The sequence below is a fragment of the Amblyomma maculatum genome, chromosome 5 (assembly GCF_055883805.1).
Source record: "Amblyomma maculatum isolate TAMU_Amacu chromosome 5, ASM5588380v1, whole genome shotgun sequence".
NCBI lineage: Eukaryota > Metazoa > Arthropoda > Arachnida > Ixodida > Ixodidae > Amblyomma > Amblyomma maculatum.
Genome location: NC_139348.1, coordinates 27,216,530 through 27,360,708, shown reverse-complemented (window position 1 = coordinate 27,360,708; position 144,179 = coordinate 27,216,530). Strand labels below are relative to the sequence as shown.

The 144,179-nt window shown below is 48.3% G+C and overlaps 1 long non-coding RNA gene and 1 pseudogene across 1 annotated transcript; one reads left to right on the top strand and one right to left on the bottom strand.

Annotated features, from left to right (window-relative positions):
- Positions 1-15,874: 15,874 nt before the first annotated feature.
- LOC146187894 (uncharacterized) lies at positions 15,875-23,694 on the bottom strand. Its single transcript, XR_014707161.1, has 3 exons — positions 22,799-23,694; positions 20,789-20,938; positions 15,875-15,963 (listed from the first exon to the last, which is right to left on the bottom strand). It is a non-coding gene; the product is annotated as an uncharacterized LOC146187894 (long non-coding RNA).
- An 18,688-nt stretch (positions 23,695-42,382) lies between these two features.
- Positions 42,383-113,864, top strand: LOC146187893 (uncharacterized; annotated as a pseudogene).
- Positions 113,865-144,179: the final 30,315 nt, after the last annotated feature.

Genomic DNA, 144,179 nt, shown 5'->3' with positions numbered 1-144,179 from the left:
CTTCGAGACAAATCTCAGCGCATTTGGCGCGACAAAGAAACTGATAAAGGTGCGTCTCGCGACATCGAGCATTAACAAACTAAGAATACAGAATTAATACGCGTGCCAGAATCGCAGTGACAAAGTCGAATGCCTGCGGCTGCCAAAGAAGACAACGAGTACAGTTTTGAAGGTTTCGTGGCAATAGGTTAGGAATGAATCTGGTCCACTGAACATCTTGGTACTGATGTTCTGAATCATCACCAAAATACCCTTGCGTGCGATAAGATCACGCCGTGAAGTTCGTCAACTTGAAGTTGCTTCGGTCAATTTGGATTTCGTCCCGGACCGGAAAGACACTTCGTAAACAGCGAATAAATTTTTGGTTTGGTTTGGTTTGGTTTGTGGGGTTTAACGCCCCAAAGCGACTCAGGCTATGAGAGACGCCGTAGTGAATGACTCCAGAAATTCCGACCACCTGGGATTCTTTAACGTGCACTGACATCGCACAGCACACGGGCGCCTTGCTTTTCGTGGTCACAGGGATCACTAAATGTTGTGAAGTCATGCTTTATTGGTGTTGGCTTCCTTTTTGTTTAATTCCGCAAGAATCCTTTTGCACATGTGCATTTTTTTTCATATATCCTTTAATGTGATCTTGGTTCCATGACGACTTTATATCCCACCATCTTCAATCGGTAGCCTAAAGGCAAATACAGTGGGTGCGTGAGGCTGGTCGTCGAGTTAAAAAAGGGCCTCCCGTCGGGCACTCAAGCGCCATATTCGATGGGAATGGACATTACAGTAAATTACGCGTGAACGCTTACGTGTGACCTCTAACAAAACGGAACAAATTGCATGTTGTTTTCCTTCCTCTTCCTCATAATCCGAAAACAAAAACTGCGGGGACTATTTCAACGACGCACGAAAGGAAGCCATTTTGACGATGCCGACGGCGGGTAAGTTCGAAAGCCCGTTTGTACTGAGTGCACCCCTGTACGATAATTTGCTTCCAGACAATGATAAACCTTGTCCGTCCAAAAAAGCAGCGAGTGAGATCCGAAGCCCTTAGCAAACGAAAGCGTTTCGGAAAATTTCATTACCTGGTGATCGCAACAGCAGGTGGCGTCTATATACACTTTCATCGTTAATTGTTCCAGTAATACATTGCTAAATTAGCCTTGAAGATCGTTTTCTCAACTTAAGCGCACGCGGCGATTTGACATGTAAGATATCATTTGGCGGCCCATTATAGTAACAAACATTTTTAGTGTAGTAGCTGCCTGACTGGATCAAATTATTGCAAAATCTTCAGCGCGTGCAGCATCTGAAGCCAAAACAAGTGGCATACGCAGAAATGACTCTGGTTCATCTCGCCTTCTTTTATTTAGAAAACTGCCACTCCTTCACTAGTACACAGATTGTTTACCGAAAGTAAACACTTTTAACAACCAGAACTATTGCTTAATATTTCGCATGCTTGGGATCTTCGTGCCTGCAGATGAAGGTTTTGAATAATTGTTAGTAAATTATGTTCGTACTGTACTTCAAAATGAACCAAACAAATACCAGATTGCTCTTCAGACTGCATAAGAGCTGCAAACGTGAAAGCCTTTCTTTCTCCGGCTATTTATGTGCTGTGGCGACTTGTATATTATCAATAGTTGGCGAAACGCGCCTGTGTAAGGGCAGATCAGTTAGTTACCTTTGTTCTCTTTGCAATTTTGCATCCACCGATTTCGAGATATTTTTCTCGGGTATAGAAAACTGGGCGAGTTGGATTGGATTCATTTTAAAGCAGCTTGAAACACAAGGCAAAAGAACCTGAGTTTCGCGCTGCTTTAAGATTAACATTTTTCTCTCCGGCAATAAACTATAGTGTGAGACAGGTGTGCTGAATATCGAATCATCTTTTATAATTTTGTCTTACTACCACTGTTGTCGTTGCCCTGAACGCCCTCCGGTGTACTTACGCGAGACAAGGGACACAAACAAAAGCTTACTTAGGCAGTCGTCAGTTAGCAAGCCCCTTCACGCTTGTTCAGTGCTTCTTCATACTGCGTAGCCATCTTCTTTTTCTCCGTCTACCTTAGGCACTCGTCATGGCATATTTATTTGTGCCCATGACCGTGGCGTTTCATGCCAATCTCGCAAGATTAAGCAACACGGCTAATGGGAGATTCATTATCTTTGTTCTCGTTTCAATTTTGCATGCGTAGATTTCGAAACGCGGTATTCACCCACCATAGCCAGTACTCTGAGACAGGTATGTTGACTTTTTTGTTGGTTGACTTCCCGTTTTTTTTTTTTTTTTTTTTTTTTTTTTTTTTTACTGCCACTGTTGAACTTCACCGCAACGCATTCCGCGTCCGGACAAGACATGATGAGCTACAAATGCGTTCCTTTGGTAGTTGCTCTGACGTATTCGTTCGCGGTCTCGGTTGGGGAGCAGAAGATGGCGGTTCATATGCCTAGCCTTCACACGCTTTTTTTACATAGTGTCACGTTGTGCACAAATACTTTTGGCGGACACTCCGATGTATGAGCCAAGAAACGCTTCGCCTCAAAAAACCACCAGATCAGGTCTTACGGGTAAAGTACATAAAAAACATACTGCCAGTTTGACGAAGAGATGCGTTATAAAAGGTTCATTTGCAATACAAACTCGAGCTAGTTTAGGATTTGTTACAGTGCGTATCAGAAAATAGCGCTCAGCAGATGCGGATGGCTTCATCCCAAATGGTAAAGATGAGCGACTGTCACATGTAAGAGGCCAAATACAGAGGCTTTAGGCGAAAGTAAAGAATACGATGACGGCGACAAGGATTACGTGGACAAACGAAGGATTAAGAAGATTAAGAAGTCGTCGGCGACATGGCAAGAGCTCATTGCTGAACAGAAGACAATGAATAAGACGATAAGGATGACGTGCATTAACGTGGAAGTTATAAAAGGCGCGATATGGAGAGGAAAAGGAGGGGGGGGGGGGAGCCAGAAAAAATTTACCGACGATTACGTTACTTCCTAATGCGAAATTTGAGCGCAGCAAATAAGCTGTTTCACCTTTTCGATAGATTGAGGCAAAGAAATCGAGCAACACATGTATGCGCTATCACAGAATTTTTTTTTTATTTTTCACACGTATTCCTTTAACAAAAAGCAGCAGCAGACGGAGGAATTCCACCGGTCGTCTCGCTTATGGCTCAGAAAGAACTGGCAGATAATTTCGCAGTGGCGAACGGCAGCGGCAATTTCGGCTCGGGCGGTGCACATATACAGATCCGTCGCCACCGATCTGGCTCTCTGATTGCCACCGCACAGGGGTTGCATTGGAAGAGGAGCGAAGAAAGGAATTAAGTTCGAGCCGGCGCTTTGAGAACCGGAGACTCGCAGGAAGAGGGGGGAGGGGGGTGGCGTGTACACCCAGCGGCAAACGATGGGGGCAGAAGCGCGCGCAGCAAGCGGACAACGCGATAAAGGGAGGAGGGAAGAGATAGGAGCGACTGACTGATGCTGCTGACGCCTATAGTGAGTCAACTCCAGCTGCGGAGTTGGTTTCAGGGACAACGCCGCCGATGCCGACGCAAACAATATGATACCCTCGCTTCCGCAGCGCCAAGAACCAGGTCTAGCCGTGGGAAGGTGGTCACGTATTCGTCGACGTGCCGGGGCCTACGTGAAATAACCGGCGCGTCGGCAACTGAAGAGCACCCTATCCGTCACACAGGAACAGGGGGGGGGGGGGGGGGGGGGGGACCCTCCCCTCCTCTTTCTGCATGGCGGCGACGGTGTTCTATGCAGTCACGTTATTTTGACTCTCTAGCGGCGTCAGCGGCATCCAGCGGTATCAGTCGGTCGCTGCTAGCGCTGGGGGGATGAAAGGGGGGGCGGAGCTGGTTACGAGGCCGACGACGACGCCGACGCCGACGCCGACGCGAAACCCAGGAACGGACGCCAAAGTGCTGCGCTCTAAAATGGAGGCTCCGGGAGGTGAGGGACGCCTGCTGCTGTATCGGTGGCCTCATGTTCTACGGCACTGCACAGTAGACTCCCTGCTGTTCTCGAACCGGCTCCGGGGATTGAGCGACTACTCAGCCATCTGCTACGTCCAGGGGCACCTCCAAAGCTCGTACCACCGTTCACCTGCATCGCCCAGGTGGTTCACCTCAACGGCGCCGCGAACGCCAACGTTACTTCAGCCCACACTTCAACGGAAGGTCATCCGTTGCGGCCAAGACCAGCTCATTGCAAGCCGAACGCCAACTCGACGCCGACGCCATGGCCTGGACCCAAGAAACGCGTCGCCCGCTTCGAACTGTAAGCTCGAAAGTATACCGCTGTCTCTTAGTGGGAAGCATCGCGTCTATCAGTCTGTAGGTTCTGTTAATTTTTGTTAATTTTGTTTGCGTGTCAGCGTCTCTCTGTGTGTGTATTAAATGTGCGTCCGCGTGGGTACGGCTGGCGTCTAGTTCATGCCTTCGGCCTGAGCGTTTTTCGGAGATCCGTTACAAAAAAAAAAAAAAAAACAAGTGGCGAGCCTGCCAGGATTCATTTTCTTGTTTATTTTCTATTTGTCTCGGATCTTTTGGGTTTCTCGACAGCGGACAGTATGGACTTGGCGAAGACATTAGAGGTGGCTCGCAAGCTAGGGCTAAGCAAAGAGGCGATGAGTCTCTATGAGCAAGAAGCGAAAAGGATGAGAGATGAAAGGGTACAGGCACGTGAAGATGCGCGTGCAGCCGCTGAGCGAGAGCGTGAAGCAGCGCGTGAAGTCGCAGAACGAGAAGCAGAAATCAGAGCGAAAGAAGCGAAGGAATCGGAGGAACGCGAGGCAAGAAGAATAGCGCGTGACGCAAAGGCAAAATAACTGATTGTTTTATAGGAAGGGAAAGGCGCGGTAACTGTCGCACATGTTTTCTGCGGACACCTCAACCGCGCCGTAAGGAAAGGGAGGAAGGTGAGAGTGAAAGTGCAAAGGGAGAAAGAGGAGCGGTAGTGGAGGGCTACGGAGGCAAAGGAAGCAGAGGAACGTGAATTAAGAAGAATTGAACGAGAGAAGGAGTTTTTGCTGTGGGTACAGCAGCAGTTGATCGGAGAACGCGAGGGGAGCACGGATCATGGTCGGGGCTCCGACGTAGGAATAGGAGCGTCTAGATCGACGAGGTGGTGGTGGTGAAAAACTTTATTTAGTGGAGCCGCGAAATACTCGTTACAAGGGCTGGGCCGGCTCCTGATCACGGGTGGTGGCCAGCAGGCAGTGCCTGACGGCGACCGCTTCAGCCCAGTCGACCAGTCTCCTTTGTGGAGCCGGTTCTGAGCTGGAGACCGCGATCTCCCAAGCCTCGTTGTCCGTAAGGCGCAATTCGGCCGGTGGTTGAAACTCCGGGCATCTGAACATAATATGTTCGAATGTAGCTCTCGGGGCCTCGCAGAGGGAACATTCGGACTGATGAGTAGAGGGGGAGAAGAGTGCCAGCAGTGCTGGGGAGGGAAAGGTACGGGCTTGAAGGTGTCTCCATGTTATTTGTTGTGGTTTAGTTAAGGAGGGGTGTGGGGGAGGGTAGTGAAGTCTTTCAGACCGGTAGTGTAGTGTAATGTCGTTGTAGGTGATCAGCCGATCTCTGGCACTGCCTAGGTCCTCGGTATCTGTTGCTCGGTCGACGTATGCTCGAGCAGCAGCATTGGCCGCTTCGTTACCGGGGTTGCCCGAATGGGCTGGTACCCAGACAAGGTCTATGGGTCGGGGGGTTTGAACGTTGGTAGTTAAGATTTTGTGAGAGGCAGCATGTAGCTGGCCTCGGGCGAAATTTTGTATGGCAGTTTTAGAATCGCTGAGGATAAGGGTGGCAGTGGAAGAGACTATCGCGATGGCTATAGCGGATTCTTCCGCTTCTACGGACGTTCGGGTAATGATCGAGGCTGATGTGATGTGTTCGAAGCGGTTGGATACCGCGCATATCGCATAAGCTGAGCGTTGTGGATATTCTGCGGCGTCCACGTAGACCGTGTCGGGTTCGTTCGCATGTGCTCTGTGTAGGGCACGTGCTCTCGCTTTTCGTCTGGCCTGGTTATGAAGGGGATGCATGTTTTTCGGAAGTGGGTGGACAGTGAGGTGATCGCGGACTGTCTTTGGAACTTCATAAGTTTCTACTGGAGGGGGACCTAATGGTCTAAGTTGGAGAAAGGAAAGAATGTGGCGACCAGTTGGGGTAGTGGAGAGCCGTCCTAGTTGGGCGATGCGGTGGGCTTCCACCAGTTCGCTGAGGGTGTTATGAACTCCCATGCCTAAGAGTCGATAGGTTGGGGTGCGCTTAGGTAAGCCGAGAGCTGCCTTATAAGCGTGTCTGATGAGAGCATCCACCTTGTCTGTCTCTGTTTTTGTTAGATATAAATACGGAATCGAGTAAAGAATGCGGCTTATAATAAATGCCTGTACTAAGCGTCTGAGGTCATGCTCGCGCATTCCACAGTGCTTGTTGGCTATACGTTTGATTAGGCGGGTGATCTGATGTGTTGTGTTAGTCAGTCTGGAGAGTGTATCCGTGTTAAGGCCGTTGTCTTGTATGAACATACCTAGTATTCGAAGTTTGTGAACTTGTGGTACTGGCTGACCATCTACGGTGATGAGCATAGGGGGTTGGTGGTGTTTCCGCGGGCTTGGGTGGAGTATCAGGAGCTCGGATTTGGTGGAGGAACATGCAAGGCCTATTGAAGCTGCGCATCTTGACACCATGTCTGCCCCCTCCTGAAGAGTTTCTTCCATGCTACCTACATTCCCAGTGGTGGTCCACAGGGTGATATCATCTGCATACAGAGAATGGGAGAGGTTTGGGATCTGTGACAGCTTTTTAGCCATGGGGATGAGTGTGATGTTAAATAAAAAAGGGGAAAGGACTGATCCCTGCGGGGTGCCTCTATTACCGAGGGTAAAAGTGGGGGATTTTAGGGGACCGAACCGAATTTCTGCTGTGCGATCCCGGAGAAAGGCTGAAATGTAAGCATGTGTTCGGTTTCCCACATTCAGAGTGGATAGTGCATCCAATATAGAGGAGTGATAGACATTGTCAAATGCCTTTTGCAAGTCTAGAGCCAGCAATGCTCTTGTGCGTTTGCAGTGTCGGGGATGGAGAATTTCTTCTGATATCTGTAGCATAACATCTTGGGTGCATAGGTGGCTGCGGAAACCCAGCATTGTGTGAGGAAAAAGGTCGCGGGTTTGCATGTGTGTATGTAGCCGATTCAAGATTACGTGTTCAAAAAGTTTACCAAGACATGAAGTTAGCGAAATGGGCCTAAGGTTTGAAAGAGTGAGCGGTTTGCCGGGTTTAGGTATAAAGGTAACCTGAGCGTGCGTCCACTCTGAGGGAAGCGTTCCCTCTTGCCAGTGTTTGTTAAAGAGTTCCGTTATTGCCTGGATGGAGTTTTCATCGAGGTTTCTAAGTGTTTTGTTCGTGACCTGATCGGCTCCTGGAGCAGACGTAGTGCGGAGTTGAAGCATGGCTGCTCTGACTTCATACTTTGTGATGTCTTCGTCTAGCTCATGGTTTTGGGTTCCAAGGTACTGTGGTAAGGGTGTCTTCGGTGTGGTTGTGAGGTATGTATCTTTTAAGGATTGAATAATGTTATCGTTGTCCATGTCTATGCCATGGATAAGACGCGTCACATTTTTCTGCTGTACATTCTTGGTGTGATCGGGTTCAAGAAGGCATCGTAGCAACCGCCACGTGTCCTTAAGTCCTAGGTTTCCAGCAAGGCGGTCGCATACTTGACCCCATTGCTGGTGACTGAGCTGTGCCGCGTGCGTCTCCATTTCCCTTGTGAGAGCGGAGATGCGTAGCTTCAGGGCGCGATTGTGTTTGTTTTTAAGCCATCGCTTCTGTAAGCTCGAGTGAGCTTCCCACATGTGTAGTAATCGGCTGTCAATCACCTCCGAGGTTTGTGTGCACGGCATTTCCGATGTGGCCATGTTCACGTCCTTGTTGAGGTTAGCCAGCCAATTTGTAAGGTGGTCTATCTGCTTCGGGGCCGCGGTACGAAGATCGCGAAAGCGATCCCAGTTGGTGATTTTGAGTTTCCTCTTTACACGGGGGGTTAGGGAGGATAGTGAGAAAGAGGTCTCAATTATATAGTGATCGCTACCAAGAGAGGTTTGCGTGTTTGTCCAGTAGCATTGTGTTATGTTTTTCGTGAGTGTAAGATCGGGGTTGGTGTTGTTCTGTACACTGTTGCCGATGCGCGTGTGCTGTTGTGTATCATTGACAAGGGTTATGCCCTCATTTTGGAGAAGTGTCCAGAGTCGGGCGCCTTTACTGCAAGTCGTTTTGTATCCCCATGTGATATGGCGGGCATTAAAGTCTCCTGCCACTATCAATGGTTGGTTAGCGCTGATCTGAAGGGCTTTTTTCATGGCCGCCATTAGAGGAGCAGTTTTCCCTTTCGGGGGGCTGTAGATATTCAGAATGAATAGACTCGTTCCTTTCCGCTCTTTGGGAAGCAGCTCTATCAAATGGAAGTCGATATCTGCAACGTCCATGTTGTGATCAGTTGCTGTGTAGTTGCGGTGAACCAGCGTCGCCACTCTGTACTGAGGACAGTTTGTTGGTGTATGAGGAGTGTAATTGAGCAGTTTTACAGGGGAGTTTGTTTCCTGCAGTGCGATTACCGCTGGTGTTTCATCGGCCGGAAGGGACTGAATGTAGAGCTGCAGATTACTACGCTTGGAACGAAAGCCTCTGCAGTTCCACTGCCACACCTTAATGTCCTGTCGACGTCCTGCCATTTTGGGGCTGAGATTCGGGTGGGATCATTTGAGATACTGTGGTAGAGAGTAGCTTTTCTAGAGCAGTTTGAATCTGGATCTGTTGCTGCTGCATCTGCTGCTCGAGCATCGCTATCCGCGCGTCTACTCCAGCTGCCCATGCGTTCGTGCTGGTGGGCATAGATTCAAATTTTTCCGCAAGCTTCTCTTCGAGTAAAGCTATGGAGGCGACCAGATCAGGCTTTTTTGGGAGTCGACCACTGTAGGAATGTCTTGGTGAGGTGCCTTCCGTTTGGCGGGTGTATGAGTTTTAGTTGTAGATTCTGTGTTGTTGCATGTGGGAGGAGGAGGCGGAAGTGGGGTGGAATGACCTGGGAGGGGAGTGGAAGAACTTTCCATTCTATCTGCGGGGGAGAGCCTGTGAATTAGCGTTTGCATTTGCTGAGTGAGCTTTGCAATATGATCATTGAGTTTTTTTATTTGATCATTCTGTTGTTGAATTTGCTTGCCCTGAGTTTCTAGCTTTTCTTTAAGTTGCTTATTTTCTCGGACAAGGGAGGAAGATCGTGGGCCCCAGCTCACCTTATTTTCCGGCGGAGGCTGGTCGGTCAGGGGCGGGAAAGATGGCGAGCGGTTCCTGGCGTTGGTCGAAGCGGCGGACGCGGCGGACCTGGAGCGGACGCGGTTAGTGGAACTCGTCCGGTGCTTGCTTCGGGATTGCCGGGTTGTTTGCTCGGCGTCTGCACCAGCTGTCGAGCGTGTCAGTCTCTTGTTGCCCGGTCTGTTGAATCGCTCCGAGCAATCGCGGGAGCCCGTAAAATGGGGCCGCCGCATAGAATGCACTGGGGTGGACACGTTGGAGGGTCGGTCGGTACATGGGTCTCCCCACATCGTTGGCATAAGTCCTTTTTGGGTGCCGTGCACACGTCGCTGCGATGTCCCGGACGACGGCAGTTGAAGCAGGCTTCTGCTTTGGCGATGAATGGATGGCAGTGGTAGACCGCTCCATAGAAGCGCAGCTGTTTAGGTACTGATTTGGTATTTATGAAGGTGACCAGAATTGATTTGGTTTGGCCGAGTCGGCGTGCATCGGTGATGAGATAGGAGGGGCTTTGGTTGAACGTTTTTAGCTCTGTAAAAATTTCTTCAGATGTCTGGTCGTAGATAGCATTATAAATGATGCCTCGAATGGCGTTGTTCGGAGGAGCGATATACGTTTTCATTGGGTAGACTTGGTCGATTATCTTTATGGATTCTAGTTGTACATATCTGCGGGCACGGTCTTCGGCTGGCGTGCTGATCGTGAATGAATTGTGCCTGGGGTTGATTCGGATGGCGTCTTGTGTTCGCACTGCGTCTATTGGTAGCTGCAGAGCGCTGGTGACTAGAGACAGCATATAGCCCCCGTTGTGTTTACTTAGGTCGAGGCCTCCACCGGGACGGAACACGATTTTAAGGTCTCGTGTCGGGAGCTTGGGCAACGGTGGCGGACGCTTTAGAACGGTGGAAGACTTGCCTTGCGTAGGCTGCGTTGGTGTGGCTGTGCCGGCCGGGGGCTGATGAGTCGAGCTCGTGGGGGCTTGCTGGGCAGAGAGGACATCGGGGTGAGCCATACGTCGAGCCTCCATGGCTCGGTCCCATCTTGATGCAGTATCAGTAGTCCCATCTTCAGTGCGTACCATGCCGCTGTTGGTGGGCCGTGAAGTCGGGGGAGTGAAGGGTTAGGCCTAGGCCTAATGTGGCGGTGGCCGGCTCCCAGAGCAATCTCAAAGTTTATCCGCAAATTCGGGAAGACGGACCCGAAGAGAGGGTGGACAGGTGCTTAACACCTTCATGCGTCGATTGCGGCTATTCGAAACATGAACAGTCAAGAATTCCGCACTCCTCTAGATCGACGAGAGTTTACCTAGAAAGCTGATGGCTCATTTTGACGACAAAAGAGAAAACTTGGGCGCCTATCTGCAACGATTTGAGCGGATAATCTTTAGGACAAGGTTAGGTGGTGGTAGTGGTGAAAACGTTTAATAAAAATAGAGTTACATAAATATTGCCCTGGGGTAAGGCTTAGTGCCCTTCCCCTCACAAATACTAGATGCAGTCGACCCCAGCGGCTTCCGCTGCTGCCACTGCTCGTTTGACCAAGGCCTTTTGGCTTTCAGGTCGGAGCAGGCGAATAGGGTCGCCTCCCAGTCCTCCCGGGTGGTGTTTTGGTAGGTGCAAAGGCAGGGTTGTAGAGGCACACCCACACCATGTGGAAAAGGTCCGAGGACATTTCCCCGCAGTGCGGGCACTTCCCAGAGAAGGTTGGGAGCGCTGGTAATGGGCAACAGCGTTGAGTATGTAGTTAGTCGGGGAAGCGCTGAATGTGTTTGGTAGGATGCCTGCGTCTGATTCCATGGATTACGGTAAAGTCAAAAAGGCACTTATCCAAAAATTCAGGCTAACAGCAGAGGGTTTTCAGGAGAGATTCCGCACCGCGAAACCTGAGGGTTCTGAAACCACTAAGCAGTTTTCTTGTCGGTTAGCCAACTATTTCGACAGGCGGCTTAAAATGTCGAACACAGAAAAGAGTTTTGAAGGCGTGCGTGACAAGCTTGTGACAGAGGAGTTCCTGGTATGTTGCAGTCCAAATCTAGCAGTATTCCTGAAAGAAAAAATTTTGTGTTGATTAGAAGAGGTTGCCGAGAATGCAGACCAATTTCTCGAAGCTCAAGGCCTCAGGAATATGAGTAAAGGAAAAAAAAAAAACAAAATCAGAAGGTTTCAGAATTAAATTCAGCAAAACCAAGAAACTCTGGCGGAGCGTTTAAGGCGCCAATTAGATGTTTCCTCTGTAACAGGGCGGGACACCGCCCAGCCTACTGTAGATCTAGCAGTGCGGCCTGGAGGACGCAGGTCGTGTGTCGAGGTTGTAACAGAAGTGGGCATACTGTGGAAGAATGTCAATATGAAACGCAGGACCGCGCTGCATGTGTTGTTGATTTAAGGAAAGAACATATCAAACCAGCTAAAATTCCACAGCTCAAAGTGAAAAAAAAAACTGATTTATTTATAGGAAGGGAAAGGCGCGGTAACTGTCTCACTTGTTTTTGTGGACACCGCAACCGCGCCGTAATGGAAGGGAGGAAGGTGGGAGTGAAAGTGGAAAGAGAGAAAGAGGAGCCGTAGTGGAGGGCTACGGAGTAATTTCGACCACCTGGGGATCTTTAACGTGCGCTGACATCGCACAGCACACGGACGCCTCTTCGTTTCGCCTCCATCGAAACGCAGCCGCCGAGGTCGCCAGCTCAAAGTGGAGCAAACGCCAGTGGACAATGAAGTGGAGAGTGGGACGCCCAAGTCGAACAACAGCAATGACAGTGGTGGATGGACAAATAGGGGACCGTCATATATTGGCAGTTTTTTTTTTTTTCTATCTATAGGAAGGGAAAGGCGCGGTAACTGTCTCACTTGTTCAAAGTGGAGCAAACGCCAGTGGACAATGAAGTGGAGAGTGGGACGCCCAAGTCGAAAACAGCAATGACAGTGGTGGATGGACAAATAGGGGACCGTCATATATTGGCATTTTTTTTTTCTATTTATAGGAAGGGAAAGGCGCGGTAACGGTCTCACTTGTTTTCTGTGGACTGATTTACTGATTTATTTATAGGAAGGGAAAGGCGCGGTACTGTCTCACTTGTTTTCCGTGGACACCGCAACCGCGCCGTAAGGGAAGGGATGAAGGTGGGAGTGAAAGTGGAAAGAGAGAAAGAGGAGCCGTAGTGGAGGGCTACGGTGTAATTTTGACCACCTGGGGATCTTTAACGTGCGCTGACATCGCACAGCACACGGACGCCTCTTCGTTTCGCCTCCATCGAAACGCAGTCGCCGAGGTCGGGTTCGAACCCGGGTACTCCGGCACAGTAGTCGGGCATCTGACCACTGCACCACCCCGGCGGGGCCTATTGGCACTTAGACACAGTAGAGCCAATACAGTTTTGGTTGAGGAGAAGCGTCCGCTGTCACCCTAGTGGACAGCATGGTTAGGTACCTGTCGGAAGCCAGGATTCTAGTGTCAACCCCCTATTATACCGGAGAGCTGTTGGCAAAATGGGTAGAACAACCAATCTGCGATCTCATCTTGGGAAACATTCCGGGTGCAAGAAGCGTCAATGACCCTGATCCCGAGTGGATGATGATAGATATTGGGAAGTTCCAAAACGAGGAAAAGGCGCATGACTAGCCAGATGGCGCAGTCAGTTTCTCGTCGGCGGTAGAGACACGAGCGCAAGAGACAGCCAAAGCCAGGGCGACACAGCGGCCGCTCTTTACTCCCGTTGCGATTTGTCTGAAAGTAACACCGGGCGAAATAGCAATTAAGCAAAGAGATGATTCGAGCTTGCAAGCCTGCTTCGAGAATGTAGGGGAAATGGAGAAAAGGAGACAGAGTCGTACCTCGTTTCAGTTTCAATTGGTAGACGGTCTTCTTCACAGAAAACGCATATTTAGCTCAGGAAGGCAGGTCCAACAGTTTGTATTAACGAAAGATTTGCGAGAGACGGTTTTAGGCTTAGGACACGACACCATCACGGCCGGACATCAGGAGGTTCAGAAGATGGTGTCCAGAATCACCGAGTTCTTTTGGCCAAACGTCCAGAGCGACGTTAAACGCTTTGTTAGGTCGTGCGATGTTTGCAAACGCACAGTCCCAAAGGGCAGAGTTAGTCCCGTACCACTGGGCACAATGTCAATAACCCCGTTTCACAGGGGTTATTGGCATTGTGAAACCAATCTCTTCAAGATTTACTAAAGGCAGAGAGAACATTGGTGTAGTCATGAGTACAGCCGGAGAGGCATAGTTAGATTTCAGTTATGTTTTTGTGTGCTTGTTGCTCGGATTGTTGATGCGCATTTATACAATGAAACGTGTTTTGCGCGTTACTATTGAAGATTGGTTTATTGGGGGTTATTTGGAGGACTGGAGACGGCGACCGGTGACACAAGACGATCATAGAGCGAAGCGCAATATCGTCCGAACAAGACGGTCCGAGCTCTCAGTGCGCGCGTCAGCTGATCGGCGTCTTCATCGCGGTTAGCGTCGGCGCTGTTTCATCTTCTTCCTTACAAATGCCCGGCGGAAAGAGGGAGCCAACTTGGCGACTTAGGACGAGGGAATCGTAGTATGGCTTAAGTCGACTGCCGTGAACAACTTCTAGGCCGCGGCTACGGTGGTCCGAAGAAGGCGTTGCCGGCTCCACGACGTAGTTAACTGGTGATGTACGCTCTAATACACGATAAGGGCCATTATACTTCGCAGAGAATTTGGAATCAGCCGGAACGCAGAGCCAAACGAGGGTCTTGATAGGAAAGTCAGCAGCGGGCTTGCCGTGATCGCTCTCATGTCGGCGAAGATCGTGAATGTCCGAAGTGAATTAGCGAGCCAGCTGACGGCACTGCTCAGCATTACGGGCCACAGCAGAAAGAGAAGTGTACTCTGAACTGTCGGGGTGGTAAGGAAGTACGGTGTCCAGTAGACAGGAAGGCTCACGACCGTATAGGAGAAAGAATGGGGGAAATCCAGTCGTTACCTGAGACGCTGTGTTATAGGCATAGGTGATGAACGGAAGCACCTGATCCCAATTAGACGCGTCAGAAGAAACGTACATGGCGAGCATGTCACCAAGAGTTCGGTTTGAGGATGGTTTGAGGATAGTAAGCTGTGGTAGTTCGATGTATTGTTTGGCATGCTTCCAGCAGCACGTTGACCACTTCAGATAGGACGACGCGGCCGTGGTCACTGAGAAGTTCACGAGGAGCCAGTTGACATAGAACGGAGCGACGGAGGATAAAGGAGGCAACGTCACGAGCACTAGCCGTAGGCAGGGCTGCAGTCACCGCGTAGCAAGTTAGGTGATCCATGGCGACTATTATCCAGCGGTTGCCTGATGTCGAAGACTGAAGGGGGCCATAGAGGTCGAGGCCGACACGACCCTAAGGGTCGCGCTGGACGAAGAAATGGCTGTAATGAGCCGGCGGAGGGGCGCGGAGACGCCTTCCGCTTCTGACAAGCAGTACAGTAGCGAATATAGCGACGGACAAAGTTCTACATCGCCCGCCAGTAGTACCATTAGCGGAGACGATCGTATGTATTTAACAGGCCAGCATGTGCGCTTTGTGGGACGGCATGGTTATGGGCTCAAATTCTGTGCGAAGATGGCGAGGAATGACCAAGAGCCATTTGCGACCATCCGGGCAATGGCCTTTGCGATACAGCATCCCAAGCAGCACACCAGCATTGGTCCAACAATGGTTCATCACTGGAAAAGAATGGCATCAATATTGGACTGATATTGGCATTTGGGCATTTTACTACATTCTCCATTCTTGGCCCATCTTTCGTTCCAAGATTGGTCCAGTGTTCAACCAAGCTGGAGCCACCAATGTAGGCACAATATTAGATTTTCCATTCATGCACCATGATTCTTGCCAATACTGTCCAGCATTATACCATCATTGTATTACCAATATTTGTTTAATAACAGCTATTCCATTGATGGCCCATTGTCAATGCCAATATCATACCAATGGTTAGCCATTGCAGGTGCACTGGCTACTCCATTCATGCCGCATATTGTCGATACCAATATTAATCCAATGGTTTATGGGTACACCGGCTACTCCATTCATGTGCCATTGATGATGTCAAGATTACACATTTTGTGGCACTGCCTGTGCAGGCCATAAAATGCAGCCTTTTCAATTCTAGCCATATTCGTGACAGCACATCGAACTTGCTGGGACAATAATGGCCTTTCAAATAGGAGTGGCCATATAAATTCAAATTGTTGCTCATGAGCAACCAGTAGATATTCACAAAACAAGGGCATGGCTCACAAAAAGATAATATTTATTGCAATTGTTACTATAGACGGCAGTTGTTACTAGCCAGCGCTGAGGGCACACACAGCAGCAGTTAGCGGGGCAGTGGCAGGGTTGGTCAGGGCAGGGCACGCTCTCGGGAAGTGGAAGGGGCCAGGGAGCTGGAGGGCACACTCATAGGCGTAGTGAGGGGGCTGACCCTGCAATTGCATTCACAGGTGGCATGCCTGGTTCGCCAAGGAAGGTTTCAGCATAACACCTTTTTCTTCCACCCCCCCCCCCCCCCCTGTCACAGGAACCAGGCAGCCACCTGCGAATAAATGCGTGTGCCTCCAAATCGTCCACCCCAACTTTTTCGCAAATGGCACCTGCACAATAACAATGAGGAAACAAAATTTACAACACTATTACGAGGCATATAAAATCGCGCGCATTATTTTAGGAAGATGTAGAAAATTCCAGGATTCATGTACCGAAATTTATGGTCAATGAGAAACACTATACTGATGAGTTCCAGACTAGTTTCAGCTGCCTTGGGTTTATTAGGATGAAAGACGCATATACATTGCATAGCATGTGCCCTGTTGCTTTTTGATCGCCTCCACAGCAATACGGCTGAGACAGCCAGTGTTTCATCCCACACTAGGAATTAGTGCTTGATTATCGGCTGTCTCCGCATATGACTGGCGCGCTAGTTTTTTGCCGCTCCTACGCTTTCTGCGATGTGCAAACAGTTTATACTAATAATCGTTACCAAGAGAATGTTCGGCGACCATTTTCATTTTTTTTAAATGGCTAGATATAATATACACAAGCGATCTAAGCCCACGACTGCTGCACTGGCCGCTGGTGAGCTGATATACGCTTTTGACTGGTTTTGTGGGTAGTTCACTTAAACGGGAGCTCACTTAAACGGGTAGCTCACAGGTGCATCATTTTTACACATATACTGCTTGTCCAAGCAAATTTGATCCAAGGGATAACAAAAACATTTCGGAAACAGGCAAAGGAAACCAGATATATATTGCTGGAAGCTACCTTGAGCGCCACAGAAAAGGTTTTGTTTGGAATCCTTATTGACATTATTTACCTAAATTACTGATTATTGACTTACACGATAAATGGTGTTGCTACTTTGAAGAGTACCGGCACAATCTACGTTTGATTATTTGTGATAAAGAACCCTCACGTCTGCATTTTGAACGCCAGATACAATAGGAAACCACGAAAATACAGAAATCTGATTCCCGGACAATACAATTGAGGACTTGGCTTGGCTCGACAGCCCTGTGTAGCGTTAGACCTACAAGTTGCCTATGGTTTCTTCGTCCGCGCCAGCACATCGTCCAACAAGACTGTATTTGTATTTTACAGCTGAAAAATACTGTTAAACTCATTTATATCCTTACCGCTTTGTAGTCATTATCCGCATTGCAAAGTTCGGCGCGCTCATTGTAACTCGAGCCTTCATGTGCGCCAAAGGGCCGACGCGAAGCAACCATCGCCAGCATATCACCCTTACTCATGCATGGGGCTAGCAATCTTAGCGGCAGGTTGTTTTGTCCGCTCAAAATCATGTTGTGAGCAGCACAGTTGAGGTGCGCGAATGGGCTGGTAACGGTTTCGGTATCTACATAACCCGGAATTATCTACAGCTGGAAAAAAAGGTACACATGAGGTTTCTAACCGCAAATATTGAAACAGGGGTTTCCGAACGTGCTCACCGACTCTGTAAGTCCTATTTATTGTCTAAAGTGAATATTTAGTACTTGAAGCGAATAACCTCACTTCCCCACGTACAAAATAAAAATTTTCTGCGCTGTCCTAAGTGGCTGCCAGCAATGCACCACCGGTTTCCATCGTCTGTTTCTAATGGTTTTTTTATAACCCTTGGCTCAAGCTATGGGGCGCAGCAGGTGTAATGTAGCTTGAATAAAACCTGCAAGAGATCATATATATGGGTAGATTTGTAAGGTTTACAGATTTCACTTACAAATTCTACAGGAATCGCGTCACTGCGGCCTTTCTTTAAAATTGACACGTAATAGCGCTATATTCGTGGCTAAAATAAAGTAATCAACGCATTAATTCAGCTTAGCAAATGCAGCTGTAACAGAAAGTGAGGGCTGGCTACACCTAAGGTGTGCCTAGCTTTCTAATTTTCTTAGATGGCACAACCGTTCGAAATATGGAATATTAAAAAAAGCCCTTGATATTGGCTTTCTCACAGCGTATTATGGGTGCCTTAGATAAGAAACATAATCGAGGTCCCATGGCCATCTTTCGTTTCCAATGAAATTCTTATATGTGGTGGGCAAGTATCTAGGCACAAAAGAATTAACCTTAGTTTTTCAAGATATGCGTAGTTTCCTCGAAAAAAACAACAATTGTATGGTATATCTCTAGAGGTAGAAAACGCTGTTTTTGCCATTTCAAAATGTTGCAAGTTTGGATGCCATGATTTTGTCATCTGCTCTTTTTTACTCACTAAATATATGCAGGTTTTATATTTACAAACACTATTAGAAACCTATTTTGTTTTTGCAGTTGTGTTATTAAATAATCACAAACTTTGCTTCAGGAGCGATATGCTGCAAAAATAATATTCATTTTTAACCTTATGTACTGGCATATGATGCATTAGGTTGGTTGCACTAAATATGTTTTCACTTCCTGACGCATGTTCTTAATTCCAGGCAGTATCTGGAGCTCCAGACCACTAGATGTGTTCTCCACAACGCATCAAAATTGCTCAGAATTCGAAAACAGCAGTAAAGGGCAAATTTGCTGCAATTAAAAAAAGATCATCTTCGATTTTCATTCAAATCCCTCTCAAAAATCTTCAGTACCTCAAAAATATCACGGACTAAAAAGTTTTGCGTTATACTGTTTAAAAATATAACATTAAATATTAAACCGAGTGCTTGTGCTGATAATGGCCAAACTCAGCCTGCATTCTTGCAAGATCCAATAATATCTTGGCACAGAAACTATTTTTATACTTTATCTAGGTTCCATTCTTTATTTCTGAAAAAATTTGAAGCTCTAGATTTGTGTGTGTATCTGCATATTATTTTGAAATTGGACAAAAGTAAGAAAATGGTAAAATAAGGAAAACTGATTAGAATTGAAGAAACGGCCGCAACATCAATTTTTATCAAAATCTGTGGAAACAATGCAAAGTACTTTGTTAATTTGAGTCAGTAAATATATTGAATTCTGCAAAATGTAATATTAGAAATATAAAAATGCTTGTTTTTGTTCTATAGATGTGCTTATATGGCTCCCCCTTATGGGATAGGCATCAAAACTTCAATTTAGTATTTGCTTAATTTAGTTACATTTTACCTTAAGTAAAATTTAAAACATTGTCAGCGCTTAACACCATTTTTCTGCTTCTAGGACAAATACTTAATATAGCTTAAAATGGTATTAATTCACTATTTCTGTCAATTTCATGGCAGAACGCAAGTGAAGGCGGAACTTTTTCTCTGTCCTGCATTCTTTTTTATTGCTAGGTGCAATAGTATTCAATCTAGGTTATTAATATATTAATCCATTTGTCAGCTTTGACCACCACTAACAATACTATATTTTTGAAGATGATTTTTCAATGTGTAATTTTTATAATTACAATCTTAAGCAGATCGCTTTCCAGCATAATACTTTTGGTGGCGTTACAGAGAACACACATAGCAGCTTAGAGCTCCAAATTCTGCCTTAAATTAACAATATGACCTGCGTAATAAACACAGAATGTTTTAGTGCAAACAACGCAACGCGTCACGCCAGTATGTAAGGTTGAACATTAACATTTTTGTAGCGCGTTGTTCTTGAAGCAAAGTTTGCGATTTTTTACTAAATCAACTGCATCAATGAAACACACTTTTAGTACTTCTTATACAAGTAAACGTTACCCAAATGCGGTGAGTAAAAAACAGTGGATGACAAAATTTTACGCAACCAGCCGGCCTCCAAACGTGCAACTTTTAGTGATAGGCGTTTTTTTTTTTTTTTTTTCGAGAATACTACGCCGCATCTGGCAAACCTAAGGGTCATTCCTTTGTGTCGAGACATTAGCCCACGACATATGAAAATTTAATTAAAAAAATGGTCATGGCACCACGATTACTGTTCCTGTCAGAAGACATCCATATTTGTTTTCATTTCGTCTCTTCAAACAGGCTGGTTTAGCCAATGCGGTGAATAAAAATATCATCGCATATATTAAAGATTTTCGCGCTATATGTTATACCTAAAGCTACCTATATTGTCACAACTGTCATACATTATTTGTGGCAGAAACAACATCACAAAAGGGATTCGATTACAAATTGTTCGCTAGTTAAATAGACGTACGAGATGACACACGTATACTTTGTAGAATACAATTTAGGAAAGAGCAGATACAAACTACAGGCGAATAATGCTATGATATGGAGCATATGTATTACTCCGGTTAACAGTAAAAAAATCAACTTTTAACATATTAATATATTCGACAAACTATTGCATGCTCACATAGGAACACAATTAATGAGCTCATCCACGCATCTAATGTCTATGGGCATTAGACGTGTGGATGACTTCGTTTTATTCCAATTCGTGCGTCACTCAAAATAATTGAACGAGAAAAAAGTTAGTCTACACAATTTTCAGTGAGTATACCACAAATTATACTAAGGTGCTTCATATATGTCACATCACCTAGCAAGTGAAATGGGATAACAGAAGTAATCAGACTCTAACCCTGATCAGCATTTCGCTTTTGCGCCATCTTTGTAAGTTTTTAGGCAGGCTTTTCCACTGATTATCCTCTTCTTTATACCCCTGCCACCCACAGGACACAAATCTTCTGGGGGTACCGAACTGTTGGTTTTCGCACCAGTGATACAACTTAATCGATCCATTTATAGGTAGAAAACACTCTCGATGCGCACCTAAAAAAAATGAAAGCATGTATGTGTAGGCGAAATTATTCACCGGCGATTTAATAATATGATTTGAACAACAAAATCAAAGGATCACACTCGAAGTAACAAAAAAGTGGTGGAGAGATAGGAATTGAAGCAATGAAAGGCGGTTGCTTTCTGCAAAAAGCCAATAGCAAGAGGTCCACCGTCTATAAGAATAGGCAATAAAAATAAGGCATATTTAAAGGTGCATGCAACAGTTACAGTGATGCAGTGCTACCTTTTTTTAGGCAGGCTTTTCCGCTGATTTTCTTCTTCTTTATTGCCATTCCAACCACACGACACATATCTTCTGGGGGTTGTCGGTTTTCGCACCAGTGATACAACTCAATCGATCCACTTCTACGTAGAAAACGCTCCCGATGCGCATCTAAAAAAATGAAAGCATGTATGTGCAGGCTAAATCATTCACACATGATAAAACAATATGATTTGAACAATGAAATCAAATGATCACACCCAGAGCAACAAGAAAGTGGTGGAGAGATAGAAATTGAAGCAATGAAAGACGGTTGCTTACTGAACAAAGCCTATAGTAAGAGGTCCTGCGTCTATAAGAATAGGCAATAAATTAAGGCACGTTTATAGGTGCATGCAGCAGTTAAAGTGATGCAGTGTTACCTTTCTGTTTCACTGCAGTGATTGGTATAAATATTACAGCAATTGCTAGGCATCTCAGGTAACCCCATTGAAAACTTCATCCAAAGTACCGAGGAGCAGTGGCGTGTTATTTGCAGCTGTTAACGGAAAGACATGCGCATTTCCTCCTTTTTGTATAGTTGAATAAAAGCGACTGAACAGTGAGTGTTGTAAGAGGTGCAGCGTCCCTAGGAATGGGGAACAAAATTAAGTTTTAGTAAACAGAGGTACAAAAAGAAGCAAATATGCCTGCAATAATAGCATGATGGCCTACCTTTTGATCAACAGCTGTAAACAACCCGTCACTGACAGTCGGTTCTTTAGATAGGCTTATCAATGCCAGAGCTTAAAGCTAAGAGCAATATGAGTAATGTTTATTGCGGCCACGGCCGTAAACAATTCTAGCGGAACACTCCATTACTGTAACTATTCAACCGTCCATTTATACATATCGTTCATTAAAGAACCATGCACATCATATTAAGTTGCTCTTTTCTACTCCCAAATGATTTCCTATAGAATTAGAATACGTGGACCGCTGCTTCGGTTTCAACATTCTTGCACGATGGCTATGGCGTGCACTTCATGCATACGGTACGGCACGTGAGGTACAAAGAGCTGTAATTGCCGAACACGCGGACCTGACGTCCTGTCGCATTTCGCCTGAAAGTGCGCGCCGTCATCGAGCGCTTCGCGAGCAATATTTCGGACGATATGGTTGCCTCATACCGGCCGTCAATGTTTTGTACATTGTGTCCCGCGTGCACGTTGTTTACTTTGTAGTGACAGGGACGCAGTGCACACACGGCTGATGTGCCTTTTTGCTTGTATTGTTATTTTCCCCCGCCCTCGAAGCGCGTCTGCGAAATCGCTCTCCTATTGTCGTCGCTTTCTGATAACGCCCTCACCTGAAGGCACGTGCTCAGAAGGGGGGCGTCGATTAAGAAAATTTTGAAAAGGGGCTCACTTGCGCTGTTCACGGCTTTCAATTCCTCAATATGATATTAACCATTATAAAAGTGGAGGTTCATTATGACTTAATTATAGCCTAGTCATTAAGCGGCATCACGCACATGTCTGCCCCACTGTAAAATTCGCTTGCACAGACGGCACGAACAGTTTTCAAAACTTCGTCTGTACATCTGAAAACAAAAAACTGCCCTTAACTCTTAACAAAATCCAAAAACTCTGTGAACATGGCTTCCTGCGCGCAGAAGAGAGGCTGTCCAAAATATATGTACAAAGCCGGGCGCATAGTATCTGGTTACTAATTGATTGCGGCGCGCTGCACAGTCAAAAAACTGCTCAAATGGCTGCCTGCAGTGTTCTGTCACGTGTTAGTGGCATACACACCTGTTACGCACGGCTCCTCTATTTTCGGCGCAAATGCTATTCATATCGCAGCCAGCAAATAAGTCCACGCACTTATTGCTTGCATGTAACCCGGACGAAAATTCGCTTAGTTCTTGAAGTCATGCTTCGCGCAGTTGTTTCGAGGAGAATTAGGAAAGAGAACATTTGGGACTGGTAGGAGATTATATAGAACCAATTATGAAGCAATGGCATGCTGCAAAGATATAATTGTACTCACGGTCTAAGATGACGGCGTTCACTGAGTCTGATAATGCCGATGGTATCCCGCCGTTGCTGTAATCCGTACTCCGGCGACATTTCACAGCTCAGCTATTCACTGATATGTAGCAAGCACCAACCGGAGCACATGGACATGTATAGGCGCAAGAGAAAATTATGCACAGCACAATGAAAAAGAAAATTAATGAGGGAAGAAATTAAAGAAAGGTTTAAGAAGCTGTCACAAGTCTTGTAGCGTCTCCAACAAGCTCTGAAATGAACGCTTCGGGAGGAGGCCGCACAGCAGCGCAGCTGGGGATGCTGTCTGTTGTGTCTTGCACGTAGACGCGTAGGCGAGGGGGAACAACGACCCGCTCAACCAGCGCGTGATTCCCGCCGCGGTGTTGTGTTCGCAAGGGCTGCGCGTGGGAACGAAGGACCAACGACCCTCTCAACATTCCATTCGTCCTTTACCCAGCCCTCTTCTGCTTGCACCGGCCAGCCGTGACTTCGGACCGTGCCGATGAGCGGCCGCCAGCGCGCACCGCTCGAGTCGAGTTCTAATAAATAGTTTTGTTTTGTGTGTTCGCAAACGCATTGTTTCTTCAAGCCAACCACGGACAAACATTTTATAAAAAAATAGAAAGCCTCCCCGTCTACCATCCACATTCTTGCGTAAATCCATACAGCTGGTGCATCGACAAATGCGCGCGTCCCCTCCCTTTCGCCACCTATGATCGAACAAAGGATGGTCGTTCGACCTTTTATATTTACTTCAAAATATTATATACTGTTGCGTGATGACTGATTAATAATGTCAAAGAGGTGGAGTTCCGAGCTTCTCTTCTATTCTGGCCAACTTTGGTTATAGATTATACAAATTATGCTCAAGTTAGCTAGCTGAAAATTATCCGACTAAATATATACATGTTTTTATTTGTATTCAGTTAATGCTCGATTTTCGGGTATGAGTAGATGTTTTTATAAAAATTCTAAACATCGGCCCAGGAAACGAAAATTTTCCTAATTTGCAGGCCTTTATTTCAGAAAAGGTTCATGGTAGAGCAGCAATAATTCCACAATATGTTCTCAGCATAATTATCCGCAAACAGCTAAAGCTCATATTTTTATGACATTTGGATACAGAGATACGATCGCGCTAATTTACAGAAAACAGCGAACATTGAAAATTTTTAGGAAAACAAACACAGTTTTCACATTGTTTAAACTTTTTCCACCTATTCTACACTACCTCAGCTTTCAAAACCATTAAAACACCTTGCATAATTTTGTTGCGCAAGTAATTATGGCCACATCGATAAAGCCTTTGTCCAATTATAGCGCATCGCGCTGTTCTGAACATTCTACGGAATTTGTGAATTGTTCAAGGTTTTTAAATTTTGGCATATAATTTTGTAACAGGGAGAAATATATTTACAAAAGAGGATTAAAGATATTTACATTGAGGAACAGCCAAGGAGCCAGGCTACGAGGGCCGCCCATTCGACGCACTTCTTTTTCTTAATCTTCCACAAACGAGCGCGCCACTTCGTCCTCATCATTCTCCAGCTGTAACAATATTTCTTCGCTCATGTTTTGTCTCGACTTCGCAAATCGACGGTGACAGACACAGCAATGAATGATTCAGAATCAATTTTGTGCGCGTCGAGGTCCTGAAGCGCTGTGGCATCAGGCAATACACAGACGTTTTTCGCAATCACCTTCACCTTAACGCGGATTGCACAAAAAGACGATAACGTTCAATGAGCAAGCAATGTATTATTCCAAATCATTTTAGTAGAATGAAAGAATTGGAAAGGGCATGGAAAACTGCCTCATTAAAACAGTGTTTGTAGGCTGCATTCGTTTTTTCGAATGACTCGACAGCGCACATTATTTTCATTCCTGTACAGTTTTTTTTTATTCCTTTGCCACCGCCTAGCGCGGTTGGAATGGTCAAACTCTAAACTAATAGGCGGAAAAAACTATTTTTTTTTATTGGCGATATATATGTTGTGCGCCATATAAATGTACCGGGGCCTTCATGTTCGCAGTCTGCACGAAAAACTGTCATTTTTTTTTACCACCGTGTGAATGCCCAAAACTAAAATGGTAACCTCGCGAGTCTTCCGGCTTTTCATTTTCCAGTGATAGCGTCTAGAAAGTACACACATCGTATTCGGTCCTTTCTCCAGGTAAACAGACGATGCTGCGCGTAGTTCCTTATGGATAATACAAAAGCACTAGAACAAAAACATCGCTGAGAAAATGGTCATTTGTTCCCTCAACTTGAGGCAACGTTTTCCTTCTCGGCAATGAAAAAGCTACCTTCTAATCACTAATTTAATGTCACATGAACATGCTATGGCGACACGATTTCGTTTTTATGCGCGTTCTCACTGACAACTGGATTTGTACTATAGGTTACGTATAGATGCAGGGATGTAATCGGCGTCCAATACAGGCATATTGGGTCGTGAGTGCTAGCCGGTCTGGGGTATACATATGTGGTCGCACGGTCGTGCTGTCATTAGATATAATTGTGCGACAAACGTATGCGCCTGCGACGAAATCTGCATGCATGCCAATAGGCTAAAACCATAAACACATATAGCTGACCCCCAAAGGTGCGCCGCATATGACGAATCCAGACAGTTGCAGCGGTACGTGCTTGAATGCGTTATAGTAATTGTCGTCCCGTACGTGGTACTTGGTGAGGTCCGAACGATCGGCTGAAATGTTGTCGGAATTAAATGCCGCGGTTTGGCGTCCAGCGCACGTGTATTCAACCATAAAAATGGAGAATTTGTTTTGATTGAATGGTCAACGGAAAATATTCACTTCGGCAGCCCATTAAAGCTGCGTTTTTAGGATGGCAATGACATTTGCGAGATCAGGGGAAAAAGTGGTCCATCGTGGGCAGTTTTCATACAGGGATAGCTAATACTGGAAAAACACAAGACAAATTGCAATGGTCCATTACAGCCAGTTTAAAACAACGGAACGGTCAACGTCGGAAGAACACAGGACACCTTGGCCCATTGTAGCCAGTTTTAAAAACTGAACGGGCAACGCCGGAAGAACACTGGACAACATGGTCCATTGTAGACAGTTTTAAAAAAGGAACGGCCAACGACGGCGGAACACAGGACAACTTGGTCCATTGTAGCCATCTTTAAAAAACTGAACATCCAATACTGGAAGAACAGAGGATAACATTGTCCATTGTAGCCATGTTTAAAAACCGGAACATCCAATGCCGGAAGAACACAGGACAACTTGGTCCATTGTAGCCAGTTTTAAAAAACGGAAAACCCAATGACGAAGGAAGGCAGGACAGCTTGGCCCATTATAGCCAGTTTTAAAACCCGTGCGACCATTATTGGAGGAACAACGGCAATCTCGGTCCAACATAGACATTCTGTATGTACGGCAGTGCCAATATCGGGAACTCACTGTACATCCTGGCCCGAGCTAGCCAGTGTTGGCTACTGGCAGCGCCAACACTGGGAGAGCACTGGCTAGAATGGGCCATTGTTGGACATTGTGTTGACTGGCATGTCCTATGTTGGGAGCATGCTGGTTAGGCTGGCCCAATGTAGGGCCACTGCTTGCCGTCGTACTTACAACATTGGCCCAATGCTTTGTGCTGCCTGGGATACCACCCCGGATCGTAAAACGGCAAGGTTGACGACGAAGGGCTCGCGGGAATGAAGGCGTTGGGGACGCGGTGATGGCATCTAGAAGCGAAGGTAGCCAGAGATCCCGTCGTTGTTCAAAAGGCAGGTCGTCGGAAGTGAGGGCAGCAACGGAGGGTTCGGATATCGAGTGCGAGGGTGCAGGAGAAGGCAGCGGCGAGCGCGACAAGGGGTTAGCGTCGGAGTGTTTGCGTCCCGATTGATATATCACGTCAAAGTCAAAGTCTTGAAGGCGATGAGCAGAGCGGCCGAGGCGCCCAGAAGGGTCTTTCAGGGAAGCCGACCAGCAGAGGGCATGGTGGTCGGTGATGATGTTGAAGTGGCGGCCATATAAGTAGGAGCGAAACGTCTTTAAGGCCCACACGATTACAAGACACTACTTTTCTGTGACCGTGTAGTTAGATTCATCTTTCGTTAGTGCTCGGCTAGCGTAAGCAGCAACCACATATTCGGAAAAGCCTCGTTGCGTTGAGCGAGGACAGCACCGTGGCCGATGCCGCTGGCGTCAGTGTGCACATGTGTAGGAGCGGATGAGTCGTAATGGCGGAGAATTGGCGCTGAAGTTAATAGACGTCGGAGCGTAGTGAAAACATTGTCGCAGAGTGGGGTCCATGTAGACAAGTCGGAGGGTCCATTCAGCAGTTTTGTAAGCGGTGCAATGATGGTAGCGAAATTGCGGACAAAACGGCGAAAATATGAGCATAGGCCGACGAAGCTGCGCAACTCTTTAACAGACGTCGGTTTCGGGAATTCAGTGACCGCACGTAGTTTGTCCGGATCGGGCAGGACGCCATCTTTGGACACGACATGACCCTGTATTGTCAGCTTGCGGGCGCCAAAACGATATTTCTTCAGGGTAAGATGGAGACCGGCGCCAGTGAGACAGCTCAGGATTTGGTGCAAGCGCACGAGGTGCGTCGGAAAATCGGGAGAGAAAACGACGATGTCATCGAAATAACAAAGACAAATGTTCCACTTGAGGCCGCGTAATATGTTGTCCATCATTCACTCAAACGTAGCAAGAACTTTGCAAAGACCAAACGGCATCACAGTCAGCTCATATGATCCATCAGGGGTAACAAAGGCTGCCTTGAGTAGGTCAGACTCAGCCATAGAGACTTGCCAACAGCCAGAACGCAGGTCCAGGGACTAAACGAACTCGGCTCCTTGTAAAGAATCGATGGCTTCGTCAATGCGGGGTAGTGGGTATACGTCTTTACGAGTAATTGTGTTAAGACGGCGGTAGCTAATGCAAAATCTTATGGAGCCATCCTTCTTTTTCACAAGTACCACAGGAGACGACCACGGACTAGATGAAGGCTGAATTACACCACGTTGTAGCATGTCGTCGACTTGGTCAGCTATAACACGGCGCTCCGTAGGCGAAACACGGTAAAGGCGCTGGCGAAGAGGGGCATGACTGCCGGTGTCGATGTGGTGAACAACCTCGGTCGCACGACCCAAGGAAGTTGTCTGATCGTCAAACGAAGAACGGAGCTCGTTGAGGAGAGCAAACAGTTGCTCATGGTGAGTCAGGCCGAGGTCACTGACCACAGACGATTGAAAAAGGTCCCAACTTGGTATATCGGAAGACTCAGTAATCCGCGTCAGAGAGGCTGCGTGGGCACTCTGTGGTAAATACCCATCAACCTCAAACGGCGGGATGAGATCAGCAACTTCCATATGACCAAGGCATTCTCCATGAAGTAGCGGGACCACAGCGGTGGAGACATTCGCAACAATGGCAGCGGCACCGCAGTTAACATCGATGATAGCAAAGGGAAGAAGAAGGTGGCGGCCAGAGGCGAACGTAAGAGAAGGCGCAAAAAGAACAGTTGCGATGAAAGGAAAGGGTACACACACGGGAACGATCACAGCACAGTTGGGCGGAATGTCGGTGCCGTTGGCGACAACAAGTTTGGCGCAAGAAAAAGACGGCGAATGGTCTGGAACCGCATGACAGAGCGCAGAGAAGGCGACGTGGGCGCTGGCGCAGTCAATAACAGCATTGTGGCGGGAAAGGAAATCCCAGCCAAGAATTATGTCATGCGAGCATGACGCAAGCACTAAAAACTCGACGACGTATAAGACGTCCGCGATAACTACACGCGCTGTGCAAGCAGCAGGCGGACGAACGGGATCGGCGCTGGCGGTGCTAGGAGAAAATTAGTGATTTGAGCGGCAAAAACTTTCGCTAATGACTGACAGAGTGGCCCCGGTATCGACGAGTGCAAGGGCACGAACACCGTCGACAAAAACTTCGAGAGCGTTCGGCGGAGACAGACGAGGACTTGTGGTAGGCGAAATGTGTGCAGTTCGTGCCCCAGGAACTGCGGCTGCTAGTTTTCCGAGTCCTGCGTCACGCTGCGACGCCGAAATGGGGACAAGGACCGACGGCGAGGGGACGGCGAGCGGTGCAATGGCATGTTCTTGCGGCCCGATGAGCTGTACAGCTGCCCTGGAGCTGGATCCGAAGGTGGGCGCAAGGCGTCGAAAGGATAATTCCCATCAGCCATAGTGCGTGCAGGGGCAGAACGCAGAGTACGACGGCACATGCGGGCGACGTGGCCCGGAATACCGTAGGCATAGCAGATAGGCCGGTTGTCATTCGAGCGCCAAGGATTGCAGGGAGGCGTCGTTGATAGGTCCCGCGGAGCGGCAGTCGGTGGCGCCATAGTCGGCATGCACCTACGCAAAGGCCACTGGCGGCGGAGGGCTGACGGTATGGGAGGCATTTGTACTGGTACAGGTAGAGGCGGCACGACAACAGGGGTGTTGTAACTCAATGGTGCAGCAAGAGGTGTGGGCTACAGTGGAACAGGGTCGACATGAGGTGTGACAGGCGCTGGCTGGCCAAAACTGCGATGTGCATCAGTAACCTCCAGCGTAATGGTGTGTCGGATCGCAGGGGTAAGTAGCTGGGCTGTAGACAACGGGCGTGGGCCAGACAAAAGCCCAAGCTGTCGGGAGACCTCATCTCGAACAAAATCTTTGATGTGAGCCAAAAGGTCGCTGCTCACAGTCAGGCGAGAGATGGACGCAGCAGGTGCGGGAGAGCGACGAGTGTAAAGGCGTTGCTTGAGCATTTCATCGAAACTTTGGCAAAGGTTGTATACTGACGCCACCGTTGTTGGCCTCTTTGCCCACAGCATGTGAAATGCATCGACATCAATGCCCTTTATTATGAACTTTATCTTGGCAGCCTCATCCGTAGATGGGCCAACACGCTCACATAAATCCACGACGTCTTCAATGTAGCTCGTGAATGTTTCCCTTTTATGCTGAACTCATACCCGCAAGGCTTCTTCAGCGCGTAGTTTCCGCAGTGTGGGTCGACCGAAAACGTCCATGAACTTTTCCTTGAAGCTAGCCCAAATTGGCATGTCGGCCTCAAGATTTCGATACCATAAGTTAGCAACGTCACTCAGGTAGAAGATTATGTTGTTGACCTTCATGCGGTCATCCCAGTTGTTATGACGACTCACCCGCTCGTACGAGGCCAACCAATCTTCAACGTCCTGGTGGCTCTGCCCGCTGAAAACTGCGTGGTCTCGCTGCCGAATGGTACTTGAGCATGAGATGGACTGCGAAGGGGCTGCCACTGGCTGTTGGCCTACCTCGTTTGTCGCCATAGGTGTCGTACGGCTGCGGACCTCCACGCTGATCGTGTAAGGCTCGTACCCCGGCACGTTCCACCAAATGAAGAGGGGTTTATTGTGGCTATTCGGAGGACTGGAGACGGCGACCGGTGACACAAGACGATCGTAGAGCGAAGCACAATATTGCCACGTGCCTAGCGCCGCGCGACAGCCGTGCTTGGTGCCGACGACGACGAAGCGGTTGTTGGCACGAGCGGCGCGCTGGTGCTGGAGTCTGTGATCGGAACTACAAGCCTACCTTATTCTCGGGTCTTCGGCTACGTGTACCTTCACGGCTCCCTGTAACTTGAGTCGTGACAATATCTTCCGAACAAGACGGTCCGAGCTCTCAGTGCGCGCGCCAGCTGATCGGCGCCTTCATCGTCGTTAGCGGCAGCGCTGTATCATCTTCTTCCTTACACTATGTTTATTAAGGACACTGTGCAGACAACGACAGTGTTGTGAGAGTGTTCTATGAAAACAATTTTGGTGTGTTGTGTCACTGGTGTGCTTCGAACGCGTTCAAGACAAGTGAGGTGTTCTAGGTGCTGGATCCAGACTGCCTAGAGAAGATATTGGGTTCGCTGGAACTCGTAATGGCAGCGAAACTGTAAGCAGTTTTCAAGGGAAAACTCTTGTGAGAAGGGTGCCCTTGTGACAGGTAAGCGGCCAAATGCAGAGGCTTTTGGCGAAAGCAAAGAAAACGACGACGGCGAAAGGATTACGTGGACCAAAGGAGGATTAAGAAGGTGAAGACGAAGTTGTCGGTGACATGGCGTGCGCTGATTGACGAACAGAAGACAATGAAGACGACGTTAAGGATGACGTGTATCAACGTGGAGGTTATAAAAAGGCGCGATATGGAGAGGAAAGGGGGGGGGGAGCCAGAGAAGCGGAGGCTCCGGGGTGGGAGGGACGCCTTGGCTGTGAGTGCGCAACGCCGGCTGCTGTACCGGTGTCTTCATGTTCTACGGCACTGCACCGTAGACTCCCTGCTGTTCTCAAACCGGTTACGAGGATTGAGCGAGTACTCAGCCACCTGCTACGTCCAGGGGGCACCTCCAAAGCTCGTACCACCGTCCACCTGCATCGCCCAGGTGGTTCACCTCAACGCCGCCGCGAACGACAACGTTACTTCAGCCCACGCTTCAACGGGAGGTCGTTCGTTGCGGTAAACAAGACCAGCTCATTGCAAGCCGAACGCCACCTCGACGTCGACGCCATTGCCTGGACCCACGAAACGCATCGCCAGCTTCGAAATGTAAGCTCGAAAGTGGAATGCTGTCTCTTAGTGTGAAGCATCGCGTCTATCATTAGTCTTTGTAGGTTGTGTTAGTTTTTGTTAACTTTGTTTGCGTGTCAGTGCGTCTCTGTGCGTGTGTGTAATAAATGTGCGTCCGTGTGGGTAGGGCTAGGGCGTCCGTGGGGGTAGGGTTCATGCTTTCAGCCTGAGCGTTGTCTGGAGATCTGTGACAGCCACCACAGTCTATCCTCTGCATTTATTGCGCATTCCAATCAACTTTTACACAGCTTAGATAAAAGTGTAAGTAAGAGGCGTGCAGAGGAGAGCGCAACACCACACATTTTATCCATCATGCCCTTGGGAAATGTCCGCTTACCCCTTTTTTTCCTCCATACCTCAACCCCTCTTTTGCTTGGATGTTGGAACAGCGCTAAGCCACTGCCGCTAAGACTTGAGTCTATGTCAGTTTTGTTGAAGGTAAAATATTTTTTCCAATTAGCTAATCGCAGATAAGACCATTTGGGTTTCACATTATGTGTGGATTTGTGATCTTATGATCTTACTGGGCACCTGGAACAGCTACGCTTCCGTGTGTGATCCAACTTTAGTTCTTACACCCTCGTGACGTTTATTGTTCTTTGGGAACGGTCAATATTTGAACACGTTTGAGAGTCCGAAACATGGTTTGCCACGAAGCTGCGGCACCGGTATCTTTTTCGCAGGAACAACAGGAATATCAGGGGCTCAGTTTTCTTCTTTTCAGTGTTCTTTTTTTCTCAGTAACAAGAAAGTATGTCCAAACGTTTCACAAAACTAGCAACAGAGGTTGAGCTGTTCGGTATTTATTTATTCAAATAATTGTCAGCATTTTTTGTTGTTTGCTTCACAACTGAAATTTCCTTTTCCGGTGAACATTGTTAGTGCGAATTGAATAACTCCAAGCATCACGCCATAGGAAACCTCCTACCACTGGTATGTCCGCTTTCTCGCTGAAAAGACATTCCAATCTAGGAATATCTCGGGGGAAGCCAGAATTATCTACCATTACAGCCCATCGCTCGCGTACAGACTGCAAAACACTCTTGTGCTATTGAACTGCACGTGTCGTCTCTGTCAGCTTCTAAACACAACGCAAACATATACGCGGACAAGGCCAAACACTTGCTTCGCACGTATACAAGTTTTCAGTACGTTAAAACATGAATGTTTTTTTCACTAATGAATTGCTGTTTTTGGAAAATTTAATATCTCAGTACTGCCGAATCCTAACCCACATAGGCTCTGGATAGGCGTTTATATAGGACAGAAAAAGTATATAAAGTGAAGAGGGGTTTATTGGGGGTTATTCGAAAGACTGCAGACGGCGACCGATGACACAAGACCATCGTAGAGCGAAGCACAATCCCGTCCGAACAAGACAGTCGGAGCTCTCAGTGCGCGCGCCAGCTGATCGGCGTCTTCATCGTCGTTAGTGTCGGCGCTGTGCCATCTTCTTCTTTACAATTGTCCCGGCGGAAAGAGGGAGCCATCCTGGCGACTTAAGGCGAGGGTATGACAAGGGGATCGTAGTATGGCTTAATTCGACTGACGTGAACAACTTCTCGGCCGCGGCGACGGTGGTCCGAAGAAGGCGTTGCCGGCTCCACGACGTAGTTAACTGGTGATGTATGCTCTAATACACGATAAGGGCCATTATACTTCGCAGAGAATTTGGAATCAGCCGGAACGCAGAGCCAAACGAGGGTCTTGATAGGAAAGTCAGCAGCGGGCTTGCCGTGATCGCTCTCATGTCGGCGAAGATCATGAATGTCCGAAGTGAATTAGCGAGCCAGCTGACGGCACTGCTCAGCATTACGGGCCACAGCAGAAAGAGAAGTGTACTCTGAACTGTCGGGGTGGTAAGGAAGTATGGTGTCCAGTAGACAGGAAGGCTCACGACCGTATAGGAGAAAGAATGGGGAAAATCCAGTCGTTACCTGAGACGCTGTGTTATAGGCATAGGTGACGTACGGAAGCACCTGATCCCAATTAGACGCGTCAAAAGAAATGTACATCGCCAGCATGTCACCAAGAGTTCGGTTAAACCTTTCTGTGAGGCCATTGGTTTGAGGATGGTAAGCTGTGGTGGTTTGATGTATTATTTTGCAAGCTTCCAACAGCTCGTGGACCACTTGTGATAGGAAGACGCGGCCGCGGTCACTGAGAAGTTCACGAGGAGCCCCGTGACGTAGAACGAAGTGACGTATGACAAAGGAGGCGACGTCACGAGCACTAGCCGTAGGCTGGGCTGCAGTCTCCGCGTAGCGAATGAGGTGATCCACGGCGACTATAATCCAGCGGTTGTCTGATGTCGAAGATGGAAGAGGGCCATACAGGTCGATTCCGGCACAATCGAAGGGTCGCGCTGGACTGGACAAGGCAATGGCTGTAATGGGCCGGCGGAGGGGCGCGGAGTAGACTTCCGCTGCTGACAAGCAGTACAGGAGCGAATATAGCGGCGGACAAAGTTATACATCCCCCGCCAGTAGTACCGCTGCCGGAGACGCTCGTATTTCGTCAACAAGCCAGCATGTGCGCTTTGCGGGTCGGCATGGTGATGGGCAAAAATTTCTGTGCGAAGATGGCGAGGAATGACCAAGAGCCATTTGCGACCACCCGGGTGATAGCTTTTGCGATACAGCAGACCACCCCGGATCATAAAATGGGAAGCTTGGCGACGAAGGGCTCGTGGGAATGAAGATGTTGAGGACGCGGTGAGGACGTCTAGGAGTGAAGATATCCAGGGATCCCGGCGTTGTTCAAAAGGAAGATCGTCGGAAGTAAGGGCTGCAACGGAGGGTTCGAATATCGAGTCCAAGGGTGCCGGAGAAGGCAGCGGCGAGCGCGACAAGGCATCAGCGTCGGAGCGTTTGCATCCCGATCGATATATCACGTCAAAGTCAAAATCTTGAAGGCGAAGAGCCCAGCGGCCGAGGCGTCCTGAAGAGTCTTTCAGAGACGCCAACCAGCAGAGGACATGGTGGTCGGTGATAACGTTGAAGCGGCGGCCATATAAGTAGGGGCGAAACTTTGTTAAGGCCCACACGATTGCAAGACACTCCTTTTCCGTGACGGTGTAGTTAGATTCAGCTTTCGTTAGCGTTCGCCTAGCGTAAGCAACTACATATTCAGAAAAGCCGGGTTTGTGTTGAGCGAGGACAGCACCGAGACCGATGCCGCTGGCGTCAGTGTGCACCTCTGTAGGAGCGGATGGGTCGTAATGGCGGAGAATGGGCGGCGAAGTTAGTAGACGTCGGAGTGTAGTGAAAGCATCATCGCAGAGTGGGGTCCATGTAGACAAGTCGGTGGGACCATTTAGCAACCTTGTAAGCGGTGCAATGATGGTAGCGAAATTGCGGACAAAACGGCGAAAATATGAGCATAGGCCGACGAAGCTGCGCAGCTCTAACAGAAGTCGGCTTCGGAAATTTAGAGACCGCACGCAGTTTTTCCGGATCGGGCAGGACACCATCTTTGGATACAACATGACCCAGTATTGTCAACTTGCAGGCGCCAAAACAACACTTCTTCAGGTTAAGTTGAAGACCGGCGCCAGTGAGACAGCTCCGGATTTGGTGCAAGCGCACGAGGTGTGTCGGAAAATCGGAAGAGAAAACGACGATATCATCCAAATAACAAAGGCAAATGTTCCACTTGAGGCCCCGTAAGATGTCCATCATTCGCTCAAACGTAGCAGGAGCGTTGCAAAGACCAAACGGCATCACAGTGAACTCATAGTCCATCAGGGGTAACAAAGGCTGTCTTGGGGCGGTCAGAGTCAACCATATGGACTTGCTAATAACCAGAGCGCAGGTCCAGGGACGAAAAGAACTCGACTCCTTGTAAATAATCGATGGTGTCGTCAATGCGGGGTAATGGGTATACGTCTTTACGTGTAATTTTCTTAATACGGCGGTAGTCAACACGAAATCTTATGGAGCCATCCTTCTTTTTCACCAGTACCACTGGAGACGACAACGGACTAGATGAAGTCTGAATTACACCACTTTGTAGCATGTCGTCGACCTGCTCAGCAATAACACGGCGCTCCGTAGGCGAAACACGGTAAGGGCGCTGGCGAAGAGGGGCACGACTGCCGGTGTCGATGTGGTGAACAACCTCTGTCTCACGGCCCAAGGAAGTCGTCTGCACGTCAAACGAAGACCGGAACTGGTTGAGGAGAACAACCAGTTGCTCACGGTAAGTCGGGTCGAGGTCACTGGCCAATAATGATTGAAAAAGGTCCCAACTCGGTGTATCGGAAGACGCAGTAATCGTGGTTAGGGAGGCTACGTGGGCACTCTGTGGTAAATACCCGTCAACATCAAACGGCGAGATGAGGTTAGCAACTTCAATATGGCCAAGGGATTCGTTACGAAGTAGCATAACCACACCGGTTGAAGCATTCGCAACAACAATGTCAGCAGCGCCGTGGTTGATATCGATGATAGCAAAGGGAAGGAGTTTACGGCGAGAAGCGAACATGGGAGAAGGCGCAAAAATAACAGTCGCGTTTAAGGAAAAGGGTACACACACGGGAACAATCACAGCACAGTTGGGCGGAATGTCGGTGTCGTCGGCGACAACAAGTCTGACGCAAGAAAAAGACGGCGCATCGTGAAGAACCGCATCACAGAGCGCAGAGAAGGCAACGTGGGCGCGGGCGCAGTCAATAACCGCATTATGGCGGGACAGGAAATCCCAGCCAAGAATTAAGTCATGCGATCATGACGCAAGCACTAAAAACTCGACCATGTATAAGACGTCCGCGATAACAGCACACACTGTGCAAGCAGCAGACGGACGAACGGAATCGGCGCTGGCGGTGCGAGGAGAGAGTCCAGAAGGCGGGGCGGTGACTTTATGCAGCGAGCGACAAAAACTTTCGCTTATGACGGAGAGAGTGGCCCCTGTATCGACGAGTGGAAGGGTACGAACACCATGAACAAAAACTTCGAGAATGTTCGGCGGAGACAGACGAGGACTTGTGGTAGGCGATATGTGCGCAGTTCATGCCCCAGGAACTGCGGCCGCTAGTTTTCCGAGTCTTGTGTCACGCTGAGATGCCGCATTGGAGAGACGGAACGACGGCGAGGGAACGGCGAGCGGTGTAGTGGAATGTGCTGGCGGCCCGACGAGTTGTGCTGCTGCCCTGGAGATGTAACCGAAGGTGGGTGCAAGGTGTCGTATTGATAATTGCAGTCATCCATAGTGCGCGCAGGGGCAGAGCGCGGAGTGCGACGGCACAGGCGGGCGACGTTGCCGGGAATACCGCAGGCATAACAAATAGGCCAGTTGTCATTCGTGCACCAAAAATTGTAGGGAGGCGTTGTAAATCGAAACCGTCGGGCGACAGATGGTGGCGCCATATTCGGCACGTCCGCGAAGGACTGTGGTGGCGGTGGGCGGGCGGTAACTTGTGCATACGTGGGAGGCATCTGTACTTGCACAGGTAGAGGCGGCACGACAACAGGGGGGCTGTAACTTAATGGTGCAGCAAGAGGTGTGGGCTGCAGTGCAACAGGGTCGGCATGAGGTGTGATAGGCGCTGGATGGCCAAAACTGGGAATGGCATCAGCAACCTCCTGCGTGATGGTGTGTCGGATAGAAGGGTTAAGCAGCTGGGCTGTAGATGATGGGCGTGGGCCAGACAAATACCCAAGCTGTCGGGAGACCTCATCCCGCACGAAGTCTTTGATGTCAGCCAAAAGGTCGCTGCTCACAGCCAGGCCAGATATGGACGCAGCAGGTGCGGGAGAGCGACGAGTGCAGAGGCGTTGTTTGAGCAACTCGTCGAAACTTTGGCAAAGGTTGTATACTGATGCCACCGTGGTTGGGCTCTTTGCCCACAGCATGTGAAACGCATCGGCATCAATGCCCTTCATTATGTATTTTATCTTGCCAGCCTCATCCATAGATGGGTCGACACGCTTGCATAAATTAATGACGTCTTCAATGTAGCTTGTGAAGCTTTCCCCTTCATGCTGAACGCGTACGCGCAGGGCTTCTTCAGCTCGTAGTTTCCGAACTGTGGGACGACCGAAAACGTCCGTGAGCTTTGCCTTGAAGTCGGCCCAAGTTGGCATGGCGGCCTCATGATTTCGATACCAGAGGTTAGCAACGTCACTCGGGTAGAAGATGACGTTGTTGATATTCATGCGGTCATCCCAGTTGTTATGACGACTCACCCGCTCGTAGGAGGCCTACCAATCTTCAACGTCCTGGTCGCCCTGCCCGCTGAAAACTGCGGGATCTCGCTGCCGAATGGTACCGGAGCATGAGATGGACTACGAAGGGGCTGCCACTGTCTGTTGGCCTATCTGGTTTGTCGGCATAGGTATCGTACGGCTGCGGAGCTCCACGGTGATCGTTTAAGGGTCGTACCCCGCACCTCCACTAAATGAAGAGGGGTTTATTGGGGGTTATTCGAAGGACTGGAGAGGGCGACCGATGACACAAGGCGATTGTAGAGCGAAGCACAATCTCGTCCGAAGAAGACAGTGCGAGCTCTCAGTGCTCGCGCCAGCTGATCGGCGTCTTCATCGTCGTGTCGGCGTTGTATCATCTTGCTTACAAAAGGAATAATTACCATGTGAATAGCGGTAAAACGTACCAGTGCTTGTAGAAGGAGCTGCAGGCTTTAAATAAACAATGAGAAATAATTTTTATACCCGGCCGGCAACAAATTATAAGGACTCGTAAGCTTCGTTTACTGATAAGCGCGTACAGCCTTGAACCATGCTTTTCAATAAAAAAATTTACGCAATAGTTTTTGTTTAAATCTACAAACTAGGAAGGCTGTTATCACTACACATCTAGAACACGCCTAAAAAAATGACAGGGTGGCCTTAAGTATGGTTTACAGCAGAAATGCACAAGTGCTTCGAGTTGCGTGCTTGCCTCCAGTATCATTTCCGTGCTCCGTTGTTTTGTATTGTTGCTTTGTTGATGTTTATATTGTGTAAGTACGGATTAAATGCAATTTGGTCATGACGGACCATCTTTTCAGTCTGGCCCAGAAATATTTGGAAGTAGCCATTGCGTTGGCGATGCTCATAATACTTTAGAAGAATTTTGATCAAGTTCAGGCGATGTCTAATTTTCAGGGGTAAAGAGGGTCACATTTTGGGCGCGGCCGACATATATTTGTAGTCGCAAATCGGTTGATAATACTAAAATTATCTTATGCACCAATGTTGGTCAAATTCAGAAGAATTACAATTTCGATGGACGATGTAAGCCAAATTTCGAGGGTGGCCGAAGTAAGATTGTATGTCACACGATTAATATATGTTGGTATTGAACCCTACATTAGTTCTGACGAGTTGATAAATTTGCGTTCCAATGGCGAAATTAAGTGGTATGGCCAATCCCAATTCATCCAAAGGTCATCCCTGAGTTTGCAACACTCGACTTGAATAGGATACCAAATTTGGTCACATTACATGCTTAATCTTACAAACATGCTCTCACAACAGTTTCTGCTGAGTCTATCTGCCTGCAGCTTCCATCCGCACCGTATTTTATTCAGGTAATAATTCACAAATTTAAATGTCTCATCATCATCATCCTCAGCCCACTGCAAGGCAAAGGCCTCTTCCATACTCCTCTAATTAACCCGGTCCTGTGCGAGCGGCATCTACTTGGCCCCTGCGAATTTCTTAATCTTATCCGCCGAAATAATTTTCTGCCGCCTCCTGCTACGCTTTCCTTCCCTTGGAATCCAGTTGATTGCCCTAAGCGACCATCGGTTATCCTTTCTTCGCGCTACATGTCCTGTCCATGTTCATTTCTTCTTCCTGATTTCCATTAGAATGTTAGTCAGTTATTTCTCTTACCCACTCTGGTACGTTTCCTATCTCTTAACGTTATCGTTACCATTTTCTTTCCATAGCTCTCTGAGTTGTCCTAAACTTAAGTAGTACCCACTTGGTTAGCCTACATGTTTCAGCCCCATAGGTGAGTGAACGTTTGACGTTAATGGCGCTGACATTGCTTGCAACTGGCAACGTATTGTTCAATCGCCGAGCGCATTCTGGGCCAGTAAAATCTTTCTTGAGCAGGGTGGAGTGTTCGAACCGATCCCAAATGCCCAGAAGCTGGATCATCATGCATAACACGCAATACGTCCGTGCACAGCGTCTTGGAAACTACGAGTAGGTATCGCTGGCCGACAGGCGAATAACTCTTTTTCCATAGGAGGCCATCACGCACACAAAAACGGCTTGTAGGTACGCTGGCATGGGCGGCGGCAAAGAGAGTCTGCAGACTGCTGTCATTTTGCTGTTCCGTTTTGAAAACTTTCGTGTCGGGGAACGCTGGCTCGAGGGTCGATATATAATTGTCGAAATCGTCGCTGTCAGGTCCAGTCGTGGCCATTGGCATCCTAGAAAGACAATCTGCGTCTGCATGACACCTCCCGCTTTTGTACACCACGGCAAAGTCATATTCCTGTAATCGGAAAGCCCAGCGTGTGAGGCGACTACATGGGTCTTGAAGGTTCCGCAGCCAACAGAGTGAATGATGGTCAGTTACGATAGTAAACGACCGTCCGTACAAATATGAACGGAGACGCTGCACAGCGACAACTACAGACAGACATTACTGTTCGGTGACTGTGTAGTTTCGCTCTGGCTTGCTCAGGGTACGACTTGCGTACGCGATAACATGCTCTCGTTCATCGTGCCGTTGGACAAGGACTGCGCCGAGACCGATTCCACTAGCGTCCGTGTGAACTTCTGTCACCGCAGCAGGATTGAAGTGACGTAGGAAGGGTTTCGCTAATAAAAGAAACTTCAGTTGACGAAATGACGCGTCGCAGTCTGGTGTTCAGTCAAAAGTGGAGTTTTTTTTTAGAAGGCACGTCAATGGGTAAGCGACGTCAGCAAAGTGTTGTATAAAGCGTCTAAAATAAGAACACAACCCTAGAAAACTGCTCAACTCCTTCACTGTCTGCGGGGGTTGAAAAGACTCAACAGAGGCAGTTTTCTGGGGATCCAGCATTACACCATCACCATTGACAAGGTGTCGTAGCACCAGCGCTTGGCGCTCTCCAAAGCGGCACATTTTCGAGTTTAGAATTAGGGCGGCGTTTTGCAGAGAATTCAAGACGCGTACTAGACGTTCATTGTGTTCTTGGAAGGATTTCCCGAATATGACATCGTCCAGATAGCAAAACCAAATGTCCCATTTTAAGCCGCTCAAAACTGTGTCCATAAAGCTTTAAAATGTGGCTGGCGCATTACACAGCCCGAATGGCATAACATTAAACTCATAAAGGCCATCTGGCGTTACGAAGGCTGTAAGACCGCAGTGAAAAGCGACTCGCACGTGGAATCGAGCTGGCGGTCGAACCCCCCACGCGCCGAGGCCAAGAAGCGAACGCTGTTGTTGTTTTTTTCTCCATTTCTACCCTCATCTTGGGCGCGGGCGCGCACGAGGCTTGGTTTGTTTCGTCCCTTCGCCCTGAGGCGTCACCAAGAAGCGAACGGCAGACGCGTCCTTATCAGCCGGGAACAACAGCGGCACGCTTCTGCGAACCACTTTACGGCCGGCTCGCCCAGCGATCTCCCGCCGTGGCGCCAAGCATGGGTGCAGGGAGACGCCGTTAATGAAGCATTTTGCACTGCCAAAAGCGCGCACTAAATGTCCTGCAGAAGGCGACAATAGGCGCGACCCTTGGCCCTCCCAAGTAGGGAATCAGCCCAGCAGCCTCCCGCTGTGTCGCCAGACATCGGATGCGAGCAACGGCGACTGTACACAGCTCTGGGACAGTGCCACCCCCCCCCCCTTCCCTTTTTCCTCGAACGGGAATGTGGGTGGCATAGTCTCCAAATCCCCCGCGGCGTTTCTTTCACAAAGGCGTCAGCTGCAAGGTCGCGTCGCAAACACGCCGGGGAGAGGAGGGAAAGACAGGCGCCTTGCGAGAGGGTTTGGGGACCAACGAGTGGAGAGAGTGTGTGTTTTGAATGTTGTATTTTTATTTGGCGTAATTAAGGACCTGGGTCCAAGATTATTGCCAACCCACGGGGGTTGTGGCATGTTTTTCAATAATTTGATTGTCTGCTTTATTTTCGGGGCGGATCACCTAAGGTGACCGCCCTCGGGTCTTTGTTGATGTTTGTCATCAAAAAGCGGTCCTCGGACCATGTTTGGCAGTCAAGATTGAGGCTCCGTGCTTAGCACGTATTTACAGTCCCTAGGCTTTAACCGAAATGCTCGGTAGAAAAGTAAGGGCTTGTAGAGTGACTTCTCTGCGTAAGAGTCTATTTTGTTTTAAGTTACAGTTGTCTGTGTGACTCTTGTTACTGTAAATTAGTTTGCCAATGTATACTATTTTTCTTCTGTAAATATAATTCTCCTTTTGACCATCATCTGATTATCGTCTACTGCTTCTTCACTGCCGAATGACCACGTTTGGAGAGGCTTCAGCCGCTCCGAAGATTGGCAAAGAACGAACATAAAATTACTGGCGCAGCACGACAGGTTTCGGCAACCTACGACACCGAGCAGACATCGCCCTCATCCAGCAATTTCCAGACATCAGGAGACGCCCAGCTGGTAGCAGCCGTCCGGGAGGCCTGGAGGGAGCCGACCTCAGATTACCAGCAAGGGAACAACGAACCCTGGCGCCCCGACCCTGAGGCGTCGTCCATCCCGCAGCCCCGGTCAAGGCGACAACAGAGAAGGAACGTCAGCCGCTACCGACACCAGCACGGGTAAGCGGGATTCCTCACGTATCACTGAGGTGGTTATGGCTCAAGCGTAGAACGGGCGTATGGTGTTGACAAGAAGCATGATGGCGAGCTCAGCTGGTAGACAGGCAGAGGACAATATGTTACAGGCGAATGGTTTAGATGGCAATGGTCAGCCGGCTGAGGCATCACAACAGGATGCGACGGCTGGACCAGCGGAGGAAGCGGCGATTACCGAGCCGGTGGCAAGCGCGCTACGAAAAGTAACGGCACTGACCGAAAACCGAGGCTATGGCAATTCGCAGCATGGAACTCGATTTTCAATTGGAAAAGCTCAAAATTGAGTCGCGAGAACACGTCGAGTTGAAAAAGCTCGGAATCGGTGCGACAGGCGACGGGCAGTCTCCCGTGATGTCAGAATCCGACGAGCAACGGCGATCGGGCATTGACCCGGTGTCCCAGTGTGCCAAGGTCCTTAAGGGACTCAAGCTACCGTGTGACGCGGACGTGCCCTTGTGGTTCGATGAAGTGGAGAGGGTACGATGTACCGGAATACAGCCGCGTACACTTGATCATGCCGGCGCTTATCGAGCGTGTTCGGTACCTGCTTCGCGGTCTTAGTGACGATGAGTGCAGCGACTACGAGTCCGTAAAAACTGCTGTGTTAAGCGAGCTAAAGCTCACCCCCGCCGAGTACTTAGACCGGTTCGAACTCGCCATTAAACGTAGGGAGGAAACATGGGCACAGTTCGCCTCCCGCGTAAAGACCTACTGTCACTACTATCTCCGTTCGAGGGAAGCAGACACTAAGGATGTGATAGCCCTCGTCGTCGCTGATAGGATGAAAGCTAGCCTAAGTGCAGAGGGCTTGGAATATGTGCGCCTCCGCGAGGGAGAAAACTGGGTGAAACCGGTTGAGATGTCACAGATACTGCAGACGTTCGAGCAGGCAAAGGGAAATGGACGCGCGGTTCGACAGGCGGCTGCTCACGGCGAGAAAGGAAAAACCGAACCCATCCCGAAAAGTAGCGACAAGCGAAACGCGCCGTGTTACGTGTGCCGCGCAGTGGGCCATCGAGCCAAGGACTGCCCCCGAGCTGTTCAGAATGCGCAGAAACCAGAAAGGCGCGTCCGAGCACAAAAAGTAACAGTCGCCAACACGGGAACGGGCGAGAGTTTAGCGCCAGCTCACCTAGACAGGACGCTGACTGCAGAAATGAGAGCTCCCCGATCGTCCGAAGAAGTGCATGCATCGAAACTACAGCAAGTAGATATAGAATGCGCTGGAGTACCGACAACGGCGATCATAGACACCGGTAGCGAAATTACGGTAGTCAAGGAAAGTCTCGTGCCTGGAGAGTTTCAAGAGCCTTGCGGCAAGATAAATCTTGTGTCAGCATTTGGAGAAACTGTAGAGGCTAAACTAGTAACCCTCGCGGTCGGTGTGAGGAGGCGACCGTCCGTTATAGCACAGCCGGAAGCTGTAAACCTCGTATGCGCACTTACCAGCAAGCTCGCGGAGGGAGTAGACTGCCTGCTTTCACTTGAAGATTGGGAGCTCCTACTGCATTCCGGCGGCGGTGACGGATTGTTTGTTCCGAATGTAGCTCAGGTGACTGCCGACCCAGCTAGTGCATGCTTCACGGTGGGCGAGAAAACCTCCGATTCATCCCTAACGAGCGATGGAGCTCACGCGAGAGAGTCAGACAGGCGAAGAGCGGAACAGTGAGTCGACTGGGACATCAGGCGAGAAATACGAAGCGGGCCAGGACGGGCAGTCCGCTAATGACGAGTGTTTGACGCATGATAACGAGGACACGGCCTCAAAGCAGCGCGACGAGTTCTGGTCGGCCCGGCGGTCCGATGAAAGCCCTAGGAAAGCTTGGGCAGATGCTGAAACAGGCAAAGGGGGCATGTTCATCTCAGAAGGATTGGATTCGATCGCAGGCACAAGAGTAAAGCAGCTCGTGCTACCCCTGAGTAGACGTGAAGAAGTCCTTGCTCTGGCTCACGAATCACTTTGGGGAGGGCATTTGGGACCAAGGAAGACGAAGGCAAGAATTAAATACAGCTTCTTCTGGCCCGGCTTATAGGCGGATGTGGCGTTACGCTGCAAGACGTGTCACGCGTGTCAGGTCCGGTCAGACAGACGACTTAGAGATAGGATACCTATCACGCCCCTCACTAGACCAGACCACCCTTTCCAGGCAGTGAATGTGGACATTATCGGGCCAATCGATGTACCCTCAGGCCGGGGCCATCGGTACGCTCTTTGTCTGGTTGATTTGTGCACGCGGTGGCCCGAGGTGGTCTGTCTGCGTTCACTGACCGCAAGAGCAACATGCGACGCCCTACTCACCATTTTTAGCCGCACTGGCATCCCGGAAATGGTGTGTTCAGACCAGGGTACTAATTTCACGGCACAGCTTACGCAAGAAACGTTAGCGAGGTTAGGGTGTGCCCCCGGTTTTCGACTCCCGAACACCCTGAGAGCAATGGGACCGTGGAAAGGTGGAACCATGTCCTGAAAAACATGCTTTTCCACGTCATAGAAAAGGACCCCAAGAACTGGGACAAGCTGATACCATTCGTTCTCTGGGCATATAGGGAAGTCCCCCATGACACGACGGGGGTGGCTCCTCTCCGACTTCTTCATTACCAGGAACCCCACGGGGCCGCTGGCCATATTGCAGCGTGCGTGGACAGGTGAGCAGCCGCTCCCAGCCACTCTAAGAGAAGAGCCCGCAAAATATCTTAGACAGCTACGTGAGCAGCTAGAGATAGCCGCGGAGGTGGCGGGACTGACGGCGAGCGCGCGCAAGGGGAACTATGCTCAAGCGTATAATAGACAGGCCCGCAGCAAAGCTTTCAATGTGGGGGACCAGGTTCTCGTTTTTGACACTGACCGCAGCAGCAAACTTTCCCTGAAATGGCTCGGCCCCTACGCGATAACAGCGCGTGAAAGGCAGAATTCTTACCGAGTCGATACCGGTGCGCGAGCCGCGCCGCTCGTGCATGCCAACAGGCTTCGGCCTTATTACGCTCGGGTTAGAAACGTCGGGGTAGTCTTTGACGATGACACAGATTTCGGAGAGATCGAGTGCACGCCTCGCCCCTCGTCCGCGCGCCCGGGTTTCCTTTCGGTCGAACGCGAGACACTGGCAAATTTGGGCTCCCAGCAGCGCGCTGAAATCGCGAGACTATTCGGCGGTTATTCTGATCTATTCACCGAGACCCCTGGAGCCGCGGAGTAAGGACTGCACAAAATCGAGCTTCATGACGGGTATCAGCCAAAGCGCGCTTTCCCTTACCGAGTGCCTGAACTTCTTAGGGAAGAGGTAGGCCAGTAGGTAAATGAGTTGTTAGACCTGGGCCTCATATATCCGGTTGAAAGCGACTATGCTCATCCCGTGCTGTGCGTAGGGAAAAAGGACGGTTCAGTGCGTATGTGTATCGATTACCGCGCGCTAAACGCAGCCACGCGCACTGATGCATTCCCGATGACACCCCCGCAGGAGTTAATCATGAGGATCGGCCGCGCCAAATATATTACATTGGTAGATTTGCGTCGAGACTATTGGCAAGTACCGGTGGCCGCTGGAAGCAACACTTCACGGCCTTTGTAACCCACGAAGGGCAATATGCTTGGCGCGTCATGCCATTTGGTTTTAAAAACGCGGCAGTAACTTTCCAGCGAATGATGAATACGCTGCTATCGAGGCATCAGGCCTATGCTGCGGCATACCTTGACGACATCACTATTTTCTCGGCTTCTTGGCAGGAACACCTGAAGCATTTAAAGATTGTGTTTGTCTTACTCCGCGAGGCTAAGCTCAAGGTCAGTCCCGAGAAATGCCAAGTCGCGCAGGCACAGATAAAGTGCCTGGGACATGTAGTGGGCGGTGGTACTCACGCGCCGGATCCCGAAAAACTAGCTGCTATTCAGAACCTCGTGCCACCTACCACGAAAAAGCAGCTGCGGAGCCTACTGGGGATATGTGGATACTACCGCGAGTATGTACAGAACTACGCTGAAGTCGCTACACCACTCATGTCGTTAACGAATCGATGGGTACCAAACGCGATCCCTTGGACTCCGGAAGCGCAGCGAGCTTTCGAGAAACTTAAGACTTTGCTTTGCGAAGCAACAGCGTTAAACACTCCTGATATCTGCAAGCCGTATCGTCTCTTCACGGATGCGTCCGATGTGGCGGCCGGTGCTTGTTAAAAAAAGTTAAGTTAAATTGGCTCACAGGAAGGGAAAGACGCAGTAACTGTCACACTTGCTCTGTGGACACCCGAACCGCGCCGTAAGGGAAGGGAGGAATAGGTGGGAATGAAAGTGGAAAGAGAGAAAGAGGAGCCGTAGTGGAGGGCTACGGAGTAATTTCGACCACCTGGGGATCTTTAACGTGCGCTGACATCGCACAGCACACGGACGCCACTTCGTTTCGCCTCAATCGAAACGCAGCCGCCGCGGTCGGGTTCGAACCCGGGAACTCCGGCACAGTAGTCGGGCGTCTTACCACTGCACCACCCCGGCGGGGCGAGCTTGTTTGGCGCAAATTGGAGATTCTGGTAGAGAGGAACCGATTGCCTTTGCCAGCCACCGGTTCACGCCAACTCAAACCCGCTGGTCAACAATCGAGCGTGAGGCTTTCGCCATCATCTGGTCGCTCAAAAAATTTGATCACTGGATGTTTGGAGCTCAGGTTAAGGTAATTTCTGACCACAATCCCCTGTCCTATCTGACGACGAGCACGCCTCATGGGGCAAAACTGGCAAGATGGGCGCTGGCATTACAGCGCTACAATGTGGTAGTTACACATCGTAAAGGCGCCTGTCATGGTAATGCAGATGCGCTGTCTCGCATCCCAAACTCCGGGTGGGGAAAAAGAGGAACGAGATGATTGAGCCATGGCTCCTCAGTGGCATGAATGTTCCCGCCACCCGCCGTGTTTTGTGATGTGAACGGTGACGCGTGCTACAACTGTGCGCCGCGGGTGGGTGCTTTGTGCTGAAACTCGGACATGGCGAACTCTGAGTAGCCTACACGCGCTCTTGTAGTCCAATTTTTTTTGTATGTCTTTACATGTGCCTCATGTATAGCAAATATAGGGCACACTGCTGTACGCAATGCAAGATTTGGCATGCTGTCATGAAGAAATTTCGCGTTTTCAGTGCCATTGTTTTCTATTGGTTTTATTTCCCGACTTCGACTGTGCGGATTTCCTCAGTGGGGACGGATATAGGTGCACTACAGCCTGCCGAAATGGTCGCCTGAAGAGGAATGTGGCGGCCTGTGTGTTTTTTTTTTGTGTAAATGACCGGATTCCAAGCTCATTTACACTCTTAGGAGGGACGTGTAAGGCCGCAGTGAAAAGCGACTCGCGCGTGAAATCGAGCTGGCGGTCGAACCCCCTACGCGCCGAGGCCAAAAAGCGAGCGCTGTTGTTGATTTTTTTTTCTCCTTTTCTCCCCTCTTCTTGGGCGCGGGCGCGCGTGAGGCTTGGTTTGTTTCGTCCCTTCGCCCCGAGGCGTCGCCAAGAAGCGAACGGCAGACGCGTCCTTATCGGTCGGGAACAACAGCGGCACGCTTCTCACCACTTTACGGCCAGCTCGTCCAGCGATCTCCCGCCGTGGCGCCAAGCATGGGTGGAGGGAGACGCCGTTAATGAAGCCTTTTGCACTGCCACAAGCGCTCACTAAATGCCCTGCAGAAGGCGACAATAGGCGCGACCCTTGGCCCTCCCAAGTAGGGAATAAGCCCAGCGGCCTCCCGCTGTGTCGCCAGACATCGGATGCGAGCAACGGCGGCTGTACACTGCTCTGGGACAGTGCCACCCCCACCCCCCCTCCCTTTTTCCTCGAACGGTACGGCTGGGTGGCCTAGTCTCCAGATCCCCGGCGGCGTTTCTTTCACAAAGGTGTCAGCTGCAAGGTCGCGTCGCAAACACGCCGGGGAGAGGAGGGAATGATAGGCGCCTTCCGAGAGGGTTTGGGGACCAAGGAGTGGAGAGTGTGCGTGTTTTGAATGTTGTATTTTTATTTGGCGTAATTAGGGACCTGGGTCCAAGATTATTGCCAACCCACGGGGGTTGTGGCATGTTTTTCAATAATTTGATGGGCTGCTTTTTTTTCGGGGTGGATCACCTAAGGTGACCGCCCTCGGGTCTTTGTTGATGTTTGTCATCAAAAAGCGGTCCTCGGACCATGTGTGGCAGTCAAGATTGAGGCTCCGTGCTTAGCACGTATTTACTGTCCCTAGATGCTCGGTAGAAAAGTAAGGGCTTGTAGAGTGACTTCTTTGTGTGAGAGCCTATTTTGTTTTAAGTTACAGTTGTTTGTGTGACTCTTGTTACTCTAATTTACAGTTTGCCAATGTATACTATTTTTCTTCTGTAAATATATTTCTCTTTTTGACCATCATCTAATCATCGTCTACTGCTTCTTCACTGCCGAATGACCACGTTTGGAGAGGCTTCAGCCGCTCCGAAGATTGGCAAAGAACGAACATAAAATTACTAAGGCTGTTTTTTTCTTATCCGCAGGGTCCATTGGAATTTGTCAGTAGTCAGATCTGAGATCAAGACAAGAAAAATAGGACGCACCAGAGAGGCAGGCGAGGGCATCGTCTATGCGAGGAAGAGGATAGACGTCCCTTTTTTAACAGAATTTAAACGCCGATAATCGATGCAGAATCGCTACGAACCATCTTTCTTGTGTACAAGAATAACAGAGGCAGCCCAGGGGCTAGATGACTCCTGCATCACATTCTTTCCTAGCATGTCCTCCACTTGCTCATGAATGACTGCGCTCAGATGTGGGCACGCGATTTGTCTTTTGACGAATTGAACGAGCCGAACCAGTGTCGATGGTATGATGGGTCCGATGTGCAGGGCGAGAGGTCGGTCCATATGTTTCAGAAACGTCAAACATAGGCGAAAAGAGTAGAAGAATATCCACAAGAGTACGGCGTTGAGGTCAGCTGAGATCGGCGCTGATCATGCGGAAGATCGAAGTTTCATCAGCAGGCTGAGGTACGGTGGCACTCGCAGCATCTGTGACCAAAGCAACGACGTGGGGCTCATCGGGTCCACAGGAGGCAAGCTTCAATCCTGTTGGTAAAACTGCGGGCTCGGATGATGGATTGATTGCCCATAACGAAGCACTACCGTGATGCACGGAGATCATACAGTGATGGATAATAACATTTTTCTTCAGGCATGCTGAGTGAACTAGGTTCACCACGGCCTGAAATGAAACCTGGTCAAGAAGTGGAGCGGACACAGGGACGAACATGGCAGACAAAGGTAGAACTACTGGGTCATAGGTAACACTAAAAACTGTGTCTTCATTACGGCCACTTTCAAAAAGTGTCGCCAGGGGCGAGCCGTCAAAGTGAACATCTTGACTTCGGCAGTCCACGGTAGCGCCACAAAACTTCAAGAATTCCATTCCTAAAATGATGTTATGCGTAGAGTGGGGTAAAACTACGAATTCGGCTTGAAAAATTGCACCACCCACAGACACTTGCGCACTACACACACCCAGTGGCCGCAACGCCTCTCCACTCACACCCCAAAACGTTGAAGCACGTTCATATTCAAACATCACTTTGCGCCCCAACAAGCGCCTAAACTGATTACTCATCACAGACACAGTCGCACCCGTATCCACCAAAGCTAATGTATACATACCATCAATGAACACACGAACTTTGTTTTTGAGCATTATATTTTGAGGGATGGTGGCACACAGCACATTTCCAGCGGCCTCACCCCCATTGGTCGCGCTCGTTAGTTTACCTGCTGAGGCGACATGGAGCGCCGCCACGGTGATGGAGAACGACGTGCACGGAAGGCGGGTGGAGGAGTAACACTTCTATCAGATGCATTGGAGTAGTCGCGGAGATTCTGGTTATGGATGTTGCGCTAATACCCACGCTGAGTATTTGATTGCTGAACAACGGGACTGTATTGCCGATTGTTGGGTACTGTTGGAGGCGTCGGACGGCTATAGCGAGGTGGGAACCTACTGCGGCAGTACCTGGCGATGTGACCTTCGACGCCGCAGCGGTAGCATATCGGCGGGGAAGGTAGAAAATGCTGTTGTGGATAAGAGCAAGGAACAGCTGGGCGCTTCGTAGGTTTTGGTGAATGCTCATACTGCTCAGGAATCCTGGTAGATCGAATGGAAGATCTATGTGCACTTGGGGCGACGTCATACCTTGGGGCGTCAGGCATCGTCGCATTCCGGTTGGCGAAATGTATAGGAGGATAGTCAATAGAAGCTGCAACTTCAGGAGCATATATGTGAAAGGCTGCACTGTGATCGCTTGTGGTGGTGAAGCCGGCCGTCTAGATACCCTCTGGACAGAGACCTCAGCAGATTCGTGCAGGGGAAGTGGGTTGAGCCGCAGGAGTTCTTCCCGCACGATTTGCCGGATCGTCGACGGAAGATCTAGTTGGGCATGGTCAACAAGGCTGGCAACGGTAGGCACGTTGGCCAGCCGGCCAAATTTTGGCGCAATACGACGGGTTTTGAGAGCTTGAAAAGCGCTGATGTGTTTATTAACATCGGAGACGGTTTCAAGGGTGTCTTTGGCAATTAAAAAGTTTTACACGTCAGCCGCAATGCCCTTCAAAATGTGGTCGACTCTGTCTTCTTCGGGCATGTTGGAATTCACACATTTGCACAATCTGAGGCTCTTTTCTATATAAGTGGTACAAGTTTCATCCGGCAATTGAGCTCTTCGAGCAAGAGTCTGCTCAGCCCGCTTTTTGCTCGGTACAGTCTCCAAAACGCTGTTTTATCTCGGTGGCAAACCGTTCCCAAGTTGTCAAATTGTCCTCGTTATTCTCGAACCAGGTCATAGCCGTGTGAGTTAGAAGAAAAACGACATTTGTGAGCATGGTGATAGGGTCCCACCGGATGTACCGACTAACTCGTTCATAATGAAGTAGCCACTTCTCAACGTCCTCACCTTCTCCTGCAAACGGTCGTGGTTCCCGGTAAGGCTGGCAGGGAATAGAGCTGGAGGAGGCAGGCCTGTCACCAGCCTGGCTTGCAGCGTCGCGGCTGGCATAGTTAGATTCTGTGTGGTCCATGATTGTTGGAAGCGGTGGCAGTCCAGCCAGGCGGTGACTACGTCGAAACTCAAGTTCGTCTTGCGGCGCCGTACTAAGGGATCGAAAGGAGCACCACTCACCAAGTTGTTACGGTGAAATAGAAAAGGGGTGTTTATTTACAGTGATATGGCAGTGGGATAAGGTGAAGCCTACTTGCCCCCAGGCACCAATGCTTTCTCCTCTTCTTCTCCCAGACCAGCACAATCCTTCCTCGTCGTCAGTGGCGTGACAATATGTCAAAATGTTACTAGTTAGATGAGGGCAGTAGATGCAAACCGCCGTGAGGTGTTTTGTGTTGTGGTTTATGGCAACATAGGTGAACTCAGGCAAACATTCGCCAAAAGCAAGCATTAAAGTCCCCACTTAGCTAAAAGGCTTTAAATATCATTACAGGTTGTATAGCTTATTTACAAGGTTTGCTTCTTTTAGGAACGAAAATATTGCCGCGAAACCTTCAAAAGAGTATTTGTTGTTTTTTAACAGCCGCCGGCATACAGGCTTATCACTCTGATTCTGTACCGCGTATCAGTTCCGTAATCTTTGTTTGTTACTGCTCGATGTCGCGAGTCACACCTTTATCAGTTTTGTTGTAGCGCAAGACGCACCGAGATCTGTCTCGAAGGTTCCGGCCACTCGGGTGTCTTTCCACAATGTTCCAGCCCGTGCTGGTAGCTGTTTGCGACGTTATCTAGATTGTTCTGTGCAGCCTTTAAATTGAGCGTTGCCGAGTGTGACGAGCATTCTTTGTTCGACGACCGACGAGCGCGTTTATTGCTATCGCCGCCGCCGAGTTGCTTAGTTCTTTTGCGGGCGCAAGTCAGCCCAAATAAAGGTTTCTTTAGTGCAATCATCGACCCCTTCATTTGTGTCGTCGACCTCGTCACCACTACGTGACATCTGGTGGAGGTGCTGCCTTTGATCCTTGAAGCGAAGACCCAAGCCGTGTTCCTGACGCCCTGGAAGACCAGCCTACAGGTCGCCGAGCCAGCCGCCGACTTCAAGGCCTACAACCCGAACACGGTCTGCTGCCTGACCCCACTCGATCTCGGAAGGCATCGACGCTGACAATGGCCCAGCCTACAGCACCGGTGGTTTTCGTCCAACCCCGTGAGCCCCCCTGCTTCCATGGACTACCGGATGAAGATGCGGGAGATTGGATGGACCATTTCGACCGTGTGGCATATTTCAACGGCTGGAACGACGCTGCGAAACTCAGGCAGGTCTACTTTGTTCTTCAAGGACATGCCCGAATTTGGTTTGAAAATCACGAGACTTCGTTCAAGGATTTGGAGACATTCAAAGCACAGTTCTTAACGGCCTTTACAAGTTCTGTCCGAAAAGAAAGAGCTCAGGCCCTCCTCCAATCAAGAATTCAACTACAAAACGAGCCCGTCCTGGTCTACGTAGAGGAGATGAAGCGCCTCTTTCGCCGCGCCGACCCTCACATGACCGAACGTGAGAGTGAAATTCTTAATGCGAGGAGTTAAAGAGTCGCTTCTTGCGGGGCTTGTCCGGAACCCGCCGAAAACTGCGGAAGAATTTGAAAGTGAAGCATCGACCATCGAGAAGACGTTGGACACCCGGATGCGCCACTTCGAGCCAGACTACTCATGCCACTACCCCAGCGCATCTGCAAGCGGAGAGCCTTCGGGACATAATCCGGGAGATCGTGCGAGAGGAGCTCCGCCGACTGATGCCATCATCGCAACAACCGCAGGTGGCGACGCTCGCGGACGTCGTCCGTGAAGAAGTCCAGCAGGCGCTGGGCGTTCCTCAAGCGACGGCTGCGACTGTTCCAGCACAAGAGGCAACAGCGATGAACTACGCTGGTGCATTACGTCGCCCTCCACCCCGACGTGATGACTTTCCGAGCCCTCGCCGCTACCGGCCTGTTACTGAAAACCGCCCCTTGGCTCCCTCCCGCCAAGCCTACCAACGACCAACAAGCCCCAGGAAGTGCGACGCATGGAGGACAGCGAACAACCGGCCATTATGCTTCCACTGCGGTGAGGCCGGCCACACTCTCCGGCACTGCCCGTACCGACGAATCGGTCTCCGCGGATTTGCAGTCGACGCTCCACGACCACGCCCAGCTGAACGACCGCAAGAAATCGACAACTATCTGCGTAGGGGTGAGATTGCGCCACCAAGCCGTCGATTCAGGTCTCCATCGCCGTACAGGGCCCGCTTTGCGTCGCCAGGACGTAACTATGATGATAGTGTGCGCGGAAGGTCCCCAAGCCCCCGTAGGGGAAACTAAAGGCAGCAACCTTTGGAGGTGAGGTTGCTCAACGGCGAAAAGACGAAGATCCTCCGCCGCCGACGACCACTAACGACGACGCAGCCGTTTCACCGCCGCTCCACACGACGTCATCGACGACAACACGACCAAAGTGCAAGCAGACAACGCCGCCCAGCGAAGTAACAACGGTATGCCCCGGCCATGACCTGAAGAAACGACGGAGCCGAGATCGGACACTAAGGCCCACGTGCAATGCGAGGACGCGAACAAGTGACCTTGAAGTTGATGTCGACGGTCGCAGAGTCACTGCCCTAGTAGACACCGGAGCTGACTATTCAGTCATTAGTGGACCGTTAGCCTCTCAGCTAAGAAAAGTTACCACCGCTTGGGATGGCCCGCTGATTCGCACAGCAGGTGGCAACCTCATTACTCCATCTGGACGATGCACTGCAAGAATAACCGTAAATGGGCGTACTTACCCCACCAGCTTTGTGGTCTTGCAGCAGTGCTCCCGCGCCGTGATATTAGGCATGGACTTCCTAAATGAACATAGGGCTATCATCGACCTGCGATCCAAGCTCATCAAGCTCTCTGCAGACAAAGCCATTCCTGCTACGACGGCGTCGATGCAACACATCCCTCTAAACGTCCTCGACGAAGAATTGAACGTCCCGCCCCGATCAAGTATCGCAGTCTGCGTAGGTAGCGCCAACATCGAAACCGCTGAAGGCATCGTCGAAGGAAATATCCAATTGCTCTTAGAACGAGGTGTCGGCATCGCAAGAGGCATCACGAAATTCCGTAGAGGTCAAGCTCAGGTTCTGCTAACAAACTTCACTGAAGAATACCGGCATCTCAACAAGGGCACGACGATCGCCTTTCTCGACGAATTAGTGGAGCTCAAAGATGTATTCACCCTCCACGACCAAACGCTGGAAGACGCACCGGACCTATTCCGTCAGCCCACATTTGACATCAACCCGGCATTGACCCACAACAGGAAAGACCAGATTCTCAGTCTGCTTCGAAGCTACGGGGAGTGCTTCTCATCGTCATCGAAGGTACGACAAACACCACTGGCCAAGCATCGCATAATAACGGACGAACACGCCCGACCTCTGCGCCAAAGTCCTTATCGTGTATCGCCGCGAGAACGCCAGGCCATTCGCAATCAAGTTGAGGAAATGCTGCGTGATGACGTAATCCAGCCATCGAACAGCCCCTGGGCGGCACCAGTCGTTCTGGTCAAGAAGAAAGACAGCACACTTCGCTTCTGCGTTGATTACCGCCGCTTGAATAGCATAACGAAGAAGGATGTCTACCCGCTTCCCCGCATCGACGACACTCTCGACCGGCTCTGCAATGCAAGGTACTTCTCATCGATGGACCTGAAGAGCGGATAATGGCAAATTGAGGTCGACGAAAGAGATCGCGAGAAGACCGCATTCATCACACCGGACGGCCTTTATGAATTTAAGGTGATGCCATTTGGCCTCTGCTCCGCACCAGCCACGTTTCAACGAGTAATGGACACAGTCCTGGCAGGCTTGAAGTGGCAAATTTGTTTGGTATATTTGGACGACATTGTTGTCTTCTCGTCAAACTTTGAAGACCACCTAAAACGACTACAGACAGTGCTGGAAGCCATCAAGTGATCGGGGCTAACGCTAAAAGCAGAGAAGTGTCACTTCGCCTACGAAGAACTCCGATTTTTAGGTCACATCGTTAGCAAGAACGGTATTCGCCCAGACCTGGAGAAAACAGCTGCAATCGCACAATTCCCACCGCCTGCCGACAAGAAAGCTGTGCGCCGGTTCCTTGGGCTGTGCGCTTATTATCGACGATTTGTCAGAAACTTTTCGCTGATCGCCGAACCGTTGACGCAGCTTACAAAGGCTGACGTACCTTTTAAATGGGAAGCGCCGCAAGGAGAAGCCTTCGACGAACTTAAGCGCCGCCTGCAATGCCCTCCTGTACTTGGCCACTTTGATGAAAACGCCGAGACCGAAATTCACACCGACGCGAGCAGCGTAGGCCTAGGAGCCATTCTCGTCCAGAAGACTGCCAGACAGGAAAAGTAATCGCCTACGCTAGCAGGTCTCTCACAAAAGCCGAAGTCAATTACTCGACGACCGAGAAGGAGTGCCTTGCGATCATCTGGGCTACTTCCAAGTTTCGTCCATACCTATACGGCCGACCATTCAAGGTGGTAAGCGACCATCACGCGCTCTGTGGCTGGCTAATTTGAAAGATCCTTCCGGCCGCCTTGCCAGATGGAGCCTACGACTTCAAGAATTTGACATGACTGTAGTCTATAAGTCGGGCCGGAAGCATTCCGACGCAGACTGCTTATCCCGCGCTCCCGTCGATTCTACCCCGAAGGACGATGACGATGACGCCTTTTTGGGACCGGTAAGCGCCAGCAGTTTCGCAGAACAACAGCGATCAGACCCTGAGCTGAAAGCGCTGGCCGATTACTTGGAAGGAAAGACCGCTTCCCCTCCTGGTGTGTTCAGGCGACATTTATCATCCTTCACGTTAAACAATGGCCTCCTCGTGAAGAAGAACTTCGCACCCAACAAGACCGCGCAGCTTCTCGTAGTGCCTAAAACCCTTCGGCAAGAAATTCTGCAAGCGTTGCACGATGAGCCCACAGCAGGCCACCTCGGATTTGCGCGCACGTTGCGTCGAATCCAGGAGAAGTATTACTGGCCGCGACTGCCTGCCGAAGTTTCCCACTACGTGAAGACGTGTCGTGAGTGCCAACGACGCAAGACGCCACCGATCAAACCAGCATGACTACTAAACCCGATTCCGCCCCCAATCCTGCCCTTTCAACAAATTGGGATGGATCTCCTCGGCCCCTTTCCATCTTCGTCTATGGGTAACAAGTGGATCATCGTGGCCACTGACTACCTTACCCGTTACGCCGAAGCAAGAGCACTACCAAATGGTACCGCGGCAGAAGTCGGCAAATTTTTTGTCGAACAAATTCTCTTGCGACACGGCGCCCCAGAAGTGCTCATCACGGACAGGGGAACGGCGTTTACGGCAGAGTTGACGCAAGCCATCCTGGAATACAGTCACACAAGCCATCGACGAACAACTGCGTACCATCCCCAGACCAATGGCCTTACGGAGCGCCTGAACAAAACGATCGCTGACATGATCGCTATGTACGTCGACGCTGAACACAAGACCTGGGACGCCATCTTGCCGTACGTGATCTTCGCGTATAACACGGCAGTCCAGGAGACGACCAGAGCGACTCCGTTCAAGCTAGTGTACGGTAGGGAGCCCACGACGACGCTCGACGCAATGCTACCGCACGTAACCAACGAGGACAACCTCGACGTCGCCGCCTACCTGCAGCGTGCAGAGGAAGCCCGACGACTCGCACGGCTGCGTATTAAAGATCAACAGCGCACCGACAGCCGACGATACAACTTACGACGACACCACGCAGAGTGCAATCCAGGAGACCAAGTGTGGGTTTGGACACCTGTTCGCCGTCGCGAATTAAGTGAAAAGTTGTTGCGTCGATACTTTGGGCCGTACAAAATCATTCGCCGCGTCGGCCCACTGGACTATGAAGACATTCCCGACGGAACGTCAGCATCACAACGGCGACGCGCACGCCCAGAAATTGTACATGTTGTGCGACTGAAGCCATGTTACGCGCGTTAAAGAATCTGTGGTGTTTAAACTTTGCAGTGTTTATGTTTAAGTTTCTCTGTTCTGGAACATCGAGGCGATGTTTTTTTTAAGGGGGGAGTAATGCCGCGAAACCTTCAAAAGAGTATTTGTTGTTTTTTAACAGCCGCCGGCATACAGGCTTATCACTCTGATTCTGTACCGCGTATCAGTTCCGTAATCTTTGTTTGTTACTGCTCGATGTCGCGAGTCACACCTTTATCAGTTTTGTTGTAGCGCAAGACGCACCGAGATCTGTCTCAAAGGTTCCGGCCACTCGGGTGTCTTTCCACAATGTTCCAGCCCGTGCTGGTAGCTGTTTGCGACGTTATCTAGATTGTTCTGTGCAGCCTTTAAATTGAGCGTTGCCGAGTGTGACGAGCATTCTTTGTTCGACGACCGACGAGCGCGTTTATTGCTATCGCCGCCGCCGAGTTGCTTAGTTCTTTTGCGAGCGCAAGTCAGCCCAAATAAAGGTTTCTGTAGTGCAATCATCGACCCCTTCATTTGTGTCGTCGACCTCGTCACCACTACGTGACAATATGCAGGGAATGTCAATGGGTGACTTTTATTTATGTTTACACCTAAGAATATGCTATCGCATGGAAAAACTTCTTTGGTACATTACAATTATAGTAAAAGGAAAGTAGGTGTTTGCAAGTTTAGCATTGCAGTCAAGATCCACTCACCAGTCAAAATGTCCTCAACATCCAAGCTCTCTGTGGGGGAATAAAGAAGTTGTGTTGTCTTTCTCGACCTCAAGAAGTTGTGGAGCACTAAAGTTGCAAACACGACATCAATCGCTCGTTCGGGTTCGTGGCTCAGTGGCGATCGCAATACTTGCCAGCGATTTGCCAGTATTGCAAACGCATTCTCAGTTGTGCGCCTGGCACGTGAGAGTCTGAAAAAATTGAAAAGCAAGCAGTTGGAGGAATAATGCTAAAGATGCAAGATTGCGTGCTGATAGCTGTGTAATGAAGTTTCCAATTGAAGTCTTCCTTACCAAAATGACTGTTTGAAGTTCGTACTGTTTACTTTAGTAAACTGAGCCAATAAATGTTTCACAAACAAGACACTATGTTATTGACATCCTGTCCACACCTATCAAATAGTGGCGCACCATATTGTTGACTGGTTGTTCGGATATTGTTGACTGATGAGTCATATCTAATTTATTGACTTAACACAGAATGTGCTTGTACCCTTCATAACATAGGTAATAAGAACATGCTAGCAGATGACAGTGAGTGCTTTGTTTTGTGTACCTGTAGTTGAAGATCCGTTTCTCTCTGCTCAATTTTGTTACGGGATATGGCCTCATCAAATAAGTCTTTAGGCCAAAGCCTTCATCCCTACAATTAGGGTGATACTTCATCTGAAAGGGGCAAAATTGCTGGTTTCGGAAGCATTGGTGGAAGGCTCTCTAGGTCTTTCTTCGACTGGCAATCATCCCAAACTGCACTGTCATTCAACCTTCCATTTTTTCCAACCTCCACAAACAAAAAGGTGAGCTCAGCGTCAATTAGGGCCATTAGCATGATGCTAAAAAATTCTTTGTAGTTTCTGTACTTGGCACCGGAGTTTGCAGGTGGCATCACTGAAATGTGCTTCCCGTCCAATGCTCCTACAGAGTTGGGAAACTGCCATAGGTCTGGAAAGATTGAGCAATAGGTCTCCATTGAGCGTGACTGCTGGGCACCTGTAATGAACCATTTGTTACTGTAAATATTAAAGCTACACAGCTCTGACAGCAATGCAGCTATGTATTCACTTCAGAAAGAACTTGGGCTGTCCGTTTTACTTCTGCATGTTTTGTTCCTGTGATGCTACGACATGAATCCTTTTACAACGTGCTCTGATTTCCACCTTTGTGTGTGAACTTTTCTCACCTTCAAAAAATCTTCTTTCAGGGTGACATAAATTGCTTTACATACTTCCCATATAATCCCAGAAAATGTATCGCTCTTTCTTCTAAACAGCTACTGGAGAGACACTTGGTGGTCCCCTGAAAATTGAGATTAAACTCAAGTTACATTTCAGAAAGTTGCATGCACCACCACTGCCGGCACCGACACACAAGAAACGCAATTCTAGAGCTCTAATTTGGAGCATGCTTAATCCACGCCAGATAACGTCTTCTGCGCTTCGAATTTGTACAAGTGGTTCTCTTTCATCCATAAGCTCATGTGCGCTTAATTCGATCCTAAAATAAATGTTGGTTGTTCGCAACGACGAAATCGTTATTTCACGCGCCACGAGGTTCTTGCTCCCTGAGAGCGAACAGCAAATTAACTCGGAGATACCGCACTCATCGCATTCAGTCAAGGAAAAACATAAGATCATGCAACATTTGCGATACTCACCCGTTGGGAGATATCGTAAAGTGACAGCCAGTCGCTCGTCAGCAGGGATACACAGCCGGAAGTTCGTGTCTTCTCAATCAGTGGCTGCAGTCTTCCAAGCAACTCTTCGAAAGCGCCGGTATTCATTCAAATCCAGTGCCGGTAGGGATCGCCATCTTGAAGTGTCAGCTCCCGCATAAGATTTTCGTACGCGCCTTGTTGAGGAGCTTTCTGCAACCACTCGCTCACCCACTTAGATCGAAGCTTTTTGTGTGGTGGCTTATCAACTGAATCAACAGAGTACACAAGGATCAAAGCACAGCTGAGGCAATTGAGGTTTCACTGTCGTCTTCCATCGCGTGATCTCCGCTGAAAAAACTTGGCAACACCGAAATGCTCTTGCAGCGCTCGCAGCGCCACTATGGTTTGCTTGAAAAGCTTGTCGCCAAGGAAAAAAAAAGCTTCTGCCCTCCACATTTAAAAACCTCAGATGAACAAGTTCGAAGTAGCTAAAAGAGGCTAAATTGTAGCGAGAGGAGCGCCTTCCGAAAGCAGAATCGCAACGAGCAGCAAGTTTCCGCGGTGTGACACGGTGTCGCCCAACTGACGGAGAACAAGTTCGCGGCCGCGGTTGGCGACGACAACGACATGTTTCCGAATAGTTCGTGTTGGCGCGATGTGACAGGGCCGCCAACACTACGCGAACATGCTGTTGATGGACTGAGTTGACCAACTGTTTGCGCAGTGTGACTCCGAGTTAAGCAAGTTGTGAATAGTACTGGGGAGATCATGTCTCCTTGCCTAAGACCTTTCTTGATGGGAATTTTGTTACTTTCTTTATGCAGAACTATGGTTGCTGTGTAGCCACTGTATGTACATACCTTCCAGCACTTTCACGTACGGCTCATCTACCCCCTGATTTCGCAATGTCTGCATCACCGCCGAGATTTCTACTGAGTCAAATGTTTTTCGTAATCAATGAATGCTAGGTATAAGGGCTGGTTATATTCCGAGCATTTTTCTATCACTTGGTTGATGGTATGGATATGATCGATGTAGAGTACCGTTTCCGAAAACCTGCTTGATCCTTTGCTTGATTGCTGTCTAAGGTTTTCCTGATTCTATTTGCGATTACCTTAGTGAATACCTTATATGTAACAGACAGTAAGGTGATTGGTCTGTAATTTTTAAGGTCCTTAGCATCCCCTTTCTTATGAATCAGGATAATGTTTGCGTTCTTGCATGGTTCCGGTACTGTCGATTACACCAGGCACTGCTTATACTGGATGGTCAGTTTTTCTAGCACGATATCCCTCCCGTTCTTCTTCAAATCCATAGTTATCTGATCCTCTCCAGCTGCTTTCCTCTTTTTCATAGTTTATATTGCTTTCTTGACCTCATCCTTCGTCACTGGTGGAACGTCTGACTGTTTTTCTCAACCGCCAAACTCATTACTGTTCTGACTACTTTGGATACTGTGAAGATCATTATAGAACTCCTCGGCTACTTTGACTATCTTGTCCATATTCGTGATGACGTTACCCGCCTGGTCCCTTATCGCATACATCTGATTTTTACCTATGCCCCATTTCTTTTTTACCGCTTTAAGGCATCTCCCGTTCTATACAGCATGCTCAATGTTCTCCATGTTATACTTCCTTATATCGGCCACCTTGCAGTTATTGTCCAGCTTTAATATCTCGGCCAATTCTATTTGGTCTGCTTGATTGGAAACTTTCATACTCTGGCGTTTGTTAATCAAATCTTCATTCTCCTTAGACAGCTTACCGGTATCCTCTCTAACTATCCTACCGCCTACTTCTACAGCGAACTCAGTAATGATATCTCTGAAATTATTGTTTATGGCTTCTAGGGTAATGTCGCCATCCTCGGTTAGAGCTGAATATCTATTTTGTAGCGAGATTCGGAACTCTTCTGCCTGCCCCTCACCGCTAATTCGTTGAGTGACTTCTTTCTCACTAATCTGTTGCGTTCCTTCTTCAGATTTAGACTAATTCGGGACCTCACCATCCTGTAGTCACTGCATCGCACTTTCCCGATGACCTCTACATCTTGCTTAATGGCGGGGGTTGAACACAGTATGACGTAAATTTCATTTTTAGTCTTCCCGTTAGGCCTTTTTATGCCCATTTCCGGTTCTTTCGTTTGTTGAAGAAGGTATTCATGATTCTTAAGTTATTGCGCTCTGCAAACTCAACTAGTAACCCCCCCCCCCCTCCTGCTATTCCTAGAATCGATACCATAGTCACCTACTGCCTGGTCTCCTGCCTGCTTTTTTCCTACCTTGGCATTGACGTCGCCCATTAGTACAGTATACTGCGTATTTACTTTTCGCATTGCCAAATCTACACCTTCCTAGAAGCTTTCACCTGTCTGGTCATCATAACTACTTGTAGGTGCATAGGCCGGTACAACGTTCAGCGTATGCCGCTTATTAGGCTTAATGACGATGCCTTCCACCCTCTCATTAATGCTATAGAATGCATCTATATTACCCGCTATATACTTACTGAGGAGGAAACCTACTCCTAGTTCTCGCCTCTCCGGTAAACCTCGATAACACAGTACATGCCCACCCTTCTGTACAGTATATGCCTCATTCGGCCTCCCAACCTCACTAAGCCCTTGACATCCCATTTCATATCCTCTAGTTCCTCCCACAGCTCTGCTAAACTAGCTTTACTAGCTAGGGTTCTAGCGTTAAACGTTGCCAGGATCAGTTTTCCATGGCTGCCAGTCCAGCGGTGCCAGTAATTCTTAGCACCCCCTGCTGCCTAATAGGTGTAACTGCCGCCGTGGTCAGTTGTTCCGCAGCCGCTGGTGACTGAGGGCTGGGGTTTTATAGGACTAATTATGGGAGGCTACGGTCAATTACTGCACCAGGGTGGCCAACTCCAGTTCTGGTGAGGGAGTGCCTTGCCGGAGGTGTTCACCGGCATCAGGTGGCACCCCAAACCTGTTATATATATTGGTACGCCGCGTAGCGGCGCACTGATTACCAGCAGAAGCAGTAGAAGAAGGGGAGGAAGCGAGGCGCGCGCAGACTGATCCGGATTTTTCTGAGCCGTGTGCGTCCGTCCTTCATATGTAGTTCACCTGTATAAAATCCATTTCATCCGTTACATTTGGTGCTAGGCGGTGGGTAAAAACGTCCTGGATCCGCTAGTACCTCGTCGCAGCCGTCGTGTAGCAGGTTTGCCACCTTTATCTCCTCTACAGTACCTTTCAATGGCTAGCACCCGCACGACGCAGACTCATGAACAGCGACCTGAAGAGACGACGGCCTTTCCCCACCAGCGAGAGTCGCGTACTTTCCACGGTGAGCCCGAAGATAACGTTGAGGAACGGCTCCGACATTACGAAAGATGCAACTCTATCGCACGTCTGTACAACTTTGTTTTCTTCCTCGCTGGCACGGCTCTGATTTGGTTTGATAACCACGAAGAAATCCTGACGACCTGGGACCGATTTGTTGAAGAAATTACAAAGTCCTTTGGAGATACCCTTGCGAAGAAGGAACGCGCTGAGCATCAGCTTTCCAAGAGAGCCCAGCTGCTCGGTAACACATGCACACGTTATATCGAAGAAATATTGAAACTTTGTCGTATTGTAAACCGGAAGATGTCAGAGGAAGACAAGGTAGGGCACCTTCTCAGCGGGATTGCTGAGGATGTGTACAACTTCCTTATTTCGCGGGACACCCTTGCCGCAGTTGCAGACGTCATCAACCAATGCCGGGCATTAAAGGCGTTAAGGGCACGTCGCATAGCACCCAAATTTGGCAGTCTTGCGAATGCGACAAATGGTGTCGGTATCGACATTGCGGAGGCTGAAGACATCGCTTCTATGGTCAAGAGGATTATACGCGAGGTGCTGGATATTTAGCGGCAACGTACGATTTCGATGTACCCTACCACCCGACATTGAGGTCCATATAATCATTGGAACAGCGCACGCCATGGGCTGCACAAAATAACGGCCAAGCATCTTACAACAACGGCGTGGAGCGGAACCTGCAACCACCATCGCACCCTTAATTCCAGCAGCGTCCAGCCCATCCGGATGAAGTGCCTCGTGGTGCCCCTCGTCGCGCTTCTGTCGCCCTATCTCAGCCTCCAAGGGATCCTGAAGTGAACTACCAGAGCCCCCAGCCACCTGTATGTTACGGCTGTGGGGGCAGCGGACATATCTTCCGTTTTTGACCGCGTCGTCAACTTACCCGACCCCCTGTTCAACAAGCCCCGCGCTTCACGAATGGTGCCCAGTGGGAGTAGCAGCCACCTGCTACCTTTTATCGGCCCTCTTCTCCTCAACGCCCGGCACGGAATGACTCCCCTGTGTATGATCGCAGTATCACTCCCCCACCGCAGCGACAACCCCGTTCGCCATCCACACGTCGCCGCTTTGTTTCTCCACCGCTGGGAAACTAGGTGGTGCGACCGCTGGAGGTAAGGTCGCCGGACGGTCAATTTCACGCATACCTCTACCTATCGTCATGCGGAAGAACAAAGTGTCAGTGTGTGTAGACAATATTGAAACGGATGCTTTGGTTGACACTGGTGCTGCTGTGTCAGTTATGAGCCTTTCATTTAAGAACCACCTTCGACAGAAAGTTATATTTGTGTGGGAAAAAAACACTACGTTTTGTGGAGTTGGGGAAGTGCCACGCGTGACATTATCTTGGGTGTTGACTTTTTGCGCGAGTGTAGTGCAACTTTAGACTTCAGTGCCGGGGATATTTGTTTTCAGCCCAACATTATCCCCGCATTAGTAGATAACGTGTCTCAGAGTCATCAAGGAGTTCTCGCCTTGAAGGAAAATGTGTTGCTACCTGCGATGACGGCGACGTTTCACGCCGTGAAGTTATCTGAATCCTTCATAGGTAAACATTCAATAGTAGTCGAGCCAGAAGCCTCGAATGAAGCGAAAAAAAAAAAATTTTGGTGCCACGCTCCGGTCGTGGAGGCGGACGATGGTCGCGCATTCCTCTAGGCTGTAAACGTGTCTGAAGAGCCTGTTCGTCTTCCTTCTGGTTTGACATCCGCGAGATTTGAGAATTATGACTCATACCGTTGGAATTATTTCCGATTGCGGAGGAGCCGCGAACGGCAAGTCTAAATATTGTGCTGAGTTTGATGGCATGGTCAACAAATTGCTCCGATCTAGTGAACGTTGTATTCTGCAAGACATTTTGACAACTCATGCCCAAGTGTTCGACTTTGCCTCAAATGCATCGGGTAGCCATTTCCCAGCTTCTCGGCTACAGCACAAAATTAACACAGGAAGCGCACACCCTATTCGCCAAAATACTTAGTCTCCCCGGCAGAGCGCAAAATAATTCAAGAACAGGTGGTTGAAATGCTACACAAAAGAATCATCCGAGAATCTTTCAGTCCGAGGGCCGAACCTGTGATCCTAGTGCGAAAAAAAGACAATTCTTGGCGATTTTGTATAGACCACCGTCGTGTGAATGCGGTAACAAAAAAAAAAAGATGTATACCCGTTACCTCGCATTGATGACGCTGTCGACTGTTTACATTCGGCGTCATATTTCTCCTCTGTTGATTTGCGATCTGGCTATTGGCAAATTCCTCTAAATCCATCCGACCATGAGAAGACTGCTTTTGTAACACCAGACGGTTTATACGAATTTAATGTAATGCCCTTTGGATTATGCAACCCTCCCGCGACGTTCGAGCGATTTATGGACACTATCCTTCGTGGCTTGAAATGGGAAATATACATGTGTTACCTCGATGACGTTATCATTTTTGGAAAGACCTTCCAAGATCACAATTAGAGGCTCCAAAAGTTCTTGAACGCATTAGCAAAGCGGGCCTCATTTTGAATTCGAAGAAGGGCCATTTTGGAGAGCGACAAACTTTAGTTCTTGGGTTCCTCGTCAATGAGGATGGTATCAAGCAGGATACGCAGAAGATTGCTGCAGTACGCGACTTTGAAACTCCACGCACCCTGAAAAGTCTTCGGAGCTTTCTTGGCCTCTCATATTTTCGTCGCTTCATTGCTGGTTTTGCGCAACTTGCCCTCCCCCTTACTTGGTAATTCGTAATTTGTAATTCGTAATTTGTAAAGATTCGTAATTTGAGTGGACCCCAGAGTGCGAATCCTCTTTCAATCTGCTCAAGTCTGCTCTAACTTCAGCACCACTGCTGTGCCACTTCGACCCTTCTGCTGTGACTGAGGTCCACACAGACGCCAGTGGCATCGGTCTTGGGGAGGTGCTTGTGCAGCTGCATAGTGGGGCTGAACACGTTGTTGCATATGCCAGCCCACATTGACAAATTTTGAACGGAACTACACAGTTACCGAATTGGAGTGCATCGCAGTTGTGTTCGCTGTGCACAACTTCCGACGATACCTATAGGGACGCTACTTCACCATACTGACCACCATTCGCTATGCTAGCTCATCGGACTTCGCGATCCATCTGGTCGTCTGGCGCGCTGGGCATTACGCCTACAAGAATACAACTTTGGTGTCGCGTACAAGAGTGGACGACATCACATTGATGCACACTTCTTGTCAAGGCACCCATTGCCGACTTTCGTTAAAGGTGTAGACGGCTTCGACAGGTCTTTAGCCTCAATCGCCCTTTAGGCAAGAACAGCGCAACGACCGGTCACTACAGCCTCTTATACAAGAGGCAGAAGGAAAAGCAGAGTCAACGCAGTTTACTATCGAAGATGGTGTTTTGTTCAAGAACTACTCAGTTGACGGTGCTGCTCTCCTTTTAGTTATCCCAAAAAGTCTCAGTGCACAAGTTTTGCATGTCATGCACGATGGTATTACCTCTGGACATGTAGGCTTCTGTCGTACCCTGCACCAAATTCGCCAGCGTTTTTATTGGCCACAAATTTCTAAGACCACCAAGCAATACTTTGCGACATGTGAAAAATGCCAACGACTTAAGGCACGCACCACCATGCTGGCCGGACCTTTGCAGCCCGCCAAGCCACCTACCTCACCTTTTGAAAAGATTGGAATTGACATCCTCGGTCGTTTTCCAACGACTGTAGAGGGCTGCCGCTGGGTTATCGTCTGCGTTGACTATCTTAACAGATACGCGGAGACCGCTGCTCTCGCTCCCGCAAAGGCTGCTGATGTTTCATCGTTTCTTTTGCATTCAGTTATGCTTCGCCATGGCGCACCTCGTGTTATTATAAGTGATCGTGGTCGGCAATTCACTGCTAATGTCGTGGAAGAAATGCTCCGGCTTTGTGGTTCACATTACGGACACTCGACGCCGTATCATCCGTAGACCAACGGTCTCACCGAGCGCACCAACCGCACCTTGACAACCGTGCTTTCCATGTACGTCTCATCTGACCATCGCAACTGTGATTCAGTGCTACCATATGTGACGTACGCTTATAACACTGCAAAATAATGAAGTTACCGGCTATTCTCCTTTCTATTTACTCTATACAAGAACTCACCACGTTTTCGTAAACATCACCTTCCCATTTTCCCTCAACGACGATGCGTCTGTTTCCCAGATACTATGCCGTGCCCAAGAAGCCCGTCGTATAGCCCGTTTACGCACACTGGCTTCTCAAAGGCACTCGAAAGAACACTACGATCTGCATCATCGTGCAGTTGCTTACTCCCCTGGAGACTACGTCTGGCTTTGAGATTATATGAGAGGATTATAGCGAGAATTATATGAGAAGTTTATCTGCAAGTACGATGGCCCCTTCGTCGTGTTGGACCAACTGAATCACGTGAATTACGCTATCTCCAAAGTCACGACGGATAACCGCCGATCCCGCAAGACACAAGTTGTTCACGTGGCTCGCATGTAGCGCTGCCATCTTCGATCTACCTAATTTTCTCGAGGCCGAGAATAGTTTCCCGGGGGAATTGTTACGCCGCGTAGCGACGCACTGAGAAGCAGCAGAAGCAGCAGAAGAAAAAGGGGGATGAAGCGAGGCGCGCGCAGACTGATCCGGATTTTTCTGAATCGTGTGCGTTCGTCCTTCATACGAAGTTCACCTGTATTAAAACCATTTCATCCGTTACAATATATATATATATATAACATTTTTTCTATTACCACGGAAAGCAGGGCTAGAAGTAACTATAAGAAACGGCGAAGTTGTACCAACAAGCAGGGTTCCGCACACAGCACACGAGCATACTTCAGCGTCCTGTTTTATCAGGGGCCACCTAAGATCAAAAGAAACGGCGAAGTTGTACCAGCAAGCAGAGTTCCGCACATAGCACGCGAGCACACTTCAGCGTCCTGTTTTATCAGGGGCCACCTGAGATCAAAAGGAAAACAAGGTGGCATTACTCCCCTTTCCAAAGAAACGGAATCGGAAGATGAGCGCGAGAGATGGGCAGCGGAAGCGAAAACAAAAAGATCAGAGCAGGAAGAGAATAGAGAATAGATAGGCGGGGTGAGTGTTCTACCCGACAAAAAAACAAGCGCATAGCACACTGCACATTACCATGTGAAATACGGCTTCATGCGGATAGCATTTGTGACCTCGAAGCATGGTTGCCCACGCGAGGGCTGCACACTACCGGCTGGAAGGACTTCATATGTCGCTTCCGTGACATGGCGCAGAACTTTGTAAGGTCCAAAGTAACGCGACACCAGTTTTTCAGACAAACCGGGCCGGCGCGCCGGCGTCCACACCGAACCTTGCTCTCCAGGTCGGTATGTGGCGTGTCTATGACGGAGGTTGTAGCGCGTGCATCTGTGCCCTGCTGTTGCTGAATGTGAATGCGGGCAAGTTGACGTGCTTCCTCGGCGCGCTGAGCAAACTGCTCAACGTCTGGAGTGAGGGGATGATCATCACGGCAGCTCGAAAGCATGTCATCTATAATCGTGTGAACTTCGCGTCCATATAGCAGGCGAAATGGCGTAAACCACATCGTCTCTTTGATAGGCGTGTTACAGGCGTATGTGACGTACGGGAGAATCTCATCCCAGGTTTTGTGCATCGAGTCTATATATATTGCGATCATGTCGGCGATCGTTTTATTGAGTTTCTTCGTGAGACCATTTATCTGTGGGTGATAAGCTTTGGTTTTACGTTGCCCCGTGTACTGAGCTCAAACGCGTCGTGCGTAAGTTTGTGCCGCAAACGCCGTGCATTGATCGGTGATGACTTGGGACGGTGCGCCATGGCGCTGTACGATTTGCTACATAAAAAACTGGGCGATCTCAGAGGGCGTGTCACGCTGCCCGCCTTGGTTTCCTTATACCGTGTGAGATAGTCGGTCGTGACGATAATGCATTTGTTACCTGCTGATGTCAGCGGAAACGGGCCCAGAAGTTCGATGCAATTTATTCAAACGGCGTCTGAGGCAGCGCAATAGGTTGCAGCAAAGCCGCCGGCTTGAGAGGCGACACCTTGCGACGTTGGCACTCGCGGCAACCTCTGACGTAGCGATGGACGGCGTCAGCAAGTTTAGGCATACAACAGACTCAACGAGCTCGGGCGAGCATGATTGCAGAGCCCAATTGGCCAGACGTGGGCTCATCATGGCAAACAAAAAGATATCGACGCGGTGGTCCACCGAGACTACGAAGAGGTACGCTGGGTCAATAGTGCTGGAGTTTTTCTTGAACAAAACGCCATTCCGGAGACAGACAGCAGACAGGTTTCGAGCAAACTAGCGAGAGGTATCAGCAGCGCGATCGTCCAGGTGGTCAATGCCAGATCGAAGGTCTGGGTCAGCTTACTGTGGGGTCATTACGTCTGAGATACTCACCAGTCCAAGAAAACCACTCGCATCATCCGTGTTCTCAGCGACTAACCCGACGGGTGGGCACAATTTCTACACAATGGTGTAATCAAATTCATGGAGGCGAAGGCTGCATCGTACTAGGTGCTCCGCTGACTCGCGAAGATTGGCCAGCCAGCACAAAAAATGAAGGTCGGTAACCACTTTAAATGGGCGGCCGTAGAAGTAAGGCCTACATTTCATGATTTCCCCCACAACCGCAAAGCATTCCTTTTCCGAAGTGGCATAGTTTGTCTCAGAGCGGGAGAGCGTGCCGCTGGCATACACGATGACCTTTTCCACGTCACCTTGGTGTTGAATGAGTAAAGCGCCGAGCCCGATACTGCTGGCTTTGGTGTGTACTTTGGTTTCAGCGTCTTCATGAAGGTGCACAAGAACAAGGGTTGTTTGCAGTCGTCTACGCAGCTCAGCAAACGCCTCTATTTAGAAAAAGAAATATAAGAAAATTCACACAGTTAACAGAACATCAAGGACATAAGGATTGTCTGCTAGAAACAACCCTTTGATCACCCGAACAAGGTAGAAGGTAAGCTATATATATCGTCCTTTTTGAATCCGTTCTGGGAAAAACTTTTCTGATCAATTTCCATGCTCAGTGTGTGTTTATTAATAACGTTGGAAATTAAAAACAAAAGGATTCCTGTGCCATAGTTAGTCTGAATAAGTGGTACTCTGTAACTGACTTACTTTAATTCATAAGGCGCACTACTGCTAGAGTATATTTGAACATATTTAGTGGGATTAAATTTGAAATCGATAAAGATATAGCAAACCAGTTTAAACTCAAATAATGTGTTCACTTGTGTGACGGAATGCTCTGAGGAAAAACCTGTATGATCATTGTACACAAGTTTTGCGGCATATCTAATCGCTTTTTTCTGCAACACTATTCGCCTCGATGGATTAGTTTTTGTTGTAGACCCCCATTCCGATAAACAACCATGACGATGTGATTGAATTAAAGTATAATATATGCCGCTTCAATATTGCACATCACACAGAGTGACCTTGATATGTTGGCTTGAATCCTATTAATATGCAGAGTCCAGCTCAAGTGTTCTTCAAAAATGACACCTAAAAATTTGTAGGAAAAAACATGTTCAATTAAAAGTTTTCAAATTTGAGCTAAATTATGGAGTCATCAGGCTTCTTCAGTGCCTTGAATACAATACCCTTTGTTTTAATAACATTTAATTCTCGCTTCTTTATATTAACCCATAAGATAATTCTTGTAACCATGCATTTGCTTCGAGCTGAATAATTCTAACATGCTTGCCAGAACAAAATACTCTGGTAACATCTGCATATAGAAGTATTGCTGGTGTTCTTGGGATGGCAATTATATCTTTTATATAATCAACAGAAAGTATTGGCCCCAAAATATACCCTCGCGGAACACCGTATATTAATTGCCTAGGTTGTGACTGATGCCCATTTAAACGTGTATACTGCACGCGACCAGAAAGATAAATAAACTACGGATGAGATTTAAGGCAACTCCTCGAATGCCGTAAAATGGTAGCTTGTGAAATAAAATGTCATGTTTATTAAAATCAAATGGCTTTTTGAAATCTAAAACAACTCGAACTGTGAATTGTTTGCCATCCGCATTCATCATTATCAGCCTGACTATACCTACTGCAGGGCGAAGGCCTCTCCTATATTTCTTCACTTAACCCGGTTCTATGCTGGCTGCATCCCCTTGACCCCTGCGCAGTTCTTGAAGGTCCCCTGAAATGGGTCATCAAGAAGGGTAAACAACGCCATAACACTGCTAGATATTGAACCACCCATCATTCTCCCGCAAAATTTTTTGATCTAGCTTCTGCCAAACCAGAGATATCGGCCATTAAAAATCACCCGTCCAATTTTCCCTCTCAACTCGTACGCCGAAGGGAGCCATAAAAAAATAAAGAATGCAAGCAAGTTCAAAGCTCCGCCCAGAAATACGTCACTTCGACGAACGTCCAGTTGACGCGCGCTCGCTCGCTGGCGTACTCACGTCAACCCGTCCTCGCTCGCACATGCCTGAGGAGTTCGCCAGTTCGCGCAGCGCGGTTAGTGTAACCGCGAACCCATGGTTAGCACATGTTACACTGCGGACCAAACCATGGTTACACCACTAACCGCGTATCGCAAACCGAGCTTGGCGACCTCGGTTTGCGTCGTTAATCGAGGTTATGACGGCGTCTATTGACGGAGGCTACACGTCGGTGCCCGAGTGCGCGAAACGTACGAGCAGTTCTGCTTCACAAAGTTATTCATTTGCCCGCTGTATCACGTTTTGTGATCGATGTATAGAATATGGTGCCGCCCGACGTCTTCGATTACGGCCGACAGCGCACCGACTGCGTACTGAAGCCTTGTCTTGCCTACAGTATCGTTTGAACGGCTTGTTGCAGAGCAGAACGTCAAAAAAGGCGCGGCCTTAAGGCCGCTGTGCGGTTGCTTTTTAGACCCGTTCCGCACGCATGCGGCCGCACCGAGACGACCGGTTCGGAGGGGCATACAATAGCGCACACCCGCATCCTTCGTCCGCAGAAAAGTTGACTCAATGTCAACTTTTTGCCCGCACGTGCTGATCAGCAAGGCGACCGGATTGCAGCTATTGGTTGCGCTGTAGGCGACGTCTCTGGCTCCTCCTCCTCGATCTTGCCAGGCAACATGGCCGTCAGCGGTGTGAAGCGAAGCGACGAGCGAAGCGTAGATGATAGTTGTTGCTCTGCCGCAAAAACCAATATATTTAGCGCAAATTGCTAATACTAGTGTTCCTATCGACTGTGATTTCCCCTCAAGTCGGATCATATGCGCCACTGTTATCTGCGCTGAGCTGAAGGCAGTGATCTTCCAACCGGCGAAATGTACTAGGTCGCACCGGTGTCACGATGTGTTTGTGATTATCGCTAGCCGCGAGGATCTTCACGGCCGACAGCCAGCAACAGTAGTTCACGGTGATTTTCATGCGCACGAATCGGCTCCTCAGCGCATCGAAAAGTGCCCGTGCATGTGTTGCGAAAGTGTTTACGACTTGAGCGACTGCCACCTAGCAAGGAAAAGGACTGTCTATGTTTGCAAAGTTCGTCACACACTGTGTTTTCCTAATGCTGAAATTAACTTGGTGACAGCTAGTTTGGCACCCGTTCCGATGGTCGCAGTGACCGCAACAGAAACGAGCACACGACGATGTTTCCGCGATGTGTCGATCGCCTGTGTTGATCGCGATCCGTGTATGTGCTCTGCTTGCCGAGCCCTTCCCGTGCGAGCGCCGAGCCCTTCGACGACGTCTTTCGGGCTACTAATATGCCACTATTCCGCGGTTAGCTCTTTGTGCTGATATGGGTGCTCGACTGCACTGTGCAAACTGTGAAAATATCGTGTACTTTCACGGCAGCTGTCACTTTGAGAGTACCTTCCTGTTTATTTTTATTTCCTGCTAGCTATGTGCACCTATGTCTGCAATAAGTATCTGTGCGATGAATCGGTCGACTGAACACTTCTTTCTGTATGTGATGGGCTAAACACTTTATCACCACATCAGGTCTTAAAATAAAACATTTAAACGCGATGCCAAAAAAAAAGTACAGTATGGCAGGAGGTTATGCTTATGAAAAAAAAGGCACACCATATGCAACTGTGCCTCATGATATGGACACTTTGGTGTACCTAAGGCATGTTGAGCATGAAAACATATTTGGTTAAAAAGAAACAATTGAAGAAATTATTGTGATTACAGTCTGCTTTCTTCCTGCATAACTTGGGTGAGTTAAGTTAATTGGACCACTGCTTAGACAAATGATGTATATAGGCTTTATACTGACATGATACTGTTATGGAGTTGCACACATTACATCCTATACTTGTTGCTTTGACAGCTCTACTCTCGTCAGACTGCATGCCAACTCAGTTTCATTGGTATTAAGTATCTATTCAGCTGCATTTCTTTGCTAAGGGGTACCAATTGAGATATTTCCGATGGCATCAAAATCAGATGTCGTCAATGCTCATGACTGTGCCTATTTGCTGCTTTCATTTTGCTGTGAAGCCCATGATTACTTTCCTACTGAGTGATATCAGTTATGTACGTGTGTGAACCTTACAACAATGTAGGATGCAATACAGATTTTTTTAGTCCTTGTTACATTTGCTGCTCGCCTAAACTTTTTTGCACCTTGCAAAGTGATCAACTGGGTTTTCTCACATATCAGTTTACATTTGCTGTATGGCCACCACTGTGCATGGTCTCATATACCACATTTGCAAAGATTAATTACCTTATCTTTTCATCGTGTGTTAAGCATTATCACATGGGTATTGGTTCTATAATGCTGATGTTGATCCACTATGAAAGCTGAGGCATGGAAGTAACGCATGACTTGTTGACACTGAGGTCACATGTAACTTAATCTGAATTCATTCCTTTTCTGCTTGGATTGGATATGCTGTTTGCATTCACAGATTCACTACTCTGCTTTGCATCTATGCAGAGTGTGTTACCTTAGCTTTGCAGGATAAGGTCATAACAGAATGGTTACAATCTTATCGGGCAGCTTAATTCATTTTGTGCAATGACTAGCAAATGAGCTGCCAAGCCTTGTAGTGGTGACTAAACGCTAACTATTTCAACATAAGAAAGAGTGATTTGGAAAGCAGAGTGTGTGAGCTGAAGGTCTCAGTGTGCTTCACAATTCATGAATTCACAGAAATATTGTACACAGTGCAATGAACGGTATGATGGCAGTTTCACAGAGTAACAGCCATGTAAATCAGTCCGTTTTACTTTCCTACGCAAATATAAAGAGCCTTAAAAGCCCTCTTACACTATAATATAAACCTCGGTACCACAGTGGCAGTTTTGTTTGCAAGCATTACTGTGTTTATTAATGAAAAATACATGGGTCACAAAAATACACTTTAAGGAGGTGTAGCTGTATATGTGAACTTATTTCTTTTTTAGTTACAGTAATGAGACAAACAGCCTGGCTGTGTGTTTTTAAACTGTGGGACTCTAGGACATTTCTCATTGGAAAGTGTGCAAGATAGTTACAACACTGTGTTTCATGGAACCAAAATTTGTTCAGTGGAAAATATGTCGGCTTAACTTGCTCTTAAAACTTTTACACAACACATTAAAATAGGTCTTGTGGAGCTGGCAAAAACACTGCTAAAGGAAAAGAACAGTAGGAAAGGATAAATGCAATTGTACTATGTAGCAATTCTTGTTCTCCTTGTTCCTGCATGCAGTTTCCTCTTTTCTTTTCCCACAAACTATCCCCACAGTGCACTGGGATCAAGCCCTTTAGAATTTACTCAAAGTCGCGACAGGAGAAAGTATAGAATTTACTCAAAGTCGCGACAGGAGAAAGTACAGGAAGCAGTGTGTATGTGTACTTGTAATGCACATTATACTTAGCCATCTCATATACATTGGCCTCAAAGTCCCCGCTGGGGTGGCGCAGTGGTTACGGCGCTCGAATGCTGTTCCCAAGGATGCGGGATCGAATCCTGGCCTTGGCAGCCGCTTTTGGATGGAGGCAAAAAGAAAGGCACCCGTGTGCTGTGCGATATCAGTGCACGTTACAGAACCCCAGGTGGTCTCAATTTCCGGAGTCCTCCTCTACGGCATCTCTCATAGCCCAAATTGCTTTGGGACGTCAAACCCCACAAACCAAATCAAACCATGGGCCCCAAAGTGCTGCTTATTACAGCACTGAACTGCATCCAAGAAATCAATCGGTTGAGTGAGCTGTTTTTCTCTTCAGGCAACGCCTTGAGTCTCCATTTCCTTGTCACACATCTTTCCCATATTTCATTTTAATTTTTCTTTAGGGGAATGTGGTGGAAGGCAAAAGAGAGCTTGCATTTGTTTGAGGCTAATCATTAGTAGATCCTCTTCCATAATTGTTATCTTTCCCGGGTTACACTAATTCAGGCTCCACTAGATTTTTTTTAGCCTTTTTTCATATTGTATACATGCCCGAACCATCATATCATTCCTTTTTGAATGTTTCTTTCAGCTTTCATGACTAACGCCTGGTGAACGTTGCCATTGCAGATTCTCGTCTTTTATCCTCACTTCACACATATACCTTGGCATCAAAGGGACCGGTGCGTGCTACTTTTGCAACTAATAGCTCTTTATTGGGCTGTCTTGCGCCCACAAAACAATAAAGCAAAACTGCGTCGTCAATAGTAGCAATCGTGCTCATCGGTCATCGGACCATAAATGCACGTTCATTCGACAGTGCTCAATTTAAATTGGGTGTAGAAACATCTAAATAAATCAGGGAAGGCATACTATTAACGTCAGAAAAGTAGACAGACAATGCGGCGACAGCTACAAACCGTGCGAGCAAAGGCCAATTCAAATTTACTGTGGTGGCCATGTAAGTACTCAAGAACTCTACTGAAGCGCTACTCATTTTGTAGCTGACGAGACACCATGAGCACAACAAAAACCACCCCATAGTGATGCCGAGGCAAGCGAACTGTGCCTAGGTGAGAAGTGATTCGGGAGCCAGACAGTGTGATTGGAAGGATTCAGTGTGCCTCACAGTTCATGGGTTCACAAAAATATTATCCACAGTGGAACGGTATGATAACGTTTCACAGAGTAACAGCCGATGTGATTCATTCTGTTTTACTTTCCTACTGAAACGAAACAGCCTTGAAAGACCTCACACTCTACAATATAAACCTCGCTACCACAGTGCTGATTTTATTTGCAAGCATTGCCGTGTATATTAATGAAGAATACATGGGTCACAGGGCTCCAATAGGCTCTTGTTTATTGTCGAAGTACCAAACTTCCATGTCAATGAAGTGTAAAGGCATTGCAAGGCTCATCTGCAGAAAATGTTTGTGTAATATGAGTCGTACATGTCCATACTATTAACAGGGTCCATATTAAAGAGGCATTGCTGTATATGTTAACCTATTTATTTTTTAGTCATGGTAATAACACAAACAGCCAGGCTGTGTGTTTTTAAACTGTGGGACTCAAAAAGGACATTTCTGTCTGGAAAGTGTGCGCAAGATAATTACAACACTGTGTTTCATGGAACAAAAATTTGACGAGTGGAAAATATGTCAGGTTAACCTGCTCTTAAAACTTTTAACGTTAAATGGGTTTTTTGGAGCTTGAAGAAACACTGCTAAAGGACAAGGACAGTAGGAAAGAATAAATGCCATTGTACTAGGTAGCAATTCTTGTTCTTCTTGTTTCTTCATGCATTTTCCTCTTTCATTTTTCCACAAGCTATCCCTACAGTGTGTTTCTTCATGCAGTTTCCTCTTTTCTTGTTCCACAAGCTATCCCTACAGCGCACTCGGATCAAGCTTTTTAGAGTTTACGCAAAATGGCAACAGGACAAAGTACAGGAAGCATGCGTATGTGTACTTGTTATGCACACTGTAGTTACCCACCTCATATACATTGCCCACAAAGTGCTGCTTATTCTCATCATGACCTCAAAAGCATGCACCCCCTTCCAATACAAAGCATCTGATTAGAGTCTACACGACTATTTGAGCATTGCATATGACACACACGTCATTTATACTGACTCTACTTATGTAGTCTCAATGGATTACCAACCTGCATAAAGAATATATTACATTGGCAGTTAAGGATGGCACTTCATTTCATATTGAGCACAATGTATAGTCTCAATGCATTACCAACCTCTATATTGGCAATCAAAGATGGCAATTCGTTTCATATTGGGCACAATGTATGTTGTGCAATAGATTTCTAGAGATAGCTTGAATCCATGTAACAGCAATGGCAAATGCAATATACATTCTTCACATCACTGAAGAGGCATATTGAACAAAATTCTAAACAGTAATGTTGATGAAGGCAGCTTTTGAGGCCTCTCTCTAGAGTGGAAGCAGATGCCGGAAGAAAAGGTTCTGCCGTAGATAAAAGGTTGCAGAATTTCTGCTAGTTTGTTCAGGAGAACATTGTTACATGTTGTTGTATGTGTTTCTAATGTTCAATGTGACCAAAGTGGACATCTGTTTTCCTTGCATAGCAACCTTAAAGCTACACCTCAAGTAAATATGACCTGGCAGAGCATGACATGGTCCATGACATGCAGAACATGTTAATATAATATGTGCGGAGTAATCAATCTTTTGCATATCACGTGGTGGCAGCCCCAGCGTTTGGTTCTAGGGGGAGAAAAGGGCTTCCTTTTAACCAAAAAAGAATAGCAACAATTTCCTTGTTTACTTTTTATTTGTCAAACAATACCACGTGCTTTGTTGTTGAGCAATAAATGGCAAAAAAGTAAATGTTTTAACCTTACTCATGTTTTGCATACAACGGTTCTGTGAGCAATATTCATATATAATCATTTTTATATTTAACTTGCAATATTATAGCTTGAATAATAGTGTTCTGCTTCCAAGGTCTTTATATCTTGATTTGAAAAATGACCAGTGGAATATTTTACTTGCTAGAAGGCTTCAGAAGGGGGGGGGGGGGGGGGGGCATCTCATTTAGCTTCCACTGCCGCATCACAACTGTTTCACACTTGAAGCTGGCCCCAAGAGGAAAGCTTACCCATCTTTATGCCAGCAAACCATGCATACCAAGTATCCCTGCTGAATTTAATCAAACTTTATATTAGGTAGAGTGGTCTAAGCTAGTGAAACCAACAAAGAACTATTATTCAGGGTTGATTGCCCTAGTCTCCAGTGGCTTTTCATTTGCCGTGGTTTTTCTGCAGTTAGCAAAAACTAATTAGTGACTTCTTTATTTATTGGCCCCAAGAGCAAAGCATCAGTTCTAAAGTTGTAGATAGTGTTGAAAAACAGCTACCCACAATGTTTGCATCCCTGCAGCCATGAAATTAGGAGACGCCTGTTTCTGGGAAAGAGAGCAATGGTTAGCTTGACCGCCTAGTAAAGAGCAGAGACATTAGTCTGCCAACCAAGATCCGTATAACTCGTGATATGGTCTTTCCAGTTGTGATGTATGGATGCGAGAGTTGGACTATGAAAAAGGCTGACCGCCGAAGAATTGACGCGTTTGAATTGTGGTGCTGGCAAAGACTCCTGAGAGTTGCTTGGACTGCCAGAAGATCAAATCAGTCTATATCGTCGACCATAAACCCTGACTGCTCATTGGAGGGTCAATTTCTAAAGTTAAAGCTTAGCTACTTTGGTCATCTGATGAGAAGAGGGGAGTCGCTGGAGAAAGATTTGATGTTGGGAAAGGTTGAGGGTCGCCGGAGAAGGGGTAGGCAGCGAACGCGATGGTTATATGGCATCCTGGAGGCACTGCAGATGAAGTTATGTGATGTTAGGAAGATAGTGAGAGACCGGAAAGCGTAGCCTGACATGGTCCATAGGGTCACGAAGAGTCGGAAACGACTGAACGACTGAACTGAACTGATGATTTCCATAGATTTATTCACTGCCTTCCAAATCGAGCTACCATATGACTAGCTGCTCACACATATCTCTCACCCACATTATGTAGAGCGACACCATGGAGAGCACTTCTGACAAAAGCTGATTTTGTTCTTTGAGCCGAGCCATGTTTTGGGACATTGAAGTGAAATTGCTGTCATGCAGACGCATCCTTTATTGGGCTTGTTGCCATTTAAAATAATGAAAAAAAAAAGCAAAATAGAAGGCACTTTGGTGCAAACATTTCTGTCAGCTGTTTTGGAAGACAGTTTACTACTTGCTTATTGATACTAATTGTTCTTGAAGCCAATAGTTTAAATGTTAACTATATAGCCTTAATCATTATAGGGCTAAATAATGAACCACCAGCCTAGGCTAGGCAACTCTCAACAGCCCGCAGCTGGATTAATGCACTGGGCTAGGGCACATCGATTTTCTTAAAGCTAGGACACCTGGTATATAACACACTGCATGGTCTTTTTTTTTTTAGTTGTTTTAATGTCACAGCCACCTTCTGTTTTAAGTACATAACGCAATATGCTAGGATCTGGTTTCTGGAACACTATGATTAAAGGAATGTATTCTATTGCACACATCAATGCTTTCATAAAGCAGCAGCACTAAGAGAGCCCTTTGGAACAAACATGTAGTAACAAGTAGTAACAACAGGGCGAACTGCAGCTAATGTAAATACCTTAACTGCCATCCTGGGAAATCCCTGGCTTTAGTCCCACATAGCAATAGCTACACATGTTTCGTGCCGAAATCAATCAGTTGTGAGTGAGCTTTCTTTCTCTTCAGGTAATGCCGTTGGGTCTCCATTTCCTTTTCACACCTGTGTCCCATATTTCATTTTAATTTTCCTTTAGGAGGATGGGGTGGGAGTCGTAAGAAAGCTTGCATTTGTTCACACTTGAGGCTATTCAATGTTAGATCCTATTTCATAATTGGTATCTTTCCCGGGTTGCGCTGGTTCAGTCTTCACTACATTTTTTTTAAGCTGTATGCTGGAACCGTCGACCATGTCATTCCTTTTTGAATGTTTCTTTCAGCATTTGTGATTTTAACGCCTAGTGAATGTCGCCATTGCAGATTATCGTGTTTTATCCCCTCTGCACACATATACATTGGCATATATATCTCTTTATTGGGCTGACTTGGGCCCACAAAACAAAACGGCTTCATCAATAGTAGCAATCGTGCTCATCGGTCGTCGAACTATGAATGCACGTTCATTCGACAGTGCTCAATTTGAATTCGGCGTATAAACATCTAAATATTTTAGCGAAGGCATACTAGAAAAGTCAGAAAAGTGGACAGGCGATGCGGCGGCTACGAACCGTGCGAGCAAAGGCCAATTCAAATTTACGGTGGTGGCCATGTAAGCACCCAAGAACTCCACTTAAGCGCTACTAATTTGTAGCTGACGAAAGCCCATGATCACAGAAAAAAGCACGCCATGGTGATCCCGAGGCAAGCGAACAGCGAGGTGCCGAAATCGGTAGCACCCCGCAACACTGGTTGCGCGCCAGCTTTGAATTTCATTTGAGGGAGCATGCTATTGGACAGAAGGCGATGCCCAGGCGCGCCAATCGAGACGCTGGAACCGTCCGGCTGAACGGCAGTCAGCAAAACGATCGTACGACACCCCTTCCGCACCACGTCTGCAAGCGGACAGAAAACGTGCGGCCGCATACGTGCGGAGCGGGTCTAAAAAGCAACCGTACAGCGGCCTTTAGCTATGAAAGTACACGAGTTTGCAACGCTTGCAGCACGGGATGCCGCGAGCAGGCTGAGGTACGCTACACAATTACCGCGGGTGGGGGGCGCTCTAGCGCTGCGAACGACGGCGCTGTGCGTGACCGTCCCTAGTCGTCGCTAGGCCTAAATTGTTTCGCTTTGAAGCCGCGGCGGTCGGCGCTTTCGAACTGATCAACGCTGTCGTAAATCGTCTACTTATGAAACTGCCTTATAGTCAATCCTATCCTGCCGTAGTAAAAAATTATAGGATTAACTGTGGCGACGCATAAATCGTAGAACTAGTACGAGCAGATCGGATCAGCCGAAATGCACCAGCGGCAGCTGGCCTGAGCAAAAGCTTGCTTGTATCACGGCTATCGCTCTTACCAGCAATTTGCTGCTGCTCAGCGATTCCCACGAGGGCTTCATGCTTGATATTCGTCTCAGTATTCAAGACGCCAAATATTTTTAGCACGCTTTATTTCGGACATCGGTGCTAACGATCCGCCCTGTCGTTCGCATACGGTATGCGGGAGGAGGGGCCACAGCGGCGGTGTTTACGGCGGTCGAAGAGGTGCTGCCATCGTGCGATGCTTGACCGTGCTGTTGACGCCTCGTCGGACGACACTCCGGTGCTCCTAAAACCACGTTATATAAATAAGATATTTGTAAATGCAGCTTTGTTCTGCCCATTACTGCGTCGCATCGGTTGTTGTACTTGATGGGCAATAGCCGCCTAACCGATAAGGGCGGCGAGCTGTGTAACAGCCCGCACAGAGTTCGAGCAGCGCACGAGCAGACGACTTTCGCAGCAACCGGAAGTGTTTCCGTGACATCATGGCTGCAGTGGCCACAGCGAATGCCAGCTTCTAGAAAGCCTTGCCAGTTAACTCACCCGTGACGTCACGGGTAAGGAAATAGTTCCATGCGACACCGCCCAACGACGACTCCTCTGCCCGCGAATTTCAAAAAACGCTGTTTTTAAAAATTAATACTAAATCGCTGGCTTTGTTCCAAGGAGTTAAGCTTTGGATTAGTGCTCAAAGGTATTTGTTCCACACACTGAACACGTTTATCAGTGGCTTCTTGGTGGCCGTTTCAGTGGAACTTTAACCTCATCCGCCCACCTAACGTTCTGCCGCCGCCTACTACGCTTTCCTTCCCTCGGAATCCAGTTTTTTACCCTAAGCGACCATCGGTTATTCTCTATTCGCACTACATGTCTTGCCCATGTCCATTTCTTCTTCTTAATTTCTGCTAGAATGTCGGTAACTTGTGTTATTTCTCTGACCCACTCTGCACGCTTCCTATCTCTTATTGTTACCGCTACAGTTTTTCGTTTCATAGCCTTCTGCGTTGTCCTCAATTTAAGTAGAACCCTCTTGGTTAGCCTCCAGGTTTCAGCCCCATAGGTGAGTACAGGCAAGATGCAACTGTTGTATACTTTCCTCTTGAGCGATACCGGTAAGCTGCTAGTCATAATCTGCGAGTGCTTGCCAAATGCGCTCCATCCCAATCTTATTCTTGTTATTTCCTTTTCATGGTCCGGATCTGCGGTTACTACCTGTCCTAAGTAGACATATTCGCCTACTGCTTCCAGTATTACGCTACCTAATGTGAACTGCTGTTCCTTCCCGAGGCTGTTGAACATTACCTTAGTCTTCTGCATATTGATTTTCAAGCCTACTTTTTCTACTTTTTCTGTCTAGGTCATCAATCATTATTTGCAGTTCATCCCCCGAGTTGCTTAGCAAGGCAATGTCATCAGCAAATCGCAGATTACGGAGGTATTCTCCATCTACCCGTATCCCTAACTGCTCCTATTCGAAGTCTCTGAATACTTCCTCCAAGCAAGCTTTGTATAGTACTGGGGAGATTGTGTCTCCTTTCCTAACAGCCTTCTTTATGGGACTTTTTTTACTTTCTTTATACAGAACTGTGGTTGCTGTGCAACCACTATATATATCTTCCATTCCACATTGTAAAGTATTAGTTTTTTATATAAGCAGTGCCATTTCTGTTGACTTCTCACACAATCCGAACTGTTCTTTCGCAGAAAGTTGTGTCTCGTCAAAAAGCTTAGTCTGATTTTTATCAAATGTTCCAGCACTTTAGAAAATAAAGGAAGTACAGATATAGGTTTTGTAAGAATGGGGGGTTTATTCAGCAGATCAACAGGACTTGATCAGCAGGACTGAGCAGATCAGCGGAGAACACAGCGGCAGCGAACACAGTCAGCTCCAGCACGCGCAGCGATCACGATGCCACTGACTGGCATGTTCCTTGTGCACTTCTTCCTCTTCACAATTACGCGCGGGACGAAGAGGAGACATCCTGGCGACTTACGGCGTGAGCAAGACGGCAGGGTCGTAATAGGGTTTGAGGCGTTGGACGTGAACAATCTCGCGTCCGCGCCGGCGTAGATCATGGGAAGGCGTAACAGGTTCCACGACATAATTAACCGGAGAGGTGCGCTCCAGAACACGGTATGGGCCATGGTATTTAGCAAGAAATTTTGAAGACAGTCCAGGGGCATTGGAAGGTATCCATAGCCACACAAGAGCGCCAGACGAGAATTGCGGTGTCGAGTGTTGTCTGTCATGGCTGGATTTATGACGGTACTGGGTGTTAGCCGTGAATGCGCGGGCGATTTGTCGACAGTCTTCCGCATGCTGGGCTGCTTGAGACGCAGGTGTATACTCTGATATGTCTGGCTGATACGGGAGTATGGTGTCGATTGTAGCAGAGGGGTGACGGCCGTAGAGAAGAAAAAAAGGAGAGAAGCCAGTAGTAGACTGCGTTGCGGTATTGTATGCGTACGTGACATACGGAAGGACGAGGTCCCAGTTTGAGTGGTTGGACGAGACGTACATAGAGAGCATGTCGCCAAGGGTACGATTGAAACGCTCAGTTAGGCCATTAGTCTGGGGATGATAGGCGGAGGTGGTTCTATGAATAATGTTGCACTTGGTGAGCAAGGCTTTCACAACGTCACTCAAGAAACCGCGTCCTCTGTCGCTGAGCAGCTCTCGAGGTGCGCCATGGCGAAGAACAAATCGCTGCAAAATGAAGGAAGCTACTTCTGACGCTGTGGCAGATGGAAGTGCGGCGGTTTCTGCATACCTCGTCAGATGATCAACGGCTACGATAGCCCAGCGGTTGCCGGCCGCACTGTAGGGAAGCGGCCCGTACAAATCAATGCCGACGCGGTCGAAAGGACGTGGTGGGCTGGGTAACGGCAGCAACTCTCCTGCAGAACGTTGAGGAGATGCCTTGCGACATTGACAGGTGAGGCATGAGCGAACGTACTTGAGTACAAATGTGTACATACCCCGCCAGTAGTAACGCAGCCGGAGACGAGTGTATGTCTTGAAGACGCCCGCGTGACCGGATTGTGGGTCAGCGTGGAAATAGTCACAAATTTGCGAACGTAGCTGCCGAGGAATAACTAGCAACCACTTGCGGCCATCTGCGCAGTAGTTGCGGCGGTAGAGGAGGTTATCACGAATGGCGAAGTGGGAAGCATGTCGGCGCAGAGCACGCGATGGAGAAGCAGCTGTAGGATTGGAGATAAAATCGAGGATAGAGTTTATCCAAGGATCTTGCCGCTGCGCTGACGGCATGTCATTGATGTGAAGCGATGGCGGGGAATCGTCGGAAGGGGAAAGGTTCGCGACCTCAGCTGTAAGGGGGCAGCGGGAAAGTGCATCGGCGTCGTGATGTTTGCGGCCAGAGCGGTAAACAACGCGGACATCATATTCCTGAAGGCGAAGAGCCCATCTTGCCAGTCTGCCGGACGGGTCTTTCAGTGAGGAAAGCCAGCAAAGCGCATGGTGGTCCGTCACTACGTCAAAAGGGCGACCATAGAGGTAAGGGCGGAATTCAGTAAGAGCCCAAATAATCGCTAAGCATTCTTTTTCAGTGACGGAGTTATTGGATTCAGCCTTCGTGAGTGTACGGCTAGCATAGGCGAGCACGCATTCAGTATAATCTGCTTTGCGCTGAGCGAGCACAGCGCCGAGACCAATACCACTGGCGTCTGTGTGGACCTCAGTAGGCGCTGTGGGGTCGAAGTGACGTAGGACAGGCGGTGCCGTGAGGATGTGTCGTAAAGCATTGAAGGCATCGTCGCACGCTGGTGACCACGACGAAAGGTCGGAACTGCCGGACAGAAGTTCTGTCAAGGGAGCAGCAATGGACGCAAAATTCTTAATAAAGCGGCGAAAGTAAGAGCACAGCCCGAGGAAGCTACGTAGATCTTTGATGGAAGTCGGTTTGGGAAAGGCTGTTACGGCACGAAGTTTGGCAGGGTCTGGAGATACACCTTCTTTGGAAACAACGTGGCCGAGAATGGTGAGCTGGCGGGCGGCAAAACGACATTTTTTCAAATTCAGCTGCAGTCCGGCATCAGATAGGCAGGTAAAAACGTGCTTCAGACGGTAGAGGTGTGTGTCAAAGTCATGAGAAAAGACGACAAGGTCATCGAGGTAGCAGAGGCATGTCTTCCACTTTAGGCCACGCAAAATGGTGTCCATCATCCGCTCAAATGTTGCCGGAGCATTACAAAGGCCAAACGGCATAACTGTGAATTCGTACAAGCCGTCGGGAGTTACAAAGGCAGTTTTGGGGCGATCAGCCGCTTCCAAGGGGACTTTCCAGTACCCGGAACGTAAATCTAGGGAAGAAAAGAGTTCAGCGCCTTGCAAACAATCGAGAGCGTCGTCGATGCGTGCGAGAGAATAGACGTCCTTTCGCGTAATCTTATTAAGGCGGCGATAATCGACACAGAAGCGGATAGAACCATCTTTCTTTTTTACAAGTACAACAGGTGAGGCCCAAGGGCTGCTTGAGGGCTGAATAACGCCATTCTGGATCATTAGGTCGACTTGTTCTTCAATAGCCTGGCGTTCGGTTGCAGACACACGATAGGGGCGCTGTCGCAGTGGTGCGTGGGTGCCGGTGTCGATGCGATGAGTGACTGTAGAAGTTTGACCTAAAGAACTTTGATGAGAGTCGAAGGAGGAGCGAAAGTGGTGTAGTAGGTTCAAAAGCTGAGTGCGCTGCTCTGGAGGAAGATCGGCATCGATGGAACGGAGGAACAAGTCTGTAGAGGGGGGAGCGGGCACAGGTGAAGGGGGGCTGAGCGCAGTCACGGCACAGTGCCGCGCGTCGTCAGGTTCCTCAGAGATCAGAAGAGATGCGATTGGCTGGATACTTCCGAGGCATTCGCCATGGCGCAAAGCTGTAGGGGAGTTAAATGGGTTAGAGACCCATAACATGGAAAGGCCAGCGGAAATAGCGAGCACTGCGTAGGGCAATGGAAGGCACTTGCGGCGCAGGAAAGTATGGGCTGGTGTGAAGAGAACGGTGTCATCGCTAATAGATGCACAAGCGACACGAACAAGCACTGAAGAGCAGGGAGGAAGGTCGATATCTTCGGCGACGAGGGCTTTAACACCGTAATTTGATTGATCAGCGTCTGGTAAGGCATCGGGCACAGTCGAGAACCCCACTTCAGCTCGAGCACAATCGATAATAGCAGCATGACGCGACAAGAAATCCCAGCCTAAAATTACAGCGTGCGAGCAACTTGGCAGCACGACGACGAACTCAATGGTATAAAGGGAATTCTGGATAACTACTCGAACGGTGCACGCTGCTAAAGGCTTGATATGCTGAGCGCTGGCCGTTCGCAACGAAAGTCCCGCAATTGGCGTCTTCACTTTCTTTAAAGTGCGACATAGTTTTGCGTCCATTACCGAAATCGCAGCACCAGTGTCAATTAGAGCCATGACAGCAACACCCTCGACGAAAACTTCAATTAGGTTTGTCGGCGACAGATGAGGACTTGGGAAGTTCGACTGGGTCGCAGTTCTCGCCTCAGGAACTGCGGCCTCTAGTTTTCCTCATTTGAAGCGTTCTGTCGACGTCTCATCGGAGAGATAGAGCGGCGTCGCGGCGACGTTGAACGGCGGTCGGACATGGCTGAGCGGTCTGGGGAGAAATGAGGGCGGGCTGGAGGCTCAGTAGGCGCGGAATACTGAGGCGTCGGAGACCAGTATGCAGAACTATGAGCAGGTGGTGCCGACACTGGGAGACGGTTGCGGCAATAACGAGAAATGTGTCCAGCATGGCCGGTTATCCGTCGTGCGCCAGGGATTACGTGGTCTTGAAGCCGGTCGCATAAACTGCGCAGGTTCTCGCGCAGGCGCAGGAGGCGGCTGAACGTAGGCAGGTGACGGTGGAGCATATGTAGGTGGCGGTCGCACCGCAACAGCCGCATATGTTAACGGCGCTGTAACAGGCATGGGTTGAGGGGCCGGAGGAAGAGATTCAGCTACCTGTTCTTGAATAATGTGGCGCAAACTGGGAGCTAGGTGTGAGGAAGGTTCTTGATGGCAGGATATAAGGGAGAACTGTCGAGCAACTTCTTCCCGAATGAAGCTCTTAATTTGTGGCAGGAGCGCAGAATGTTCGCCTGCATCTGTCAGGCCAGCAAGGGACTCCGAGTGCATGGTGTTCGCGCGAGTTATGGCCCTTTGTTTCCGCAGTTCATCATAACTTTGGCACAGTGTGACCACTTCCGCGACGGTGCGGATATCTCGGGCCGACAGCATCTGAAAGGCATCGTCATCGATGCCTTGCAGAATGTGCCTGATTTTCTCGGCCTCTGACATGTGTGGGTTAACGCGCTTGCACAAGTCGACGACGTCCTCGATATAGCTCGTGAAAATTTCGCCAACTTGCTGAGACCGCGTACGCAAGCGCTGTTCAGCGCGGAGTTTCCTCACAGCTGGTCGGCCGAAAACTTCAGAGAAGCTGGCTTTAAACGCGGACCATGATGGAATTTCCGCTTCATGGTTTCGAAACCATAGGTTTGCTACGCCGGTGAGATAGAAAATGACGTTGCTTAACTTTGTGTCCGCGTCCCATTTGTTGTAAACGCTCACTCGTTCATAGGATGTGAGCCAGTCCTCGACATCGTGGTCGTCAGTGCCGCTGAAAATTGCGGGGTCTCGCTGGCGGAGGGAGCCGGGACAGATGATGGCCGAGCCAACTTGAACGGCTTGGTGGTTGACGTCCTCAGGCATCGCAGGAAGTGGTAATGTACAACTGCGGAGTTCCAGGGCGAGAGGATAGATCTTGACCGGCAGCTCCACCAAATGTAAGAATGGGGGGTTTAATCAGCAGATCAACAGGACTTGATCAGCAGGACTGAGCAGATCAGCGGAGAACACAGCGGCAGCGAACACAGTCAGCTCCAGCACGCGCAGCGATCACGATACCACTGACTGGCATGTTCCTTGTGCACTTCTTCCTCTTCACAGTTTATAATTGTTTATATTGTCATGAGGGTCACCTTTGCGTTAAACAACCACTCTGCCAATTTTCATAGCATCTGGCAAACACCTTGAACTAACGCGTTGTTACATATATGCTGCCAGGGCAAGCCGATTAGATCTGCAACAGCAACAATAGGTTCGGCCTTAAATTCATCTGCGCCTGCCGCCGTGGATTTATACTAGTTTCTACGGAATGTGAGCACTTCATGTTCACTGCATGGATTCAAGAATATGGAACCTCTAACTGAAGAAGCAATATACTGACCAATTTCAGGGTTTCTGTCCTTTTATTGAGATGATTCACCAGAGAATAGGAAGTGCACAATAAACTTGTCTGCCAAAGCAGTGCCACTATATTCAACGTTATTGAGTATTAACGAACTAGAAATATGACATGTTTTCTGCTATCGCCATCTATGAACCGGCAACGGCACCAATCGATGCTATCGCCATCTATGAACGGGCAACGGCACCAACCTTTTCATTCTTTCTTTCCTTCTTTCCCCTCACCCCTCTGACTATATAATACCCCTTGATCTGGAAATAAACAGTCGTACTTTTGGCCGGGCTACGCTGTCAGATGCATCACTCGGGAGCGGCGTTCCCATTGACTACGCCTTTCCAACAGTGGCGTTCCCACTGACGGCGCCTTTCCAACAGTGGCGACGAGGCTGAAGCAAGGATATCGGGCCCAGGACAGCGCCAGACATGGGTCACAAGCTACCGGACTTCGATGAGGAAAAAAATAAGTGGCAAGCTTACCTGGTGAAAGTAGAAGCGTACTTTGAGGCCAATGAAATCTCAGCTTATGCAAAGAAGAGGGCTTTACTAGTAGCCGTCCTTGGGACGAAGACCGTTCAAGTTTTATGCAGTAAAGTTGCGCCAGCAAAAACAAGTTCGTTGAGCTACGACAAGGTAGTCGAGACCTTGAACAGCTACTATGATCCTACACCAAACGAAATAGCAGGAAGTTTTAAGTTCTTCAACCGCTATCAGAAAGAAGAAGAATCCGTGCAGGAATTTATTGTCGCTATACGACAAATAGCACAGAACTGCAATTTTTCGTGTGTGGCGTCGTGTGTGGCGTCCGATCAAAGAGTTTGCAAAAGCAGCTTCTGGCATTAAAAGACCTGTCGCTAAAGGAAGCAGAGGCTCTAGCACTAGCTGCAGAAAGCGCCGAACTAGATTCGCGAGGCATAACCGGCGAGGCTCGGGATCCAAACGTGTTCAAGATAACTCATCGGCGCCAATCAGAGATACGAAAGCAACCGCGAACGCAGTGCCAGTGCTGCGGTAACTACGGCCACAAGACTGCAGTATGTCGCTTTAACAGACGGCAATGTTTCAAATGCAGACGATACGGGCATCTAGCGAAGATGTGCTCAGCGGCTGACAGCGTTAACAGAACTGGTACCATGGAAGCACAGAAGCGGCAGGAATCGGAAGACAGTGATAGCGGTACATCGCAGATATGGTCCCTCCGTACGGCGGCGCAGACGCTGCTACCGCCCATTCAGGAAACATTCACATGGAACGGCGTTGACCTAAAAATGGACATTGATACTGGATCCCCAGTCTGCGTCATTTCAAAAGCTATTTATCACAAACATCGCAATAAATGGCCTCCGCTCGCGAAATCGCCGATAAAGTTATCGTGCTATCTTGGAAAGCTACCAGTGCTGGGCGTCATGAACATGGATGTGCGCTATCAAGCAACTACAGTGGAATGCAATCTGGTGGTGTTAAACTGCAAAGGCCCCAGTCTTTGTGGCCGGGATTTATTGCAGAAACTGAAGGACACCGGAATGACTCTCCTGCACGTAAAGGCGCAGACTAACGTGGCCAGCATGGTTCCGCCAGCTGCCCATCAAATTGCCGGGGAAATTCTGAACAGCTATGCTGATCTTTTCGGCGAGGGCACCGGACTCTTGAAAGGCCCGCCAGCACGGATTCATCTCAAGAGCGGAGCAACCCCTAAGTTTTTCAAGGCAAGGAAGGTTCCTTTTGCGTACAAAGAAAAAGTTTCACAGGAGTTGGATAGGCTTACGGAAGCAGGAATAATATCGCCTGTACCATATTCGGAATGGGCCACACCGATTGTTCCCGTCTTGAAGAAGGACGGCTCAGTGCGCCTTTGCGGAGATTTTAAAGCCACACTAAATCCTGTGTGTGAGATTGAGCAATACCCGCTACCAGTTATTGACATGTTTGCCAAGTTAGCGGGAGGAGAACGTTTCAGTGTGCTAGACCTGCGGGACGCCTATAGCCAGGTAGCGTTGGACGAGGAGTCGCGGAAACTGGCCGTCATCAACACTCAAAAAGGGCTATACTGCTACAATCGGCTACCATTTGGAATCTCTTCTGCGCCAGCAATCTTTCAGCGGAAAATTGAATCCGTGCTCCAAGGGTTAACCGGCGTGCAGGTCTATCTTGACGATGTGCTGATAGCTGCCAAGAGCCAAGATGACTCGAACCTGAAAGCAGTACTGCAACTCTTCAGGGAAAATGGCATTAAGCTGCGCGCTGACAAATGTCGCTTCGCCGAGCAAGCAGTAACATATCTCGGTCACCGCATTCATAAAAACGGGTTGCACCCGGTCGAAAAGAACATCGACGCTATCAGACTAGCCCCTTCTCCGCGTAATGTTACAGAGTTGCGTGCCTTTCTTGGGTTCATCACCTTCTACCATAAGTTTCTCCCTGACCTGTCCACCTTACTTGCGCCTTTGTATAAGCTACTGACGAAAGGAGCCAGGTGGATGTGGAGCGATAAAGAACAAGCAGCATTGGAACTGTCGAAAAAGGCTCTTTGCGCAGCCCCTGTGTTGACATATTTCAATCCTAAGCTCGAACTACTTTTGGAATGCGATGCCTCACCTCACGGTGTGGGAGCGGCACTTTTCCATCGCATTAATGGGGAAATGAGGCCCATCGGATTTCGGTCCCGGACCTTAACTTCGGCCGAAAAGAAGTATTCTCAGATCGAACGTGAAGCGTTGGCTCTCGTTTTTGGTGTTTCACGTTTCCGGGACTACCTCCTTGGCCGGGAGATCACCCTGGTGACGGATCATCGGCCACTGCTCGGCCTTCTACGAATGGATCGTCAGACCCCCATCATGGCCGCCGCGAGAATACAAAGATGGGCTCTTCTGCTGGCAGCGTACAAATACAAGCTGCTTTGCAAATCCGGAAAAATGATGGTTAACGCGGACACCCTAAGCCGTTTACCTCAAACCTTGCAGGAAACGGAGACCGCATCGGAAGGAGACGCAGAGTTTGTCCTCGCCATCGACCAGTGGGACCAGTCGGCCATCACTATAGAAGAATTGCGGTCACTCACAGAAACGGACGTGGTACTAGCACTTGTCCGCAGGTACGTCCAGGAGGGTTGGCCCAAAGCATGTTGCTCCGGTAACACGGAGATGTTGCATTACTACAAAAAGCGACATGAATTATCTGTTCAGGATGGCCTCCTACTGTGGGGACATCGTGTAGTAGACCCCACACAGGCGCGCGGTAGACTGCTGATGATATTGCACGAAGCCCATCAGGGCGTCTGCACCATGAAGAAGGTAGCACGGTCCAAATTTTGGTGGCCGGAGATCGACCGGGACATTAGCCGAATAGCCGGTGAATGCAGAAACTGTGTCCAGGCTTTACCAATGCCTCCAGCACGTGAACCAGTAAACTGGCCAGCTACAGAAGAAAAATGGCCCCGATTGCACCTCGATTTCGCTGGACCTATCAGGGACAAAATGTTGCTGATCGTGGTTGATTCCCACAGCAAATGGATCGAGGCCATTCCGCTCTCGAGTGCAACGTCAAGCAGCACGGTAAACACACTGCGTACGCTCTTCAGCCAGTTCGGAACTCCACGCACTGTAGTAACTGATAACGGCACGCCTTTTACCGGGTCGGATTTCGCCTAATTCATGAACAGGAATGGCATTGCCCACATTTGAACACCGCGTTACCACCCACAAAGCAATGGGCTGGCAGAACGCGCGGTCAGAACTGTTAAGGATGGGTTAAAGAAGATGCCTGGCGTGGATCTCTCAACCGCACTCGCACGAGTTTTGTGTCGATACCGGAATGCCCCAAGGCAGTCGAGCCTATCACCTTCAGAGTTACTGTTAGGTTATCGACTACGCACCAGACTTGACACGTGTTTTCCTCTCAGGAACAAACCTGTCCAGAGCAGAGCAGCTACACCAGAGTCGGACGACGCCAGCGGGAGTTTAGCTCCGGGGGACCCCGTACTAGTCCGTAACTACGGTGTTGGTGACAAGTGGACACCCGGAAAGGTGAAGTCAACAACAGGAGCTCGGCTAGTCACCGTCAAGGCGGAGGATAATGTGGTGGTCCGTCGTCATGCTGATCAAATCCGCAAGCGCAACGTCGAGGGATCCACACTCACAGGTACAGACAGTCCAGCCGCAGAACCAGTGGACAACCCGCTGGCTATTCAGAACAACGCATCCACGTCAGAGCCCGCAGACCCTGCTCCCCAAGAGACACAGCTGCGCAGGTCTCCCCGGGTCAAGAAACCTGTGGATGGCTATGGTTATTAGGAGGAAGGGATGCTATCGCCATCTATGAACCGGCAACGGCACCAATCGATGCTATCGCCATCTATGAATCGGCAACGGCACCAACCTTTTCATTCTTTCTTTCCTTCTTTCCCCTCACCCCTCTGACTATATAATACCCCTTGATCTGGAAATAAACCGTCGTACTTTTGGCCGGGCTACGCTGTCAGATGCATCACTCGGGAGCGGCGTTCCCATTGACTACGCCTTTCCAACAGTGGCGTTCTCATTGACTGCGCCTTTCCAACATTTTCCTTCCCTTGAACTCGGTAAAACAATTGCAGAGTTTCTTACGGCAGTTGGAGACTGCTGAAAATTTGTTCTTAAATAAGTTAAATTGGTTCACAGGAAGGGAAAGGTGCAGTAACTGTCACACTTGCTCTGTGGACACCCGAACCGCGCCGTAAGGGAAGGGAGGAGGGTGGGAATGAAAGTGGAAAGAGAGAAAGAGGAGCCGTAGTGGAGGGCTACGGAGTAATTTCGACCACCTGGGGATCTTTAACGTGCGCTGACATCGCACAGCACACGACGCCTCTTCGTTTCGCCTCCATCGAAACGCAGCCGCCGCGGTCGGGTTCGAACCCGGGAACTCCGGCACAGTAGTCGGGCGTCTTACCACTGCACCACCCCGGCGGGGCGAAAATTTGTTCTTAGAGTATTCTTTGCTTGCTTTTTCGATGTCAGAACCTAACCTTTTTTGTAATCCTTAAGTATGGCTGGATCTTTGAATCGGATGAATTTGTCAAAAAGTTTGTAGCGAGTTTGTCTGCGCTGATATAATTTTGTTACCCATGGCTTTCGAGACTTGTTATGCGGTTTTCCCACTGTCAAAGGAAAGACTGTATCATAATTGCTTTTTACTACTCGAAGGAAGATATTGCAAAGGATTTAACTGACGGTAAACCTCACTCCAGGCAATGCTTCCATCACTGAAACTGCGATACGCGATCTGGTGAGTTGGTAGCTTTCATTTTCTTATCTTCCGCGGAAACAAACAGAATATAGGTAGAAGGTCGTTTCAATCAAATGTGATCAACACAAAGCTAATAATGATTTCCTCTAAAGTTATTCTTGTTACTGACTGAATAACGTTGGTGCATAGAAATGTGTCAATAGCTTCACAAAAAAAGACGTCTTAAGAGGCTGTTTGTCAAAAGATCAATGTTGAAATCCCCAAGAACAACAGGGATGTTTACGATACCAGCATATTCAAGAAGATTGCGTAGAAAATGTATAAATACAGCACTTTCAGTAAATGGGGGTCGATAAATTCAAGCAACCAATGTTCCCTAGCATTTCATAGCAACTGATTCGTAGTGCCAAGTGACAAGAGAAAAATGTGATAAAACTTCATAGTCAAGGTTTTCTTTACCATACAATGCAACGTGACCTCCTCTACGGTTATCTCTGAACACGCCTTCAAATTTATAGCCAGGAAGAAACATACTATTTTCACTTGTGAACCATGTTTCAGTGTACGCTAGTACATCAACTATGATTCAGAGAACCCAAATCTGTATTTCAAATTGCTTATATTTTAGGCTTCTAATATGGGCCGCTGATCTGCCCAGTCCTGCTGATCGAGTCCTGTTGATCTGCTCAATAAACCCCCATCTTATAACATGAACAATTGACATCCTGTTGTTTTCGTGAACAAGGCAACTGCGCACCAAATAAAAGATAAAGCATCGTAGTGAAGAGACTTTGCATGCGGTGCTATAAAGAAAAAGAAACAAACCGATAACTGAGGCGAAAGAAAACCGACGCCCGTCTACATTATCTTTTCGAGGTCAGCCTCACACGCGGTCCGTACTCCCGTTTCACCCTTGCTCTTGCGCACAAACAGTTTTTCATTACTGTTCCAAGCATAAGTATTCATGTCACTTTTCTGTACGCTTGTCTTCATCAACCACATGAGCCTTTGGTTCCGAGAAGTTTAATTGTCAAGAAAGTGGGCTCTGGACTGAGCATCCCGCATACTCTGCTCCTTTGCCATCCATTGGTCCTTTGTTACAAGTGAAGAAAAGGGAACCAGAACTGCCGGGGTTTTCCACGATTAGCGGGCAGCCTATGAAGGCCTTCAACGTCATGCTCAGTCAACTGAGGAAGCTCTAAGTCCTGTGCTATAGCACTAATTTTTGGAGCAAGTTTACATTTTTGATAGGGCAAGTTCATGTACTTCCAGGTTATTCCGTCTGTTGTACTGTTCTAGGCTGTTTATTTGCTGTAGTAGTTAGCCCACTGCCTGATTAGTTCTCTCTGACTCAATCTGTACCTCAACCTTTTAAACCGTTTTTGTTAAGGCAACAATCTCAGTCGACTGAAGCTTCATTTGGGCCAGCACTGCATCGTACTGATATGAAAGATGCTGAAGAGACTTTACCATGCCTTAAACTGTCTCTTTGATTAGGTAAAGGTCATCCAACTTTTGTTTAACTGTAGGTAATTCACCAAGCTTTCTGTTGATTTCTAGCAATAGCCTTTCAGTCAGAGACTGCTCATTCTGTACATTTGTTACATTGTTTAAAGTCTGCAGTGGCTGAAATTACAAATGTTTGGCACTTCCAACTTTCTTTTTTCGGTATCTGTCATTGCTTTGTAGGCAGTCTTGCTTGTATTAGAACAGGCGCCTAAGTGATAACCACACTGGCACTCTAGCATATTAGGCACAGGCCTTTTGCCGAAAGTGACTGATTACAAACCAGGCATATATCAGAATCGAGATCATCCATAGCACTCACCATGGAAGGCTTTCGGCGCAACAAAAACAACTACCGGAACAGCACAGGCAATGACACAAGCGGCAGCGGCGACTGGCAGAAGCCTTTCTTATGACTTAAATCTGTAGAAACGCACCAACCTCCAAACTGAAGGATTTGCAGTTATGCCTTTGTCATTGTTGCTTCCGTCACCGCTTCTGAGCAAGTGTGCAAGACACTGATGAGTCTCGTTCTTTTATACGCTGCTGGCTGGCACTGTCATTATCTTCCGCCTGGTTCCCCGCAGTGGAAGCACAGACGCCAAAGATTTCGGGCATGGTACAGGTCTGTCTTTCGCTGGGGTGGTCAGCGGTTGTCTATTTCGTCTCAGGGTGCGCTGAATACAGTGAGTCTTGATCGGGCGGCAGTGATGGCGTGCAGAATCAGGCACAGGGCGTGGCAAGACGTCCGCAATTGCTGGCTGACAGTACTCAGTGGAGAAGGATGGCGGGTCAGTAGACGGTACCAAAGGCCTAAATGCTTGCTGAATCTCTTCGCGGACGATACTAGCGACAGAGCCGATCGTTGGCTGAAGACCGTTGGGTTGGGACCGTTGGCTGTAGCTCTTCGCACAAAAAAGGAGCGGATGATGTCGCGAAGAAGATACGATGTAGCACCGAAGGCCGAAAGCAGCTCCACTTCTCCTGTCGTAAGTCGTAGACCGCTTCTGGAGCATCCTTTCGATCGTGATTGCTTTCGTAAGAAACTCGGCAGCCGTGCAAGGTGGATTGCGCGCAAGGTCAGTGAACAGTTGCTCTTTAACGCCGTGCATGAGATATGACGGAACCTTTTTTCTTCGGGCATGGCCGGGTAAAATCGTCAAAAAAGCCTGGTCATGTCCTCCACGTACATGGTTACAGTCTCGTTCGTCATTTACATGCGAGACTGTAAGCCCTTTCTGCCCGTTCTCAGCGATCCGCGCATATGTAGGTCTCCAGAAAGCGCCGGCAAAACTCTCACCACGATGTTAGGTCGTCTCTTGGCGCTCGTACCAAGTACGAGCGCAGTCTTTCAGGCTGATATAGACGTTCCTAAGCTTCGCGGCGTCGTGCCACGGATTAAATAAGGCGAACCATTCAAACTGGACGAGACGGTATTTAACGTCTTCTATCTGACTGCCGTGGAAAGGCGTGGGCAATCATGGCTTCTGGAGAATGCACTAGGCTAGACCTGCATGAGAGGTCGATGGGCAGCTGCAGGGGTGAATTCTAACGACCCGCGCTCAGGAGGCAGGTCTAAGTTCATCCGGTTAGAATGGCACACAGCTGTGTCGAATGGCACAGGACGTGAGTCCTGGGCGTGCAGAGGAGTGAGGGACATATACTGGGATCGACCCCGAGCACCTCCAGCAAACTATGCCACGGACAACAGGGTTAAAAGCAAATAAAGACTGGGCGAAGCTATACCAGCAGGCACAGTTCGAGCCCACTTCAGCGTTCCTTTCTTTCAGCCGCCAACTGACAAATATATATATATATATATATATATATATATATATATATATATATATATATATATATATATATATAGCATAAGTAAATAGACGTACTTGGTTGTTAGAGGTTACATACAAGTGAAAAATTGCTTCATACTGTTTCAGGCTTTCAGGCTCATCGATTCAAAAGAATTTGTTCCCAAGATCAGGACTTCGCACGAAACGCAACACGTGTGCGGGAAGTCCTGACTAAACAACAGTACCCGCAAAATATTGTTGACGACGCCATAAAAAAGGCATATGAACTCAACCGAGAGGAAATACTGGAGGGACGTCCACGAAAGGAAAACATAGACCGCCGAACAAGCCTGGTACTCACCTACACGAGTAACCCATCCAACGTGAACAAAATCCTAAAGAAACATTTCAACATTCTAGAACAGAGCGAACGTCTCTCCAGTATTTTCACGACTCCTCCCCAGGTTGTCTACCGACGACCGAAAACCATCCCCAACAACCTAGTCCACTCAAAAATAGGTAATAACCCGCGGTTGGGGTGCCGGCCTTGCGGAAAGAATAGATGCCAGGTGTGCAGGCACATGCAGACATCAAGTTGCGCAACAAGCACAGCGTCAAATTTTAAGTGGAGAATAGATGGTAACTTTGATTGCGATGCCTCAAACGTTATATATCTCCTAGAATGTGGTGTATGCCGCATGCAGTATATTGGCCAGACAGCTACCCCTCTACGAATGCGGTTTAATAATGACCGAGCTCATGTCCGCTCTCTGCCCAACCTTCCTTTTTCAAAACATATCAACCAGAAACAGCACTCATACGACTCAAACTAACAGTTCTTCAGTGGGGATTCAATAATACACGGGAGCGGGAGCAGCGTGAGTCATATTTTATTTATAAGTTTAGGACAATTAATACTGGGACATTGGGGCAATGTCGTCCTTACGAGCCCTGCAAGTTTAATGCTATGTACATATATCAATCATCTTCCCTTTACAGTTTTTCCTCGTTTTTTTTCCTTCCCCCTCTTCCCTTTTTTTCGCTTCTTTGATACCCTCCACATCCCACTTCTCGTAAAAACCTTCTTCATGTTTGGCGCTCACATCGTTTAGCGAAAACCTCAAAGTATTTCACCATTCTACTGTCCCACATTTTTATTTATTTATTTTTTTTTCTTCTTATTCTTTCTTTGAGGTTCATCTCTCGTCGCGAGTTGCTAGAACTTTACTCGCCGCTGTCAGGTTCTTCTAACCAGCAATGTCCACCTGGTTTTTTCATCGCTCTGGGCGCTCCCATCTTTTAGTGAGGACAAGAAAAATAATTTTCTCACCACCTGCAGCTAACACGTTCCCCCGCCTGTTTTCTTCTTTTTTTTTTCTTTCAAGGTTGTTCCGCGGTTGCCTGTATTGTGTATTGTATACAGATGACTCCCGGCGGCCGGTGCCTTGGCTTGATGACCCTTTGGGCCTAGCCTGCTCTCCGCACCTGTGTGTGTATGTGTGTGTTGTGCGTGTCCAGCTGATTCACCTGTATGTGCCCAGACTGTTTGTATCACCTCTCGCCAACGCTATAAGAAGACGAACAAAAATCATGTACCCTCAGTCTTGAGAAAGGCAGGGCTCCTGCTGAAACATCGACTACAAATAAACTTGGAAACAGTATGAAGCAATTTTTCACTTGTATATATATATATATATATATATATATATATATATATGTATAAATATATATATATATATATATATTGTAGGGGTGTGTATATTTGGTATAAACCCAGATGGATCCAGCCGCTCAGGCGGAACTCGCAGCGGAGCGTCAGGCATGGCGAACCAGCAAGGCAGCGACGAACTTCTTCTTCCTCGGGTGCGCCAGCACGCGATACATGGCAGTGGCTATGAAGACGAAGATTACCACACAAAATTTTCGCCCCGTGTAGAGAAGGAGCCATCCTGGCGATTTATGGAGCCGAAAGAACAGACGGATCGTAGTAGGGCTTGACTCGATTCACATGGACTGTTTTGCGTCCACGGCGACGCAATTCCTCAGAGGGAGTAACAGGCTCAACTACGTAGTTGACAGGAGATGTGTTTTGAAGGTCTCTTAATGGACCATGATACCGAGCAAGAAGCTTCTTTGAAAGGCCGGCGGTTGTGGCAGGAACCCAGAGCCACACCAGGGAGTTGGGTGCATATGAAGATGCCTCGCCAGTGTCACGATGGAGTTTTTGTTACCACTGGCTTTCCTTTGCTTCCCAGAACCGAGACCCTCGTGATTGTCTGCATAATAGCTTGCGAGGGTCTCGGTTCTGGCAGTCTTGAGGTCGCAAATGTAGCTGCAGAGGGCGGTAGCCCAGCTGCCGCTCTACCTAATGATCACGTGCTAAGTGACGCTCTTGGTATAACAGGATGTTTCACATCCGCCGCTAGGGATGCGGATGGCGCTGGTGCACGCTCACATGTTTAAACCAGTTAGTGAACATATGTACCCAAGCAAGCGGAAGGGGAGGCAGCCATCGATGTAGCTTAGTTGGAAGAGCACTGAACGCGACATTCGGAGGTCGTGAGTTTGACTCCCATCATCGGCTCGTTGTTTTTCCTGCCGCTTTGCATTTAATGGTCTTCATTCTAATAATCACCATAAGACAAAATTCCTGTAGATGTCAACAGTGTACACGAAAAAAAAAGCGAACGTTTGACTTGCACAGGATCGTCGACTGTTCGCTCCTTTAAATATATATATATATATATATATATATATATATATATATATATATATATATATATATATATATATATATATATATATATATATATGCGTAAAGATACTGCAAGGTGAAAAAACGAATCTGGCATCTCGGCGGGGTCCGGCCTTTGTCTAGGACGGTCTCCATTCTTTGGCAAAGGGTTTGAGGGAGCGGTGGAAAACGCTAATAATGTACTGCATCTGCCATAGCTGTTTTTTCTGCGTCACTGCGTGCATCTTTTGTCTCATTCTCAGACGACAGGTTTTGTGGCCAAGACTGCCACGATACGTGTTGTCAGGATGACAGTGCTCAAAACGCATCAGCCGGTAGTCTTTTCCTTTCCAAATTTAGATTTGTTTACCGTGTCAATGGGCAATGATAATACTGAGTTTGAGGCTCGGGAACTGATACGAATGCATCCCAAGCACGCAGCTTCTTGCGCAGAGCTGTGGCTTTATCCTCAGCAGGTTCTTCAATTGTAGGAACTGCTACGCCGCGCTCGTGAGAAACATATTGTAATTCTCCTTGTCTATTGTAAGAACGATAGTAGTGATGACAACGGCGCTGCAGTCAGTGATAATGATATTAATGATAGTAGCGTTGACAACGCGCCTTCTATTCACATGATGGACATGTGATGGCAAGCCTGCCATCTCCCTGTAAACGTAGCTGGAGCAACTGTGCCTGTGCGGAGGATATGAGAGGGCGTTTGTGGGAACTCTTCTGTCAGTCTCTTCCTGGATGCAGTAGCTAGCGGACGCACAATGTGTGGTCAGTGAACTGCACCATTGTGCGCCTCAAAACAACAGCTCAATCAAATAAACAATACATTAGAACTAGCGCCAAAGACCATAAGTATCTAATAATTGTTAGCTCTATTCGGTAGAGCTTCCGCAAACTATGATAAAAATATCTGATGAAAGTTGAAGACGCCGACTAACCTTTTGGTTGGTGTCTTCCACTTTCATCATGCATCATCCCGATAAGACGGGATTCCGTCCAACACTTTGACATCAAGCATGGTAAAAATATCCCGTTGCTAGCACAGATGCTTGTCGAGTTCTCCCTGACAGAGGAACCCAGTATGCAACTGGTCGAAAATGTCCATGGCCCACAGAACTGGACAAGAGAAGTTTCTTACAGAATATAATTGATGTGTATTTTTTCTTCCGCCAAGTAAGAAACGATATTTGCAAAAATCAAAATTCATATTGCAGTGTGAAGGTTTTGTGTCCACAGTTTCGATGATGCGAAGGTGCTCGAGCTTGAGCTGCCCTCTGCGATACACTGGCTTCATCAACAACAACGAGAACACTGCAGCCTATGCTACGAACTGAAGAAATTTCATTTATAATATATAATTTGTTGCAGAATATATCAATCGAATTTCTTTCTTAGCAGTTTCCACGCTGTTTTCCTGAGTGGTGTAGATGCCTGTGACTAAAGTTCATGGCGAGCACTGGTATACAAAAGGACCAAAAGGTTATCATTAAGGCGGCCAATATTTTCCCTCGAAGTATACAAAAGGGTAACGTGCTATATTTTGGGCATTTTGAATTTTTAAGTGTAGGCAGCAATTTCAAGTACTGCAAACGTTTTTCCGATAATCTTATACCAATTTTTACAGTTTCGTGTTTTGCATTTTTTTTCCCTATTGAGTTCAGGCACCCCAGTATTTTTCTGTTTAAGCACTTTGATTCAGATTTATATGCAGTATCCGAAAGAAGGTCATCTCTATTGTCTGGGATTTATTTTTCACTACATAATCAAGATATTACTATAATGTGATAAGTACTCTCTATAGCAAACTCAACTTACCCAATGTAGCGGAAGCCAGAGAATACAAAATAAGAGCCATGAACCCAAGTAGAATCAGAACGCTGACTAGAACCACGTATATCAGCGATGAGTTCACTTCATCCTCGGTGTCGTTTTCGGATAACCTGCACAGAGACCAACGGTATGCTGCTAAAAGGCTCAATGACTCAAGAAATCAACAATAAAGTGACCAAGATACTTTGTTGGGCGAGTTGGTACACATCCAAGTGACCCTAGACAACTAGCCATCTAAACACAATGGTTGTTATTAATCAGGAACATTTCCAGCAGTTTTCATGCTTTGAAAGTGGCGGCTTTGTTGGGAAAATCATAAAGTTCCTAAACTTACCCATATGGAAAGCGCCTGAGACAAAAACATTGCCGTGTTGTCATTTACATAATGTTCTGGCTCTGAAGGTTTGCAACCAATCAGCCATAGCAGCCCCCGCTAAAGTCAAGTATAACGCATCCAGACATCTAAGCTTGCCCGCCAGCTTTGTGACCGGACGATCCCGCGGGCAATGTGCAATGGTTGACCGTCTCGTGTGGAATCTGCGCTAAAGCTTCCCGCTTGACACTGAGCCGCTTGGTGGACGCCACGCGATTTCCTAATTGGACAACTACGGCTACCGTGGATGGAGTAGCAGACCAGCGGCTGAATTATTGCGAAAATGAGAGCACGCTGCTGCGTTCACAAGTGCTCGGATACGAGATAGGTTACTGTGTATACCATTGATCCGTAGCCGTACAAAAAAGGCGGTCACCCTCAATTCGTGTGTCTGAAAGAGCAGGATAAATTGTTTTGGCGAAAGCCTTTTTAGACTCATGAGGGGCGCCAGCAGAGGTGTGTCAAGCGATCCAAACCCAATCGTATACACAAGCCACATGGGAGACAAGACCAGAATGCAACCTCTAAGAAAAAAGTGTCCTCCACTGGAAATAGGACACCTACCCCTCTAATCAACAGCCGAGGACGCTAACGAACTGCACCTTGCCGGGGGAATGAGAAACCTGTCTTACTTTTGCATGCCATCTCCATCGTAATGTAAGGGTGTGGCATCTGCCGAAATCTGTGAAGACCACTGCGTCCAAAGTAAATTGGAAGTGCTTCAAGAAACGGTTTAATTCGCAGTACAGCCTACTGGTAGCAAGATAGCAACTCCCCCCAGCACAGCACATGACAAGCGCATATATACACAGCTAGCTACCTTGCACCTGAGCAAACAGACATGATTTTGATGTCATACATCGTACCGCACAGCGGTAAATGCAGGTGTCACCCTCCAGTTACCTACACAACACTTCCTCTCCTACTAGATCAAAAATTGTCATAGGCCCAGTACCCAGGAGGTTACTTTCCCGGTTGCTCCCTATTAATGAAATTGGTTCATTATCAGATGGCAACTGGGGGAGTCGTCTAGGTCAACCCTGAGTGCTTGGTTTTGTTTGTGGGGTTTAACTTCCCAAAGCGACTCAGGCAATGAGAGACCAGGAAATTTTGACCAACTGGGGTTCTTTAACGTGCACTGACATCGCACAGCACACAGGCGCCTTGCTTTTCGCCTCAACCGAAAAGCGACCGCCAGGCCGGGATTCGATCCCGCGTCCTTGGGAACAGTAGTCGAGTGCCGTAACCACTGCGCCACCCCTGTGGAGTCAATCCTGAGTCTAGGCTGCGCCGAAGGCATCGGTTGAGGCGACGTCACGTGCGCGTAGAAGGTACATTTCTCTGGTAGTTCGTTTTTCACCATCAGCAACACAATGTTGGAAATGATCAGCATGAAAAAAAACGCGCTTGCTTTCCAATGACCACCAAGTACGTAGTAAGGGAATTTAAAAGCCTAATGTTTCCGGGACACCAGTTCACTGAATCACTAAGCACGGATCGCACTGGCACCCTCTAACCAGTCACTTTTCTCTGTCATGCACTTTTGTTATTTAAGTCTCAACAAGGAAAATATGCTTCGCAACTTTATTCTTAACAACTGAACCGGTGTTTTTGTGGTGAAAGCGCGAGGCGTTTTTCCTTTAAAATAGGTACTTTTTAATATTTGCTGCAAAGTCCTTTAGTTACCTTTCGTGTGTACTCCAGCAACCGCTTTAACAATGCTGTTTTTGTAGTTTGTACAGCCCGCTCCGCCGATCAGTTCGTCTGCGGATGGTTTGGTGGGGTGCATCTGTGCGTTAGTTGTTCTGCTTCTAGGAAGATTTCAACCTCAGTGGTACACAATTGCTGCTGGATATCAGTTAGAAATTCAGCAGGTAGGCCATGGGCAGCAAGTACATATCTAACTTCTTCAGCGGTCCTAGTGGCCGTAATCATTGTAGACCCCTTCATTTCAACCCACTTGCTATAGACGTCAACTGGTAAAATGAACAACTTTTCTTCCTTATCAGTGAACTCAGAATGAACCCTTTTCCAGGGTTGCTGGCACACTTTCCACGGATTAAAATGTTCTGGTTGTGCTGCAGGGTGAACAGACTGACAAATGCGGCAAGTTCGCACCATTCGTTCTACCGTTTCATCAATACCTAGCCACCAGACTATTAACCTTGTGACCATTATCATCTTGGCAATTTCAAGATGCTGACCGTGCAGCAAGTTGAGTACAAAACTGCAAACCCTCCGGAACGATTACTATGTCCAAATGATGGAGCTTGCTTCAATAGAAAGTTCAAAACGTCAAACGCATAAAAGCTGCAGTTCCTAATATTTTGGCCAACCATGTCATATCATGTCACGAACAACAGCAGCATATCGCACATTTCCCGTTCAATATTGTCGTTATGCGGTGCTTCACAAGAGGTATTTGCCGAATTTTCGATGAGGTCGGGAAACAAGCGCTGTATTCTAGGAGGAGAAAACGCAGTTTGCGCTGCTATGTTTCCGAGAGATCTGTACTAATATCAAGACGATCAAGGGATGGGCGCACATTTTCAACTGCTCCGAACGTAAAACATTCAAAAACGTCAGCTAAGCAGCCGGCAAATACGATTGCACTAGCTCGAAAAAGATGACGGGGTTCGTTCGTGAAGTTAGTCACCAGAAGCTCAGATCGGCCATTACGAGGGTTGATGAGGCACCGCGCTGAGGTGATGCCGTGGGTGAGCAAAAGGGACTGGTTGCAATCAGCGACCGCCGTCCCGTCACGTAGGTCGTTGCAGTTAACGGTCACAAAAACACTGGAACGTGGAGGAATAGAAACGCTCTCGGCAGATATTCGAAGAGGGGCGCGGCGTTGGCGGTCCGCGGTGTCAGTGTAATCAACTTTCTCGGTCGAAAAGTTCACGGTGCGCTTTCTGAGATCAATGATGGCTCCATACTCCCGGACAAAATCTACACCAAGGATACAGTCGCGAGAGCAGTAGGGTATCACAATACAGCTCACAAAAAACATGGAGTTGCGAAATTGGATTGTCGAAGTCCACTGACCGCTCGGAGTCATGACATGCCCGCCAGCTGTGCAAATCTGAGTGCCTGACCATGGCGTCATTACTTTTTTTAGAAGCGCCGCTAGCTTCCCCCTTAAAATCGAAAAAATCAGCGCCAGTGTTTACCAATGCGCTAAACTTGTAGCCGTCGAGGACCACGGTTATATCCAGCGAGAATCTATCTTCATGTGTACGAACTGTCGTCGGGGTCGTGAAGTCACGGTCGCTCACAGGCCGCGTTATCGGGGTGTCTTCGTCGCGTCGATTTGAAGCGGCCTCGACCCCGGAGGTCGTTGTCTTTAGTTTTCCCGACGCGGACTAGGCGACAATTGCTGCGCCATTCGGGAGGAGCTGGGCTGCGAGGATGGTCGGCGTGGAGACGGAGATCGTGGCTGTCGCTGAAAACTTGGCGGCATGTGCTGCTGGGCTACGTAGTCCTCAATATTCCGGGGTCGTCGGCTTAATGTAGGGCGACGCATGTCGATGGGGAAACCCTAGAGTCCCATTTGTCGATCACTGCCGATACAGGTGACCTGGTTTTCTGCAGTGGAAGCACAGGCGCTGCCGATTTGGGGCACGCCACAGGCCTGCCTTTCACTGGGGTCGTCGGCGGTTGTCGATGTATGGCTCAGGGTGGGCTGAATACAGTGAGCCTTGGTCGGGTGGGATTAATTGTGTGGAATCAGTCGGAGGACGTCGCAAGACCTCCGCATACATTGGCCGATAGGACTCGGTGGTAAAGGATGGCAGGTCAGCAGACGGTACCGAAGACCGGAATGCTTGTGGAAGCTCTTCTCAGACGATACTAGCGACAGAGCCGACCGCCGGCTGGGGCGCACCGAAAAGAGTCTAAAGCTCTTTGCGCAAAATGGAGCGGCTGCTGTCGCGGAAAAGATCAGGAGTAGCCCCGAAAGCCGAAAGTGGCTCTGTGAGCGAAGCGGTGAATACCGGCCTGTCGTAGGTCGTAGACCGCTGCTGGAGCATCCTTTCCATCGTGATTGCCTCCGTAAGAAACTTGGCAACCGTGGACAGCGGATTGCGCACTAGGCCAGCGAACAGTTGCTTTTTAACGCCGCACATGAGATGGCGCACCTTTTTCTTTTCGGGCATGGCCGGATCAGATCGTCATAGTAACCTGGTCATGTCCTCCACGCACATATTTATAGTCTCGTTCGGCATCTGCATGCGAGAGTGCAAAGCCCTTTCCGCTCGTTCTTGGCGATCGGGGCTGATGTAGGTTTCCAGGAGGCAGCGGCAGAACTCCCGCCACGATGTTAGCGCGTCTTCGCGATTCTCGTACCAAGTACAAGCGCCATCTTCCAGGCTGAAGAAGACGTTCCTGAGCTTCGCGGCGTCATCCCACTGATTAAACTACGCTACCAGTTCAAAGTGGACGAGCCACTCTTCGGTGTCTGCCTTGAAAAGGGTTAGGCAGTCTTTGGTTCCATAGAGTATAACGACCCAAGTAGCACACATTACGTGGCCCACCTAGGGCCCGTATGGGGAAGTTGGGCTTGGGCAACCACGATAACACCCATGAGGGCCCTCTTTAAGGATCAGGCGGGCAAGCCCAATTTGGGCTTGCCCCTGCTTTTTCCATTTGGGCATCATATAGGCGTGGAAAGGGCTAAGTGAGTACATATTCCCACATCTGGCCCTCAAGGGTATTGCTGGGGTATTTTTAGGGCCGATGCAAATAAATTTTTGGCTTTGTGTAGAAAAAGCCTGGGCTAATTTAATTGGGGCTGCCCACTCAAAAGCGCAATAGATCCCGCATGGGCCGCGGCGGGGCTAAATATGGGTATGCCCGCGCATTGCCTACATGAGACCCTTGAGGGGTTCTCGAAGGCAGGACAAACGGAAATGTAGGCTTCATGCAGAAAATTCCTGGGCTGCCCCAAATGGGGCTGCCCATGAAAAACCTAGATAATTTCCGCATGACCTGTAGCGGAGCAGGAAAGTGCTCCTTCCCGTTTCTGCCCGCATCGGTCTCTTGCGGGGCACTTTAGGGCACATCCGATCCTAATGTGGGCCTAAATTGAATAGTTAGACAGGCTAGCCCAAATGGAGCTGCCCACTCAAAAACTGAATAGGTCCCGCGTGGTTCGCCTCCGGGCTGAAAAGCGGGTATGCTTCCACGCCGCCCGCATAGGTATTTCTTGGGTTAATTGCGTGCAAATGCAACATATATTCGTACTCCATGTGGTAAAAATAAGATAATCCCAATTGAGGCTGCCCATGAAAGGCCGCAGTGGGCCCCAAATTGGCCCAGGCGGGCTTACCACTCTGAAACGTCTTCACCCTGTATTTCAGGCACAATTTTATTTATGTAATTCATCTTATACTGGCCGCTAATTGCATCTTCTGGACTTTCACGTAACTATTCTATGCATACCCATGCCATGAATAACGACTGTCTAATTTTAGTCGAAAAACTATGTTAATTATGCAGTATTGGCAGACAATATGCAGCAGTAACTGTTCCGCTTTACGATTATGTACTGAACTAGCTCAAAATTTTTCCTGCGCCATTATTATTCTACATACATCATCATCATCGTCATCAGCCTGACTATACCCACTGCAGGGCGAAGGTATTTCCCATATTTCTCCACTTAACCCGGTTCTGTGCTAGCTGCATCGACTTGACCCCTGCGAACTTCTTAACCTAATCCGCCCACCTAACTTTCTGCCGTCCCTGCTACGCTTTCCTTACCCTGGAATCCAGTTTGTTACCCTCAGCGACAATCGGTTATCCTCTCTTTACCCTACATGTCCAGCCCACGGCCATTACGTCTTCCTAATTTCCACTAGAATGTCGGTAACGAGTTATTTCTCTGACCCACTCTGCACGCTTCCTATCTCTTAAAGTTACCCCTACCATTTTTCGTTCCATACCCCTCTGCGTTGTCCTCAACTTAAGAACTATCTTGGTTAGCCTCCACATTTCATCCGCATAGGTGAGTACAGGTAAGATGCAACTGTTGTATACTTTCCTCTTGAGCGATACCGGTAAGCTGCTAGTCATAATCGGCGAGTGCTTGCCAAATGCGCTCCATCCCAAACTTATTCTTCTTGTTATATCCTTTTCATGGTCCGGATCTGCGGTTACTACCGCAGTAGACATATTCGCCTACTACTTCCAGTACTTCGCTACCTAATGTAAGCTGCTGTTCCTTCCCGAGGCTGTTAACATTACCTTAGTCTTCTGCATATTGATTTGCAAGCCTACCTTTCTACGTTTCCTGTCTAGGTCATCAATCATTATTTGCAGTTCATCCCCCGAGTTGCTTAGCCAGGCAATGTCATCAGCAAATCGCAGAATACTGAGGTATTCTCCATCTACCCATATCCCTAACTGCTCCCATTCCAAGTCTCTGAATACTTCCTCTAAGTAAGCGGTGAACAGTACTGGGGAGAGCGTGTCTCCTTGCCTAACAACTTTATGGGTATTTTGTTACTTTTTTTATGCAGAACTATGGTTGCTGTGCAACCACTATTTATATATATCTTCCAGCACTTTCCCGTACGGCTCGTCTATCCCCTGATTTCGCAATGCCTGCATCTCCGCCAATGTTTCGACTGAGTCAAATGCTTTTTCGTAATGATGAATGCTATGTATAAGGGCTGGTTATATTCCGAGCATTTTTCTATCACCTGATTTATGGTATAGATATGATAGATAGTAGAGTACCGCTTCCGAAAACCTGCCTGATCATTTGCTTGATTGCAGCCTAAGGTTGTCGTGATTCTATTAGCGATTACCTTAGTAAATACCTTATACGTAACAGACAGTAGGCTGATTGGTATGTAACTTTTAAGGTTCAAAGAGTCCCCTTTATTGTGAATGAGGATAATATTTGCATTCTTCCATGGTTGCGGTGCCGTCGATGACACCAAGCACTGCAGATACAGGGTGGCCAGTTTTCCTAGCACGATATCCCCCCCGTCCTTTAGCAAATCTGTAGTTATCTGATCCTCTCCAGCCGATTTCCCCCTTTCAATAGTTCCTAATCTTTTCTTGACCTCGTCCTTCGTCACTGGTGGAAAGTCTCACTGCTTTTCCCTGCCGCTATTTTGTTACGGTCCTCACTACTTTGGCTACTGTAGAGATTTGTATGGAACTCCTCGTCTACTTTGACTATCTTGTCTATATTCGTGATGACGTTACCCGCCTTTTCTCGTATCGCATACATCTGGTTTTTGCCTATGCCCAATTTCTTCATTACCGCTTTAAGCTTCCGTAGTTCTTTACAGCATGCTCAATTTTCTCCATGTTATACTTTCTTATATCGGCCGCCTTGCGCTTATTGATTAGCCTTGATATCTCGGCCAATTCGATCTGGTCTGTTGGATTGGAAGCTTTCATACTCTGGTGTTTCTTAATCAAATATTTCGTCTCCTTAGACAGCTTACCGGTATCCTAACTATCCTACCGCCTACTCCTACCGCACACTCAGTAATGATATCTCAAATTATTGTTCATTGTTTCTAGGGTAATGTCGCCATCCTCGGTTAGAGCTGAATATCTTCTGTAGCGAGATCCTGAATTCTTCTGCCCTCCCCCTCACCGCTAATTCGTTGATGGGTTTCTTTCTTACTAATCTGTTGCGTTCGTTCTTCAGATTTAGGCTAATTCGGGACCTCCCCATCCTGTGGTCACTGCATCGCACTTTCCCGATTACCTCTACATCTTGCACAATGGCGGGGGTTGAACACATTATGAAGTCAATTTCATTTTTAGTCTCTCCGTTAGGACTTTTCCATGTCCATGGTAGGTGACTAACCTACTGCCTGGTCTCCTGCCTGCTTCTTCCCTACCTTGGCATTGAATTCGCCCATTCGTACAGTATAGTGCATCTTTATGACTTACAGTATTAGTACAGTATGACTGCCACCCTCTCATTAATACTATAGAATTCATTTATATTACCCGCTATATAGTTTGTCGTGAATGTTGTTCGCGAAAGAACGGTCGTCCGCGCGGGGAACACTCGACCTACCACCCGCGCTCTTTCGGACATTCGGGCGGTCTAATTTATGACCTCCTGGCCCCTTCGAAAATGACGCCGCTCGACCCGCTGGGTCGCGCCAGGCGCTCGCCGTTCCTGGAAGGCCCCCCTCAGTGATGGTTACTGTCTCACTTGTTTTTATGTGGACACCGCAATCACGCCGTAAGGGAAAGGGGTAAGGTGGGAGTGAAAGTGGAAAGGGAGAAAAGAGGGGCTTCGGGGCGAGGACGGGGAGAGCGGGGACAATGAAGAAGACGGGAGTGGGACACAGTGGCGAGTAGTCGCTAAACGAACTTGGTGCGAAACGGACGCGTTTGAATGTGCTCTCTTTTCTATTACCAGTAAATTCAGTTTTGTTCAATCGTTTGCTTTTCTTCCTAACGACAAAGTATTAAAGAACGATTAGACATATCAGACAAAAGTGTGTGCCGAAACCCGGGAAGAAAGCGAAGAGAAGAAATTTATATCAACGAACCGTGGATATTCGCCTCATTGTGGCCTTTCATCGCAACGGACAAGATGTCTACCGAACGCTGCCGCATGAAGTCGTCTCATCCCTTGTTATCTGAATTTCCATGATCCTGCAACGCTGATTCAACGATGGAGCGCCTCTTCAAAAAACGAAAGGTACTGCGCACTCAAGTCACCAAAGTTACAAAGGAATGCCTTGAGCGACTCGATGAGCTAACGCAGAGCGAGGCTAATGTCATGCACGCTCAACTAGCGTCTCTTCATGCTGAACTAAACGCTGTGAACAGTCAGCTCGAGGAGTTACTGGATGATGAGCAGGTCGAGACGGAGTACGAACAAGTTTTTGAGTACAACGATCGAATCGTAACCGTCTTGGCCAAGCTGCAACAGTGCACCTCAAACCCGACTGGAAGAACATCGACTCAGCGGGAGAATAACGCCGCCCAGACAACGACCACCTCGAAGATTAGGGTCAAGCTGCCAAAGCTCGAGCTCACAAAATTCACCGGATGGCGCAATGACTGGCAGGCCTTCTGGGAGGTATTCGAACAAGTTGTCTACAAAAACGAAGAACTTTCATCTGTCGACAAGTTCCACTACCTCAAGGCATCTTTCACCGGGGACGCCGCCGCTGCACTCGCCGGACTTCCATCGACGGCACGGTGCTACAGCGACGCCGTAGAGCTCCTCAAGAAACGCTTTGGAAACGAAGAGCTCCTAATTCAAGAGCACATGAAGAAGCTTATTGACGTCCAGCCAGTTCGTTCCTCAGACGATGTACGCGGACTTCGCCGCCTTTACGACACCCTGGCTGCACACATCAAGGCTTTGGAGACACTGGGCCAAAAGCAGAACTCCTACACCACGCTTCTCATGCCGATTGCGCAACGAGCTCTGCCAACGGACGCCTTACTCGACTACAGCCGCAAATTTGTCATCGAAACAACTAGTTCCATGGGCGGGAACGCCGAATCGACCGACGGCGCTTCGGAAAGCTCAAACGCAAGTGTCAAAGGTACGATGACGTCCTTTTCACGACTCATTTCTTTCCTCAAAATTGAAGTCGAGAGTCGAGAAAATTTGGCTGCCTTAAAAAGCATGGATTTGGCTAAAAACTCTAAGCAAATCAGAAAAGATCAGCCGAAGCCTCCTTGAAAATCACATAAACCCTTGCCAACCGCAGCAACCTTGCATCAAAACACAACCAAGGAAAGTTGCTTCTTTTGTAACGCCGAGGAGCATCTGACACAGGAATGCGATGCCAAACAAAGCGTGGAGGAAAGGAAACGACGTCTGCAAGCGGCAGGGAGATGCTTCAAATGCACGCGAAAAGGGCATCGATCAAGGAATTTTAATGTGCACCTAAAATGCATGATGTGCGGGAAGAAGCACGCGACCGCAATTTGTGATACGTCCTATGCGGTAGCGCGCCAGGGGGAAGCCACTAGCGGAGTCACCAACGCGCAAGTTAGCCTTGAAGTTGCAGCAGGAACAGAATCCGCTTCCGCGAAAACTGTCCTGCTTCAAACGGCGTCAGTTAATTGCGGTGTCCTAAAGACCTGGGCGTAACTGCGAGTACTCTTCGACGGCGGAAGCCAACGCTCGTACCTGACATCTGAAGCATCAAAAAGACTGGGATGCAAATTTCTTGGTGAAGAAATGCTAGCCGTCGGTGTCTTTGGCGGTCACCAAGAAGAACGAGTGTTAAGGAGAGTGTTGGTCGAAATTAAAACTAAAAAAGGAAAAACATGCCAACTAGAGATTCGGAGACAGACGTCATTTGCGATCAGCATATCCCAAAACCCCCCGTGGCATTGATGGACAGGCTGAGAACGCTCGGTTATGAGCCCGCCAGTTTCAGCAACGACGAGGGCCTGACGATATTGGGCTTCTCATAGGATGCGACCACATTTGGGTAACGAATGGCCGATCCACGAAGATAGGCGATAAACTAAGAGCAGTGGAAACGGCTGTAGGTTGGACTATTCAAGGACCAGTTCAGGGCAAGAACAAAGGACCCTACTGCATGCAAACGGTTGCCCTGCGAATATCGGTCACGGAAAGAAGCGCAACGGACATACTAAGGAAATTCTGGACCTTGGAATCGATTGCGATAAATGAAAATGATCAAAAACCTGTCACAAATGCTGCTCTTGAGATTTTTGAGGATACCGTACGGTCGCTATGAGGTAGCCCACATGGAAACCTGTGACGGCGCTGGAAGTTAACAACGAGGTTGCCCTAAAGCGCCTACATCAGCTGACAAGACGTCTCCAAAAATTCCCAGAGCTACTCGATGATTATGAAGTGGCTTAAGGCCGTACAACGAACTTGATATAGCGGAGCTGGAACAAAAAAGGAAGCGAAGGCACTCGCTTCAGCCGCAGGTGCACCGACTACGGATGCCTTGACAGAAATACAACGTTTCAGTTCCTTCTCACGCTTGAATAGAGTGACCGCCTGGGTGCTGCGATTTGTCGCTAAAACAAGACGCCAGAAGGGCGAATCCGGTCCTTTAACATCAGAGCAGGGCAGAGGAATACTGGATTCTGCATGAGCAGGGCGCTAGATTTGCCAACGAGGTAGAGTGCGTACGGAACAGCCGGAGAATCGCATCACACTCGCCGCTAAAGAATGTGTCCTTGCTGCTCGACAGCCACGGTATTCTTAGGGTGCACGGAAGGCTTTAACAGAGACGGCGGCAAGCACCCCGTCATTCTGCCCAAGCACAGCGATTTGTCCAACCTCATTGCCAAACAGTGCCACCGACAAGTGCTGCATGGAGGCATCCGCGATACTGTGACTCAACTAAGAGAGAAATTCTGGGTGATTGGTGCAAGACAGCTGGTGAAGAAGGTAGTCAAGGAGTGCGTTATATGTCAGCGCTACCACGCGCAACCAGCTAACGAGGTGTGCGCGCCACTTCCACGAGAAAGAATAACCGAGGCCCATCCTTCCCAAGTTACCGGGGTTGATTTCGCCGGTCCTGTGCTTATCAAAGAGAATGGTGCGTCAAGGGGTTGCAAGTGTTACATCGCTCTGTTCACTTGTGGCCTCACCCGAGCGCTCCACCTTGAATTGGTGAGTGACATGTCAACACCGTCTTTTCTTTTCGCATTCCGGATTTATCGCCCGTCGAAGTATACCTCATACCGTATACAGCGATAATGCACTCACTTTCAAAAAGACCAGCAAGGACCTGGCTACCCTTTGGAACATTATCAGAAGCGATGAAGTCAAAAATTACTTCTCAAACACCCGAGTGGAGTGGAAATTCATAGTGGAACGCGCACCGTGGTGGGGTGGCTTTTACGAACGACTTGTCGGCTTGACCAAGCAAACCTTGAAAAAGGTGCTCGGAAGAAGCTGTCTCACTTTTGAACAGCTCACCACGATGCTAGCGGAAGTGGCGTCCACTAAAGCACGTGCACACCGAAGCGAATGAGCCTCATCCTCTTTGCCCGCCCTCGTTTCTTATCGGGCTCACCGCACTGCCAGATGTTCCGCTTGTCGAACTGAATGCCATTACTGGAGCGACCCTACGGCAAATGTTCACGAACAGAGCACGACTCCTGCGCGGATTCTGGCGGCAATGGATGAAAGAGTACTTGAAAGAATTGCAAACCACGCAGCTGCACCAAAGGAACCCAACCCGGAGTCTACAGGCAGGCGACATTGTGCTGCTGAAGGAGACTCTACAGCCCAGACAGCTCTGGAAGATGGCGATAGTCGATACGACCTTCCCCGGACGCGACGGGCGAATTCGATCCTGCACCGCAAGGCTTCCTAGATGAACCACCCTGCGTCGTCCACTACAAGTTCTGTACCCAGTGGAGCTTGTGCAGTGAGTGCGTGTCTGTGAAATGTCTGTGCCATTTCGGGCGGGAATGTGTCGTGAACGTTGTTCGCGAAAGAACGGTCGTCCGCGCGGGGAACACTCGACCTACCACCCACGCTCTTTCGGACACTCGGGCGGTCTAATTTATGCCTGGCCCCTTCGAAAAGGACGCCGCTCGACCCCCTGGGTCGCGCCAGGCGCTCGCCGTTCCTGGAAGGCCTCCATCACTGATTTATTTATAAGAAGGGAAAGGCGCAGTAACTGTCTCACTTGTTTTTCTGTGGACACCGCAATCGCGCCGTAAGGGAAGGGGGTAAGGTGGGAGTGAAAGTGGAAAGGGAGCAAAGAGGGGCTTCGGGGCGAGGACGGGGAGAGCGGGGACAATGAAGAAGACGGGAGTGGGACACAGTGGCGAGTAGTCGCTAAAAGAACTTAGTGCGAAACGGACGCGTTTGAATGTGCTCCCTTTTCTATTGCCAGTAAATTCAGTTGTTGTTTATTCAATCGTTTGCTTTTCTTCCTAACGACAAAGTAATAACGAGCGATTAGACATAGCATAATTATTGACAAGGAAACCTACTCCTAATTGTTGCCTCTCTGGTAAGCCTCGATAACACAGTACATGTCCGTCCTTCAGTACAGTATATGCCTCATTCGGCCTCCTAACCTCACTAGGCCCTCTGACATCCCATTTCATACCCTCTAGTTCCTCTAACAGCGCTGCTAAACTAGCTTCACTAGCTGGGGTTCTAACGGTAAGCGTTGCAAGTGTCAGTTTCCAATGGCGGCCTGTCCAGCGGAGCCAGAAGTTCTTAGCACCCCCTGCTGCGTCACAGGTCTGGCCGCCGCCTTGGTTAGTTTTTCCGCAGCCGCAAGTGACTTAGGGCCGGGGTTTTATGGAGCTATAGTGCCTAGAATATACTAGGCACTATAATGGAGCTTATCATGAGAGGTGGCGGCCATATACTACACCAGGGTGGCCAACTCATGTTCTAGTGAAGGAGTGCGTTTCCGGAGGTGTCAGTCACCGGCATCAGGTCGCACCCCAAACCTGTTTATGCAATTCCATCGAGACGCAGATTTTTTTTTTAATTCCGGTGGAGAATTGCGCGGCACCGGGATTTGAGCCCCTGTCCTCTTGCATGCGAGGCGGATGTTCTGCAGCTACGCCACCGCTGAACCGCGGAAATAAATATTCAGACCAACATTTGGGGGTGATGTGGGCCAGCCCACATAACTGTAGTGAAATGGGAATAAATTTCTCCTATGTTTCTGGGTGTCGAATACAAGATAAATAAATAGTGCTCAATCTTTCACATTAGATGATTAATGGAACTTGGACTGCCCCGAAAATACCAGATTCAACCCATGAAGGCAGCACGTGGGCGAGCACGAAACGGAATGGCCTCCGCAAAGACCGTGCCGGAACAATTAAGGTATTGGAGGGATGAATCGACATAAAAATTAAAACCTTGATCAATAGGGCGGCACTGCCTTCATAAACGTAGGACCAATTAATGATTCTGGTGTGCTGCCCATATTCAGCTATCTGGGCTGAATCTGTATCCACACGGATACAGATTGGGACCAATCGCGGCAAAATTGGGCAGCCCATGCGGGCCCCCTCTGGGTGTGTATTGCAAATCCCTCATGGGGCCCGTACGGGCCCTACGGGCCCAAAGCGGGCCCCTACGTCATAGCCCATTTTATGCTATCTGGGAAGATGGAGCTTGCATGACAGGCCGAGGGGCGGCTGCGATGGTGAATTCCAACGGCCCGTGCTCAGGTGGTAGGCCTAGGTTCCTCCGGCTAGCGTGGTGTACAAGAGTGTCGACTGGCACAGGACCTGACTCCTGGGCGTGCGGAGGAGCGCGGGACAATACTGAGATCGATACCCCACACCTCCACCAAAATATGTCTCGGACTACAGGGCAAGGTATCAGCGATAGGGCTAAGCTGTAAGTGCAGGCAGAGTTCCGAACACAGCGCGCGAGCCGACTTCAGTGTCCTCTTCCAGGCGCTCTAAGAACATTAGAAAACCTCATGGCATTATCATTTGCTGCCAAAGAAAGCTCGCCAAGTGCAGAGCAATGAAATATTCTTTAGTTCCGACGTTCCTGACAAAAACATTTTGATAAGGTATCGGCATGGGCAATTTTCTCGCCAGAGTTGTGCGCTAACATATATCTGTGGTTTGCGAGGAACACAAACCAACGGTGCAACTGTAGCAGCTGCGAAAGTACTGCTTTTTCTATTCACGTCGAACATTACAGTGAACGGTTGATGGTCTGTTGACACCTTCAATGTTCTACCCTAGAATGTTTCTTTTTTTTTATTTTTTCACGCCGAAGACAATGCTCAGAGCTTCGTTTTCTATTTGGCCATAATTGCGCTCCGCAGGTGGCAGTGACCGGAATGCAAATCCAATTGGTTAATCTTTTCCGTCCATGGCGTGCGGTAGTACAGCAGCAACATCCTAATCGGACGCGTCACATATGTCCTCTATTTCTTTTTTTGATATCGTACAACTCCAGAACATGTTCGATCGTCAGCATCTCTTTAGAAGTCATTAAGGTAGTATTACACTGACGCGACGTTTTCGCTTTTGCGCTTGCGCAACATGTTATGCAGGTTTCGACAACAGGGCGCAGCACAGCACCAGCAATGCATACACATCTATTCTTCTTCTATTTCTTTGTGCAGGTGCTATCTTCAAGCGGCCTTTATCGTGTACCGATCGACCTGTTGCACGATTTCGGCCTGCATCGACTGACCGACCCGTGTCACCTGTTGGGCTGCCTCAGCAGATCATGCGCGACCCGCCAGAAATGAGCAAGTGTTACGAAGCGCCACCGGACAAAACTACCGCCTTCAAGCGGTCTGCACCTCGGGCCGCGGAAGCCCCATCATCGCAGTTATTGTGTCACGCTTGTTTAAACACCGGCAATCTTCGAGCGCCTTCAGTGGAAATGGCACAGCAGCAGCAATGCAGACACATCAATTCTTTTATGTCTTGGTGCAGTTTAGTCCGTGTCCTTCTTTGCACTGTAAACGCAAAAGCAATGTCAACTTGCTGCTTCTGCCATGCCCAAGCGTGTTTCTGTGCGTAGTCTGTGAATGCGTATATGTGCTGAAGTTATTGCTTCTAGTTGGCGATATTGAACTGAACCTTGGGCTACCTAAAAATGATGCTAGCCAGCTCTCGATTCAGCATCAGGCGCAACAGGTTTCATAAATTTGTGTGCAGATTTTAACTTATCTCAACGAATTACCCAGCCAACTCGTACCAAACCTACTTGTGCAAATATTCTTGACCTTGTTTTAAATACGTTTCCTGAGTTCATTCATTGACATTTGTTCCGGGCTTCGGTGACTCCTTTATTCAGTTTGAGCTTAAATGGACTAACACACGTGTTCGACCTAACCCTGAATATATCAGAGATTACTCAAAAGCTGATTTTGTGTCGATAAATGTAAAGCTCGAAGCGTTTTTAGATAAGTACATGCCAAACTTTTCTAACCGTGATGATGAAGTGAACTGGCGCCTTTTCAAAGAAAAGGTTATACCGTCTCATTGAACAATATATACGTTTACGTGTCATATCATATCATGCAAGTATCGTTCCCCCTGGTTAACAACCTCATTGAAACGTCCTTTAAATAAAAAAACGACTATATCGTAAAGCCAAATTCTGCGGTCCTTCTGATCACTGGGATGTATACCAAGCCATCGCCTTTGATCATCGAAAAGCATTAAAAGACGCCAAGGAAGTTTTTTACACATCACGCTTTCGTCATTGTTGATTGACAACGCCAAAACATTTTAGAATATAATCGCTAGTCCCAAGCATAAAGGAATAGTTCTAAATGAGAGCAGCGGCGCAGCTATCCGTCCATAACTGTGTCCTCAGGTGCTGAATGATGCTTTCTTTGAAGCTTTTTTACAGCAACCGGCCATTCCTCTTCCTTCATCTAATTCGGTGCAGTATCCATTAATGGACGCAATTGTGATTGACAGTCTTGGTGTGCAAAGCGTAATTCATAATTTAAAGATTTCATCGTCTTCAGGAATCGACAACATAAACTCCAAGTTCTTAAAGAATAGAAGTGTTTGTTCTTTTATTTACCTCTGTGCACTGTTTTCACAAACTTTGCATTCAGGACAGCTGCCCGGGTTGGAAGGTGGCCAAGGTGGTACCAATATACAAATCTGGTGATGCTCACTGTGCCCTTAACTACGGACCCGTATCATTAACTAGTGTCCCATGCAAACTGTTTGAACATGTTATATATTTTAACTTAGTTAAATTTATTTAAGACAATTTGTTCTTTTTTCCCCATCAGAATGATTTTTGTAAAACATTTTCTTATGAGACTCGTTTCCTTCACCCATGACTTATTTTATGAATTAGATAAGGGGCTTTTCATTCACTGCTTATTCCCGGGTTTTAAGAAAGCTTTTGAGATCGTTAACCATCAGCTACTTTGTTTAAAGCTCAGAAAACTGAACATAGATCTGAATATTTTTTCATTATTCTAGTGTTTTTTGCGTAACAGAAGTAATTCGCCAATGCAAATAACACCGGTTATTTATCATGGTATCTTTAGGAGTAACTCAAGGTTCGGTACTGGGACCATTAATGTTTCTAATATACATCAATGATCTATCCAACTGTATTAACTGTAAAGAAGAAGTTCCGATTAGGTGGGCAGATCGCCGAGAAATAGGAAGTAATTTTGCGGACCAGCTGACTGCAAGCTAGGCCACCTCCGCTCCGGTCCTGCTCGCTACCAGTGCCCGCTACCAGTGCCTGGATCCCCGCATAACACTTGGTGGAGGTCGCAGGATTTTTCTTCCATTTCCTCGCCCTGGAGCTCCGCAGCCGCCGAATTCCTACCTCAATGACTGACTCCAGCACTAAAACCACCGGCCCCGCTACCTCGGCCCCTTCTATTCCATGCTCCGGGGTGCTTCGCCAGAGGGACCCACCGGTCTTCAGCGGCGTCGTTTGCCACCAATTCTACGCCCTTTGCGCACATCTGACAATCGGCCGATTTGCTTTGCATGTGGTCTCCCTGGCCATGTTGCACGCCTGTGCCGCCGTCGCCCGGCACCCTACGCTTTCGATCAGAGCCCGGTCAAGTACGCGCAGCCGCCGTCCCTTCTCCGTGCTTCCCTCAGCCCTCGTCCCACTTTGACCACTTCTCGCACTACAACCGCCCAACCTCTCCGCGCCGTCGCTCGCCGTCACCGATGCGTCGTCGCTCTACCTCGCCAGTACCGGAAAACCACTAGACGCAGTTCCGCAGGCAAGAACTGCGCTTTCGTCGAACAGTGAAAGTCCTGCTTCGCCACCGAACAATTTAATCGAAGTTACCATTGAAAATGTTTGTACACTTACGCTTGTAGATACTGGTGCTGCTGTGACGGTTATTGACGTTAGACTGTGCCGCTTGTTACGAAAAGTTGTTCTGCCGTATTCTGGGGTTTCTTTGCGCACCGCCACTGCTGAGCACATCAAACCGCTCGGTATCTGAACGGCTCGAGTCACCATTCAGGACGTTCTCTACGTCATCAGTTTTATCGTTCTTCGTGACTGCTCTCATGACATTATTTTAGGGTGGGACTTCTCGCGCCGTAATTTATTGCGCTCGTGCAGAAGTAGAGCTTTCTCCGCTGTACACCGCACCGACCGCCGTTAACGTTCTTGGGGAAGCCAAATTCCACGTTGCGGATGCTACTGATATCCCGCCTTTATCTTCCGCTATTGTGCCTATAAACTGTGCCTCTCTTCATGACTGTAGAGTGCTCTTCACCCCATCTTCCCTTTTCGTCTCACGACGCTGTCTTCCCCTACGCTTCGCCGTCCTTAGTGTACGAAGCGGCCGCACCGAACTAGCCATTACTAATGATTCGTTCTATCCACTCAAGCTGCAATGTGGCGAGTGCGTTGGGCATGCCGACCCTGTTCGATCAGATAAATTTGGTTACCGTCCCGCCGCTTCTCTGTCTGTGCCGACACAATCTTCGACAGCATAAGTGCCCTTAGCCCACCTCGTTCCTCGTCTCCGTCATCGCCTCTTGCTGATTTGACAAAGCCATCGACAGTGGTCTCGCTCCAGATCAACGCTCCAAGCTCTTCGACTTACTGAGCCAATTCCGAACTTCCTTTGACATCCAGCAGCCATCCTTGGGTCGGACGTCAACTGTTGCCCACCACATCTATACCGGTACGCACGCCCCGTTACGCCAACGTCCTTATCGTGTATCAGCCTCAGAGCGCCGCATTATTGATGAGCAAGTCGATGAGATGCTCCGTAGAGGTGCTATTCAGCCTTCCAGTAGCCCTTGGTGTCCCCGGTCGTTTTAGTCAAGAAGAAAGACTGGTCTATTCGATTCTGTGTGGACTACCGCCGCACACACACGAAAGGGCGTCTATCTGCTGCCACGCATAGACGACGCGCTGGACACTTTGCATGGAGCGGAATTTTTCTCTTCAATCGATTTACGATCTGGCTACTGGCAAGTTCCAATGGCTGAAGACGATCGCCCCAAGACAGCTTTTGTCACTCCGGATGGGCTCTATGAGTTCAACATCATGCCGTTTGGCCTGTGTAACGCGCCCGCCACCTTTGAACGCATGATGGACAATATTCTCCGCGGTTTGAAGTGGCACACATGTCTCTGCTATTTCGATGACATCGTCGTATTTTCACCCGACTTCGCGACCCACCTAACTCGCCTTGAAACTGCCTTGCAATGTCTTAGCGACGCTGGTCTGCAGCTCAATCTGAAAAAGTGCAATTTCGCCGCTCGCCAACTTACTATTTTAGGGCATTCAGTGTGCAAGGATGGCATCCTTCCTGATCCATCTAAACTCTGCGCTGTCGCTCAGTTCCCGAAGCCAACATCTATCAAGCAACTGCGCAGCTTCATAGGCTTGTGCTCCTATTTTAGGCGTTTCGTTCGGAACTTTGCGACTATCGTTGCTCCTCTGACGCGACTTCTCAGCGCCCACAAAGATCTTTCTGCCTGGTCGCCGGCTTGCGATACTGCTTTTACGAAATTGCGCACGATACTTACCTCACTCCCTGTATTGCGCCATTTTGATCCGGCTGCTCCTACCGAAGTGCACACCGATGCCAGCGACGCCGGCCTCGGCGCTGTTCTTGCCCAACGAAAACCCGGTGTTGATGAATACGTTGTGGCGTACGCAAGTCAAACGCTGACCAAGGCCGAGACCAAATACTCGGTGACAGAAAAGGAATGCTTGGCAATTGTTTGGGCGCTTCAGAAATTTCGGCCATACTCTTATGGGCGCGCATTTGATGTTGTTACGGACCACCACGCTTTATGTTGGTTGTCTTCACTAAAAGACCCCACCGGCCGTCTCGCCCGCTGGTCGCTTAGACAACAAGAGTATGATATCCGAGTCATCTATCGTACAGGGCGTATGCACTCTGACGCAGACGCTTTATCTCGCTCGCCAGTGTCGCCTGACGCTCCGTTGTCCCCTGCCTCCAGCTCCGCCTTGTCTTCCTTGTCCATCGACGACATGCCATCAGAACAGCGCAAGGATCCGTGGCTAACATCACTAATCGATCTTCTTACGAACTCGTCACTTTCACCGGCTTCTCGCGCCCTTCGTCGTCAAGCGCAGCATTTCGCCCTTCGTGACCCTCTTCTCTATCGACGCAACTATATGCCAGATGGCCGTAAGTAGCTGCTGGTCGTACCTTGCCAACTCCGAAGTGATATCTGCGCATCTTACCATAACGATCCTCAGTGTGGCCATGTGGGTGTATTTAAGACTTATGAACGGTTGCGACAGCGCTTTTAATGGCGCGGTATGTATACCTTCGTCAGTAAGTATGTGTGTTCGAGCATCGATTGCCAACGTCGCAAGCCGCCTCCTCTCCATCAGCCGGCTTCACTACAGCACCTTCCGTGCCCATACCGACCATTCGATCGTGTTGGCATCGATTTGTATGGACCTCTGTCGTACACACCTGCAGGAAATCGTTGGATAATGGTGGCTGTCGATCACCTCACTCGCTATGCGGAGACAGCAGCACTTCATGATGCCACCGGACCCACTATCGCGTCCTTTCTTCTTCATAATTTCATTCTGCGGCACGGGGACCCCCGTGAACTTCTAAGTGATCTAGGCAAATCTTCCCTATCCGAGGTTGTCGAAGCGCTCCTATGCGAATGTCAAACCATCCACCGGACAGCCAGCGCGTACCACCCTCGAACCAACGGACTGACAGAGCACTTCAATCGCACACTAGGTTACATGATGTCCACTTACATCGCCTCCGATCACTCCGATTGGGGCAAGATTCTCCATTTATAACCTACGTCTACAACACCGCCGTTCAAGCAACTACCGGATTCTCGCCATTTTTTCTGTTGTACGGGCGTGAACCTTCGTCTCCACTCAACACCATCCTTCCCTACCGTCCTGATATCTCAGAGTATACATCGCTTTCAGCAGCTGCCAGGCATGCCGAAGAATGTCGCAAACTGGCTCGCTCACTCACTTCGGACGAGCAAGCCCAGAAACAAGCGCACAGCGACAGCAGCCACTCTGTCCACCAATTTTCTCCCGGTGCTCACGTGTGGCTCTGTGTGCCATCGACACCACCCGGTCTGACCAGCAAGTTTATTTCCAAGTACCACAAACCCTATCTAGTGCTCCAACAGACTTCTCCCGGAAAATAATTAGTTGAACCGCTAGCCGCTTCCACCGACCTTCGCCGCCGTGGGCGTGAGATTGTTCACGTCGACAGTTTGAAGCCTCTATGATCCCGCATTCCTTTTGTCTCCTTGAATCGCCAGGATGGTTCCTCTTTTCTGCGGGGGCCAGATTGTAAAGAAGAAGTTCCGATTAGGTGGGCAGATTGCCGAGAAAGAGGAAGAGGAAGTGATTTTGCGGACCAGCTGACTGCAAGCTAGGCCACCCCAGCTCCGGTCCTGCTCGCTACCAGTGCCTGGATCCCCGCTTAACATAACTCTACAATTAGGATTTTCGCAGATTGCGTAATTTACCAAGTAATGAGTTGCATTTCAGACCCATCCATACTTCAGTGTCACTTAAATTGGGCATCTAGTTGGTCTAACCGTTGGCACATGATACTAAACGGTGATAAATGTAAGGTTATGCGCATTTAACATCGGACAGCTAGTGTTAGGCCTCAGGCTCTGTGCTGGAACACGTAACCACATATGAATATTTAGGCATTCATATAACTGCTAACCTACCATCGTATACGCATATTGATTATATAGTTACGCCGCGTAGCAGCGCACTGAGAAGCAGCAGAAGCAGAAGGAGAAGAAGCGGAGGAAGCAAGGCGCGCGCAGACTGATCCGTGTTTTCTGAGCCATGTGCATCTATCCTTCATACGAAGTTACCTGTATTAAGACCATTTCATCCGTTACATTTGGTGGAGGTGCTGCGTGAAACATTCTGGATCCGCCAGTACCTCGTATCAGCCGTCGTGTAGCAGGTTTGCCATTTTTATCTCCTCAAAAGAACCTTGCAATGGCTACCACCCGCACGACACAGACTTATAAACAGCGACCTGAAGAGGCGACGGCCTTTCCTCACCAGCGAGAGCCGCGTACGTTCCACGGTGAGCCCGAAGATGACGTTTAGGAATGGCTCCGACATTACGAAAGACGCAGAAAGAACAACCACTGGAACTCAATCGCCCGACTCTACAACGTTGTTTTCTTTCTTGCTGGCACGGCTCTGACTTGGTTTGATAACCACGAAGAAATCCTGACGACCTGGGACAGAATCGTTGAACAAATTACGAAGTCCTTTGGGGATACCCTTGCGAAGAAGAAGCGCGCTGAGCATCAGCTTTCCTAGAGAGCCCAGCTGCCCGGTGAGACATGCACACGTTATATCGAGGAACTATTGAAACTTTGTCGCATTGTAAACCGGCAGATGTCAGAAGAAGCCAAGGTAGGGCACCTTCTCAAGGGGATTGCTGAGGATGTGTACAACTTCCTTATTTCGCGGGACACCCTTGCCACAGTAGCATATATCATCAAGCAGTGCCGGGCATTTCAGGCGTTAAAGGCACGTCGGATAGCGCCCAAATTTGGCCGTCTTTCAAATGTGACAAGTGTTGCTGGTATCGACATTCCGGAGGCTGGAGACATCGCTTCTATGGTCAGGAGGATTATACGCGGGGAACTGAATATTCAGCGGCAACGTATAAATTTCGATGTACCCTACCACCCAACATCGAGGTCCGTATCATCATGGAAACAACGCACGCCATGGGCTGCACAAAATAACAGCGAATCATCTTGCAACAACGGTGTGGAGCGGGACCTGCAACCAGCATCGAACTTTATTTCCAGCAGCGTCCAGCCCATCCGGATGAAGTGCCTCGTGGTGCTCCTCGTCACGCTTGTCCCCCCATCTCGGCTTCCAAGGGATCCTGAAGTGAACTACCAGAGCCGCCAACCACCCGTATGTTACGGCTGTGGATGCAGCGTGTAAAAGCAGGACTATAGGTCGGACCGGAATATAGGTCGACCCCCTAACTGACCAATTTTAAAAATGAAAAAAAAATCTTTTTCAATGAAAAAAGTACCGAAAGACACCCTTACCTTGAAACAAATGCGGCTCAACCGGTTGCACATTGGTGACAGTAATTTTTGTCAACAGTATCGCGCGACCATCGACCCGCGCGTTTGTCAGCACCTTATCATCATGGCACGGAGCAGCGAAATAAGCGAGAGTAATAAGTGTACACATGCACGTACCTCGTTTGTTTCGCCACTCAGCACCGTTAATAAGGCACTGACAAGCACGCGAGTCGGTGGTCGCGCGATACTGTTGAAAAATTGGACAGGTGTAAGGTAAACAGAAAAGACACGAAGTGCGCAAGCGTTGGTCTACTCAGAGTCATCAGAGTCGTCCAAACTCGAATCGGATGACGAGTGCTTGTCACTGCCCATGTCCCATAGAGCATCATCCTCTGTGCCGCCCAGCGCGTTGCTGATGCTGCATTTTCTAAATGCCTTTACCACCATCTCTTCGGGCAGAGATTTCCAACCCGACACCCAACCACAGACAGTTGCAAGCGGTGGACGTCGCAGGCGGCCGGTGGGGGTGGTTGGGTTGTCGCCCAGCATCCAATCATTATAGAGCTCGCGCGCACTATCTTTAAAAGGCTTGTTTAGCACAACGTCTAGTGGCTGCAGCACAAACGTCAGCCCACCAGGTGTGACCACGAGATCAGTTACAGGGCCCGTTTTACGTCGGCTGTGAGGTGGCCTCGAAATGAGTCGAGAATGAGCATGCTCGCTCGCTGAAAGAGAGCACCAGGTCGCCGCTTTCAGAGGAGCCGGATACACTCCAGCATTAACGCTTGGTTCATAAAGCCCTTGTCATTGGCCCGGACGCTGACATCGCGTGGGAACTCCTCCTTCGGCAATTTTTTTCTCTTAAAAATGATGAAAGGGGGCCGCTTCCTCCCATCGGCTGTGCACGTGAGCATCACAGTGAATGGAGAGTGCTCGTTTGCCATAGTTAGAAGCTTGATCTGCTTCGCCCCTTTCTCGGAAACAGTTCGGCTTGAGGGCATATCGAACCACACGGGTGTTTCGTCGGCGTTTCCGATCTCTCCCATCATGTACTCGCGTTGGTGCCGGAGCGCAATCACTAGCGCTGAAACTCGATGAGTTTGTGTTCAAACTCTTCGGGCAGTTTCTGGCACACAGAAGCACGGCGCCGTAGTGCAAAGCCCTTCCTCTTCATGAAGCGCCGCACCCAGGATGGCGAGCCCTTGAACTGCGTCCTTGTGAGTCCCTCTAAACAGCTACTGGAGAGACACTTGGTGGTCCCCTGAAAATTAAGATTAAACTCAAGTTACATTTCAGAAAGTTGCATGCACCACCACTGCCGGCACCGACACACAAGAAACGCAATTCTAGAGCTCTAATTTGGAGCATGCTTAATCAACGCCAGATAACGTCTTCTGCGCTTCGAATTTGTACAAGTGGTTCTCTTTCATCCATAAGCTCATGTGCGCTTAATTCGATCCTAAAATAAATGTTGGTTGTTCGCAACGACGAAATCGTTATTTCACGCGCCACGAAGTTCTTGCTCCCTGAGAGCGAACAGCAAATTAACTCGGAGATACCGCACTCATCGCATTCAGTCAAGGAAAAACATAAGATCATGCAACATTTGCGATACTCACCCGTTGGGAGATATCGTAAAGTGACATCCAGTCGCTCGTCAGCAGGGATACACAGCCGGAAGTTCGTGTCTTCTCAATCAGTGGCTGCACTCTTCCAAGCAACTCTTCGAAAGCGCCGGTATTCATTCAAATCCAGTGCCGGTAGGGATCGCCATCTTGAAGTGTCAGCTCCCGCATAAGATTTTCGTACGCGCCTTGTTGAGGAGCTTTCTGCAACCACTCGCTCACCCACTTAGATCGAAGCTTTTTGTGTGATGGCTTATCAACTGAATCAACAGAGTACACAAGGATCAAAGCACAGCTGAGGCAATTGAGGTTTCACTGTCGTCTTCCATCGCGTGATCTCCGCTGAAAAAACTTGGCAACACCGAAATGCTCTTGCAGCGCTCGCAGCGCCACTACGGTTTGCTTGAAAAGCTTGTCGCCAAGGAAAAAAAAGCTTCTGCCCTCCACATTTAAAAACCTCAGATGAACAAGTTCGAAGTAGCTAAAAGAGGCTAAATTGTAGCGAGAGGAGCGCCTTCCGAAAGCAGAATCGCAACGAGCAGCAAGTTTCCGCGGTGTGACACGGTGTCGCCCAACTGACGGAGAACAAGTTCGCGGCCGCGGTTGGCGACGACAACGACATGTTTCCGAATAGTTCGTGTTGGCGCGATGTGACAGGGCCGCCAACACTACGCGAACATGCTGTTGATGGACTGAGTTGACCAACTGTTTGCGCAGTGTGACTCCGAGTTAAGCAAGTTGTGAATAGTACTGGGGAGATCATGTCTCCTTGCCTAACACCTTTCTTGATGGGAATTTTGTTACTTTCTTTATGCAGAACTATGGTTGCTGTGTAGCCACTGTATGTACATACCTTCCAGCACTTTCACGTACGGCTCATCTACCCCCTGATTTCGCTATGTCTGCATCACCGCCGAGATTTCTACTGAGTCAAATGTTTTTCGTAATCAATGAATGCTAGGTATAAGGGCTGGTTATATTCCGAGCATTTTTATATCACTTGGTTGATGGTATGGATATGATCGATGTAGAGTACCGTTTCCGAAAACCTGCTTGATCCTTTGCTTGATTGCTGTCTAAGGTTTTCCTGATTCTATTTGCGATTACCTTAGTGAATACCTTATATGTAACAGACAGTAAGGTGATTGGTCTGTAATTTTTAAGGTCCTTAGCATCCCCTTTCTTATGAATCAGGATAATGTTTGCGTTCTTGCATGGTTCCGGTACTGTCGATTACACCAGGCACTGCTTATACTGGATGGTCAGTTTTTCTAGCACGATATCCCTCCCGTTCTTCTTCAAATCCATAGTTATCTGATCCTCTCCAGCTGCTTTCCTCTTTTTCATAGTTTATATTGCTTTCTTGACCTCATCCTTCGTCACTGGTGGAACGTCTGACTGTTTTTCTCAACCGCCAAACTCATTACTGTTCTGACTACTTTGGATACTGTGAAGATCATTATAGAACTCCTCGGCTACTTTGACTATCTTGTCCATATTCGTGATGACGTTACCCGCCTGGTCCCTTATCGCATACATCTGATTTTTACCTATGCCCCATTTCTTTTTTACCGCTTTAAGGCATCTCCCGTTCTATACAGCATGCTCAATGTTCTCCATGTTATACTTCCTTATATCGGCCACCTTGCAGTTATTGTCCAGCTTTAATATCTCGGCCAATTCTATTTGGTCTGCTTGATTGGAAACTTTCATACTCTGGCGTTTGTTAATCAAATCTTCATTCTCCTTAGACAGCTTACCGGTATCCTCTCTAACTATCCTACCGCCTACTTCTACAGCGAACTCAGTAATGATATCTCTGAAATTATTGTTTATGGCTTCTAGGGTAATGTCGCCATCCTCGGTTAGAGCTGAATATCTATTTTGTAGCGAGATTCGGAAATCTTCTGCCTGCCCCTCACCGCTAATTCGTTGAGTGACTTCTTTCTCACTAATCTGTTGCGTTCCTTCTTCAGATTTAGACTAATTCGGGACCTCACCATCCTGTAGTCACTGCATCGCACTTTCCCGATGACCTCTACATCTTGCTTAATGGCGGGGGTTGAACACAGTATGACGTAAATTTCAGTTTTAGTCTTCCCGTTAGGCCTTTTTATGCCCATTTCCGGTTCTTTCGTTTGTTGAAGAAGGTATTCATGATTCTTAAGTTATTGCGCTCTGCAAACTCAACTAGTAACCCCCCCCCCCTCCTGCTATTCCTAGAATCGATACCATAGTCACCTACTGCCTGGTCTCCTGCCTGCTTTTTTCCTACCTTGGCATTGACGTCGCCCATTAGTACAGTATACTGCGTATTTACTTTTCGCATTGCCAAATCTACACCTTCCTAGAAGCTTTCACCTGCCTGGTCATCATAACTACTTGTAGGTGCATAGGCCGGTACAACGTTCAGTGTATGCCGCTTATTAGGCTTAATGAAGATGCCTTCCACCCTCTCATTAATGCTATAGAATGCATCTATATTACCCGCTATATACTTACTGAGGAGGAAACCTACTCCTAGTTCTCGCCTCTCCGGTAAACCTCGATAACACAGTACATGCCCACCCTTCAGTACAGTATATGCCTCATTCGGCCTCCCAACCTCACTAAGCCCTTGACATCCCATTTCATATCCTCTAGTTCCTCCCACAGCTCTGCTAAACTAGCTTTACTAGCTAGGGTTCTAGCGTTAAACGTTGCCAGGATCAGTTTTCCATGGCTGCCAGTCCAGCGGTGCCAGTAATTCTTAGCACCCCCTGCTGCCTAATAGGTGTAACTGCCGCCGTGGTCAGTTGTTCCGCAGCCGCTGGTGACTGAGGGCTGGGGTTTTATAGGACTAATTATGGGAGGCTACGGTCAATTACTGCACCAGGGTGGCCAACTCCAGTTCTAGTGAGGGAGTGCCTTGCCGGAGGTGTTCACCGGCATCAGGTCGCACCCCAAACCTGTTATATATATTGGTACGCCGCGTAGCGGCGCACTGATTACCAGCAGAAGCAGTAGAAGAAGGGGAGGAAGCGAGGCGCGCGCAGACTGATCCGGATTTTTCTGAGCCGTGTGCGTCCGTCCTTCATATGTAGTTCACCTGTATAAAATTCATTTCATCCGTTACATTTGGTGCTAGGCGGTGGGTAAAAACGTCCTGGATCCGCTAGTACCTCGTCGCAGCCGTCGTGTAGCAGGTTTGCCACCTTTATCTCCTCTACAGTACCTTTCAATGGCTAGCACCCGCACGACGCAGACTCATGAACAGCGACCTGAAGAGACGACGGCCTTTCCCCACCAGCGAGAGTCGCGTACTTTCCACGGTGAGCCCGAAGATAACGTTGAGGAACGGCTCCGACATTACGAAAGATGCAACTCTATCGCACGTCTGTACAACTTTGTTTTCTTCCTCGCTGGCACGGCTCTGATTTGGTTTGATAACCACGAAGAAATCCTGACGACCTGGGACCGATTTGTTGAAGAAATTACAAAGTCCTTTGGAGATACCCTTGCGAAGAAGGAACGCGCTGAGCATCAGCTTTCCAAGAGAGCCCAGCTGCTCGGTGACACATGCACACGTTATATCGAAGAAATATTGAAACTTTGTCGTATTGTAAACCGGAAGATGTCAGAGGAAGACATGGTAGGGCACCTTCTCAGCGGGATTGCTGAGGATGTGTACAACTTCCTTATTTCGCGGGACACCCTTGCCGCAGTTGCAGACGTCATCAACCAATGCCGGGCATTAAAGGCGTTAAGGGCACGTCGCATAGCACCCAAATTTGGCAGTCTTGCGAATGCGACAAATGGTGTCGGTATCGACATTGCGGAGGCTGAAGACATCGCTTCTATGGTCAAGAGGATTATACGCGAGGTGCTGGATATTTAGCGGCAACGTACGATTTCGATGTACCCTACCACCCGACATTGAGGTCCATATAATCATGGGAACAGCGCACGCCATGGGCTGCACAAAATAACGGCCAAGCATCTTACAACAACGGCGTGGAGCGGAACCTGCAACCACCATCGCACCCTTAATTCCAGCAGCGTCCAGCCCATCCGGATGAAGTGCCTCGTGGTGCTTCTCGTCGCGCTTCTGTCGCCCTATCTCAGCCTCCAAGGGATCCTGAAGTGAACTACCAGAGCCCCCAGCCACCTGTATGTTACGGCTGTGGGGCAGCGGACATATCTTCCGTTTTTGACCGCGTCGTCAACTTACCCGACCCCCTGTTCAACAAGCCCCGCGCTTCACGAATGGTGCCCAGTGGGAGTAGCAGCCACCTGCTACCTTTTATCGGCCCTCTTCTCCTCAACGCCCGGCACGGAATGACTCCCCTGTGTATGATCGCAGTATCACTCCCCCACCGCAGCGACAACCCCGTTCGCCATCCACACGTCGCCGCTTTGTTTCTCCACCGCTGGGAAACTAGGTGGTGCGACCGCTGGAGGTAAGGTTGCCGGACGGTCAATTTCACGCATACCTCTACCTATCGTCATGCGGAAGAACAAAGTGTCAGTGTGTGTAGACAATATTGAAACGGATGCTTTGGTTGACACTGGTGCTGCTGTGTCAGTTATGAGCCTTTCATTTAAGAACCACCTTCGACAGAAAGTTATATTTGTGTGGGAAAAAAACACTACGTTTTGTGGAGTTGGGGAAGTGCCACGCGTGACATTATCTTGGGTGTTGACTTTTTGCGCGAGTGTAGTGCAACTTTAGACTTCAGTGCCGGGGATATTTGTTTTCAGCCCAACATTATCCCCGCATTAGTAGATAACGTGTCTCAGAGTCATCAAGGAGTTCTCGCCTTGAAGGAAAATGTGTTGCTACCTGCGATGACGGCGACGTTTCTCGCCGTGAAGTTATCTGAATCCTTCATAGGTAAACATTCAATAGTAGTCGAGCCAGAAGCCTCGAATGAAGCGAAAAAAAAATTTTGGTGCCACGCTCCGGTCGTGGAGGCGTACGATGGTCGCGCATTCCTCTAGGCTGTAAACGTGTCTGAAGAGCCTGTTCGTCTTCCTTCTGGTTTGACATCCGCGAGATTTGGTAATTATGACTCATACCGTTGGAATTATTTCCGATTGCGGAGGAGCCGCGAACGGCAAGTCTAAATATTGTGCTGAGTTTGATGGCATGGTCAACAAATTGCTCCGATCTACTGAACGTTGTATTCTGCAAGACATTTTGACAACTCATGCCCAAGTGTTCGACTTTGCCTCAAATGGATCGGGTAGCCATTTCCCAGCTTCTCGGCTACAGCAGAAAATTAACAAAGAAAACGCACCGCCTATTCGCCAAAAACCTTGCGGAGTCTCCCCAGCAGAGCGCAAGATAATTCAAGAACAGGTGGACGAAATGCTGCACAAAGGAATCATTCGAGAATCTTCCAGTCCGTGGGCTGCACCTGTGATCCTGGTGCAAAAAACAGATAATTCTTGGCGATTTTCGGTAGACTACCATCGTTTGAATGCGGTAACAAAGAAAGACGTATATCCGTTACCTTTGATGACGCTGTCGACTGTGCATTCGGCGTCATATTTATCCTCTGTTGAGTTGCGATCTGGCTATTGGCAAATTCCTCTACATCCATCCGACCGTGAGAAGACTGCTTTTGCAACACCAGATGGTTTATACGAATTTAATGTAATGCCCTTTGGATTATGCAACGCTCCTGCGACGTTCGAGCGATTTATGGACATTATCCTTCGTGGCCTCAAAAGGGAAATATGCTTGTTTTACCTTGATGATGTTATCATTTTTGCAAAGACCTCCCAAGAGTACAATGAGAGGCTCCATAAAATTCTTGAATGCATTGGCAAACCGGGCCTCATTTTGAATTCGAAGAAGTGCCATTTTGGAGAGCGACAAACTTTAGTTCTTGGGTTCCTCGTCAACGAGGATGGTATCAGGCCAGATCCGCACAATATTCCTGCAGTACGCTACTTCGAAACTCAACGCACCCTGAAAAGTGTTCGGAGCTTTCTTGGCCTCTCTTCTTATTTTCGTCGCTTCGTTGCTGGTTTTGCGCAACTTACCCACCCCCTTACTTGTCTACAGCACAAGGATTCGCAATTTGTCTGCGAGTGCGAATTCTTTATCAATCTGCTCAAGTCTTCTCTAACTTCATCGCCACGGCTGCGCCACTTCGACCCTTTTGCTGTGACGGAGGTTCACACTGACGCCTGTGGCGTCAGTATTGGGCCGGTGCTTGTGCAGCTGCATAGTGGGGCTGAACACGTTGTTGCATATGCCAGTGGCATGTTGACAAATTGTGAACGAAACTACACAGTTACCGAATTGGAGTGCCTCGAAGTTGTGTTCGCTGTGCACAAGTTCCGACCATACATATATGGACGCTACTTCATCATAGTTACTGACCACCATTCGCTATGCTGGCTCATCCGACTTCGCGATCCATCTGGTCGTCTGGCGCCCTGGGCATTACGCCTACAAGAATACAACTTTGGTTTTGCGTACGATGACATCACAGTGATGCAGACTGCTTGTCACGGCACCCATTGCCGACTTCTGTTAAAAATGAAGACGGCTTCGACGCCTGTTTAGCCTCAATCACATCGACGTTTCCTAGTATGGCGACCTTTAGGTGAGAACAACGCAACGACCGGTCACTACAGCCTCTTATACAAGAGGCAGAAGGAAGAGCAGAGTCAACGCAGTTTACATTCGAAGATGGTGTTTTGTTCAAGAAGAACTACTCCGTTGACGGTGCTGCTCTCCTTTTAGTCATCCCAAAAAGTCCCCGTGCACAAGGTTTGCATGCCATGCACGATGATATTATCTCTGGAACTCTAGGCTTCTCTCGTATCCTGCACCGAATTCGCCAGCGTTTTTATTGGCCACAAATTTATAAGACCACCAAGCAATACGTTGCGACATGTAAAAAAACGCTAACGACTGAAGGCATGCACCACCACGCTGGCCGGACCTTTGCAACCCGTCAAGTCACCTACCTCACCTTTTGAAAAGATTGGAATTGACATGCTCGGTCGTTTTCCAACGACTGTAGAGGGCTGCCGCTGGGTTATCGTCTGCGTTGACTATCTTAACAGATACGCGGGACCGCTGCTCTCGCTCTCGAAAAGGCTGCTGATGTTTCGTCGTTTCTTTTGCATTCAGTTATACTTCGCCATGGCGCACCTCGTGTTAATATAAGTGATCATGGTCGGCAATTCACTGCTAATGTCGTGGAAGAAATGCTCCGGCTTTGTGGTTCACATTACGGACACTCGACACCGTATCATCCGCAGACCAATGGTCTCACCGAGCGCACCAACCGCACCTTGACAACCATGCTTTCCATGTACGTCTCATCTGACCATCGCAACTGTGATTCAGTGCTACCATATGTGACGTACGCTTATAACACTGCGAATCATGAAGTTACCGGCTATTCTCCTTACTATTTACTCTATACAAGAACTCACCACGTTTTCGTAAACATCACCTTCCCATTTTCCCTCAACGACGATGCGTCTGTTTCCCAGATACTATGCCGTGCCGAAGAAGCCCGTCGTGTAGCCCACTTACGCACACTGGCTTCTCAAAGCCGCTCTAAATAACACTACGATCTCCATCATCGTGGAGTTGCTTACTCCCCTGGATACTACGTCTGGCTTTGGACGCCTATTCGCAAGCGAGGATTATATGAGAAGTTTCTCTGCAAGTACGATGGCCCCTTCTTCGTGTTAGACCAACTGAATGACGTGAATTACGTTATCACCTAAGTAACGAAGGATAACCGCCGATCCCACAAGAAACAAGTTGTTCACGTAGCTCGCCTGAAGCGCTGCCATCTTCGTATGGCCTAATTTTCTCGAGGGCGAGAATCGTTTGCCCGGGGGGAGTTGTTACGCCGCGTAGCGGCGCACTGAGAAGCAGCAGAAGCAGAAGAAGAAGAAACGGAGGAAGCGAGGCGCGCGCAGACTGATCCGGGTTTTTTGAGCCGTGTGCATTCGTTCTTCATACGAAGTTCACCTGTATTAAATCCATTTATTCCATTACATTATTATTAACAATGCTAACCGCATGCTTGGTTACTTGCGTCATAACTTTTCTATGGCTCCATCTTCAAAGCTACGCGTGCTCTGTGTGAGATCTGCTCCTCGAAACTCTAACCAACGAATAAGAATTAGTATACAATCGTAGTGCTCGTTTTAATTTGTCTAACTTTTACCCGTACTGCTAGCCTAACTGTAATGAACAACACTTTGAACCTGCCTCGCCTTTTCCTTCGTAGAGAACTCTCGAGAATCCTAACATTCCACAAGATTTACTATCACAATCACCATTTATAAGGGGACCGTCTTTCAGAGCCATCGTTCATATCGTCGATCACTGATCATCGTCCTAAGGTACGCATCCCATACTGCTGGACAGATGCATATTTTAGCTCTTTTGTACCGAAGATGGCCAGCGATTGGAACCACCTGGCCATCATGGTCGCCGATATTTCTGACACATGTTTATTTAAACCTTCCCCTGAAAGCAGTGTGTTTGAGTAATCGGCCTTGTTATTTTATCTGATCTTTTATTTTGAGCACATTTAACTTTCTTTGTTGTTTGTTGTTGTATTGCATTCTTAATTTCGTTGCGTTATGACCATGTTTTTTTTCGACTGCCTTCTGTAACTTCCGCCGAGGTCTTGAATGTATTCTAATAAATAAATAAATAGACTGTAGCTAATTAGGCTAAATATTTTTGTAAAAAGCAATGAAGCCCAAAATTGCCTTCAGCAGGGTAACGATTCCAGGTTTTGGCACATTTTTATGGCTGCCCTTTTATCAGCACTGAGATATATTTCATGTCTGTCAATTGCATAGCCGAGATTTTGTCACGTAGTGGTGACAATGCTGCTGACAACACATGAAGTTGACTATTTAGCGGGCGGACTTGCGCCTGTAAAAGAACTGAGAAATCGACGGCGGCAATAGTAACAATCGTACTCGGTGGTCGTTGAACAAAGAATGCCCGTCTCAATCGTCAGCGCCCACTTTAAAAGCAGCGAAGAAACATATTGTGACGATCCCTCCCATGTGTCCCCGCCAGAGCGTCTTCTCTACAGCAGCCGAACCGGTCTGCGTGGGGGAAGAAGCGGGAAGGGAAAGAGTTAATAAACGCTCTCCCAGCGTACAGCGAGGAGGGCCAGTTTGTCTCCCGCTAGCAATGTGTACAGTCTCCTTTCTGGGCGCCTCATCCTGCGCCCTTCTTAGGGCACGTTGGTGACCCGGGCATAGACGTCTTCGGGCTCGGCCCCTAACAACCCCATAACAATTCTGGCGACGAGGTAAAAGTTCTTAAGGCATTGCATTACAATTCCTGCAACCATGCCTACCTACGGAGTTTTGGAGCCCTTTCAGGGGGAAGGAGCAGTCTGGACTGAGTACCTGGAGCGTGTGAAGCTGTTTTTCGACGCCAACAGCGTTCCCGGGGAAAAACAAAGGTCTGTGTTCCTGAAGTGCTGCGGACCCAACACATACTCCTTGCTGCGGAGCCTAGTGACGCCCAAGACGCCCGACCAAGTCTCCATCGACGAGATATTCAGCGTACTCTCCAGCCACTTCATTCCAAAGCCTTCCGTGGTGGTGTGCCGCTCAAGGTCAACAGTCGCCAACGCCAGCCAGATGAGTCCGTCAACGACTACACGGCATCACTAAAAAAGCTGTCGGCGAAATGTGAGTACGGCACTTTCCTTTCTGACATGCTGCGGGACAAACTCGTTTGCGGCATTAACGATGCGCCAATGCAGCGGAGCCTGCTTGAAGAGCCAAACCTGACGTTCGAGTCCGCAGTACAAATCCTTGTTGCGATGGAGACTGCCAAAACTGACTCAAGCATGCTGATGCAAGCGCAGGAGAGGGCCGAAGCTCAATCAGTTCACACTGCAATGCGAGCGATGAAACAGACTGTAAGCTGCTATCGCTGTGGAGAGCCACACTACGCGACCGCATGCCAGCATGCCAAATCCAGGTGCAACGCTTGCAGCAAGATAGGGCATTTAGCAAGGGTATGCCGCTCTGCGAAAACTAAAGACCCGACGGCGAAGAACGTGTCGAATAAATACGGCAAACAAAGGCAACAAAAGCAGCCCGTGCATAGTCTTGGAAGCAGTGAGAATGTTTCTGCCCCCAAACCGCAGGTCTACGAGACGTGGCAAATGAACGGCGAGCCAACAATTCCACCCTTCATTGCAGTTTTACAAGTTGCAAGCAGGTCTCTCCGAATGGAGCTGGACACGGGGGCCAGCGTTTCCGTAATGGGTGAAACTGCATTTCAAGAGCGATTTCCCGATCTCCCAGTAGAGCCTTCAGACGTGATACTTAAACGTTACTGCGGAAGACTTACACCCGTTAGGGGCAAGGTCATCGTGCCAGTCCAATTCGGACGGAGAGAGGCTATATTGCCATTGTTTATAGCTCCTGATCACTGTGCGACTCTTCTCGGGAGAAATTGGATCAGCGCGCTACAACTTGACGTAAATTACGTGAGAGCTGTGGAATCGCTTACAAATATTGATAAGCTCCTCGCTAGATACAAAGATGTATTTTCAGAGGGACTTGGAACAATGAAAGGTGTGAAAGAGAAAATTGTTGTCGAGGCAGATGCAGTCCCCAAGTTTTTCAAGCCCCGGACAATTCCTTTCGCACTTCAAGATAAAGTCGCAGAAGAGTTGCAAAGAATGCAACGAGAGGGAGTCATTACGCCCGTCAGGACGTCAGATTGGGCAGCCCCTATTGTTCCTGTGCTCAAGCAAGACGGCCGCGTGCGCATATGTGGCGATTTCAAAGTAACAATCAATTCTGCAACAGTGCTGGAAAAGTACCCCGTGCCGAGAGTCGAAGACCTGTGGGCGAAGCTTTCAGGAGGCCAACAGTTCACAAGGCTAGATTTGAAAGATGCTTACCAGCAGGTAGAGCTTGATATCGACTCACAGAGGCTTGTGACAATCAACACACCTTAAGGCCTTTTTCAATACACTAGACTGCCTTTCGGAGTACCTTCAGCGGCAGCCATTTTCCAGAGAGAAATGGAAAATTTGTTACAAGGCATGCGGCACGTCACTGTGTACTTTGACGATATCTTAGTAACGGGACTAGACAAGGCAGATCACTTAAAGAACGTTGCCAGTGTGCTACAGCGGCTACAAGAAGCAGGTCTCAAGCTCAAGCTTGCAAAGTGTTCATTCTTAGTTCAAGAAGTTGAGTACCTTGGCCATGTCATAAATGCAAATGGACTAAGGCCGACACCACAGAAAGTAGAAGCTGTCGTTAATGCTCCGAGTCCGAAGGACATCAAGCAACTTCAAAGCTACCTCGGACTAATTGATTTTTACAGGCGTTTTCTGCATAACCTCTCGACAGTGCTTCACCCTTTGTACCTCCTGCTTAAAGAAGAAACTGCATGGAAGTGGACAAGTGTAGAGGAACAAGCATTCAGAAAAAGTAAACAACTGCTGACCTCTGCGCATGTACTACAACACTTTGATTCCTCAAGACAAATTGTTCTCAGTTGCGACGCCTCATCGTACGGAATTGGAGCAGTCCTCGCACATCGAGATGAAACTGGGGAACATCCCATTGCATTTGCATCGAGAAGCCTTCTTCCAGCAGAGAAGAATTATAGTCAGCTGGACAAAGAAGCCCTTGCCATGATTTTCGGTGTCACAAAATTTCATCAGTACTTATGGAGTCAAGATTTCGAAGTGATAACGGATCACCAGCCTCTTCTGGGACTCCTTGGGTAAGACAAGCCTATTCCTGATAGATCATCACCCAGAATGATACGCTGGGCAATTACTCTGTCAGCGTACAAGTACAAGCTTGTGTACCGCCCTGGCACCTGCATCAGCAACGCCGACGCGCTGAGCCGTTTGCCGCTTCCTACGGAGCCCGGCGCAGTGCCCAAGCCTGCTGAGATTTTCATGCTTGAAAATGCGTATCCACAACTTCTTTCGCCATCCGCCATTGCCAAAGCCACAGATCGTGATCCTGTGTTATCAAATTTACGTCGTGCGCTACTTACTGGGAATGAGCTGCCAAAAGGAAGTGAGTGGGCGATATTTCAGAAGAACCGCACAGAGTTTAGCGTGCACGAAAACTGCATTCTACGAGAAACACGCGTCGTCGTTCCCAAGCAACTACAAACAGAAGTTCTCGACCTACAGGCTGCAAAGAAACATCGAGATAAAACTGTAACCGCTGACTAGCATACCCTAGAACATTGTAGAAACGCATGCGAATGGCCGGAATCATCGTGATTTATCTCGGCACATCTAGCGCGACAAAGAAAATGATAAGGCTACTTCTAGCCAAAAAATAAATAAACAAAACAGAGAATACATAATCGATTCGTGCGGTGGAATCGCAGTTACAAAGCCGCAAACCGGAGGCTGTAGGAAAAGTAGAAATAAAGTTTCGAATCGTTCGCGGCAATATGATATCTTTTTACCGTAAGTGAAAATTATGTTTTGTTTATACGCTGTTACAATTTCTGCAATCTCAGTTAAGAACTCGGTGTTAACTGTGCCCTTTTGAACTGCTCCTTACCTCGAGCCTAGTGGTGGAACATGCGAAATTTGAGCGTGGCTCGTGTGCTTGCGTGAATCATTCCGAGATTGACGGGATGAAACCACAGTGAACAATAGTAGAAGGACGGCTGACGTACAAGGTAATTCGCTTCTGCTTTCAATCCAATATTACGTCGCATTCAGGATCATCTCGATGCAAAGCGATGCAAGCAGAGAGGGACTCGGACCTGGTGATTCCCATGGCGTGCTACTTAGCTCTATTGTGTGACCTGGTCGGATACAGCGGTGCTTTGAAATATGTGACCATTTTATAGCTATATGTAGATGACTCTGTACGTGACATTATAGTGTAAAGCCTGAGACCATTTAGATGACATAAGGAGGCCGTAAACTACGCTGCAAATACGCAGTATTTTATCGGAAGTGCCGAGGGGGAGGTACATAGCGCTTCATCCAGCCGACAACTCTTGAAAACTCAGAAGTGTAGAAACCTGGCCTTGTTGGTACATGATCGAAAGGAAGAATACCTAGTGCTGTGTGTGCCTACTCTGTCCTTGTCTTGGTGGCCTACATTTTGTTTCTGTTGAAAACCCCTCTGCAATAAACTATGTCAACTCACATCTAGCACAGCAGTCATCATGCTGATTCATCGAACATCCAGTCGCATCAGCCACACTTTGGCTGTTTATTCGCCACATGCCCAAACGACAACGCACCTCAACTCATTTTTTGTAAGGACAGCCATCGACTGGGACGATCTTCCCGCTGACATCATCGCTCACTCTAACCCAAGCCATTTCAGAACCGCCATTGAAAACTTCTTTTGTTAATCTCGACAATACTGTCAAGCCTACCCTCATGTAAAAGCCCGTATTCCTGGGGTCTTTGAGGTATTGTAAATAAAAAACAAATTAATTAACTTAGGAATCATCGTTTTTTGTGTGTTTTGGCTGCAAAGATCTCTACACCGCTTTTTGGTCTCAGCGGGTACATGGGGTGGCGGGGCGTGTTTGGTCACACATATCAAATCTTCAGTATAATGCACACCGCAGATTTCTTCATCTGCAGAGAGCAATGCATAGAAACGTTGTCTTTTTTTCTTGTTTTTAATTCTTTGCTGGTTACCTTGCGCATCTACATCAGCACTAATTGAAACCCCACCCATTGATCTAGTTCATTCTCTGCAGTTAGAGATTGAGAACGCTAGAGAGGCTAGGGACATAATAAGTGCTGGTAACTTTCCCTGAGGCTTTATGATATTAGTTCAACGAAATCTGCCCGTAATTTATCAGAAACGCGGGTTATGCTGCGTTGTTATTTATAGTAACTTCCCCTAAATTGCCACAAAGCGATTCATGTAGTTAAGAATTAATGCACGGTGCATCTTGGAGTTTCTCATTTCAAAGAATAAAAAGGTTAAAAAAAACACACACACAATCCCGCTCGTGCACGCACCAAAACCGGAAAGTTCCGATACGTGACAGCAGACCTTTGTTTCCTGTGTGCTTTGTTGCTGCGTCTTCATAGTGTGTATGTAATTCGACCTACGAAGTATAATTCGAGTGGGCATTTGTTTCCTGATAAAAGCACTTGAGTCATTACAGCTCTTCAGAAGGGCAGTAGAGAATTATTAACATGTTCACTGCCCATAGCAGGTACAGCATGCAGGAATCTATCTGAATGTTGATATCTATAGAAGATCCTTTCCCTCTGGTATGATATTCTGTCTACAGTAATGAAACTACGTCGTAGCTAAATCTTATTTGCTCTATTAAGTAAACATAATTATTTTGCATTTGCATAGTTACCAAGATCGAAAGCGTCTCCTAAAAAAAGAAACCGAAACAACACTTTCACTTTCAAACCAGTACGTAGTGGCAATATTAAGTCAGCAAGACCATGACTCGTAGCCAAGTTGGCAGGCAGTTACGCTCATCCGGCTGCGGTTTAAGCAAATCTCTAGAAAATAGTTATTCAGGACACTGACATAAAACGTCTACACACGAGAGAGAAATAGAAAACTAAAAATCCGCCGAGTGCCACCGCCTCACACTACCGCCTACTCTGCTCCGTCCTACATGCGATTGCTCATTGTAAAATAGGTGGAATTTAAGGTCCGATTTCGGCGCCCTTCCTAGAAATCGCACTCTTTCCCATTAACCAGATCGAGTGACTGGTTATTTGCGTAGTCTCAAGGTCATCGGGGTCGACTGTGGCTCGTTGCAGCGAAGCACGGGTAATTAATATAGGCCTAAGGAGCGCGAAATAATGTTAATCGAACGCCATCGCAGAGTCGCATGACTGTGCGTTCGAACCGCTCAAAACAGCCGAGAAATTGCAGCGCTCTAATGCCTTTCATTCAACTCCGGATCTGAGCTCCAAATTCTGCGTGCATTATAAGTGTATTTGCAGTCGGTGTCACTACTAGGCTGTAGTCTTGTTTCTAGATTTATCAGCCGCTCTTTTCGTTGAAAGAGGTAATGAATTAGAGTACGTACTGCCGAGCAGTAGGCTTCCACCTTGGTGCTATAGCTGTCAGCATGAAATACAAGTATAACGTTCAAGGACATTAACAGGTTTTCAAAGCCAGAAACTCTCACATTCCGTACCATATTGTAACCAGTACAAGGAACAAGAAATGCAATAGATCAGTCTGGCACCCCCCACTACACTCAACTTCGTCCTCGCCCTCCTCGGTCGCAAGAGTCACGCGGAGAGCCGTCTGCAAAGAAGCGTGGTCTTTCGCGTTTGAGATTTTCTTGAAGACAACACAATCGTCTGCAAATAATCTGACTGAAACATCATCTGACAACACATCTACTAAATCATTTATATAAATCAAAAACAACAATGTACCCAACACACTTTTCTGGGGAGCTCCAGAGGTGACAGAAAGCATGCTAGATGAGAAATTTGTAACTTGAACAAATTGCTGTCTGTCTCTAAGGCAGAAATCCAACCAACTATGTCATATGGAAGACCGAGCTGTTGCAACTTGAACAATACTTTCTTATGGGGTACTTTATCGAATGCTTTAAAAAAATCTAAAAACAAAATACCACACTGGCCTGACATGTCGACAATACTCAAAAATTCATGAACTGTTGTGACTAACTGTGTAACTGTAGAAAGACCTTTTCTAAATCCATGCTGGTATACAGACAGTATGCCATGTTCAGCGAAATATTTCTGCAAGTAACTTGTAATAACATGCTCCAACAGTTTACAACACTGACTGGTAACGGAAACTGGGCGTTAATTAGTAACAATCAGGCGACTTCCCTTTTTATGTATGTGTACAACACGTGCTTTTCTCCAGTCGTCTGGTATATCGCATGATCTAATTGACAGGGAATTCAGAAATCTGCTCAGCATAGCGCCGCAAGAATAAATTAGGTGTTCCATCCGGTCCACTAGATTTTTTTGTATTGATATTCAAAGCCATTGCTACAACACCCTGTCGTGTAATGACAATTTCATGTGAATAACCCGACGTGATGGTGCTGCGCTCTATTCCGTCGTGCGTCGAAAAAACACTTTGGAAAAAGTGATTAATATTTTCCGCGATGCCACACGGATCATTCAGTGTTTTGTCGTCAACCTTTATATTCTTTATTTCTCTTTTTGTTTGGCCAATAAATCGCCAGAATTCAGAGGGGTCAGTCTTACCAACTCCTCCAGCCTGTTATCAAATAGTTTATGTCTAGCTTGTTTAACTTTTGTTAATAAATTGTTTTTGAGGAGGCTAAACTGTTCTGTTCCTGTTTAAACTTTCTTTCTGAGTCGCTTTATTTTGCGCTTACAATAAATTATCTCTCGAGCAATCCACGGTTTTGAACGACGTCTGCGAACAGTTTTTGATGGTATGAAATTGTCAACACAGTACCTGACAGTATCGCGAAATAACTGCCATGCCCTTTCAATGAATTGCACAGGACCGAAAGGTGAGTATCTAAATATTCAATTATTGCTACATCATCAGCCCTTTCAAAATCTTTAACCACGTCATCGGCAGTAGCATCTTTCTGCCTATCAAGAGCTCTGGTCCAGCTAACAAAAATCAGTTGATGATCTGAAATTCCCGTCTCAGCTGACACACTACCGAGGTAGCAGTGCAGTTCAGTTCAGTTCAGTCGTGTCCGACTCTTTCTGACTCTATGGACCATGTCACGCCACGCTTTCCGGTCTCTCACTATCTTCATAACATCACATAACTTCATCTGCAGTGCCTCGAGGATGCCATCTAACCATCGCGTTCGCTGCCTACCCCTTCTCCGGCGACCCTCAACCTTTCCCAACATCAAATCTTTCTCCAGCGACTCCTCTCTTCTCATCAGATGACCAAAGTAGCTGAGCTTTAACTTTAGAATTTGACCCTCCAATGAGCAGTCATGGTTTATGGTCGACAATATCGACTGATTTGATCTTCTGGCAGTCCAAGCAACTCTCAAGAGTCTTCGCCAGCAGCACAATTCAAACGCGTCAATTCTTCGGCGGTCAGGCTTTTTCACAGTCCAACTCTGCATCCATACATCACAACTGGAAAGACCATAACACGAGTTATACAGATCTTGGTTGGCAGACTAATGTCTCTGCTCTTTACTAGGCGGTCAAGGCTAACCATTGCTCTCTTTCCCAGAAGCAGGCGTCTCCTAATTTCATGGCTGCAGTCTCCTTCCGAGGTGATCTTGGAGCCCAAGAAGAGAAAATTTGTCACAACTTCCACTTCTTGTCCATTGATGCTCCAGGACTTGATAGGGCAAGACGCCATGATCTTTGTCTTTTTAATGTTCAGTTTAAGTCCAAACTTCTCACTCTCTTCTTGTACGCGCATCAGAATTCTCTTGAGTTCCACTTCACTTTCTGCCATTAAAGTGATATCATCCGCATATGTAAGGTTGTTGATACGTTTTCCAGCAATCTTAACTCCAGCTGAAGACTCGTCCAGACCGGCCTTCCTCATGATGCACTCTACATATAGGTTAAATAGGCAGGGCGACAGTAAGCAGCCTTGCCTCACTCCTTTCTCGATCGGAAACCAATCAGTAAGACCATGCCCAGTTCTGACTGTGGCCTCTTGCCCTTCATACAGGTTCCTGAGGAGACAGATGAGGTGAATTGGAACTCCCATCTCTTGAAGAGCTTGCCACAATCTGCTGTGATCTACGCAGTCAAACGCTTTCGCATAATCAATAAAGCAGAAGTAGATGGGTTTCGGGAACTCTCTGGCTTTTTCCATTATCCCTCGAAGGTTGGCAATTTGGTCTCTAGTTCCTAGGCCCTTGCGAAACACAGCTTGCACGTCCGGAAGCTCCCGATCCACATACTGCTGCAGCCTACCTTGGAACATTTTCAACATCACCTTGCTAGCATGCGAAATAAGCGCTATCGTGCGGTAGTTGGAACAGTCTTTGGCGCTGCCTTTCTACAGGTTGGTTATCTATCGCTGTGTAAATGGCAAACCTTTTAAAAAACTGGCGTCAGATCCCAC